At 37.0% G+C, this 139,856-nt stretch overlaps 8 protein-coding genes across 23 annotated transcripts; 5 read left to right on the top strand and 3 right to left on the bottom strand.

The window, feature by feature from the left end:
- Positions 1 to 778: 778 nt before the first annotated feature.
- bspry (B-box and SPRY domain containing) lies at positions 779 to 9,443 on the bottom strand. Of its 2 annotated transcripts, none has more exons than XM_028462962.1 (6): positions 8,881 to 9,443; positions 7,443 to 7,547; positions 4,882 to 5,112; positions 4,787 to 4,812; positions 4,564 to 4,688; positions 779 to 2,896 (listed from the first exon to the last, which is right to left on the bottom strand). In XM_028462962.1, exons 1-6 carry the CDS (start codon positions 9,259 to 9,261, stop codon positions 2,361 to 2,363), a joined length of 1,404 nt encoding a protein of 467 aa, XP_028318763.1. In that variant the 5' UTR covers positions 9,262 to 9,443; the 3' UTR covers positions 779 to 2,360. The 2 variants fall into 2 exon arrangements, with proteins under 2 accessions (XP_028318763.1, XP_028318764.1); XM_028462963.1 differs by having other exon boundaries at positions 7,449 to 7,547; positions 8,881 to 9,439.
- A 4,414-nt stretch (positions 9,444 to 13,857) lies between these two features.
- On the top strand, positions 13,858 to 21,523 carry zmynd19 (zinc finger, MYND-type containing 19). The gene is made up of 6 exons (XM_028462966.1): positions 13,858 to 14,150; positions 17,531 to 17,590; positions 17,683 to 17,789; positions 17,955 to 18,095; positions 18,364 to 18,544; positions 19,200 to 21,523. The coding sequence occupies exons 1-6, from the start codon at positions 14,100 to 14,102 to the stop codon at positions 19,341 to 19,343; spliced, it is 684 nt and encodes a 227-aa protein (XP_028318767.1). The 5' UTR covers positions 13,858 to 14,099; the 3' UTR covers positions 19,344 to 21,523.
- Positions 21,524 to 25,278: 3,755 nt separating this feature from the next.
- tmem141 (transmembrane protein 141) lies at positions 25,279 to 28,101 on the top strand. Its single transcript, XM_028463135.1, has 5 exons — positions 25,279 to 25,426; positions 25,561 to 25,627; positions 27,435 to 27,518; positions 27,635 to 27,745; positions 27,918 to 28,101. Exons 1-5 carry the CDS (start codon positions 25,373 to 25,375, stop codon positions 27,977 to 27,979), a joined length of 378 nt encoding a protein of 125 aa, XP_028318936.1. The 5' UTR covers positions 25,279 to 25,372; the 3' UTR covers positions 27,980 to 28,101.
- A 7,292-nt stretch (positions 28,102 to 35,393) lies between these two features.
- Positions 35,394 to 49,225, top strand: sapcd2 (suppressor APC domain containing 2). Of its 5 annotated transcripts, XR_003675223.1 has the most exons (7): positions 35,394 to 36,358; positions 39,850 to 39,983; positions 44,035 to 44,181; positions 44,879 to 44,980; positions 45,315 to 45,434; positions 46,345 to 46,643; positions 48,625 to 49,225. XR_003675223.1 is itself a non-coding variant. In XM_028462603.1 (6 exons), exons 1-6 carry the CDS (start codon positions 35,575 to 35,577, stop codon positions 46,471 to 46,473), a joined length of 1,413 nt encoding a protein of 470 aa, XP_028318404.1. In that variant the 5' UTR covers positions 35,394 to 35,574; the 3' UTR covers positions 46,474 to 48,076. The 5 variants fall into 5 exon arrangements, 2 of the variants coding, with proteins under 2 accessions (XP_028318404.1, XP_028318403.1); XR_003675225.1 differs by lacking the exons at positions 46,345 to 46,643; positions 48,625 to 49,225 and adding an exon at positions 44,723 to 44,795 and having other exon boundaries at positions 45,318 to 45,353; XR_003675224.1 differs by lacking the exons at positions 46,345 to 46,643; positions 48,625 to 49,225 and adding an exon at positions 44,723 to 44,795 and having other exon boundaries at positions 45,315 to 45,352.
- Positions 49,226 to 57,468: 8,243 nt separating this feature from the next.
- hcar2 (hydroxycarboxylic acid receptor 2-) lies at positions 57,469 to 58,353 on the top strand. Its single transcript, XM_028462261.1, has one exon. The coding sequence runs from the start codon at positions 57,469 to 57,471 to the stop codon at positions 58,351 to 58,353; it is 885 nt and encodes a 294-aa protein (XP_028318062.1).
- Positions 58,354 to 60,114: 1,761 nt separating this feature from the next.
- Positions 60,115 to 64,667, bottom strand: LOC114473170 (zinc finger protein 79). Its single transcript, XM_028462601.1, has 2 exons — positions 64,405 to 64,667; positions 60,115 to 62,912 (listed from the first exon to the last, which is right to left on the bottom strand). The coding sequence occupies exons 1-2, from the start codon at positions 64,595 to 64,597 to the stop codon at positions 61,384 to 61,386; spliced, it is 1,722 nt and encodes a 573-aa protein (XP_028318402.1). The 5' UTR covers positions 64,598 to 64,667; the 3' UTR covers positions 60,115 to 61,383.
- Positions 64,668 to 66,292: 1,625 nt separating this feature from the next.
- Positions 66,293 to 85,769, top strand: LOC114473555 (PH and SEC7 domain-containing protein 2). Of its 9 annotated transcripts, none has more exons than XM_028463254.1 (17): positions 66,293 to 66,400; positions 68,119 to 68,492; positions 71,039 to 71,637; positions 72,856 to 72,946; positions 73,082 to 73,394; positions 76,158 to 76,769; positions 78,535 to 78,615; positions 78,691 to 78,803; positions 80,078 to 80,136; positions 80,222 to 80,311; positions 81,079 to 81,122; positions 81,206 to 81,378; positions 83,041 to 83,111; positions 83,194 to 83,345; positions 83,424 to 83,568; positions 84,831 to 84,977; positions 85,078 to 85,769. In XM_028463254.1, exons 3-17 carry the CDS (start codon positions 71,191 to 71,193, stop codon positions 85,369 to 85,371), a joined length of 2,832 nt encoding a protein of 943 aa, XP_028319055.1. In that variant the 5' UTR covers positions 66,293 to 66,400; positions 68,119 to 68,492; positions 71,039 to 71,190; the 3' UTR covers positions 85,372 to 85,769. The 9 variants fall into 9 exon arrangements, with proteins under 9 accessions (XP_028319055.1, XP_028319056.1, XP_028319054.1 ...); XM_028463255.1 differs by having other exon boundaries at positions 66,357 to 66,400; positions 68,116 to 68,492; XM_028463253.1 differs by lacking the exon at positions 66,293 to 66,400 and adding an exon at positions 69,900 to 69,977 and having other exon boundaries at positions 67,840 to 68,492.
- A 14,691-nt stretch (positions 85,770 to 100,460) lies between these two features.
- pax8 (paired box 8) lies at positions 100,461 to 117,133 on the bottom strand. 3 transcript variants are annotated; one of them, XM_028462537.1, is made up of 12 exons: positions 117,040 to 117,133; positions 114,906 to 115,049; positions 110,509 to 110,674; positions 110,184 to 110,381; positions 109,113 to 109,189; positions 108,213 to 108,338; positions 106,801 to 106,973; positions 106,596 to 106,716; positions 105,473 to 105,736; positions 103,688 to 103,789; positions 102,638 to 102,724; positions 100,461 to 100,924 (listed from the first exon to the last, which is right to left on the bottom strand). In XM_028462537.1, exons 2-12 carry the CDS (start codon positions 114,916 to 114,918, stop codon positions 100,854 to 100,856), a joined length of 1,398 nt encoding a protein of 465 aa, XP_028318338.1. In that variant the 5' UTR covers positions 114,919 to 115,049; positions 117,040 to 117,133; the 3' UTR covers positions 100,461 to 100,853. The 3 variants fall into 3 exon arrangements, with proteins under 3 accessions (XP_028318338.1, XP_028318337.1, XP_028318339.1); XM_028462536.1 differs by having other exon boundaries at positions 102,638 to 102,727; XM_028462538.1 differs by lacking the exon at positions 105,473 to 105,736 and having other exon boundaries at positions 102,638 to 102,727.
- Positions 117,134 to 139,856: the final 22,723 nt, after the last annotated feature.

A 139,856-nucleotide genomic window follows, 5' to 3' on the forward strand; every position in this document is an offset into this window, starting at 1 on the left:
TCGTCAATGGCACTGAGGGAGTTAAAATGTGCTTTTAACACTTTTTCCCTTTTTTTTTAATCATCACTGATGCCTCGTTAGCTTTTGGACTAAACTTTATTTTTGAATGATCAACCTTACCGTAAAAAGGTGAAAAATCATATACTGTGATTTGTGTTTTAGATATTTTGTGCATAGTGCGGACAATTACTGTGTTATAATGTCTCTATACTCACAAAATATACACAAAAGTGAGGCTGTTATGTTTGTGTCAAATTAGACAATGATTTTAGAATGCTGGAGATGCTCAAATCGACTCTATAAAAGGCCAGATATAGATATCCTACATATGAATAATATTTGAAGTATTGTAAATATTTACTAATCTAAAGGCGGTTAAAAAAAAAGTGTGACAGCAAATTTACTTTTAGTTAGTGCCACTTGTGCTGATGTCGAACTAGCATTGTGTTAAAAACAAAAAACACTTCACACAGACACATATTCAATTATGAGTAAAATAAAACTAAATGGATGTGATTGACACTGTTAAGCCAGGAAGAAAATAACCTGCACATACTTTAAGCTAACTGTCCCTTTGTGTAATTTATGATAGTATTTTTATTTAATATGATAGAATTTCCATGGCAGTACTGTGAAGTGTGACTAAAATAGTTTTTGAAAGGTTTCTGGACTTTATTTGTAAAAGAAAAACTGCACTTTCAACACCAAACCCCTAAAATGATAGTACGGTAGTGTGCGTACAGTGTGGAAAAAACAATAAATGAAAGTGTACACGATCCTTGGAGTGATCATTTTACTACATACTTTATACCTGGATATTTCAGGAGTTTTCACTGTGCAAATCAGATCAATAAACATTCATATCACACAACAGATAATAGATTTAAAATACAATCAGTGTTGGTAAAAAAAAATTAAAAAAAAATCCATAGGGTAATATTGTATACTCAAATTAAAACTGCATTAATCAACTTTTTTTTTTAATTATCAGCTTCTATAGATCTATTAAATGAAATGGATAAAAAGTTATGCTAAATCTACAGATTGCACAGCCGTATCCATCGTAACTGTGGTCCAAGTTTAACATTTAAAAAATGTCTCTTCATTCGTGTACATTGAATCCACCTTCCTTTGTACTTTCAGTCAAACGTAACATGCAGTGTTGGGTCTTCACTTTAAACAATGCAAGTATAAATGCAGTTTACTGCATGGTTAGGTAACTTCTTTACTTCTAACTTCTTTTGTATTAAAATGCTCGTTTTAGGAGTCGCTGCTTTTGCTACTTCTAAGAACATGATTAAAAGCACAGTTGGATGGATTTCTGAGTGTGTTCTAACCCAGACCTTCCCCTAAAAAAACGCACACTACAAAACTCACTCACACGTGCTGTCCCTTATCGGACAAAAAGTCTGAAGTAACACACATTGTGCAGCTGTTTGTTAATAAATGTGCCTGTGTGGCATTTTGAATCACAAAATTGTACTATTCATTTCATTGTTTTTCTAGTCTGACTTTATTTGAATTAAAAATATCGAGATTTAGATCGTCTATCGCCATTTTGGGAAAAGATAGGTCTCGGCAATATATTGAGATTCAAGATCTATTTTGTTTTCTAATTTGGCGATACAGAAAATGACAATATTGCCTATATCGATATATACTTTTTATAACTTATTTTGTATTAAAATACTAGTTTTGGAAGTCGCTGCTTTTGCTACTTCTAAGAACAACATGAAAAGCACAGTTTCTGAGTGCGTTCTAACCCAGACATTCCTCCTAAAAAGCCACACTAAAAAAACTCACTCACACGAGCTGTCCCTTTTTGGAGAAAAAGCCAAAAGTGGCACATATTGTGTTTGAATCAGAAATTTTTACTTTTTAATTGATTGTTTTTCTGGTCAGACTTTATTTGAAATAAAAATATTGAGATTTATATTGTTTATCGCCATTTTGAGCCCATATTGCCCAGCTCTAGGCTGGAGCTAAATAACAAAAATTGATGCTATATGTCAGCAGAAGATCCCTAAGAACAGGCTGTTTGAGACATTATGATAGCGAGAGATGGTCTAAACCAGCGATTCTCCGATTCACCCTGTACTGGGTGGGTTGCAGACAGCTGGTCAAAAATAAATAAATACTTAATGTCTCTCATCTTGGATTTGTCTTTTATTTTGAAAGGAACTTATATAGATTTAATGGCGATTTAATGACTGTGGAGACCAGTTGAGAACTCTGATCTAAACCAGATAGACAGAGATAGAATTAGATTGACAGGGATCAACAAAATGCTGCAAATTTGGATTTCCTGAATCTTCAAAATTCCCTGAAAATGCGTAAACTCCTCCATCCTTGTTCAGCGGTCAATGCAGTATGGTGATACTGCGGTCAGTCACGGCACATGCCGGCAGAAGAGGAGCAGTGAATTGTTGTGTGACTGAGTAAAGCACAGCCCTGGACTCCGCCTCGTAGAAAACCAGTGTTTGACTCGACCAGTCGAGCAGCACGCCGATCCTTTCAGGCCTGCGAACCACCTGCAGGGGAACCTTCCTCCCGTCGTGGCAGAAGGAGTAGTCCCCGTCGTATCGAGACACCACCCACGACTCGCTGTTGTAGCCTAGTCGGGCCTCGTTACCTGACCCTTTGCGCTCCAACGAGGGGTAGCAGACCCCTACTTTGAAAGCAGCGCTCTGGCCCACGTCCACCATCCAGCTGTGGGTGCCGGAGGACATGGAGACTGAGCCGAGCGCGTTGGGCCAGCAGTCGAAGCGCGCGGGGTCGTAGGGCGGGGAATGGCGAGGTCTTTTATGGAGGAAGGTCAAAGTGCAAAGGTCACTGGAGAGGGAGAGCAGAGGGCTCACCGTGCGTGGGTCAAACGTCAGATCAGGCGATCCATAAGCTGTGAAATAGGATAACACTCGTGTTAAAAAGATGATTTAAAACTTTTTGTATTATTATTACTGTTTTAGTTACATTTAGTTACATCATTACCCAGTAATTGTTTAATTTTCATCTATTGTCGTCTCACACAATCTAACTACTGGTCGGAGGTCCTGCTGTGTTGTGCATTTAATATTGTATATTAGGGGTGTGCATTGCCATGAATCTGACTATATGATACGATTCAAGATTTGTATGTCACAATACTCACAATATTCCGGTACTAATCAATGATATACATCACGATATATCGCGATATCAATAATTACAAATTTACAAGTACAAAATGGAATGAAATTTTTTTTTTTTTTTATTCAGTTTGCGAAAACAAGTAATTCAGGGGTGTCAAACTTATTTTAGTTCAGGGGCCAAATATAGAACAATTTGATCTCAAGTGAGCGGCAGATTTTAGGCGGGAAAAAAGAACAATATTAACATCATTGTGTTTTCAACATCAGTTCAATTCACTTCAAAAATTCTTGATTTTGTTTAGAATTTTTGTGTAATTTAGATTAAAATTGTAGAATTGTTTATGAGAAATTGCAAGATTTGTGGGAAAATTGAGAGTTCTTTCCACAATTTGCATTTGTGTGACATAAACAAATATTGTGGAGTTTCATTAAATTGGTGAATTTGACATATCTAATAATTTGGTAATCTCTGTCATTTTTACTTTCTCCTGCGGGCCGATTTGGATGATCTAAAGAGCCGGATTTGGCCCCCGGACCTTGAGTTTGACACATATGAATTAAATGTAACTAACTGTAATTCAAGCACTAATATCAAAAACAAGTGATATGTTTATCAAACTGTCAAATTACATAATTTAAAAAAGTTTATCTTTTGCTTCTTCAACAGATTCTGATTCTTAAATTATTCAAAAAAAAAAAAAAAAGTAATCTTATACATCTACAAAAGTTCCCAGTATGTTTCATCTCTCTACATCTGTGTGTGTCTCTATGGCTCAAATATCTCGTGCGTGCGTGCGTAATTCAGAATTAAATTTACAATAGGAATTAAATGTTTACAAGGTCAGTTTAAAGAGGATTTAACTTTTATTCTGAATTGAAGAGGAATTAAAGCTCCCATGTAAACGTGAGTGTCTCAAAGTGTTTCTCCAGGCATAACTTCATGCTGGTGCATTGCTTTTTCCCAGTTTATTCATTTAAATATATGAAAACAAAATAGTTATCACTCTACACATTTCACAACAAATCTAAATGTCCCTGACTTCCCATCTTCAAACATCCTCATTTGGCCATCCATGAAAAAGCTACTGAAACTCCCACTTTTCTATAGTAATACATACTTCCTACGTAAAATTAAGTGCAATCAACTTCCAGCTAAAATGCATTGAGGAGCGATGTAGTTTAACAAGGTCTGATGTGGTTAACTGACACCTAGTGACCGGGTGTTTACGTGCTATGCATATATTAGCGCTATTACATGCTTTTTTATCCATTAAAAACATGATTAAAAAAAAACGATTTGGACATTATTTGCATCAATGCGATAATCGCGCTGTGAAATATCGAGATACATCGCGGAATCGTTTTTTTTCTTACACCTTCACTGTACATTTTGTTTAGTTATCATGAAGTGAAAAAGAAATCAAAGCTGACCAACCGTTTGGCCCCAGCAGCACCGCAGTGGCCCACAGTCCCTTCAGTAACTTGCTGTCACTGCAGCTGGGCTTAAGATTGAGCTGCTCTGTGTCGCAGGGTTCCCCCACCCCCTCCGCCTGCTCCACCCTGCAGGATCAGATGCAAAGACGGACTTTATTTAATATTCATTCATTTTTCACCCTGAGCTCAAAACATTTGACTTCAAAATGTGTCAACAAATGTACCTTTCAGCTATGTCCTCCACGCTATTCTGAAACACAAAAAAGGAAAAGTATGATTAACTAACACTTAGATTTGGACACAAAATCTCACCACTCACCACCAGCTGTGCGTCAGGCGTGTGCGTCAGCGTGTGCACCAGACGGGATCGTGTCTGGGACAGACTCTCCAGCGCCTGGCTCCAGTGGGCTCTCTGAGTGAGGAGACACTGCTCTACTCGCTCCTCCTCACTCTGCACCTCCTCCAGCAGGCGCTGCTCCTCCTCCTCCAGAGCCTCCCGAGCAGCGCTGACCTGGGCCAGCACCTGCTCCCTGGCCCTGCTCGCCGCCACCTGCACACGGGAAACGTTTCAAATTAATGCAACTGTTGTCAAACTGTGGGATTTTTTAACATCAGATTTTTGCCGTGCACTATTCCAGGGTTCTTCAACCTTGGGGTCGCCTGAAATGTCGAGTAGTAAAAAACACTTCCTTTCCTGCTGCAGCAGCCACAGCTGATGTACTGTATAACAGTGAGTGCAGGGCAATTGGGCAAGGAGGATGGAGCAGAGGAGGACAATTATAAAGGAATACATTGTTGAAACATTCCTTTTTCTGCACAATAACATGGATTATCCTTATCTTTGATACATGGATTATGTAAATAGATCCGATGGGTCTCTTTTACGTGCACTGCGCCCCTGTTTGTGCTTCACTTTTCGCTTGTTACCCGTGCGCTGATCTGATGTTGACATTAACAGTTGTTTGTTAAGGTATTGTGGATGATGTTATTTTGGCTTCAACTTCCAGGTGGATCATTTTAACTATTGGCCCTCCTAATTGTCAATCATTCTGATGATATGTTTACGTAAGGCCGTCGTACGTGCTCGTGCTCGTGCCCGGTGCGCATCGGGTCCTTTGAAAATGGATTTTCACTTACCGATGGCGAGTGTGACATAGTGGGAAAAGTGCAAATCTTCTTTTGGAAGGCAAGCATATGTATTGAGTGATGCTGACTCCAACTTATAAACAGAGTTGTGCACGAGGAAAACTGCGCTCGTGCACGCTCTCTCGCACACGTAGGCGTTGCCTCTTGAGCAGGTAGAGTGTTGCACATGTGCAGAGGGCGTTTCTTTTCTAAACTTCGGGAAAATTGTCCTCTATACCTTTAATAAATTGTTTAGTTTGCCACTAAAACAAACGTAAATATGTCATTTCTTTGAAAAAAAAAATTAGGTTTTGACTTTTGGTTCGGACTCGGACGAGAAAATGTGGCACGATCCGCACTCCAACTGTGACACGGTTATTTATTTATTTACTCGCCGTTCATGTGACTGTTTACTGCAAGACCTGTGCACATGCATCTGCATTCATCTGTGGAACCAAACAGTAGTTTAGTCCACTGTGCTTGTCTTCTTTCAGTCGTCAAGCCGTCGTCTTCTCATTCTTTTTTATTTCCGGTAGCGGGCTGCCTTCCCATGCCGTCGAGAATGCGCACCAGCGTTAGAGATGTCCCGATACAACTTTTCACTTACGATATGATACCGATACTGCAGCCATGAGTACTGGCTGATACCAATACGATACGATATCAGCACGAATCATACATACTTTTATTACTTATTTTGTAGTGTGGAATGTTAGAAAAGGCTTGATCAAATGATGTTACTCAAACAGAGAACAATAGTCAGCAACAGTAGGTATGAGAAAAACTGACCCATTAATTATTAATTAATTGGTTACATACATTTTAACTTTCAACATAATATCTACAGTAGTCTAAATTGAATAATTATAATATATATTGAAGATTTTAGATGCAGTCTGATAAAATCCGATATTAGTTTTCTGGCTGATATCAGACTGATATCCGATATCAATATCGGATAGGGACACCCCTAACCAGCGTCATTTGACGTCACCATCAGAGTCATTTGACTTCACTTCCGCAGAACTGCGCGGGGAAATCGGTACCGGAACAGCAGTACAAAATGTATCAATATGTTCTCTATGGCAGGGGTTCTCAACTGCTGTCACCCTGTGACCCACATTTTTCCACGGTCATTAAATCGCGACCCACTTTTTTTTTTTATTCAACCAACCAAATTTAGTTTTTCAAAAATAGCTGTTAAAAACACACATAGATATTTAAAAAAAATAAATAAATCTATATATTTTCCTGTGCAACATGCATTTCACAGCATGTCTGTCAAAATAAAAGTTTCTTTCAAAATAAAAGACAATTTGAGAGACACAAAGTTTTTTTTTTTTTTACCAGCTGTCCACGACCCATTCAGTACAGTTCCGCGACCCACTTTTGGTCCCGACCCACCAGTTGAGAATCGCTGCTCTATGGATTAGAGCGCTTCATTAACCATTAGCATTAAAAAAAAAAAATCACTTAAAATGAAAGCCAAACTGCATTGAAAAGTCTCTGCTTTCATGGTAAATATACACCAACCAATGCTGGGAAGCAACTTGTCAGGTTTTGGGCTTTAATGCAAAAAGCCTTTTAACAGGAGATAATTCCTTCTCTAATTCCATAAAGCTTATGTGTCTTCTTGATAAACCTGATCCACCCAACATTAAGCCACAAAACCTGTTGGACAAGCTCCACATGAGCTTGCTTTGGTTCTGTCAGTGCAGAGTGAGACCACGTGTGTGTGTGTGTTGAGACACTGACTGGTACCTGAAGCTTCTGCTCCTTCACTGTGAGCGTCTGGTCGATAAACTTCTGGATCCGCAGCGCCTGCAGCTGGATTTTCTCACACACGTCCACCAGTTGATTCTGGAGCGACGAAAACAAACACAACAGACACAAACATGGTGAATCCGATCAGCAGCGTGACACCACCAGCTGGAAACACAACAGGAAAATCTTGTCCTCCCAAATACCAGGAGAAGGGAAGGACAAGGAAAGCCACTTTCAGTGCACGGCACACCCACCAAAGAATTACAAAGAGCAGAAATATTCACCTGCTAAACGTCTCCTTATGTCAACACTGTGGGCTGTGGATCGATTTGAATCCATATTAATAGATTATTAAATATGTTTTCATGTTCACATAAAATGTTAACAGGGGAGATAACATTGTGTGATTATATATTTGAAGCTCAAATAAGTTAAGTGGCAAAATATGAGAATGGTGGATGGTTTTTATTCTATATTATCTCAGCGCTGAGCTTCATTTTTTATTATGTTTTGAAAAGCATCTACTATAAACAAAAGACATAACAAAATGTATATACGTATGTTCCCATCAGAAATATATTAAATATGCAAACTGTTTATATAACATCCTATACAACTGTTAACTTGCTTTTATTTTCTTTTTGTTGTGTTCTTGATCTTATTCCACTGGCTTGCACTATTAATTACTTATTCCATAATATTTGTGGTTAGGTTAAAATGCACACAATACTATCTCATGGTGGTTAGCCACATGGTACCAGCACAATGATTTTATACATTTACCAATTAACCTGTGATGTCATATACTGTAACTTATCACTAATAACACTGAATTAAATTTATAAAAGTATATATAACATAATTTAATTATGTACTTATTGTTGTTCTTATTTTATTGGCCAGATCGAAAAATAATCTTAAATTCCTGTGAAGCACTTTGATCTGCAATTCAATTGGAAGAAAGGTGCTCTATAAATAAAGTTTGATTGATTGAAAAAGTATGTTATGAATAAAATAACAAGTAGTGCAATTATCTAGAATTATTTGATACATGTTAAAAGTTACACGGTGTAGTCTACTCTTATACCGCTAGGGGCCACAAAAACATGGTTGGAAGTTCTAAGATGAAAACATGTTCATGTGATTTTTTTTAAATACTTTTTTCAACACGAACTATGTTGATACTTTTTTTTGTAGACCAAATCAATAGAAGGATAAACAAAATTTAATTAAAAAAAAAAAAAAAAAAAAACCTGTCAGAAAAAATAAGGGAAAAAAAGTTTTTTGGTCACATATTTTAAAAAAATATACATGTATAATTTTTTTAAATTATTTTCCTATAGTTCCAACGGTAAACTAAAAAAGGGTTTTGTAACGTACCGCCATAATAAAAGGCTAATGGTCAGTGTGGAGAAGAAGACGGACTCACTCTGACGGCGCTGACCCTAGTGGACAGAGGGACCACGGCGTGTCCCTGGCACGAGCCCACCGTGGCGCAGTGAGGACAGATGAGCTTCCGCTCGGTCCCGCAGAACCAGTCCAGCTCGGCCTCGTGCTCCACGCACAGCTCGCACTCCGCTGAGAAGATCCCGGACTCGGTGTCGGAGGTCGGCGACACAGCTCCCCCGCTGGTGGCGAACGTGTCCCTGAACACCCGCTGCTTCACACCACCCTCCCCACCCCCCATGACGGAGAAAATGGGTTTCTCCTCGCAGTCCATTTTGTCGCTTTTTCCCACCGGCACCACCATTAAACCACGCTCCGGTGTGTTGGAGCTGGTGAGCTCACAGCTGTTGAACTGGTCGCTCATGGCAGGATAATAACACCGCAGCAGGTGCACGAGCGCAGCGTCACTACGGGGCAGTTACACAGGTGTAACAGGTGAGCGGAACAAGGAAGTGGGAGGCGGACATCAGAGGTCAGAGCTGGGAATGAAAGGTCTGCTACACACTGGTTTCCTGCTTCCAGATCAGTAATGCCTACTGTAAACCAGGGGTTCTCAACCTTGGGGTCAGGACCCCATCTTTGGTCGCCAGATGCCTTCAAGAAACCAAGAATATTTATTTGAACAATTTGAGACAATTTTTGCATATTTTTACCCTTTTTCTGCAACTACACCAAACTTGCCATATTTAAACACATTTTTCGTCACTTTTTCTTGCCATAATTTTTGCTCCTTTTAAATCATTTTTGCTACATTACTTCTATTTCTGCCACTTCTGCATCAAATTCCAATGAATTTTCTGTACTTTTGTTTCCACTTTCAAGACATTTTCGGCCTTTATAAACCATTTCCCACCACTTTTCCCGCCTTATGTCACCATGTTGACCCATTATTGTCACTTTTAACCAATATTGATATCGGATATTGGTCCGATATCAGCCAGAAAACGAATATTGGATTTTATCCGACTGCATCTAAAATCTCAGATATATATTATATTACATTATATCATATTATATTATATTTATTCAATTGTAGGACACTGTAGATATTATGTTTAAGGTTAAAATGTATGTAACCAATTTGGGTTAACCCTAACCCTAAGTCAATAATAAATGGGTCAATTTTTCTCACCCCTACTGTTGCTGACTATTGTTCTCTGTTTGAGTAACATCACTTGATCAAGCCTTTTCTAACATTCCACACTACAAAATAAAAGTCATAAAAGTATGTATGATTTGTGCTTATATTGTATCGGGTCGATATTAGTATCGGACAACATGCAAGGCTGCAATATCGGTATTGTATCAGAAGTGAAAATGTTTTATCAGGACATTTCTACTTTTAACCTTTTTTCACCATATTTCTTGCTTATTTTTGCCAGTTTAACTATAATCAGAATTTGCCATGTTCATTATTTGCCACTTTTAACTAATTATTCCTACTAATTGTTCCAATATTGACACTTTATTGGTCACTGATGTGCAACTTTTAACCAATTTCTGTGATTTAAAAAACTAATTTCACCACCTTTTCCACCATTTTTGGTCACTTTTAGCCAATTTTATTTCTGATTAAAACAATGGTTTACATCTTTAAGATTTATATATCTTATGACCCAAATAATAATAAACTTCCTGGATAATCGTGGATATTATTCAGATAAATAAATGTGATTATCACAGATTCTTATAATAATGAACCATCATTTTGCTGACGGACAGTGTGGGCCCCAATCATTTATGTTTAATGATTATTACTTTTAAAAATGATTATTTCCCTTATTTCTAAAGAACAACAGAGCTGACAAGCTGTGTGGGTTTTTTTTTTAAAATTTTTATCTGTTCATTCTATTTTGGTAAATTTGGTCATTGAAGTCATTAGACAAAAAAGATATATTGGTGATGCAACAAATGATTGCTTTAACAAACAGGATGTAGCATGTAGGAGAACTATACACGCAACTACTGGTATATACAATATAGCTATATGCTGATCACCAGCCTGTGACACCATTTTTCAATCAGCATTTATTGAAAGTCACATCTCATATGATGGATTGTTCTGCTATAGATTATGTATGTGTGCCTTATGGAAGTAGTCTGGTGAGTTATAAAGGATTGTATTGTTTGATCTTCAACCAAAGAAAGGGATTCAGCTTGCCAATATCCAGGCTTATTTTTACTTAAATAGGTGAGCTATTATATATACAATATTAATCATGTTTCTCCAACTGTGATATCCAATTCTCTCCAATGTGATATGCATGACAAAGTGTCAGTAATAGCTAAATAAACTGTTTTATCCTATGATTGCACACACACTTAATCGGAGCAACCACACCTCTGGAACAACTACGTTTGGCAATACTGAACAACACCCAGTGTCAAGAAAAGAGCTCGTTTCTCACCAGGGAGACTAAATCTACATTGTGAAATAAGATAGTATCTACCAAGGGAATATCTGACTTAAACCAAGGGAACTCTGTATATTACTTCAACAATAACTAGTGCAGTGCACGTAGGAAGTATGCCTTGCTATAGCATAGCGGGAGGTTTAATATTTAGCACTGTAATATAGGCCAACATACATCTGCAGCCTGCTAAAAGAGAGGTGTGTGCGTGCGTGCGTGCGTGTGCGCGCGTAGCTAGTTGACTAAATGAACTGCAGAATATAATATTTAGCACTGTAATATAGGCTACATATATATAGTGAAAGCCTTTTTTTATTTTTATTTTTTATTATTATTGTTACAAATATTGCTCACTGAGGACACCTGCTGGTCAATATTTACGGATATCAGTCGTTTTTTGACTACCTGTCAACATTGAGCTGTTCTGCAAAGCTGCATATAAGACAATTTTATGAAAAAATTCATTAACGGTGTCATTGCAGTCTAAACAAATTCAACGTTGCACACCTTTGAACCAAGCAGCAGCCATGTTGAAAGTCTCAGGTCAATCTGAGCCTGATTTGCAGAGATATTTGAGGAACAGACACACACATACACACACACACACTTGGAAGAGTTATCTACAGACAACCAGACACCTCACTGTGACCTCCACAAGAAATATTTGATTTAGATACAAGGACTCTGCGAAGAAGACACATTCTTGCAGATTAACAGATATTTCACATTGTATTTAAAACAAATAGATGGACAAAACAAAAAATCGTCTGAAATCTTTTCTGAACTTTTCCCACTAAAAATCTCAAAAATCCTGTTGCTGATTTAAAAACAAATTACTGGCTTAGGAAACTTGATATTTAAGTTTGATGTGTCCATGTCTTGTATTGCTATGTGCATGTATGATTTGGACCAAAACTTATATCTCAATATTTTGTTTCAAAATGGCCATATACAATATAAATATTGATATTTTAACGTAATAAAGTTTTACTAGAAAGACAATTCTGGGTTAAATTTGCTGATGCAAAATGCCACACAGATCCATTTATTAACAAACAGCTGCACAATAAGTTCAACTTTTGGCTTTTTCGCCACTAAGGGACAGCACGTGTGAGTGAGTTCTGTAGTGTGGCTTGTTCAGGGGTAGGGCTGGGTTAGGACGCACTCAACAATCCATTTTACTGTGCTTTTCATGCTGTTCTAAGAAGTAACAAAAGCAGCAACTAAGTATTTTATTTCACAATGAGAAATTCAAAAAATATATTGTTATAGATGACGTAATTTTCTATATCGCCAAAATAGAAATCTAGATATATCTTGAATCTTGATATATTGCCCAGGTCTTGTACAATCATCTAATACTGGATGAATGAAGATGCATTGATGGCACATAATGCATCAGAAATTTACTAATGAGGAAATAAATAAACAATAGTTGGATTTTGTGCTTTTGGAGGGTTTTTGTGTCATAGTGTCCCCCTGCAACGTTATTTCATTTTATTTAGTTAGTTATTTGAATTAGGTCATTACATGGTAATCAATGTGTCAGCAAACAGCGTCAACATAAATATGCCGGAGTTAGCACAATAGCTAAATTGCATCCGTTGTGCTCAGGCAATTTGAGGATTACAATATTAAAACTCAAATTTTAGCAAGTGTAACTGGTCAATGGTGAGATCCACAGGCATTTGGCAGGTTGTCCAGCCAAAGCTAAATCCTTTCAAATCCTCTGTACACAAAGGGTGTAAGAAAAAATTGATTTGGCGATATATTGCGAATTTGCGATATTTCACCACACGATTATCGTATCGATCCCAAAAATATTTTTTATCGGTGTTTTTTAACAGAAAAAAAAACATTTCATTGTGCTAACATATGCATAGTGCATAAATGCCCTTGTCACTGGGTGTCAGTGAACCACATCAGACCTTGTTAAACTACCTCACTCCTCAATGCATTTTAGCTGGAAGTTAATTGCACTTTTATAGATGTATGTGGTTACTTTTTCTTTTCTTTTTTTAATAATTTGAGAATCAGAATCTGTTGTAGAAGGAAAAGTTTAACTGTTTTGAAAAATGTAATTGACAGTTTGATAAACATACCACTTTTTGATTTTGGTAATTACAGTTAGTTACAATTTACTTTACTTTACTTTAGTTTAAAAAAATGTAGTTCTTGTCATTTTGTTACCCCCCACCCCATCTGAGCCTTTTGGTCAGTTTTAAAAATCAAATGTTTCTCTTATGCCAAAGTTCCACCCATGTTCTGTGTATTTAAAGCAAACCCAAGCCAGTTTATTTTAAAAGTAAGATAGCATTTTTGTCTAAATAAAAAAAGACAGTATTTCATTAAGTATTTAATTAAAGTACTTAAAACAACCACATTGTAAACAGTCCATTAAGGCAAAATGTCACCGGTCACCAAATATTTCCCGCGAAAATGGCTAGAAGTGGTCACGGGAGTGAGTGACGTATGGGTAAAAATGGGTGGGCTTTAAAATCGCTGCGCTCTATTGGACAATCTGATAGCATACGTCGTATTAAACATATAACGTGGCCTGTGATTGGACCGTGTGGTTCCGTGGCCCCGCCTACGCCCAGCAGCAGCTCAGCTCGGCTGCGCCAGCGGTGGAGGAGTGTCAGCGGAGAAAGACGGAGTCAGGGCGGACACTAACCCGAACACGGCGGGGGCTCGAAGAGCTACCCCCTGGCAACGGTTAAACAACGGAGAGACTGTGTTAACAGTCGGATCTTGCCGTCTCTACCCGTGTCTTCACCGCCTGTCTCTCCTGATGTCGGATTTCAAGCTGGGCATCGTGCGGCTCGGCCGTGTGGCCGGGAAGGTGAGCCAGATATCCCAGGACTGCCATGTGCGGCTAGGGGGAGGGCCGGTCCAGGTCTTAAATGGTGCTGGGCTTGAAAAACAAGCCTTAGTTTCGGCTGTGAAACGGTTTGCGGGGCGGCCCGGGGCTAAAATGTGTCGTTTTCAACGGATTAGAGAAGCCGGCCGGGCTGGTTCTCAACGACTACTTTGAGCTAGCGCTGCTAGTTAGCATATAGCATCCTAACGTTTGTCTGGCTTTCGGTTAATAAAACGGGGTGACGTGTTTAATCACATGGCAGTCACAGACACTGTCCGTTACAGTCAATCTCTGTCGGTTTAACGGTTTATTAAAAGAAAACGGCTGCAGCGGCATGCTAGCTGCTACACTCGGCTAATGAGGAAGCCATTGCCACGCTCCCATCTACCGATCCTTTTGTGCAACGTGACAAAGCACGAACGGGTCTACAGTTCGTCCGTGCTCAGTACCGTCCGTAACCCTGCTTGTTATTAAAGTTACACGGTTTGTTGTCGGCGGTTAAGTCGCCCACACGACCGTTAAACCGGTTAGCCCGTGTAACGTCCCGCTGGCTAGTGGTTACCACCTCAGTCACAGTAAACGGAGCAGACAGCTCGGCTTGACCAGCCGGCCGCCCCCCCGCTGTGTCACAGAGCTCCTGGTCCCGGTCAGCACATACATAGACCGGGTAACACCAGTAAAATCCTCACACTATTGTCTGGCAGACACGTCAAAGCTGTCACGTTGCAGGATTGGGTTATTTTTGCATGTGATGGACAGACCTGGTGCTTTCGCTGCTTTGGGGCTGATGTCATGACACGTGTTTCTAAATCCCACCTACCAACAAAAAGTTCAGATGGCTTTCCTTAGAATAAAATCACAATAACATGCCTGCCCATTACATTTATACAAAGCATATTTAAGATTTTCTTTTGCGAGCCGCTCAAGACTAGGGTTGCCAAATCTGACAGTTTCCATATGCTACATGCATAATTAAGCATAAAACAAATAAATGAGGCTGCATGCTTTGTTGGAGCTCGATTTAAATAATGCAAAAGAAATATAACAGACAGCTGAATAACCAACATATTTGGTCTTCCCATTATACCATCTCTACATGTGAAGTTCAAGCCTGAAAGCAATTTTTTTTTATTCTAGTGCACTTTGTGTTACTAGCTGCGCTTCCATTAAGTGCAATAAAAACGTATAATGGGAACAACTGGATTTTGAAATAACACTTCAATATTGCAAAAAAGTTTTTATGCTTTGGAATTTCAGACCTTTTGATGTTGGAATGTGTCGCAAAAGCGCTACGGAAACACTTTTTCTGCAAACATACGTCCCAGAGCATGATGTACATGGTTACATGACCACTTCTCTCTGAGAAAACATGAGGTACATGTAGACAGAAGAGGAGACCGGGACATTTCTTAGCGTTACACCTAAAAATAATTACTGCCACATGAGACGTGCCACAACAAAAGAATAAGGAGTGTTAAGGAGATTCTGAGTGTCCGTCTTCCTGCAGCAAAGTCTTGCGGGATTTGATTTAACGGGGCTCCTGCTCAAAACAACGGTCGATGGAAACACGTTCAATGCTCAATTATACTTTGTCAACATTTAGAAACATCACTTTTATTTTGCGAAAATCTGTAATGGAAACCCAGCTACTGGGTTGAACTCCTAACCTAGCTTGGTGCTTGTAATTACTAGTAACTAACACTGTCTCACAGTGATACTGATTAATAATGCCATGTTGGAGAGATTCCTTTCATTTTTAAAGAATAAATAAAATTAACTAAGTCGAAGGAATTAACAATTTATTGAACTGTAAAACCGGCCTATTGTTGTATTTAACAGCCCATATTTGATCAAATGCCCTTTTTTTTTTGCTATTTGTATTCAAAAGAAGCTTCTTTGGGATTAAATCTGCCCAACATGGCAACGCTGCTCACAATTCCTAGAAAGAGGACTCATGTTTACATCTGTAGCTTCTGTCACGTGGAGAGCAAATTCCCAACTTAAGTGCATCCCCTCACACTGTTTGTCTGTCTGTCTGTCTGTGTGTCTGCTTTAGGCTCTGCAAATATTCTGCATAAAGCAGGGGACTGTGCATGTACATGTATATAGTGCCTAAAAAATATTACATTACCACCCCTATATATGCTTTCTTCAACTGCTGCCTAATTTACAAGCATTTAATAATTCTGAAAATAGATTGTAATTTATATTATGGGGTCCAATACGTTTATTTGTGGGGAATTTACATTTTAAACATTGCCTTTGTTCTCCTGAGTGGGATGTGTGCACCATTCAGATAATATTTTAATTTTTTATTGTAGCTTTGCTATTGCAATCATTGTTTCTTATTCTGGGTAAAGACAAATAATGTTGTACATTTTATTTATTTATTTATTTTTTTAATCCATCTTGTAATAATGTGATTTTAGTTCATGCACAAATAGGCTACAGCGTTAAGACTATTTTCTTTGTTTTTGCTTCATTGTACTTTCATAAATTAGAAAAAGCTGGTAACAAAGACGCCAATTATTTCATCCCATAGCCATACTGGTCTGATCTGAATGTTGCTGCTAATTAGCATTAACAAAATGCCTCAGCTTAAACATACCAGCAGCATTGACTGGGATTGGATGGAGCAGGGTCTACTTTGTGATGCTGCTGTGTTAGTGTGTAATCTTATCATGAACCCCTGCCCTAATGCCCTACCTCCTAACTCAACTCAACCTCAATGATTGGACCCAACAAGACGTAGACTGTGTTCCATCTCATAATGTTTATTAGCAGTATTAACTAAAGTATCTTATCTGTCTAACTAGCACTACACAGGAAAGCCTATGTTTACAAAGTGCAGCAATTATTATTAGTTGGTAGGGCTGGGCGACATGGACCAAAACTCACATCTCTATATTTTTTTTCTCAAAATGGTGATATACTATATTAATTTAATTCCATTAAAGTCTGACCAGAAATACAATTTTGGGTTAAATTTGATGATCCAAATGCCTCACGGGCACATTTATTAACAAACAGCTGCACAATATGTGCCACATGTGAGCGAGTTCTGTAGGGTGGCTTGTTTAGGGGAAGGTTTGGGTTCGAACTCATGCAGCAATCCATCAAACTGCTTTTCATGATTTTCTGAGAAGTAGTGAAAGCAGCGACAAGTATTTTAAAACAAAATAAGCTCTACAAAATAGACATATATATATTTTATAGGCGATATTGTAATGTTTTTTATACCCAAAATGGAAAACTTGATTCTCGATACATTGCCCATCTCTACCCTGAATATTGATTTTATATGAAATTATAGTGCATAACATGTTTTTATATGAATTGTATGGTTATTATTTCCATTTCAGACTAAATATACACTGATTGATGAGCAGGACATACCACTTGTGGAAAACTATGCCTTTGAGGTAAAGAATGAGCATTTAATAAAAAAATAATTCTAATGTTTTATGAGCTGATACAAGAATAAATTATTTTGGGTTTTTTTTTTACCTCCTAGGCACGCATGGAAGTAGATGCAGACGGCAACGGTGCAAAGATATTTGCTTATGCTTTTGACATCGGGAAAGGCCGCTGGGCTGGACGGCCTCTGCATGAACTGCTCTGGTAAGTCATGAACTGTAGCATTAAGAGGGAGTCCTAACAGTAACCTCTCCTTCATGTTGCATTTTAGCCAAATTGTAACATTGGCAGTGAAGACATGCAGACATGAGTATATAATGGCATTTTCTGATTAAATAAAGATCATCTGGTTTTTTTCCTCATGCTCAGGGAGAAGCACAGAGGAGGCATCGCCCCCAGTTTTCAAGTCATCCACATCAACTCTGTAACAGTCGACAACCGGCTGGATAACCTGCGGCTGGTACCGGTGGGCTGGAGCCCAAAACCAGAGGAGATATCCAGCAAACAAAGGTGCGGCTCTGCTCTGCTGAAGGTCAAAATACATTTTTGTAGCTCTGCAGGCGCAAAGTCTGTCTCGTGGGCAAGATGTTTAGACTGTGGACCGAGACCATCTAATCCTTTAATGTGGCCTTGGCAAACCCAACACATTTGTTTCTTTTGCATGAATTTATTAAACAAAGATCAGAGCATCACAAACACTTGTTGATGCAAGTCCTTTATATTTGTCTGAAAGATATAATGCGACTGATGTTTTCTCCAAACTCCTCCCACTGTTCAGAGAGCAGTCTCTGTACTGGCTGGCCATCCAGCAGGTACCGGCCGACCCTGTAGAGGAGCAATACCTGGAGTTGAGCCGCACACGCTACTACAACGCAAATGGGGAGCTGGTTGAAGAGGAGGAGTGTTCCTGCACCTACTACGAGTGTCACTACCCTCCGTGTTCGCTCATCGAAAGGAGGGTAAGTGCCTTGAAGAACAGCCATGTGGAGACAGGGCCATCTATAAGGGGGAGTTTTTGAGGGTGCATCCATAAATTCAGCAAAATGATGGTCTATTATTATATGAATCTGTGATAAACATTTATTTATTTATCTGAATAATATCCACTGTTTTCGAGGAACTTTATTATTAGTTGTGCTATTGCATATAGTTCTGTTGAAGAATAGTGGTGGAAGGGGTTTATAAGTGACTGAAATGTCTAGAAAGTGGAAAAAATGTGCAGAAAAGACATTGAGATTTGATGAAGTGGCAGAAATGGGAGTAATGTAGTAAAAATGCATTAAGAGCAAAAATATGGCAAGAAAAAGTGATGAGAATAGGTTAAAATATGGCAGGTTCTGTGTAGTTGGAGAAAAAAATAAGCAAAAATGGGCTCAAATTGTTTCATAAAGGCATCTGACGACCCCCTCCCAGTGCCTTGTGCTCCAAATAAGGCCCTATCCCCAAGGTTGAGAATCCCTGCTGAAACTAACAAAGCCTGGGGCAAATTAAATTAGTAAAAAAAAAACCTCATTAACATGCACCTGTACACTGTCTTTGCCTTTTCTAAAAAATAATGATCTGAGCTTTTTATTTGCATTTGTGAAATACTAACGTTTTTTTGTTTCTCCACAGCTGCGAGAATTCAACATCTGTGGACGTTGTCAGGTGGCGCGTTACTGTGGCTCCCAGTGCCAGCAGAGAGACTGGCCCGCCCACAAGAAGCAGTGTCGCGAGCGTAAGCGGGTTCTCGCTCTGGAGTCGGAACCCGAGCGATGATCTGCCATCACCCTCATCAGGGAGACGGGGACAGAGGGACACACGGGGGGAGGACCAGGGCTAGGTTTGAGGGAGGGGTAGCAGGGGATGACGCACATTCAACGGGAGAAAAAAACTGCTGACAAGAGACTGAATGCAGAGGACAATGCTGATTGGTTGATTGATGGCAGTCGGGCGGAGGACAGATGGTGGAGGGAAAGGAGAACACGGCAAAAAAAGGACATCTGCCACTTCTCATAACTGATAGTTCCTGCAGTTTGAATGATGGGGAAGGAGTTTTTTTTCTTTCTTTAGTCTTTATTTTCCCCGAGAACCTGGAGCTCGACCTGCTGCTACGGTTTTTTATCTGCGAAAGTCGTCAAACTGACAAACTGTTAACGCTCTTTGGACCGCAGTGGATCGCAAACCCAGTTTGTTTTTTCCACTTTGTACCTTCACCCACACACCGAGCTCCACGGTGTGCGAACAAACGGGGGAACCCGTCGGTACGCTGGGACATGGACCTTTTCACTGTATCGCAGACTCTGACCTCTCAGACCCGTTCACTCTGTCATCTACACCTCCCACGTCTGTCCTAAGCACATCAGACTTCACGGAGTGACTCGCACTATCAGTATTGTTTTTTTTTGTGTGTGTGTATATAAGTGCTGCCAATATGTACTGAAGGACATTGAAATATTTTGTTTTCTTTGCTCTTCCTAAAGGGGCCCGATTACCCACTTTTAAATGTCCTATTTAATCAAAGTTGATGGTTAAAATATTTTCATTGTTCTATAATAAATAAATAAAATAGTTGCCAAATAAATTGCTTAATTTTTTTGGTTCCTTTTAACTTAATACTTTCCTCTGAGAACGTCTTTAGATCAAGCGGTTAAACTACATTACTACAGTCCTCCAACCCCTACATTAAAGGTTTATTTGAACGTAAGTTTCCTCATAAAATGAGCTGAGTCATGACAGATACATGTACACCATGTGAAAACCTCCCTGCTTATTTCTACTCTGACGTCTTGTAGCTTTACACGACTTTAGCTGCTTCAAGGACAATTGCATTTGTTTAATGCACATGTCAAATTTGTGGCCCGGGGGCCAAATCCGACCCTTTGGAGCATCCATTTTAGCCTGCAGGAGATGGTCAAAATGACAGAAAACAATGAAACATTTTCAGTAGCTCACAGTTTTCTCAGTGCACATATCGCACGATTACAGTCCTTTCTAATGTTAAACAGTTGAAAAAAACTCAAAATTCTTATTAAATCCTTTAATTTTCCTCAAGTTATTACATAATATTTATCTTAAATAATAGAAATTGGACACAAAACCAAGGAAATTTAAAGTGAAGATGTTGTTGGGACTGATATCTGCACAGTTTCTTACATATTTAGTGTTTCATGTGTACGTAGAAGTGCAAACTAGGGCACAATAAATGAAATGACTCGTTTTTCCACATAAAATCTGTGACTCACTTGAGATCAAACTGCACCGTATTTGGCCCCTGAACTTAAATGAGTTTGACACCCCTGGTTTAGTTTGTTTCATACGCAAGCCAACTCAATGTAACCTTTAGTTTGCTCTCGGATGCTGGATTTTTCACATTTAAATTGTAGGGTTGCGTGTGTTTGTAGAGGGCTTTGTATTTTTATTTTTGGGTAAAAATCTGTTGACGGCTGTATTTATAATTTTCAAACGTTTTTTTTTTTTTTTTTTTTTATCCTGGTGATGTTTGAAGGCTAACCTTGTGTCACAGTGGGACCTCGTCTGTAAATTTTTCTGTTCTGGGACGATTTAATAATTAATTCCTGCTCCTTTGTTTTTCTAATTTGTCTTTGATGAAATCCCCAGCGTTCACTACCAGCACATCACAGAATAGCTTCCGTGTTGGAGACGGAATGTTGGAGTGTAAAACTTGTATCCCCGATGTTCTTTTAAGTAAATTGGAACCATTTCGGTAACGGAATATGTTCTGTGTGTGATTAACTTTGTCCTCCATCACCTGCCTTCCTTGTATAACCTGCAATGTACACCTGCTGAATGTGTCTTCTTGTGTCCTCAGTGAGGAGTCCAGACACTTAATAAGCATGTATTGAACTCAGTGTACAGTACATGCGACGTGTTGATCATTTTTTGTTATGTCTGTGAGTGAGCTGCTTTCTGACACTGCACTAAAAATGTGGCTCTGAGTGTTGGTGTCACTTATTGCGGGTGAACAGAAGGGTTGGGGGTGTGTGATTCAGATTGAGTAAAAGATCATCTGTGTTCTTTTTCTTTTTTTGTAAGAATAAATACAACAATCGCCTAGAGAGGAAACAAGGAGCTACAATACGGAATGGAAGTGAAGTTGGGGGAAGTCTTCCAACTGGTTTTCAATTGTCAAATAAATGAAAATGATACCCAGGTGTCGGTCTGGGTGTGATTCAAGTTACAGCTACTGTTGCTAACGGATTCCTCCATAGACTGCAAATGGAACAGTCTTATAGATCTATTAAGGATGGGATGACGTGCTGTATCATGGGACAATATATAATATTAAAAGGTCACATGATATAAGGTTTCATTTATACAAACCACTTTTTTCACAAAATTTACTTTGATCTCCTGACATGTTTCGACTGTCAACTGCCAGTCTTCTTCAAAGGCGTTTGCTGATCGCTTTGATGTTTCCTTGATTTCTGCGTAATAATTCCAGCGAGTTCTTTTTGAATAATAGTCTTGTCTTCTTTTTGTCTTACTCAAAAAGAAGACAAAAAGAACTTGCTGAAATTATTAATGCGGAAGTCAAGGAAACATCAAAGCAGTCAGCAGACGCCTCTCAAGAAGACTGGCAGTTGACAGTCAAAACATGCCAGAGGATTTAAGTACATTTCTTGAAAAACAGTTGCCAAAATAAATAAAACCATAACATTTCATTCAAAAAGAAGACAAAAAAAAATGAGAATTATGATAAAGCATTCATTCATCATATGTCTTTTATGCTTTGATGTGTCCTTATGAGTTCTTTGGCCACGCCCCCTGTCGCCCAATGGTCTCTGAAGAAGAGAGTCCCACACCATGCCCAGGAAATTTACTTTGATCTCCTGACATGCTTGAACTTTCAGTCTTCTTCAGAGGCGTCTGCTGATTGCTTTAATATGTCTTTATGAGTTATTTTTGGGTGTGGCCAAGTTGACAGTTCTTTCAGGCTGGCCACGCCCCTTGTCACCAGATGGTCTCTTGTCAAGTTTGTCACGCCTAGAAAGGACTCATAAGGAAACATCAAAGCGATCAGCAGACACCTCTGGTGCCACAGTTGGCAGTCAAAACATGTTGGGAGATCAAAGTAAATTTCCTGAAAAAAGTTGCCTGAATAAATGAAACCTTAATATAGTATTTCAAAACAGAAGACAAAATAAACTTTGACTCAAGATGTAAGATAGTATGATATTTTGAAGGGGAGGGAACTTTGTTTTTCATTTTAGACTGGCGTTATTTGTCTGTTTTTGCATTTCATCTGCAGAGTGGACCTTTTTGCACTTTGAATAGAAAGAAAATGTCTTATTTATGTTATTGTTTATTTTAATATTTTATATTCACTTGAATTGAGACGGTTATACCCAGAGTATGCCAGAGTTAGTTAAATAAAAGCACGATTATTCTTCAAACTGTTTTTATTCTTTCTTTTTTCTCCTTTCCACAAATATTGTCCCATGTTGTTATCATGATTATGTTTTATCGTCCCATCCCTAAGATCTAATCTCTACCTTTTTAGATCAATAAAACTAGAGGCACTGACAATTGGTGTCAGAAGAGAGAATATTCCAAAAATAAGTTTAAAACTGAAATATTTTTTTATTTACAGATATAAATATGGCTTATTTGGGTGGATGATATCGAAGAAACATGCAATAAAAAGCTAAACATTTGAAAGTTGCTTTTTAAAATTCATTATACATTATACTTTTGTTTGAAAAGTTTGATCTTATTTGTACATTGCAAATATATGAGGATAATATTTTATACTTCTATCCTGCATGTAGTGACTGTTTTTTTTTTTGACTATTTTGAACCTTTGATTTTGATTTTATTTTAAAAATTACAATTTTTTTTTTTTTTTAATCCGTGGAATTTTTTAAATGAAGACAAAGAACAAATAATCAGGCCAGTCAAATTGGTTTTAATTTATCTAATCTCTGTGCTTTCATCATCGTATCAAAGGACTGACTTTGTTCTCTCTTAGCAACAGATGTGCTCCCACTGTGCTGAGGAAACTTTATCCTCTGAGATATTTCTGACATCTAAGCTTCCATTTAATGCATCTGCTTCTTCTTTCATCTCCCAATACTTCTGCTGTGTTTGGGTTCCTTCAGTCATTGTGGGGTCAGATGTCAATATTGGGGTCCTGGGGGCTCTGTGGGGTGGTCTGTAGTCCGTCACAGTGGTGGACCATCAGACCCCTGCAACCCTGAATCCTGAAGTGTGCAAAGAAAATGCATGGCTATATTTATAGTAAATAATATCTATCGATAAAGCAAGGAATCTCTAACTGTCTGTGTCTGTGGCTCAAATACCTCTGCGGTTCAGGGACAGACAGCGCTGAGACTTTCAACATGGCTGCTGCTTGGTTCAACGGTGTGCAACGTCAGTTTTGTTTGGACGCCAAACCCCCATGCCCCACGGGAGCGGACAATTTTTAGAACTGATGTTGATAGGTAGTCATGGTAACTTAGGATAAGTTAGAACAGCTCAATCGTGACATGTAGTCATGGTAACTCAGGATAAGTTAACACGTGTTATGAATTGGCGCTATACAAATAAATATTGATTGATTAGTGAAGATTAGTGAAGTTCATTCTAACTCTCTCTCAGCAGGCTCCAGATGTATGCTAGCCTATATTACTGTGCTAAATATATAAACACTTCCTGTGGGCATTGCACTAGTATCTATAAAGCAAGGAATCTCTGTGTGTCTGTTCCTCAAATATCTGCGACTCAGGCTCAGATTGACATGAGACTTTCAACATGGCTGCTGCTTGGTTCAAAGGTGTGCAGCATCACATTTGTTTGGACTGCAATGTAAAATTAGTGGATTATTTCATTTAATTGTCTTAAATGCAGCATTGCAGAACAGCTCAATGATGACAGGTAGTCATGGTAACTCAGGATAAGTTTGAACAGCTCAATGTTGACACTCTGTAAACATTGACCAGCAGGTGTCCTCAGTGAGCAACGTTTGTAACTAAGGTGAGTAATAATAATAATTGAAAAACATAAAATAAAAATAGGCTTTCACTATATACAGTGTATGCTAGCCTATATTACAGTGCTAATTATTATGCTTTGCACAGTTCATTTAGTCGACTAGCTACAAGTTAGTCTGTTTATACTGTAAGATTTCATCCCATTTGAGATGAAGTCAGCTTTGTTTGTTCCACATTTTTATGCGCTGACTAAGACAATGACATGAATAATGGACATAATCAAAACTTTCATCAAAATAATCAAAATCAAGCCTTCTGTTGCCTTGTCATTTCCAATTCACCAAACCCTTCTGAGCTGTGACTGTTAACACCTCATTCACTTTCAATGCGGCATTCGGGACATGTTTTGGCCTGGGGAGTGTGTGAGTGTCAGAAAGTAGTCATTTTTTACACTGAACAGCAGGTATGGGCATTGTTTGGCAAATATTACAATTTCCTGCCCTGCCTTTGTGAAACCAAGGGGGTTTATTACCTTTTATAAATAAACCATCTCCTTGGCAAACAGTAGAGGCCATCCACGAAAAAGCTACGTAACATGCCACTTTTCTATAGCAATATATACTGTACCTCCTACGGGCACTGCACTAATATTTTCAAAGTGAGTTTTTGTTCCCCTGCAGTTCCACCTTCCCCTCACTAGGTGTCCCCATAGTTTCATACATAGAGGCTTTCTGTTCTTTTTTCTGCCTTTGTTGGTCCCAATCCCTTACGTTTCATAACAGTGGTGTGTTTAGTGACATGTTCATCTGTTAATCAGTGTCTGTGGAGGATATTTAACTGTAAATTAATGACAACATGGTCAACCTCGGTCTCACTAAAGTGGACGACGCGTTAGCAGCGAAACATCCGGTCAGTTCTCTTTTCTTTTTCCTCTGCCTTGTTATGACTTTGAATAATACAAATAATAATAATAATAATACACTGAGGACACAAACGTTTAGCATTACAGTGAAATGTCTACGTTTTCTGTGTTTGTATGACAGGGTTTACAGGGCTATGCCGCCTGTCAGTCTCATGCTTTCATGAAGGGGACTGGAACCTTCATTCTGGGTGAGAAGCGTGTCAAAACTCTGGGTTCATAATGCGCATGCGCAGATGGTGAAAGCCCAAATGGAATATAAACAAAACAACCACTTCCGAGTACAAAATAAAAGTAGGATGAGTGTAGGTTTTACAATGTTGTTATTAGAGGTGTCCCGACTACCGATAAAATTTCTTAACTTTTGTCACTTTTGAAAACTTTTAAAATTTGGGAAAACTGGGGTACATTAAATTTTTCAGTTACGATTCTGTTTATAATTACCCATGTTCAATTACAATTAATTTACAATAACCGTTATACCAGCATTTTTTCCAATTACAATTAAATCACAATTATTTTTTTATCCTTAGAAAGTCAATTACAATTAAATCACATTTACCGAGTCTGAAATAAACAAGGCAGTGGCTATCCGTACGGTTGCCGTATCAATACACCAACATTCTATCTGTACGCAGCGCCCCTCATTGGACAGTTTAGGTCACATGACTAAGACTAAACCTAACCATAAACCTAACCCTAAATATTGTTGCGATATAGGTTGATGCTGTTGCCCGTACGGCAACGGTACAAATAGACACTTTCAATAAATAACCCCAGAAAAGTTAACCTTCCTCTTTTGTTAGCTTTCTGTTAGCATCTCTAATGATAACTGGTGCTAAATCAGCTGTAAACGACACTAAAAACAAATATCTATCATCTTATTTATTTCCTATTTATTGTTTACCTTATTTGACTTCCCAATCAATGAAAATATAGGGTTTAATATTTTTTGTGTGGGCATCTGAGCCTTTTCTGTGTCAGTATACTCCTTGATTTCATTTTTTTAAATGATAAAATGTGGGAAAGCTTGATATGAAACCTATTTTAATAATTGCTAATTAAATATGTGTAGAACTGTACATAGAACTGTAACATGGTTCAATTATAATTGATCATTTTTATAGAATTTTCATGGCAATTACAATTACAAAGTTGATTATATAAACTTAATTACAATTTGATAAAGATTATGACAGCAACAGATGTTTTAAATTACAAATACTATTATAGTTATGCCATAATTGTAATTAATTATCAATTACGTAAATATAATTGTCCCCAACCCTGATACCGATCTGATATCGGCATAGATCATACATACTATTATGACATATTTTGTTGTGTCAGAAAATTATTGATAAATGCAGATATATTATGATACTCGATTTTGTTAATTTTCTTTTCTCTTTTTATTGCTGATATTGGATCAATATATCAGATCGGGGCACCCTTAAGCAGAGATGAGCAACGTTCGTTACAGCGGGGGCCACAAAAATGTGTTTTTTTTCTGATCCAACGGCCAGATTATCAACATTTGTGTCATCATTTAGAATGAGGACCAATCTGAGCATTAATACAGGAAACAACATCGGGTTTGAGCGTGTTTGTTGTTGTATTTTTGCTGTTGTTTTGTATGCTTTTCTCTCATTTTTTGTTACTTTGTATGCTTTTCTCTCATTTTTGTATATTTTTGTTCTTGTTTAATGTATTGTTGTTTTGTATGATTTTGGGGTCATTTTTGTTGTCGTTTTGCATTGTTTTCTGTGATTCTGTATAGTTTTGTTGCTTGGTGAGTTATGAGTTATTTTGTGGGTTTCGAGTCATTTTTGTAATTGTTTTGAACATTTTTCATTAATTAATTCATCGTCATCTTGTGTGTTTTTCGCTGTTGTCCTTTTTGTGTTTTTTTTTCTGTCATTTTTCTGTTTTTTTTTTGGGCGTTTTAAAAACATCACAGGGTATTAGTTTTTTTTTCCCTCTCATTGACTTTTACAGGGACTGCAAGTTTATTTGGCATCCAGAAGGTTCTCCAGAAGAAGCTCCCCTACCCGCTGCAATGGAACCTGCTTATTTCAATAGGTCAGAACCAGATTGAACCTATAGGATTTAAATATGTAAAATATTTTATCCAACTAATATAAAAGGTGCATAAGCACTTTGTTTCATATATATCTTCATGTTCCTTTTCTTCTCAGTGGCATCGTCTGTGGGCAGTTATGCTATAACTCGCTGGGAAACACAGAAATGCTCAGATCTTTGGATTTTGCTGGAAACAGGAAAAGTCCCAGATAGATCCCCAACACCAGGTGAGAACAAGGAAAAAAACAGCAACTTGCTGTTTTATTATACTCCCTCATTAAATATTACAAGATCATGAACATGATCCCTGCAATTGTCAGGTTTAGCTAGATGATGAAGGAATGTTAATGTATATTTAATTCCTTTGGATGCTAAGCTTTCCCTGTGCTTTCCTTTCAGCACCTCAAACAGAACAATCCCAATCACCCGAAAAGACAAAATACGGTGACGTGATGCAGTGAAGGTTACAATCAACCTCATTTATCGACCTTAACTCATTACAAATGAAGTGCTGGAAATGAAATGTTGCTTTTAAGATTTTCTCTGTCCTAATAAACACCAACATGGTTGTTTTCCCATTTTATAAGTCTTTGTCATGAAATGCATTTCTACAGTCCCACGATTACTTTTACCTGTTTAACATTAAATTGTGGCAGAAAATGATTGAAATCAATGCGTAAACTTCGAGGAACAAAATATTTCTGCTGTTCTTGACTAATAATGGTTCTCAAATAGAAGAAGTACACACAATTGAAAACATGTGTCAAACTCAAGGCTCGGGGGCCAAATCCGGCCCTTTCAACCATCCAAATCGGCCAGCAGGGGATTAGTAAAAATTAGGATTAGGGTCAATTATAATTGTAATTGCATAATTGGTCATTAATTACAATTATGGCATAATATTAACTTAACCATAATTGTAATTTTAAGAATCTGTCGCCGTTGTTATTGAATTGGAATTTAGTTCAGATAATTGACTTTGTAACTGTAATTAAGTAGAAATTCATTAAAAACTTTCCATTACAATTAAATTGAATGCAAAACAGGTCTATGACTTACGCATAAGTAGTTAACAAATATTAAAATATGTTTCATATTAAGTTTTCCCGCTGGCTGTCAGTGAATGTTCACTCATACAGATGGTAATAGTTAAAATATCATAGAAGTTTATTTAATTTTTTTTACAAAGTAAAAATACTGTGAATGTAACTGATGTTTTATAGAAATAGTTTATAGTTATTGCTAAATTCCATCTCTTGTCCCTAGTTGTACTTTGACATAAGATATTATAATAAATGCACTAAAATGTTAATGTAAAGAATGACATCAAAAAAATGCATACAACCATCACAACGATATATGGATAAAAATTTGTAAAATTGTAATTGAACTTTAATAATAATCAATAATTGAGAACGGAATTTCAGGGGAAAAATAATAATTGTAATTTATTCATAATTGGAAAAAATGCTGGTTACTGTAATCATAATTGACTGTAATTGAAGATGGATAATTGAAAGCATAATTGAAATAAAAAATGTAATAAATAATTAATTTGTGGATATCTCAGTAGCGTTGCAACAGGGCATAAAATACAGTATCTGGCGAATTTTTGGCAATATTGAAAAAAAGAAACTTTTCATGGGAATTATTTATAGAAATTAAGCAGAAATTGGGAGTAATTTTAAATCACTGTATCATAATCAAACAAATATTGGCCTCTCTGCAAAATACGTAGCTTTTTTTTTTTTTTTTTTTAAAACCACAACATTTCAACAGATTTATTTGGAACTAGAATTCGACAATCATTTATGTGGAGTTTCATTGAATTTGTCACAAATTCAATGAAACTCTCCAATATTTGCTGGGGTTGGCAGGTTTCCCATGCTTGTATAACACGATGGAAGTCAATTTTAAATCTAATTTTTCCCAAAATCTGTTCAACCCTTAAATTATTTGACAAGATTTCCCCAAATTGAATAAACATTGTCTCTACTTGTCGCCTATTGCATGGATATTATCAGTGTCTTATGTATATACTACATACTTTTATTTCATTTACAGTATACATGGAAATGCAAAGTAGCACTAATGTTGAAATTGTTCAAATCCCAACGTCTGCGGCCCACTTCAGATCAAAACTATCTGTATTTGGCCCCCGAACTACTATGAGTTCGACACCCTTGATTTAAAAGAAAAAACCTAAAGTTAAACTTTTTTTTAATGCAACAATGTTTAATGTAGGTCATTTAAAAAACACTTGAATTAAATTGAAATTTACACAACAAAAAAAAAACTTTTTTTTTTTTTTTTTTAATATACTGAATAACTTCAGAGAATTCTCAGTTTCAACAAAGAAAGCCAGTGCATGTAATTATAACCCATCAAAGGCTTATATTTGTTGGTTAATGTTGTATAAGTCAAATGTATTTTCTATAAACTGCCATGCATTCAAGTTGCATAGGTGTTTTGCTACAGTAATGATGTGAGTTCTGCTCCTTGCAGCTCAAACCACTGAAACAATGAAGTCTTTCAAGCATATAATACCTTTAAAAAATGTATCGACTTAAGTCCAAACCTCAGATTAGTGGAGATAAATGCTAAAGAACTGGAAACGAGTTCCTTTCAGTCGAAGTGGAAAATGTGTTTGAGAGAGAGGAGAGAATATCCAGTGTCACAGCACTGTATTTGTTAGCCTAAAATAAAGAATAATAAAATTTAAAAAAAATCTACTGTTTGGTTTATTATAGGCGTCCAATTTTGAATCCACCCCCACTCTTAAGGATTCTTCCTCCCACTGTGTCTAATCCTATTTACACCTTCACGCTTTCCACATAGGCTCTGGAATCTTTTGTCTCATGCACACTAACGGCTTTAAGAGAGAAAACAGGAAGCAGATTAGCATAGAAGCTGCATGTGAGCACGTGTTGGCCGAGAGGATTCACTGCCCATCAAAGCATGAGAATCAGTGCCTAAAATAAGCGGAAGCAGCAGCTAACATCCAGGCTTATTGGTAGATTTGGCAACCATTGGCATGCTTTACAGAGCCCACAGAGGAAGCTTTATATACTGCAGAGCGCTGTAGTACCATTGCGTGGCAACATCAAATAAAGTGAGATGGAGAATGAGACCGAGCGCTCACTCCTCGTCTGACCCTGTGAATCAAATGATGAGCTACAAATGGACATTGACTTTCCTGCCTTTACTAGTTATGTAATAATCTAACTTGAAGTCAAAAAATACTCTTAAATTTACATAGGTTTACATTTTTATTTTTTTTTAAATTTTTGGTCCTAATTATCTGTCTACGTCTTTTTTTTTTCCGTCTGTCGTTTAATCCTCCTTCACTGTTTGTCCATTTTTGACAATTACGTTATCAAAACGTTCAGAAAGTTATTAATTTTTTTTGTGAAACTACATTGATTTTTCAGCTCCGACCCCTTTTTTTTTAGTCTGGAGCTTCTCTAGTTTTTACCTTAAAATATTTGCAAACAAATGACAAATTATTCAACCTTTAACATGTTTAGTTAATATGTTCAACCCATTTCAATCTTATTGCTAATGTTAACCTATTGCTAGGTTAATGCTAGGTTAGTGTGAATGCTTGGTTAATGCTCATGTTAGGTTAGTGCTAATGCTAGGTTAATGCTCATGCTAGGTCAATGCTCATGCTAGGTTAGTGCTAATGCAGCTAGGTTAATGTTGATGCTAGGTTAATGCTCATGCTAGGTTAGTGCTAATGCTAGGTTAATGCTAATGCTAGGTTTGTGTTATTGCTAGGCTAATGCTAACTCAAGGTCAATGCTAATGCTTGGGCATTGCTCATGGTAGGTTAGTGTTAATGATTGGTTACTGTTGATGCTCGGTAGGTTAGTGTTAATGTTAGGCTAATGCTAACACTAGTCTACTGCTAATGCTAGGCTAATGCTAACATTAGGTTCATGCTAAAGCTAGCTAATACTATGTTAATGCTAATGCTAGCTATTTCAATTCTTGTCAACTTTATTTATATAGCGCAAAGTGCCACAGCAATGGCCATGATGACCAAACCGATAGCGATCCAGGATCAAGGAGCTAATGCTAAGCTAATGCAGTGTAACGTGGGCCAGCACCTGCATCCTCACTTGCATTTTTTTCAGGAAATGCAAATATTCTAGTCAGAAATATGTTCCGTTTGCATGTGTTTGTCCAGCAGGAATAACCAGTGACCCTGAAATTGACGTTACCAGGACTAACTGGTGTGTGATTAGCTATTGCAGGCTATTGATTATACACACCACCCTCCAGGGCTTTTCCCCTCATGGATGAACTGTTCATGGAGCCAGGCGTGAAAGTAGTGGATTACAAGTACTCATGTTACTGTAATTGAGTTGCTTTTATGGGTATATTTTTTAATCAGCAATTTTACTTGTAGTATATTTTAAAGGAAGTAATTTGTTACATTTTCTACACCCAACTGTTACTGAGTAAATTATTATTTTTTGTTTTAAAATGATCAAAGGACATTGTGAAACTACAAAAAAAAAAATGAAATAACCAGACAACGATCAAATGCATCACATCATAGTCGACCAATCAGATTAAACGTAATGTAGGTACAAGACATGTGTTAGAAAAAAAAAATCCACGTGACAAAGACCAGAGTATCTTTCAGTTTTCTCACAGCCTCTGTGTAATGGTAATAGGAGGAGAGTTCAAGTCCGGACAGGTTTAAATAAATGTTGGTTTGAGGAGAGAGTTTTTCTGACTTAGTCAGCCAGAGAAAGAAAAAGAGAAACACTAGCTCTGAAGTGTCACAAAGGGTAGTGTGTGTTTGGAATGTTGGTTGTAGCGATGTCTGAAGACAACTTCTCAGCCTGAATGAGGATAAATGTTACTCCAAGTAATGACATGCAGTGATGCGTGATGAGGGGTCTTAGAAGCGTGTAGAAAAACACTGCTCGCCTTTGGTTACGTGTGTTTTTATTATTCTCACTTATAGGAAATAAAGTATTGTTGCAATAATTTAGACACTAACATACCACATGAAGCCTGAACTGCATAGGGAGTTTAACGGCTTTGCTCTCACAGCTAAGAAACAGTAAATGTGTGATTTCAATGCATCGCTATCAATACATGTATTGGCTTTGTTTATGTTTCATCTTAAGTGGGCTACAGAGTTTAGGCAGGAAAATGAGCAATTTCAACAATATTTTCCCCAGGTTTGAACTTCTACATATAAATGATACATAAAGTATGTAAGGCACCAACAATATCTAAGCAATAAGTGACAGATATCAGTCCCTGCAGGGTTTTTTTTTCTTTTAAATGTCATTGATGTTGTGACAAAAATGTATTAGTCATAAAATAACATTAATAATAAAAAATGTTACTATTTTTTGGTAAATTATGAGAAATCATTTTAAGAAAACTGAGTCCTTTGAGCAATTTGAGATTTAAAATGACTGCAGTCGTGATAAAAGGATGGGAAAATTGCGATCCTCCAAATATTGTGGAGTTTCATTGAATTGCTGTATTTAAAAGAGCTGAGATATCAACAACTAAATTATTTGGTAATTTACACAATGATTAATGTTATAGAATAGAGGGTTTTCAAGGCGCGTCATCAAAGCATAAGTCGCCATGTTCGAGGTACTCAGCATGTAAACAAAGCAGATCCCAAACGTCTAAGAAAAGGAAATGGTGAATTATTGCCGTGTATTTGGCTGTACCAATCGGTAAGACAGTGAAAAACATTTGGAGTTTTATAGACTGCCAAAAGTGATAACAAATCAGGGAGAACAATGTCAAAAGTCATCAGAGGAAAGTAGACGCTATACCAGGATCTACCAGGCAAAAATCTGGACAAAATCTGAATTTATTCAGCCCGTTTCTTGTCAGGTGAGTGAATTGTTGATTGGGTTAGGGTTAAAACCAGGGAGTTGACCATATCAGGACAGACTGAAGACTTGCTGGGTCATCATTGATCCAAGATAAGGGAGCCAACTCGTATGGATCTCCACCACCAATAAACAGTAACTTTTCCCAAATATTAGGCCCTTTCCTGCGGACCAAGTCCTTCCCTCTATGCCTTTCCATCTATAACACACTTTAGAGGAGTTTTCTGTGGTTTTGGACATTTATTCATCGCAGTGTTTATCATAGACTGTAGAAAGAATGACGGGACAAGCTCCCCGGTGGAGTGAAGCTTTTATTTTTAGAGCTCCCCCTGCTGACTGGCTGCAGTATAGGTCATAAACTCCGCCTCCTTAATGATAACCGATGGGATGTGGGTCAAACTGTAAAGTTCAAAATACTTTTCACATAATTTTTTCCCAAACCTAAACTCTTATTATCACCCTACATCATGTTCAAGTGCTCATTTTTCTGTGAAATTTGTTTTAAATAAGTTATTTGAGGTTGAAAAGCAGGATTTTCAGTCATATATGACGATGATTAACAGCCGCGGATCTTCCGTAGCTCTCTTTGTGAATATCAGTTGCGTCGTGAAGGAAAGCCGAGACGCTATAACTAGATATTTCAGTTGAAATATATCGTGGTTTTGTACTAACCTCTATGATCTGGACAAGCCGTTAGTAGATTTTCCACCAGGAAAGATACTTATGTTCTTGGCGTAGCTGGGCTTGCATAAGTCATCAGGGCAGTACGCTAAGTGGGCGAGGCATGTTACCCGCTGGACCCTACGGCGCAGACTCTGGCTCCAAATGACGTCAAAGTTGCAAGATGGAAGCGCCCCCAAGCGCCGTATGTTGGCTTCAAGAACGTTGAGTGGGAACAGCTACAGTTCATGCCCACTAGTGTTTACATCCGAGTGCCTCCAATATGGCCACGCATCTGGGTTACTACCCAGAACTGCCAATAGGTGAAAACCCTCTATTGATGGTCTATATCAGTGTTTCCCAACCTTTTTTGTCTCATGTACCCCCCAAGGCCTCTCTTCAGATGAGGATAACCCCTTCGTCACTCCAATTTAGTAACCTTTCTTGTTTTATTTAAATGTTGTTAATAGCTTGAAAATGTCAACCTGTATGTTTAACGGACATTAAATATCAATTTTGTGCATTACAATTATTGTATAGCAGAGAATATATTTACCTCAATTTTTAGTAATGTGCATAACAAGTTAGTAACAATTTAGTAGGATATTAAACCCGCAATATTGTTTATTTCATTATTGCAGTTTATTGCCAACGGGTGTAAAAGCTGTTGGATGAGCATGTACAGTGTCTGAAATAGGCTTAAAAATGACTCAGAATGTTGGGAATAGATTCATCAGTGTTTCCAAGTACCCTCTACACTGTGTTCAAGTACCCCTAGGGGTACACGTACCCCTGGTTGGGAACCACTGGTCTATATGATTGATTACTTTTTTTTTTGTATTTTATTGCTTTTCGTTCACTTGCTTGTTTTTGTCTTTGTAAAGCACTTTTAGATTAATTAATTATAATTAATTATTTAAATGTAAAAAAAGGAACCTATTTAAAAGTAAAAATGAACAGACTACATTTGGTATGACATCATAGTGGCATTTGACTGTACTTGTAGTCCAAATCATATCTGACTAGACTATTGAACATGTACTTTTCTTTTGTATCAACAACGCAGGTTAACTTGACGTTTGAAATGTGGGCGTTGAATGAATATCAGGTTCCAGGTGTTCTCTATATGGTGAAGTAATGAAATCCAGGCAGTGAATATAACGTCTCGGGTCGACGACATATATAACAAAAGGCTAAACTCAAATCGAAGCCTACTTCTGTCAACAGCCAATGAGCGCAGAGCTTAGGCAAGCCACAGCCAATGGGTGATGTCGGAGCGCTCGCGCACGGAGAGTTTGAAGGGCGGGGCGGTCCCGTCACAAAAAGGAAAGTTTGGATCAGAGCAGCTTAAACACATCGAGGACCAACAGGCTCAGAGCAGTAGAGCTGAGGTTGATATACAACAAATATAGAGGTTTGCGGCGAAGTGAGTAAGCTAATATTATTTTATTTAGAGTTTATAAACTTCTAAAGGAGTATTTTTGAATGACTGCAAGGTGTGGGGTGTCAGTGCATCCATGGCTTTAATAGCGACCGAGCAGAGCTGTAAGCAGGCGGGTGGCTACAGCAGAGCTGGCCCGAGAAGAAACGTCTATCACGGCTCTTCAGTCGGCTTTAAAACGGGCACCATGCACCCCAAAGAGGCAGAATACTCCACAGACGGCCTGCCCAAAGCATTCCTGCAAAGCCTCAGGACTCTTTTTGATATTCTGGATGACGGGAGACGAGGCTACGTCCACATATCGGAGATAGAGAGCCGCTGGCAGGGGGCAGACACCCGGGAGCTGCCTGGCGGGGTCCTAGGCTGCCTGAGGAGGGTCACCCCACCGCATGGCTGCCTTACTTTTGAGCGGTTCGTGGCCGGGCTGCGATACTCCATGCTTAACCCCGAGCACAGCCACCACCTTCGGGCTCAGGCGGCCGTGTACCCGCAACAGGCTCCGACACAGGCCCACAAACCAGCCCCTCTGACCACATGTAACACCGGGACCCAGGCTGAGATCAAGGTCCGTCCATTGGGACCCAGTAACATCACTAACACCCTGCAGCACCGGGCGTCCTCTCTGCAGTGCCGGGGCAGGCCGGAGGAAGGGTCCGGTTCTGGGTACCCCGTCGTGTGTGGACCAGGGCGGTACAACGCTGGGGTCGAGCGGTCCGGGAGGAGCTTGGAGCGGATTCCCGTCGGTACAGACAGCGGTGGAGGTTTCCCTCCTGACCCGGGTCATGTTACCAAGCCACAGCAGAGCCGGGTCAGGTCTATTGAGTCCCTGGCCCTGGAGTCCCCTCAGCTCCAAGGACCAAGTAAGTCATTTCAAGTCATTCATTCATTAATTTCAACTTTATTTCAGACCAATTCGTTCCACAAGGTACAAACAACAATATATTCAACAGTGTGTGCAAGGTGAAATGTTAGATTTGAGAGTTTTTGACTTCCTTATTTATCACATGTTTTTTCCTCATATCTCATAAATATGAGAGCCCATTTTTATAGTTTATTACCTAAATACCACAGTAATGTAAACACACTAATAACATCATAGTTACAAACACACATAGTTACAAAATTAAACTGATAACAAATTATTATTAAATACAATATATTCAACAGTATGTGTAATGTTTACATAGTTACATAAACGCACTGTAATATTAACACTGTAATAACATCATAGTTACAAAAATAACTTGTAATAAGTTATTATTACAGTTTACTTTTGAAACTTTTGTTATATTTGTGTAACTATGATGTTACAGTGCCATTATTAATAACACTGAAATAACATAATAGTTACATAACGATTAGTATCAATTTACCTCAAACATCTTGTTTCAGATTCAAGTCAAGTCTTCTCAGCTCAGCAGTGATAGTTTACATTTGTTTTTTTTACAATCTAATGTATTGCTTTAACTAACATGCATTCTCTTGTCCAGTACATTATTACAACGTGATCCATTCCATACATGAATCTTATTAAATATAGAAACATGCACAGACTCACGCTCTTGGAGCATTCACTGTCAATGAGCCTCAAGTTCAGGCCTATTGATAATATAGTGTATAATAACTTTTATATTTCTCTACGAAGCAGTAATTGTATGTCAAAAGCCTGAAAGAGAAGAAAACTCTTCACTATAATGGGGACGCAGAGACAGTATTTCTAATCAGTGTGGATTATAATGATGAGGTATATATTTGTGAGCCAGCAGTCTCCATTACACTGAACAGAGCAGATATTATATTTCTGCTAAATATATATAAAATAACTTTCCCAATGTGTAAGCGTGCCATTTGTGTGCATGCACAACTGGGCTGATGCGTCCGTGGCAGTTCTACTAACTTCAGTATCCTTTTATCATTTAATTGGAGTCGCTGAGTCGTGCTGTCCAGGGAAGTGTGGCCTATCTGCAGAATCTCTATGTGTCAGTATTCATCAGTCACTGGGACTTTTCCATTGGTTTGAAATAACTTGTTAGAAAGAAAGAAAGATTAGTTTGGATCTCAGACAGGGTCTAATTTTTTATACTTCACACTTTGCAACAAACACCTCTGGGAGTTTTTACATTGTTTTGATTATGGTTTATGTTTCAATTTATACTGGTATTTTTTAGAGATGTCCCGATACACCTTTTTCACTTCTGATACGATACCGATATTGCAGCCTTGATTATTGTCCGATATCGATCCGATATGATATTGGCACAAATCATACATACTTTTATTTAGGGATGTCCCGACCGATATTGGTATCGAATATCGATCCGATATCAGCCTGAAAACGAATATCGGTTTCAAATTTCCGATTTTCTTTTTGTTTTTTTGTTTTTTTTGGCCCAATTCATTTTTTATTTATTTCAAGGTAAAAATGTATGTAACCAATTGGTTAATAATAAATGGGTCAGTTTTTCTCATCCCTACTGTTGCTGACTATTGTTCTCTGTTAGTAACATCACTTGATCAAGCCTTTGCTAACATTCCACTCTACAATATAAGTAATTGTTGTTTTTTATTAAAGAAAAAAGTAATAAGAGTTTGTATGATTCATGTTGATATCGGATCAATATTGGTATTGGCCGATACTCAAGGCTGCAATATTGGTATTATAACAAAAATGAAAAAGTTGTATCGGGACATCCCTACTTTACTATTACCCATTACTTATTTTGTAGTGTGGAATGTTAGAAAAAATATCTCACATTCCAATATGTTGGAAAATATCTACAGTATTCTGCAATTGAATAAATATAACACAATAGATATGGGACCTTCTAGATACAGTCCGATAAAATCCGATATTCATTTTCTGACTGATATCGAACCGATATCATTATCGGATCGGGACACCGCTAGTATTTCTCATTCAGCAGATTTAATGTTGAGGGATCTGCAGCTGAAGACTTAAGCACGTCATCAACATCTCTCACTCATACACTCTCTTGTCTAAAAATTTAAGCAAACAGGGAGAAAAGGAGCTATTTCAACTGTTTTAATTTCCATTCTTTAATTCAAATAGAATTATATATATTCTAACTATAGATGTTTTACCTATTTGTGTCAGAAAGAATCTGATTCTACCAACACTCCTAAATTTAATGGCCCCCACAAACGAATATGATGTTATGATTTCATTGATTTTTTTTTTTCCTAAACTCAAACAATCCACGTTAGTGCTCAATATTACTGTCCACGTACCCAGTGACCCCTGTTGTATTTGCCATAATCCCTTGCATGCAGCACCATTCTGTTGGATTAGCCCTCAGATTACATAAAAAAAGTTACTGCAGTGGTGAAAAATCCTTTGCAGCACCCCTGCACTTCCTGCCAAATTCACAACACGGTACTCACTGACTCGTTTGAATGAAATCATGAATTCCTGAAATATATTTTGTATGGACACCAAAAAAATATCAAACTGTATGTTGAAGTGTAGCTCAAAACACACACATGTTCTCTCTGATTTCAATCAGTGGTTTTTGGTAATAGTTTGGTATTTACATTTATTTTAAATTAAAATATCTTTCTTTAGAGAAGAGAAACCTATTGTATTTTATTGAGACCAAGTTTTTTCTTAAGTACAAATTATTTACAGTTTGTCCTGAAGAGATTGCAGCTCAATATAGATTTTGCTTTTAGGTTATGTATTGTTAAAGAATTATGGAAGGGGATTGGAGACACTGAAAAAACTCAAAATTAAAGTCCAATATTTTAAATTTTTTTAATTTATATTAATGTTCTGAGAAAAAAAGTCAGAATTGACTAGTGACTTTAATCACAGAATTCTGACTTTTTTCTCAGAACATTAATTATAATCAAATATATATATATATATTTGATATATATGCAGTATAAAAAAATCTCAAATATATATATATATATTTGATTATATATGTATATATATATATATATACATATATATACATTAATTATAATCATATATACTGTATATATATATATATATATTGGACCTTGTTTTTTATTTTCAGTCGCCCTAATCATTTTCCATAAATAATAGACCCAGTTTTGTCTTACATGAAAATATTGATAGAAAACAGCGCCATCCTGTGGTAAAAAAGTGGCATTTTATTAGATTTAAATTAATTTAATTCTGTAAATTGGCTGTTTAAGTTATTCATCTAACTTTGTGTAGAATGTCCATACATTCTTCAACTAGATGGAGCTTTTCTGAGTTTTGCAGCCTTCATTGTTATAATGATGATATTTAACTGTTGAACAGCAGGAATCACTGTGCAGTGCAGTGGAAAAAGCTCAAATGTCGTTTTCCACCTTTGTTTAGATGTTGTGAAACCGAGCTTGCCGAGATCTCAGAGTGAATCAGCGACAGGATTTTCTGGCATTACCAGACGACACGGGCGGAGTCGGGAGGAGCAGCGGCGCCACACAATTTCTAATGGAGTGGATTATGGAATGGTGGGTTAATCGATTCCCAAACACACAATCCTACAGTACACGTGCGTGGCTGAACATAACTCCATGACAAGCAGCGGCCTGTCAGTGAGCGCTGTGTACTCACACCCTGTTCAAACCCACACGGCAAACACGAGCACAACATGTTTAGCTCTTACTTTAGATCCCAAGCTTTGAAAGGTAAAATGCTTAACATATTTGAAATAACATTAAAATGTAAAAATGTAGACTTTGATGTTGCTTTTCATAGATGGCACAAAACACACTTTTTACACTTAAAATGTGGTAATACTGTATATGCTCGTAAGTGTTGTAGATTTTTTGGGTTTATGATTTTCTTGTTTTTACAATTTTAAAACAACCTGAGGGGAAAATGAGCCAAAAAAAAAAAAATGTTTACATCACAAGTGTTTGAAAGTGCTAGAGCTGCTTGTGACCAAACTTCTTCTACAATTCCAGCAAATTCACTTTGTCTTCTTTTTTGAAATATTATGTTAAGGTTTCATTTATTCAAACAACGTTTTTTAGGAAAATTTACTTTTCCTGACATGTTTCGACTGCCAACTGCCAGTCTTCCTCAGAGGCATCTGCTTCTTCTTCTTCTATTATCCACTGCATTCATTTTGATCTTTTGTGGTCTCGTAGTTGTAGTCTTTGCCAGATTCTTCTATTGCAACTTTTGGTGCAGATTGGTTTTTGATAATCATTCAACGTGAGATCTTTTTATTTAAATGAGGATTTTTATTTGTTTTTAATAGAATTTATTTGGTTTTTGTGGAATTTGAGAGGATTTGGTTCTAGTTCCAGTAGTTTGTGTACATTGAAACTCAAGAGAAACAAATGTTTGACATGTTTATGAGCTGAAGTTTGAAGCCCAGGAGTGTATTTCACCTCCCATTGGCTCCCAGGGAATCCCCCTCCCACCCCCACCCCCTCCCTCTGCCCCTCCCACCCTGCAGTCCTGAGCTAATGCCTCCCCTCACTCTGTTTATTCGCCCGTCTCACCACTTCTCTCCACTTTTCCTGCTCAACTCCTCTTCCTCTGTCTTTGTGTTTCTTTCCTTTTCCTTCTCTGGCCTCTTTGGACGGAAGAAGGTGAACTGACCAACTCTCCTTCTTCTCCCTCCGTCCCTGCTCTCCCCCTTACCCTCCTCCTCCCTCTTCTCCCCCCCTTTTGTCCCTCCCACCCTGGCCACTTTGGTCCACCGCTGCCCTGATGGTAGTAAGCCGGGTCGGGCCCAGGGGCCTGTTGGATGTAGAGGACTTTTTGGGGCAGCGTGGCCCAGCCTGGACAGCTGTGTGGGCGTACACCACTGTCTTCATCCCCCTCAGCAGCAGCCTCTACAGCAGCAGGGCCCTGCACTTTTTCCTGTGGGTGAGTAGCACAGGACAGGAGGCGGGACGATGGATGGCATGGGATAGATGGATTGTTATTAAAAGAGGATCAAAGATAAATATTGAAGTTCTGGGTGGAAAAACATGATCGCTTGAGATGATTTTTCCTTTGTTTACTAAAGACAAACGAGTCTTTAGAGAATGGGTTCCCAATCTTTTACAGGCCGAGGCCCCATTTTGATATCACTAATGTCTGACAACCCCAGACATATTTTTTTCTTCTAGGATTAGTTTTTGATCATGTTTATTAAAGTGTGTTACGAATACAGAGTAGCTAGGATAAGTGCACAAAGTGACAAGTGTGCCACCTCAGATATTTTTATACTGCTTTTTATTTAAACTACATTTATATTTGAGAAAGTGAAAGTATATGATACAGTTATTTGAAATTTATAGTGTGATGTGTATTTGAAAAATAACAATAATTTAAAAAATGTAAATAAATAATTTTAATCTGTTTTTAACCAAGTTTTTTTTACCACACATTTCAGGTAACCCCATTTTAATTAATTAATTTAATGGCTAGTATTTCTCTCGTTTTAATTTTTTTTTATTATTTGAGTGTTTGTCCAGCTTTTTCCTGCAGTTGATGAAACACACTTTGGTCTTGTTCACCTAAATAATATTTATTATTATTGTTGTTGTTTATATATATATATATTTAAAGGTTAATAATTATTATTTTATTTTTTTTAAGGAAAAAAAAGGACTACAATTTTACAGTCAGGTCTTTAGTCCAATCATTTGTTTATGTTGTTTAGTGAGAAACAGGAGAATACTTTAACAACTTTCACTTTTCTGGCTTAACTTTCTTATTTGTTTTGTTTGTTGTTTTTTAACGCACTTGCTGTGCAGCTCCCCTCTTTGTTGTTGCGGTAAAGGATGGTTGTGTTGTTCTTCTTTGTGTTATTGTGTAGCAGCACCTATGTCATGCATTGTGTGTGTGTGGGTTCCTGCACGTATACATGCCTGGTCACTGAGCCAGCAGTGAGAACAGAAACATGTGAAAAGTTTTCCATCTGTTTTTTTTTTTTTGTCTCTTTCCTCTTTCTGTGTTTGTTTTTTCTCACAGAAGGTTCTTTTTCCCCTGCTTTCGGGTGGTTCACCGCACAATGATGTGGTTAATGCCACCCACTGCTCTTCTGTCCTAATTTAGAATCCTTCTCTGATTATAATTCTCTTTAGTTCTGTGTGTGTGTGTGTGTGTGTGCGTGTCCTGTTGTGTGAGCAATGATCAGAAAGGAATGATGACACACCAGGTGGCTGAATGCCATCAGTAAGGCCTGCACTGGACCGCCTGGTCAGCACAACTCTATACAGTTTTGGTCTCTGTGTCAAATATGCACACACACACACACATGCACACACATATATTAGGGCTGGGTGATATGGACCAAAACTCATATCTTGATATTTTTTCTCAAAATGGCAATATACGATATAAATCTCGATAACTTTTTTAATTTAAATGAAGTCTTACCAGAATGGCTATTCTGGGTTAAAATGGCACACAGACCCATTTATTAACAAAAGATTGATTTGGTTGATCAATTAAGGACGCGTTGATCTGGGATGTCAAGTTTCAAATGTTGTAAAATGAAGACATTTTTGGTCGTAAATGTTCAAGGTTAAATATTCACAGGTAGCCATATTGGATTCTCCAATAACGCGATGCCAATTAAGGTTACTGTCAAATAGCCTTTATATTCATATTTACTGAGGTCCACAACCTTAGAAATGTGTTGAATTATGTGACTTTTGGTTGGCTAGTAACAGAAAAACCTGTTTTTGGGTGTCCAATATGGCGACCCCATTGAGAATTGGCTCCGCCTCCTGCCAGATTAGAATTCAGCAGGTAAAAAACTGCAAGTATGTCAAATTTCATGCTTGAAGACAAATGTGCAACAATTCTGACAGACCAGGCCTCTATAAGAGACAGCACGTGTGAGTGAGTTCTTTAATGTGGATGTTTAAGGGAAGGTCTGGGTCAGGACTCACTCAGAAATCCATCCAACTGGGCTGTTAATGTTGTTCCAAGGAGTAGTGAAAGCAGCGACTTCTAAAATGAGTATTTTAAAAGAAAATATGCTATAATATATATCCAGTGTATATATACAGTATATATATATATATATATGTGTGTGTATATATACAGCCCTATCACACATTCATATTACCTCACACATGCTTTGGTTCCCGTTCTGTCTCTCTAACCCAGACCGGGGCAGTTCTGCTGTTGTTTACCTCCTTTCTTAAGTTGCTGTGCAGTTGCCATGGCGTTGAACTGATTGCTCCTCTGAACATTGTTGAGAGGGTACGGCACAATTGCTGTGGCGCCATTGTCCCGAGTCAGCACAAAAGGGTTGGCGCTGCAGATGCTCCGATGAAAAGATGGAAGTTAGTCTGTCCAGTTCTCAGACTGCTTTCAGTCAATGACTCGTAAAAAATATCTGCACAGTTTCTGGAAAGAAGAAGAAGCTGATGTTTGTGCCCTGTCTGTCTGTGTGTGTGTGTGTGTGTGGGGGGTGGGGGGGGTGGGGGGGGGGGTTGCTCCCCGTGGGAAACCTGAACATAATGAGACTTGAGACGAGTACTTTTGTAACCCAGCGTTCTCCTCTTTCCCTTTTCATTCCCTCCTTTTAACTTTCCACTCACGCAGTTGAAGCAGATGAAAGAGCTGGAGCAGGAGAAGGACTCCCTGCTGGCCGGTCTGGAGGTGGTGGAGCGAGCCAGAGACTGGTACCAGGGACAAATCCACAACGTCACAGAGAGACAGCGGCAAGTCAGCGTGAGCTCCAACAGCACGGTCAGTTTGAAAAGTGACGAAAACACTGACAAATGTTCCCCAGAATAAAAAACAAAGACTGGACAACGTTCAGCATTGGGACAGTATTTGGGAGCATCTGTATGTCAAGAGCCACTAGACCAGAAATGGCCAACTGGTGGCCCTCGGTCTAATTTTATGTGGCCCCCAAAGTAAATGTACAAAATGACAGAAAAATACACAAAACTCCCCGAGAATACATTGAAAGAATTACAACATTGCAGGAAAATACAGTAAAAGACAAGAAAAACACAAAGTTCTACAAAAATGAACGGAACGACAACGGTAATACACAAAATGATGCCAATTTTTTGTCCTTCAGTTTGACACGAGCAATAGACAATAAAAACAACAATATTTCACATTTACTGTTCGCGTTTGTAAAGTTTTTCCATGTTTTCTGTGTGAAATGAAGGTTTTAACATGAAGCATTCAAAGCTGATGGATGATTTGTAATGTTAAACTTCACAGCAGCTTCTCAATGCACTATGTTCACATCCTGTCACTGAAATATTATTCCCAGCAATGTGTGAACTGGAACCTGAAACACGGGCTACTTTTAAAAAAGATGGTAGCAGGGCTGAGCTAAGTTTCAGGTTGGACCCACACACCTGAATATAGCATGTTGTTGCTCCTGCTGTAATCTGATTTATTTATTTATTTAATTGTATTCTCACAGGATTTCTTCACAGAAGCAAGTCAGAGTCGCATGAATGTCCTCATTCCCAAACTACAGGAAGTCAACCGCTGTCTGAATGACCTCATTTCCTGTCCTGGAATGGTAAGTATCAAACAAGCAAAGAAATTAATTAAAAAAAAAAGATTTCTGGCATCTTTTGCTTTTAATTTTAAACTCTTTAAGTCTTTTTTGATAAGTGAAGCTAAAGCAGTCTGAAGGCGTTAGCTTCCACTTGTAAAGTGGCTACAAAATAAAGTTTGAACAACTATGCATCTCTTATTTATTATAACTGCTCTTTACTGCCATCTACTGGAGCGCAAAAATTTGCTGAGCTGGCGTATCTTGTCACTTTGTACACTAATCCTAGCTACTCTTTATTTGTTACATAGTATCATACATGAAAAAGATGTTCTGATTGTTGCCTTTTGTTTCCCAGCAGTCGTTTCCTTCCAGTGGTGCTCAACCAGCGGCGCCGGCCTCTAACCCTCAGCCTCCGGTCCCTCCTCCTCCTCAAGCATTTCAGAGACTGAAGGACCAGAACCGCCTCCTCACTCAGGTAGAACCGCCTCCACATGCACAAAGTAGTCCCATTCCAACCCCGATGACACTTTCAATCAGGAGTTCTCAACCTTGGGGTCAGGACCCCATTTGGGGTCGCGAGACAGTGGGAGGGCGTCGCCAGAAGCCTTCGAGAAAACAAAAATATTTTCTGAACTATTTGAGCATGTTTTTGCTTTTTTTTTTTTTTTTTCTGCAACGACACCAAACCTGTACAAACCTTTCTCTTTTTCTTGCCATATTTTCTTCTCCATCAAATTTCAATTCCTTTTCTGCACATTTTTCCCACTTTCAAGACAATTTCGGCACTTATAAACCCTTTCCACCACTTTTCCCACCTAATGTCACCTATGTTGACCCATTATTGTCACTTTTAACCTCTTTTCATCATATTTCATGCTTGTTTTTGCCAATTTAACTATATTCAGAAATTTCTATGCCCATTATTTGCCAGTTTAATTGTTCCAATATTGACAATTTCAGCCCTTTTTACCACTTTTTTGGTCGGTTTTTGGTCACTGATGTGCAACTTTTAACCAATTTCTGTTTAAAAAAAAAACAATTTCACAAATTGTCATGCCCAGTATTTGCCAGTTTAAAATAATTGTTCCTACTTTTTAAATTACATTACCTCAACCTCCTTCCTCCCATTTCTGCCACTTTAAAGCTAACGTTGACACTTTGAACCCTTTTTACCATTTTTTCTTTACCACTTTTAACCAATTTGTGTAGTTTTTAAAATCTTATTTAATTGACATTTTAGGCCACTTTTAACCCATTTTATTTCTGATTAAAACAATAATTTACATCTTTAAGATGACTATATACTATGTCGCAAATGATAATAATAAACTGCCTGGATAACAGTGTTTATCACAGATTCACAGATGGATAATTATTTTGTGTAGGAGGTGACGGAGAGGAGTGAACGCATCACGCAGCTGGAACAGGAGAAATCAGCTTTGATTAAGCAGCTCTTTGAGGCTCGAGCACGCACGGCACAGGACACGAGCACCATGGACTCCACTTTCATCTGAGACCATCAGCCTCGCTCCGTCTGTATCGAACGGCATCAAATAATCACCATGACTACCTTCCTGCACTGAGGACGAAGGCTGACTCTTGTTTACCTAAAGCTGTTAGACTGTTAATGGGACTTCAAACGGCCATGTTTACCACTTCTCCCAGAAACCAACCACACCAAGCTGTGAGCACTCCTGACCCTGACCTGACCGTCTTTACCCAAGAGTTAAAGAGCTCTTTAATTTATTGCCTTTAAGTTTCCTGCATGCCCACTAATCTGCAAACGCTCCCGTCAGGCTGGTCTCCTGATTCCTTCACTCCATTTCCTGCACCTACAAGTTCTTTACTCCTATAAGACTCCTGTTTGTGTTCCTGCTGCTCCGCTGCACAAAGAGCAGGAAAACACACACACTCCACCTTCACTTGTAGTTAATCAGAGCTGCACACAAGGCTTGGAATAAAATGGCATCCGCTTTCAAATTAAAAGCCTGCTTGGCGCTAGGGCTGGGCGATATAGACCAATATTTTAACTCAATAAGGTTGTACCAGAAAGACAATTCTGGGTTAAATTTACTGATGAAAAACGCCACACAGACACATTTATTAACAAACAGCTGCACAATATGTGCCACTGTTGGCTTTTTATCCTATGTGGGACACCACGAGTGAGTGAGTTATGTAGTGTGGCTTGTTTAGGGGAAGGTCTGGGATTAGGACACATTTAGAAATCCATCTAACTGCTTTTCATGCTGTTCTAAAAAGTTAAGAAAGCAGCAACTCCTAAAACGAGTATTTTAATACAAAATAAGCTATGAAATATAAATCTCAGAAATATAGAAAAATTGTAAATCACACTTTTTGACTGTACTCTAAGAATAATATTACATACTTGTATGATGGTATTTGTACTGATTTTATAAATAAAAACAATTTTTTAAAAAAGATCTCGATGTAGGCGATATTGTCATTTTCTATATCTCTAAAATAAAAATACTCGATGCATCTTGAAGTTTGTGATATTGCCCAGCCCTACTTGTTGCGACCTATCAGTTACATTTTAGAAACGTGTGCAGCCACGAGTTAATGAATATTTCAGTATCGTCTTCCTCTCTATATAAGATATTAATCAGTATCATGTTGACCTAAAATAGTTCACAATTAAAGTTGCAAACGACTTGGTTTGTGACCCATTGTAAAAGACATAGGATGAAATAATGCTTTATCATAATTCCGGCAAGTTCTTTTTGAATAATATGTTACGGTTTCAATTATTCAAACAACAGTTTTCCAGGAAATTTAATTATTTGATCCTCTGACATGTTTCGGCTGTCAACTGCCAGTCTTCTTCAGAGGCGTTTGCTGATTGCTTTAATGTTTTCTTGACTTCTGCGTAATAATTCCTGCAATATTATTTTTGACTTCTTTTTGAATATGTAAAGGTTTCATTTATTCAGACAAATGTTTTCAGGAAATTTACTTTGATCTCCTGACATGGTTCAACTATCAACTGCCAATCGTCTTCAGAGGCGTCTGCTGATCGCTTTCATGTTTCCTTTGAAGTTTCCCTGACTTCTGCGTAGTAATTCCAGCAAGATTATTTTTTACTTCTTTTTGAATATGTAAAGGTTTCATTTATTCAGACAACTGTTCCTCAGGAAATTTACTTTGATCTTCTGACATGGTTCGACTGACAACTGCCAGTCTTCATCAGAGGCGTCTGTTGATCGCTTTGATGTTTCCTTGAGTTCTTTTTTAATAAGACAAAAAGAAGACAAGACCATTATTCAAAAAGAAGACAAAAAGCACTTGCTGGAATTATTACGCGGAAGTCAAAGAAACATTAAAGCCATCACCAGATTGAAGACTAGCAGTTTACAGTCGAAAGAGGGAGAAGGAGATCAAAGGAAATTTCCTGAAAAATAGTTGTCTGAATAAATGAAACCTTCACATATTATTCAAAGACAAAAAGAACTTGATAGAATTATTAATTGGAAGTCAAGGAAACATCAAAGCAATCAGCAGACACCTCTGAAGAAGACTGACAGTTGACAGTCGAAACATGTCAGGAGATCAAAGTAAATTTCCTGAAAAACAGTTGTCTGAATAAATGAAACCTTAAATGCTTTATCGTGTTTACTTTTGCTTTTCCTTGTTTTTTATTTTAGGTTTACCTCTGAATGCTGGGATGTGCTGAAGGAAGGAACGGTACTAGCACATGTTAAAGGTTAAAGCTGTTCCATGGGTTCAGGAATGTTTTTGATTGAAGTGAAATGTAGGGCCCTATAAAATGTGGAGATGTGAAGGAGATTTGCACGTTGAAGAAAGCTGTGGAAGATGAAGGTGGATGAGGGTTTGTTGATGGAAAAAAAAAGAAAACTCTGAAGTGATCACTCCGGTTAAAGGTACTGTGGACAGCAGGTTTTTTTTTTTAAATCCTCAGATGAGTTTAAACACGAGCACATATACGGAAATCTGGTTTCCTTTTTTCTTTTTGTACCAGAAACTATTAAAAAGGATTTTGCCATCTACAAGTTTACAGGGTATTTAGAGGGTGGGTGATGGTTGAATAAAAAAACAAAAAAAAAATGTAGTTATACAATATGTTTGTATGGTACTGCTGGGATGTCTGTTGCCCACTTGTTTGATTGTATGTTTCTTGCTGCTCAAGCTACATTTTGTGTAAAACACTTATTCATCTGCTTTGTGTTTGAGAGGAAAACAAACTTGAAGGTGAAATTTCCAAAAAATAAAGAAATTGTCCTCAAAGTGTTGGCTGGGATTCTGTGTCTCTTAATGCACGATTTATGATTTAATCTTTATATTATGTGGACTGATTATTTCATCCAGCAGGTATCCAACTGTGTAAAACACTAACTCAGGGATGTTAAACTAATTTTAGATCAGGGACTAAATACGGAACAGTTTGATTTCAAGTGGGCCACAGATTTTATGCTGGGAAACGAGTAATTTCAACATTATTGTTCCCTAGTTTTCACTTCTACATAGACATGAAATACTAAATATGTAAGAAACCGATCATATCCAAGCAATAAGTGACAGATGTCAGTATCTTCACTTTAATCAATTTCTATTAAATTAAGGGAAATGTTATGTAATAAAGGAAAATCAAAGGGTTTTGTAAGACTTTGGACTGTTTAACATTAACGTTACTACTTCTTTCTGCTCCTTTTCATTCATACGTTAAATGCTGCTGTTGCATTTGCTTTTTAGTTGAATGAAATAAACAATTAAATGAGATTAAAAATGATTGCATTCATGTATATAATCACCGGGAAAACTGTGAGCTTCATTTCAACAATGATTCATGTTTTCTCTATCATTTTTACTTTCTCGTGCGGGCCAAATTTAATGCTTCAAAGGGCCAGATTTGGCCCCCGGGCCATGAGTGTGGACACGTGATCTAATATTAGAGTACAACAGACCTGTGAGTGTGTGGGGACTTCTATCACAGCAGGGGCCACAAAGAAGTGGCACTTGTTTTCTGTGTTTTTTAGTGTGCGTCTGTAGATATTTTGTGCATTTTAGTTGTCATTTTGGTTGTTTTATGTGTGTTTGGAGTCCTTTGGTATATTTGTCAGTGTTTGTGTTTAGCCTTTGTCATTCTCTTTGGCCCTATGCTACCAATCTAGATAATTATATCCTGGATTAATCTCTGTTAGTGGTCTTCAACTAACCAAACATTCCCTGTCAGAGAGGAGCTGTCCTACGACGGTCGATAACAACACGCTAATTTAAGGCAAGTGTTTTCAGCCTCGTATCTGTGCGTTCACATAAAAGGGGTGGAGATTGCAGCGTCTGACCAATCAACAATCAATGGAGAACCTGGCAGAGTGACTGTCTTTACAATAGAGGAACAGCTTATGATCTTAAACAAATATAATGAATTTAAATCCATGGTGACAGCAAAGAGCTACAGTGTTAGTGCAGCGCACCAGGAGGGATGGGATATCCCATCCAATGGATTAATATCATAAATAATGTGACGCTCTTACGCATTCACAGAGTCAGCTGATGAAGCCTGTGTCTCGATCGTATGCGTGGACGAGTGAAGTCATACATTCATTAGTTCATTGAATTAATATATGACTTCACCCATCCGCGCATACGATCGAGACACAGGCTTCATCAGCTGATTGTAGATCAGTCCATCAGATATAAATCTATATCTTTCCTAAAGGATGTCATCGCTAAATGAAAGGATTGCTGTGTGGATCTGATCTGACTTATGGCACAGCTCGCTTTCTCCGAGATCTGATTGGTCAGAAGGCGGGACTTTAGCACTCGCTCAGATCCTAGCCAGAGCAAAACCTGCCCCTGACCAGGCTAGCCGTTCAGCATAAGTTACCATGGTGATTTAACTCTGTAAGACGTTAGCGAGCGTCATAGTCCAGCACACACTGATTAAATCCTGGACGTTAGCGCGATGGGAGGTAATTTAGATTTGTAATATAGGCCCTTTGAGTTTTGTAAGACTTTGTTTATTCAGTTTATTCAGCTCATGTCTCCTCCTCCCAGTGATGTCATTGTGTTTGGGTTGTCAGTGATTGGTGCCTCGTGTTTTGCACCCAGGTGTGGCTCGTTCCCAATCAGGCCTCCCTCACTACTTCGCTGAGTGTTTGGATTGAGAATGATGTTAAATTATTAAAAATGAACTGCTTCTATGAATGCTACGCCTGCGTGCTCGCTACTGCCTCCATATCTTTCTGCGATTCCACATCCACCAGGCGTGACAGTATTTATTCTCTCATTTGATATGTTTTTGTAGTTGTTTTATGTGCTTTTGGAGTCGTTCAGTTTGGGATGTCTTTTGTTGATCTCCGATAAAATGTCAAAATCAACCGATACTGATATATACATAGACCCCTTCCCTTAAACGTAATTTTAGGTAATATTATATATCTCTATATGGAGATAACCGGTTAAGCCTCCTTTCAATTTTATGTTTTCCACACAAAACATAATCCGTGCCAAATAACAATATTTATTTAATGTTATTAATGACAAAGGTTTTCTCCAACAACACATCATTTTTATATCTCTACAAAAACCAATATCTGTCCAAACGTATTTTACATTTTATGGCAAATATGGGCCAATGATATGCGTGGGCTGATAATACCACCCATCTCTACCTTCTTTGTATTTGTTATTAGCGGTGTGTATGTTTTTTATGTGTATACTTGGAGTGGTCATGTGTTTTCATTGTCCTACAGTATATATCAGTGGTTTTCAGCCCGTGACCCCCAAAATAAAGGTGCCAGAGAGCATCCGTGAAGTCAGCAAAATGATGGTCCATTGTTCTATGAATCTGTGATAACCACAATTATTTATCGATCTGAATAATATCCACTGTTATCCAGGAGGTTTATTATGTGTCAGTACGTAGTCATCTTAAATGTGTTCAAAGTGATCAAAAATGGTGGAAAGGTGGTGAAATGGGATTTTAGAAACTAAAGAAAATGGTTGCAAATTAGATTGGCCAAAAACGGACAAAAATAGTGGTAAAAAGGGTTCAAACTGGTAAATAATGGGCATGACAATTCTTAAATGTGGTTAAATTGGCAAAAAATAAGCATAAAATATGGTGACAAGAAGTTAAGTGACAACAATTTGTCAGCATGTGCAATATTTGATGGGAAAAGTGGTAAAAAATGGTTTATAAGTGTCAAATATATTGTGAAAGTCAAAAAAATATGTAGAAAAGGCATTGAAATTTGATTGAGAAGTGGCAGAAATGGGAATAATGTAGCAAAAATGCATTAAAGGGAGCACAATATGGCTGGAAAAAGTGATGAAATAGGTTAAAATATGGCAAGTTTGGTGTAGTTGTAGAAAATAGGGTAAAAAAATAAGCAAAATTTGAATTTAGCTGTAGTTGATGGTTCAGGATCATGCATGATACAGTTTTTTATACTTTAAACATTCACAGATTTTATACTCTTCGTACATTATAATAAAAGGTGATTTTTAAATCTATAAACAATCATGAAATTGTGTCTTGTGCATTAAAAGGGGAAAAAATATGGCAAGAAAAAGTGATAAATAGGTTAAAATACGGCAAGTTTGGCTCAAAGAGTTAAAAGAAAATACTTTAGTTTCTTGAAGGAATCTGGCGACTCCTCCCAGTGACTTGTGACCCCTAAAAGACTGAGATATCCCTGCTGTATATTATACAATACATTTTACATACATGCAGGCTTCTTGTGTGGCCAGTACTACATACTGCTCCTGATGAAGTCATGCATGTTACAATGGTGGCACACAGACAAATACTGACTTTCCAGGTGAGAGAATAGTTGTGTATTTCATAAAGTGTTATCTTAAACACACATAGACCTCTTTACTGATGGCAAACTGTGTTTGACAGCACACATAAAGCTTTAGGTATAAATCCTGTTTGATTTGAGTCAATGTGTATCTCCATGACGACAACTACAACTTACCAGGGTTTGGTAAGAAGCTTTTATAACAGCAAGAGTGTTAAAAGTCTATCGCAGAAGTCATTTTAACTGACTTCAAGGTGAATTAAAGGCAGAATAAAATATGTTTAAAGTAAAATGAAGGTAATATTTGTATAGTGATTTTTCAGACGAAGCAAACACGCGGCTCCATTTCGTACAAACTCAGTGACGGGCACGCCAACGTGAACCCTGCCCGCCTTATGTAACACTTACACTTTGTTACACTGACTTTAATCAGAAGTGATTTTCAGGACTGTTGCATCAGTTGTTTACCAACAATTTTCCGTCAGGCAGCAGAATCGACTTGTTGCATCACTGCCAATCGGTGCGAATGGATGATGGCTTGCCTTAACACGTCCTCCAAACTCACCTGTTCTTCTCACCCCACCGCCTTACCTGATTATTCACCCCATTACTCGTCATATTCTAATCATAAATGTGCACGTTGGAGCCAATCAGCGTGTTAACATTACGGTAAGGATACACAGGGGCCAAAACACAACATGGAGGCGTCCAGTGGGAATCCTGAGGCCTCTTTCCTTCCCTGTGATTGGCTGATCAGGACAAACCAGGATCCCTGATGTGTCGTCTCATTCTTTACCATTTCTAAACTATCATTTGCTAACGGGAGTCGCTGCAGTATCACGGTGAACGGGTGAGCATCTTTATCTAATTGGAATTTCTCTTTAATTGATGTGTCTTATGCATGGTTGGTGTCAATTATTATTTCAATTGATCATTAATTACAATTATGGCATAATTGTTCAAAAATTGTTGCCATCCTATTTTAATTTGCATGATTGACTTTGTAATTGGCACGAAAATTCTATAAAAATTGTGATTTAATGCAAAACTGGGGAACACTGTTACAATTCTATCATTTTCTCTGTACAGTTCTACACATATGTAGTTAATAATTATTAAAACATGTTTCATATCAAGCTTTCCCACATTTTACCATTTTAAAAGAATTGAAATCGAGGGGTACACTGACACAAAAAAACGGCTCAGACGCCCACACCAAAAATATAAAAACTTATATTTTCATTGATTAGGAAGCCTAACAAGGTAACCAATAGATGGGAAATAAATTAGATGATAGATATTTGTTTTTAGTGTATTTTACAGCTGATTTATAAGACCCGTTATCACAAGAGGAAGGTTAACTTTTGTTAGATTAATTATTTCAGGCTCAGTAATTGACTAAATAATTGTATTTGACTTTCTGAGGATAAAAGAATAATTGTAAATCAATTATAATTGGAAAAAATGCTGGTCACTGTAATCGTAGTTGAACATGGGTAATTGAAAACATAATTATAACTGAAAAATGGAACGTGGTGTTATGTAAGCTTGGCCTCTCTAGTCTTTATAGCATTTTATTGGCTCTCCTGCCACAGATTAAAGCTCTGTTTATTGTCAGGCTTTGGATTTACAGTACGTGTCACCTATAGATACAGTAGGACATGCATGTAGGAGTCGTCATGTCTTTGTATTAAGCTGTATAAGTTCAAAGCTGAGGTGTAAAGGGTGACAGGACAATAATAATGTGAGACGAGGAAATGCGCTTTTTGGTCTGCCCACATGTTTTATCTGTGAGAACTGGATGGGCAACAATAACGGAACTCCATTCATTCATGGTTTATAAAGGTAAGAGGATAAATAGGAATACATGTAAGGACTATTGTTGCATGAGTTAAACTGTGTAAATGCATAAAATCTAATAGTTTTGTGTTATTTACTCAACTGATGTTATCTTACACTTGAAGCTGCATGATGCAACATTCTGTTCAGAACAATTACAATTAATGAAACTTCAGCATTGATTCTTGATCAGTTTTTTATTGACCCTTCCCCATTGGACTCTTGACAAATACATTATAATGTATGATGGTGCATTATGAATTATAGAAAATATTTCATTAATGCATAGGAAAAACCTTTTACTTGTGTTTGGTTACACCAAAACAGTTGATAAAATATCATCCAGCTACCACAACGAACATTATTGATGATTTGAGAAATTTTACAAAATGTGATTTTTTTTTTAAATTTTTTTTTTTTGTATTTATTTTTTTATTTTTTTATGAGAAGTTAAAGATTTATTATTGCACTTGTTTTATCTGATTTCAATTAAAAATTCAAACTAGTTGTATGAAGATATTTAATTGGGTATCCCGATCCGATATTAGCAACAAAACAGAGTATTAGATTATATCAACACGCATCTGAAATTTCAGTATATACAGTATTGCTTTTATTGAGGACTTGTTTTATGATCAAAGTTATTTTATTCAGATGTAGAATGTTGTAATATTTCAGGTTAAAATGTCTGTAACCCATTTGTTAATGATAAACATGTCACTTTTTCTGTTGCTCACTATTCAGTCATTTCACAAATGGCCCACACACTTTGGTCTAAAAAAATTGTGAAATTTTTACCAATTGTTCCGTGATTATTCAATAGGCACACTGTACATTTTTAGTTTGATCGGATGAATACTTTTTGAGATGTGGACAATTTAGTGAGGGCCCGGAGTGTATGTGATGATTTTCACCCGTCTTTATTTTTCTTCCAATATCTCAGGAACATCACATAGGAAACTGAAATTTAGTATCGTAATAGAGCTCCACCCCCTCTCTCAGAATCTGCTATACATTCTATCTGCTGGACATGGCAGCTCCTCAAAATTGGACAAAAAGTTTGTTGGGGTTTCGAGCTCGAACAACTTTTCATGTGCCTCAGCTCCCTGTAATTTGATCAGCTTTGAGCTATGAACATAGACTGTTCACATCACTAATGATTAGTCACATATATGCATTGGTTTTTTTTTTTTTTTTACTATTTTCATTGGCCCATAACTGGGAATGTAAAAAAAAAATAAATAAAAAAAAATAATAATAAAAAAATCACAAATTAATTTCTTTATGAGAGTTTATTTTGGGTCTATTTTAACACTCATGAATATTGATAATCCTTTACATGAGGCCATTGTAGATTACCTCTGTGTCTTATCATTTGTTTTTGAGACCAAAGTGCGTGGGATGTCCTTGATCAAGCTTTTCTAATATTCCACACTAAAAAATTAGTAACAAAGGTATCAGGTATGTATGATTATTGCTAATATTGTATTGGACCATTATTGGCAAAGGCTGAAATATCTGTATCATAATAATAATAATACATTTTATTTAAAAGCACCTTTCAGGCAACTCAAGGACACTTTACAATAAAAACAGAATAATGGAAAGATTCCATGGGCCCTTCACATTCACAGTGGATAAAAGATGTAATGTCCTGTATGGATTTGGAAAACATTAGATACACAGTTCGCGGATCTGAAAACAAATTTTATAAATTATGGCGCTCCTTTCTGGATTAATTTGAGAGACCTACAACTATAGAACCCCCCCCACACACACACACACCTTTTTTTATTTTTTTGTTTTGTTTAATGAGTATGGGGTAAAATTAAAGAAAATGTAAAGCTCGACATATTTTCATTGTACATCGTACACTGTTTAATAAAAAAGAAAAACAGTATTATCCAATGAAGGTGGAAGTATGCAGCCCGGGTTATGTTATTGATGATGGAGTGAAATGATGGGGAGCTGTAGAGGATGACACCCAGACTCTTGGCCTGAGGTGAGGGGGAGACGGAAATTAATGATTTACTATTAAAGGAAACAAATCAATAACGCTGAATAATGAGCAGTACAGATGACGGCAAACAGTTTGGAATGAATCTCGTCTGAGTCTCGGGGCCTGACACGCTGTTGCTTTGGTTTGAACACAGAGCAGAGGTAGAATGCCCTGTGAGGCTAAATCACTTATGTACCAGACTATACATTAAATGAGGAGAGAACTCAGCCAGCCATGAAGATAACTGTGCTTGTTTTTTTTTTTTTACTTTTGAACAGATGCATACAGTATATAAAGAGACACAGACATAGAGAGACATAGATTTCATCTGCAGGCCACCTGTGCACAGCCGTAGTCTGCTAAAACTTTGCTAGTGACTATATCTAGAATAAATTACACTGAGAAGTACTACTACATTTGTCATCTGTCCTCGGGGCTGTTCAATTAAAACATCTGGGAAGAAGGTAGAAAAAAAACCTTAAAGAATTGGTGCCATGATCCAGATGGGACGTTCTCCTGGGTACAGATTCAAGAGTGTTCCAGGCAGGTCTCAGACCCATTAGCCTCTCATCATGAACCCAAACTTCCTTGGTGACCCAAGGGTAGCTCTTTATGAGCTGGTTGGTCAAGAGCTCATGTCATACTCATCACTTCTTCCAAACAATTGTCTCCAATCCACAATGTCCATTTACCTCGTTTGCTTCTAGTCTTGGCATTTTTGCCTCCAGTTCAGTAAACCAACCAATGAAGATCACAAACGTATTCCGATTTTCTCCCGTGTTGTTGTTGTTTCTGGTTTTTCTCCACCAGCTGACGACTCTACTCCTTTTTTCTGATAGGTCTTCATAGATTTAGCTGGATTTCATCTCCTCAGATTGACGATCATGGAGGTTTTCAACACCAACTCGTCTGTGCTCTTCATCTCTCACAGACCTCTCAACCAAACCCTCAATGTGGGGACTGTGTACCAGCAGTGTGTGAACATGCCTGCCGTTCTCATCTGGTACCTTGGCCTGCAGTTCACCAACATGTTTCTGGGAATCCCAGCCAACATCATAGTTCTGTGGCTCATCCGCAGAACCAAGGGCGACTCCTCCACGTCTGACATCTTCATTCATCAGCTGGCTATCCTAGATGTCCTCTTCTGTCTCATCCCTCCGTTGGAATTGGCCAACATCGTCTTCATCAACAACAGCAGCACCTGGTACGTCCTCCGCTTCTTCTACGGCATCAAAGACTCATCGCCGCTCTTCCTCTCTTGCATCTGCCTGGATCGTTACATGGCCGTGTTGCATCCCATCATCTTCACTGAACTGAAAGACCGTCAGCACAGAGCCGTCCTGGCCCTGCTGGTCTGGCTCTTCATTCTGGGCTACGCGAGTGCCAAATGCGTGGGGAACATTCACAACTTTGAGAAGGTCTTCACGATTATGATCCTGGCAGCGTTCGCCTTCATGGTGTTCTGTAACATCGCTATCCTCTGGGCTCTGAGGCAGTCTGGGCCTGGAAGAGACCAGATGCACCCCGTGAAGAAGAGGGCCTTCAAGATGGTCCTCATCATCCTGGCTATCATAGTCTTCAACTACTTCCCTCCCGTGGCACTCTTCCCATTCAAAGAATACTTCTCTGCTGACGTTTTCCGCTGCTACGTTCACTACATCGCATTTGGTTTGATGGACTTCAGCAGCACCATTCAGCCTCTGCTCTATCTGTCCAAGGAGAAGCTGCCATGGAGCTGCTGCCAGAGCAGAGAAACACAGAATCAGTAGAAACACATGGTTTTGTACACCAAGACCACGATTTATATTCCAAAAGTAGCCAATTTTGAAAAAGCTATTAATTGTGGCATTAATCATAACAGAAAACTGTAAATTTGAAATAGTGGAGAAAAAAAAAAATGCCCATCCCCGAACTCTCTTTCCCCACATACCCCCCCCCCCCCTTTTAAAAAGTAGCCTGCCAAGCAATATAATATATTTATTTTATTTTTTTTAAATTGATAACTAACACATGCACAGCTGTCACAAAAAGATTGCACTACATTTACTGTTAAACCTTTGACAACATGTACAGACAAAAACAAACAGCTGAAACACATTAACTTCAATTTTACTCCCAAAAACAGGAGAAATATTTACCGTACCTTCAGTTTCTTGTAAAGTTGCTTTTTGGATCATCCACGGATATTGGAGTGTGCTGATAATATTTTAACACGTTTCAATAAGAAACAGTTTCCAATAATAAATACATGAATACATTCACAAATCAGGTGACATTACATTGACACATTAATCTCTTTAAAAGAAATATTACTCCCTTTCAAAGCCAATAGACACACAACATGGCTTTTTATATTGAAGACAAACTCTGAAAATTTCAGCGCTCAACGACTGACGACACTAGCTTGTATATTATTAATACTTTTGTTAAAGAATTAAAAAAAAAAAAACCTAAATCACTGAAAACTTTTTTTTTTTTTAAAGGCAGTGGGTGAAGATTACATGTATGCATTGTTACTTAATGTTCCTTCTTTTGTGCTTTATAACCTCTGTATACTGTGCAATAGCTACCTAAACTATATACTTTGTCCATTTATTTTTGTAAATTATGTTCAAGTTGTCTTTTTACTTAAAGTTACTGTTATATTGTTGAAGATTAAATCAAATATATACTGTATATATATATCTGTAGGTTTTAATAAAGATTTAAGACATACATTTCAAACCGTCACTAGAGCGTGTCAAGGCTAAGGATGTTAAATAATTAAAAATATATCACTTATCTAAAGCGGATTGTCCCTTGGCTTTTCTTAAGGTTGTGAATTTCCACACACTTAAGCGCACGTCACAGTTCAACCACAGTCCATCTACTCTAGTGCACTGCAGTGTGAAAACCTTAGATTAGAATAGCCATAAAACTGTTTTCCTGTTTAACTAATTCATATAAAAACACGTCATTTCCTCTACCGTTAATAATTTATGTGCTAGCAAAAGAACATGTAATGAAACAGAAACTTGTTCCTGGTTTGCATTTCTCTTTAATTTATATTCAGATCACACAGATGTCACAACACTTTTTCATAGCAACTTATGGACCAATTAAAAAAAAAACCATTTGCTGCAATAAACAGAAGCCGTCTGTTCATGAACATGAGATGTTTCCATGTGTAATAATTCATGAGTCAAATACAGCATTGATTGGCATGACAGTAAAATGATCACATTTGCTTAAAGTAATATTGTTAAATCAGAAAAATAAATAAAATCAATCAATATGTGCAGCTTGTTTTATTAATACATTAATTTTGATCAATTGATTGACAGCTGAGCAGCTAAAGCTTGAAAGAGCACACATTTACTTATAATAGTCTTTAAATTAGGAGAATATTTTGATAAAGCAGGAACAGAAGATGCATGAATACATATTTTACAAACGTAGCTAGAACCAGGGCAGACGATGCCATACTCTCAAGGCCTGTTAAAGTAAAACCTTTGTAATTCATTTAGGTAACAATCCTGCATTGACTACTGAGAGATGAGTTAAAAAATAACAAATGAAAAGCTTTCAAAGTAAATTAAATAATAAATTAGAATATAAGATTCAATCACATGTAATACATTAAGAACCATCACAAACAGCTTGACACGCAGGGCCTTATTTTGACAGGAGGCACAGGACATCTTTTTTATTTAGTATTTAACCATAAACACAGATGTTTTGCCCATTACACAGTCTGATCCCCTCATTAATACAAAGAGGCATTCATAACTGATATTAATGCGATACTAATTCTGCCTTGTCAAAATAGGGCCACCAAACTCTATCCTAGGCCTAAAAGACAGCAGTTAAATTAAATAAGGTTTCATTTATTTACTTTTCTTTTCTGGACGGTTTCATAAGCAGGATTTATGATGTAAAATGTTCCTCCTGGACGCTGGGTCATTCCCAAAAAATTTCAGGACATGCCGTGCACTTTGGTCTCAAAAAATTCTGAGTTTTTTTTTAACAATTGCTCCGTGATTGTTCAATAGGCAGACTGTACATTTTTAGTTTGATCGGATTAATACTTTTTGAGACATGGCCAAGTACGTGTCTGTTTTTGTGCGTCGTTATTTTTCTTCCCTTTTCAGCTTCCACTATCTCAGGAACAACAGCACATAGGAAACTGAAATTAGGTATAGTAATACAGCTCCACCTAAAATATCTGCTATACATCCTATCTGGTGGACACGCCAGCTCCTCAAAATTGGAAAAAAATTCAATCTCATCAATATCTACTACTTTTCTATTTATTTCTAAAGGTTAAGATTTATTAACGTTTAATTTAATTATGTTTTTATTAATCAGACAATACGTTGATATATCTTAACTTGTCAAAGAATGGCTTTTCAACTTACTACTTCAAAAATAAAGCGGCATGACTTTTTTTTAACGGACTGAGGCCGTTCAGTCTGACTTTTATTTTGTGTCATTTGACGAAGGTTATCCTGGTACCTCACTTTGAGACCTGATGATGTCCTAAAATGTACGGTAATATGATGTAGTTCCTGAGATATTAAAAGCTGAATATAGAAGAAAAATAAGGACGTGTGAAAATCGACACACACCCCCCTCACAAAATTGTCCATACCTCAAAAACTATTGATCTGAGCAAACTAAAAATTTACAGTGTGGCTAATGAATAATCATAGAACAATTAGGAAAAATTTCAGAATTTTTTTTACATTGAAGTGCGTGGACCATTTGTTGAAATGACAAGAATGACCCAAGCTCTCATTCTGAGTCTTTAAACAACGTTCCTAAAGCGTTTTGAATCCGAGTAAATCTGTTTCCAACAGCGTCTCCGATGTAGACGGTGGTGCTTGGTTTGTTTCAGTCTCGCTTGGACTCAGTCGGACCGCTGCGTGCGTCTTGGTGTGTTTCCTTAGCGACGACTGGTCCGTGTAGGTCTTCCCACACTGACCGCAGGTGAAGAACTTCTCCTTGGTGTGGACCAGCTCGTGTCTCTTCAGGTGACCCGACCTGCTGAAGCTCTTGCTGCAGTACGAGCACACGTACTCCTTCTCCCCCGTGTGAGTCCTCTGGTGGAGCTTCAAGCTGCTGGCTACGGCAAACTTCTTCCCGCACTCGTCGCAGCTGTACGGTTTCTCGCCCGTGTGCATCCGCATGTGTATGGTGAGGTGGCCCGTCTGGCTGAAGGTCTTCTTGCACAGCTCGCAGCTGTACGGTCGCTCCCCAGTGTGGATCCTATAGTGGGTTTTAAGGTCACCCAGGCCGTTGAACCGTTTCCCGCATTGAGCGCAACCGTGTGGCTTTTCCCCCGTGTGGATCCTCTCGTGAATCCGCAGATTCCCAGCGTTGCTGAAGGTTTTCCCGCACCCCTGGCAGCTGTACGGTCTCTCCCCCGTGTGAGTCCGCAGGTGCACCTTGAGCTGGTTGTGCTCGCCGAAGCGTTTCTCACAGAACGCGCAAGAGTACGGTTTCTCGCCGGTGTGGGTGCGCTTGTGCACCCTTAGCTGACTAGCGTGTGCGTATGTTTTGCTGCACAGGCTGCAGCTGAACGGCCGTTCCCCCGTGTGGATGCGCTTGTGGCAGTTGAGGAGGTCGAGGCGGCTGAAGCACTTGCCGCAGTAGCTGCACCGGTGAGTTTTCTCTCTGCTGTGAGTCCTGAGGTGCAGGGTCAACAAATGTGGTCGGCTGAACGTTTTCGGACAGGAGGGGCACTGTAAAGGGCTGGGAAATCTTATTAGGTTCTCATCTATAGCAGCTGAGTCTTCCTCCCTCGGCACGGCCACTTCAGGCTCTCCTACTTGTCCGGTTACTGCAGCAGGGTCTAGGTCAGATTCTGGGTAGCATCCCAACACGTATTCCATCAACTGCTTAGAGAAACTCTCCCCGTCTCTGTACGACAGCGACCCATTCTGCTCCTCCTCCTCCTCTTCCTTCGTCTTAACGGTGGCATTCATTTCCTCAAAGTTTTCCGTTTTTATCGAATCCACCGTCAGGTTCAGAAGTGCCGACGGCTGTGAGAGGTCGATGGCGACGCTTTCCTCCGAATCTGGTTCTGTTTTTACAGATATCGAAGCGTTTCTAGTTCCATCCACCTCTGAGGTGTTCAGAGCCGACTCGTCAACCATGTGATCGGCAGGTGTGTAAAAGGATGGAGTAATGATCTTCCGGAGCTTTACTTTATTCTTCCTCTTGAAGATCTTCTTGTCACTGCTGCAGATGGACACTTTAAACGTGGCCTTAGTCGAGCTGAGAGGATGATCCGTCGGTTCTGATGGTACCTCCTCTGTAAGTTCTTGTCTGCAAACATCTGTAGAAACTGTAAAGTAAATCAATCACATTATTTTAATTTGTGAAATTCTAACGATGCTCTATTTAAATCAACTAACACGGGCAGCATGGGTTTATTGATCATAGCTGATTCCATTTGTGGTCAGTGTTGTCATTTGCAACTGTTGCTCAAACACATTAAAGTTAAATCTTTTATAAATAAAATGTAGAAATATTGAGGTTGTTTGATTTATTATGGTTTGAACATCTTCAATCCTTTAATTTTAATCAAATTATGACATATTTCCCTTAATTAAATAGAAATTGGTAAAAAAATTCCAAGTGACGATCATGTTGGGACTGATATCTGTCACTTATTGCTTGGATATTTTCAGTTTATTACATATTTTGTATTTCATGCATATGTGCAAGTGCAGACTAGGGCACAATGTTGTTAAAATTGCACATTTTCCCACATAAAATCTGTGGCCCACTTGAGAGCTAACGGCTGCGTGTTTGGCCCCTGAACTAAAATGAATTTGACACCCATGATCTAAATGAAGACACAAAAATGTGCATTTATTTGGAAAAAATTAATACACAGGTCCATGTAATCACAACTGGACCGCTGAATCAGTGCTTGTACTTAATTTGGAGGGGATTTTGTTGAGTTTTTATCTTTTAAAAGCAGCGCCCTATCAGATATTATAGTTTTAATTAGGCCTTGGGACTGTGGGTACGTTTTCCGGACCTTTTCTACATAAGCATAATGTGCCTGTATTTTCACCGTGTCAGGACGGCCAAGTGGTCTGAGGTGCCTGACTCAAGGATTCTTCCTTCTGCTGCCGTGAGTTCGAATCCCACTTTTGTCATATATATTTTTTTCATTTTAACATATTTAACACGGTAAATTCCACCTTTAAAAATACATATAAAAAAAAAAAATGAGGGTATTTCCTGGGTTAGGGCTGAAATAAAAGGGTTAGCGTGGTAGCTAAAAATAAATGAGCTAATATGAAACTGATGGAACTTTCAGTCACGTGGTGCACCTATCACGTGACCTAAACTGGCCAATGAGAAGCGCTGCGTATGCATAGACTTGTAGTCAAGCCACGGTCTTTTAAATCATCTTTAAGTTTGAACATACAGGTATTATGTTGTGTTTAAAATCAACATTTATAAAAATGTAAAGGGGTGGAGATGGTAAGCTTTGCTTCTTCCAGGTTATTCTACAACTTACACTGGGCTTTTTCCTTCACATATGTTGCCAGTATACAGTATATATATATATTTGTGTGTTTATTTGAGATAAATAAATAAACGTACATGTGTGAGCTGTTTGTAGTGCTTATAGTCATATGTTGGACAGGCTTTAACTAACATAAAACATACCAGCACCAATAATCAAAGTGTAATATCTAATCAATACACGTTTTTCAGATAGGCACATTACAATGACATAAACCGTTATAGAAAATTGTGTTTTACTCCTACACTGTCAGTCAGTGGTAAAATGGAGAATAATCCAGTGTATTTATTACCTGTGGACAAACCGGTGCTGTGGGTCAACAGGAGCCTCTTCAGGTCCTGGTTCTCGGCCTGGATCCTGCTGATGGTTCCCTGGTACTCACACACAGTCTGTTCTACAGACACCAGGATGTCACTGACCGTAGCTTTAAATATTTCATTTAGAGAAGATTCTAAAAAGGTCCTCAGGTCAGTGGACGTGGCCATTCTGAGAGGTTATTTATGGTTATTTAACTACATCAATAATAAGAAAGTGCAGAAGTACAACAGAGACAAAGCAGACCGAGAAAGAGGAGAAGACTGAGAAAATACAGCTTTAAAGGTTTAAAGCGCCCCCAGTGGACAGGAGGTCTAACTGCCTTTCTTTCTTTCTTTCGACATAGTATCTATTTTATTTTTATTTTTTTAACTGTATATTTGTATATTTCTTTCTTTCTTTATAGTGTGTATTTATCACATACATACTTTCTTCTTTCGACCTAGTATCTATTTATTTTATTGTCTACTGTATATTTATATTTTTGTTTTTTCATTCTTTATAGTATCTATTTATTTTGTGAACTATTTGTTTATTTATTTATTTAATTCTTTTAACAATCTATTTATTTTATTGTCTACTGTCTATTTATATATGTGTTTCTTCATTTCTTTATAGTATCTATTTTGTCTACTATATGTTTATTTATTATTTATTTAATTCTTTATTGTATCTATTTATTCTATTGTCTATCTACTGTATATTTTTACTGTATTTTTTTTTCTTTTGGCATAGCATCTATTTTATTGTCTAATGTTTATTTATATATTTGTATCTGTCTTTCTTATAGTATATATTTATTTTATTGTCTACTATATATTTATGCTGTATATTTCTTTCTTCTTTCGGCATAGTATCCCTAGAAAGTTTTGTCTACTCTTTCCTTTTTTCTGCTGTATATTTGTATGTTTTTCCTTCTTTCTTGCATCATAGTTTTTATTTATTTCTAATGTTTACTGTATATTTATATTTTATATTCACTATCACATTGTGAACAGTAGTTATTGTCTGATATGAGAAATAAAACCAAGGGTTTGTTCTCTGCATCAACAGTTTGATATGTTGTGATGCATTTGTTCTATTTTAATGTATATAAAAATGTTTTCTTCTTAAGTTCAGGGTTTTATGTTCAACAGACCAACTTAGTTTTTTTCACTCTATTCATGTTTTTTTATTTTTTTTATTTAGCATTGTTCCATTGACAACAAAAAAGTAAGACAAAGAAATATGTTGATGTAATTTATTTAAATTTGATTAAATTACATTTTACTGAAGTCTATTCAAACATAGAGCAAATACATGAATCTTTTAAATTATACAGTATATTCATATTGAAGTTGGTTTGGACTATACAATTTGTATATTTTACTTATTATTATCTTGTTTTTTTTGGTTGTCATTTTGTGTATTTTTCTGTAACTTTGTGTGTTGTCATGTTGTGTATTTACTTTAGTGGCCACAGGAAATTAGTCTGAGGGCTGCATGTGGCCCCCCAGTTTACTATACATAAACAATAATTACATATTTCATAACGGAAATTGGTAAGTTTGTAATAAGTAGTAAAAGTTAATAACAGCCAACCACAACCCCAAATTATATGATTTATATTTATTGTACGTATGTTTATTGGGATGTTTTTTTTCTTCTTTTATTGTGAATTAAAATTTTATTTTTGATTTTCTAAATATTCAAAGCCTTTTGTATTGCTTCCAAATGTATAAAACGTTCTATAAGACATAGCATGACTTGCTAATTTGCTAAAAAAAACAAAAAAACAAAAACAAAAAAAAAAAAAAAAAAAACGTTCGAGCGTGTACAAACCCCGTTGCCAGTTTGGGCGGTTTGCCGTCCTCGGTTTGCCGCTTCACACGCATATAGCTGATCTTTACATTTCTAGCGGGAAATCATCCGATGTATATGGCAACCCTGGCTCCGAGCATCTCCGTTTTCTCGGATGTTTTCATAAATGAAAGGTAGGTTAATTCAGAATTTAAGCATCATTTAACGGACTTTTAAACTAGTTTATTACAAACACACAAGATACAATTGTGCTCACTGTAATTCGTGATAAAAACGGTGCCTGTTTTGGCAATAAAAATCCGTGAAATGCCATCATTGTGTGGTTAGCAATAACAGTTGAGTTGGTTGCAATTGTTAGCATCGTAGCTAAAAAAAAATCTATATATATAATGTAGCTCGTTTCTGCTGCAATATTTAGAAATACAAACTTTTAATAGCTATTAAAGCAATTTTTTTAATCTAACAGACATGATATTTACATCATAGTAAACCAGATACAGGCACTGGAATTAATTAAAATTCACATGGCTTTAGTTCACATTTCAGAATCAGAAATACTTTATTTATCCCAGAGGAAAAAATACTTTGTTACAAAGGCTCGAGAAATAAACACTAAAACAAAGAGAGAAAAACGTACGTAATTAAGTAAAAGACTGTTAGTTAAATAAGGATTAAATACAAATGCACACATCACAGTAGAAAAAAAAAAAAAAAAAAAGATAACAAGAAATATAATAATGATACAAATATAACACACAAATATAAAAGAATCAAAACTTAAAATTCAAATTAAAAATTTAAACCCGTTCGTGATTAATATAGTAAGCTAATAAACAGAATTGTTTGTCAAAAAGCCAATACTGATCAAAACACATCAGTCAACACTAGAGCTGGGCAATATATCATGATTTAAGATATGTTGTGTTTTATTTTTTGGCGATATAGAAAATTACAACATCGACTATATTGATATATATATATATATTTATTTATGTTTTATAGCTTATTTTGTCTTAAAATACGTGTTTTAGGAGTCACTGCTTTCACAAGTGCATGAAAAGATCAGTTAAACGGATTTATGAATGCGTTCTAATCCAGACCTTTATCTAAACAAGACACACTACAGAACTCACTCACACATACTGTCCCTTATCGAAAAAAAAAAGCTAAAACTGACAAACATTGTGCTACTTTTTATTAATAAATGTGCCTGTGTGGCATTTTGCATCAGTAAATTTAATTCAGAATTGTCTTTCTGGTCAGATTTTATTAATTATGACTTAAAATTATCAAGCTTTATATTGTATGTTGCATTTTTAAGAAAAAATCTTGACATATGAGTTTTGGTCCATAATCAACTCTGCTTTCTTGGTGGATTTTTATTTTTAAACTGCTGTATAAACTTGAGGTAAATTTCCTTTGACTAGATTTCCCCAGTTAGCCTTTTTTTTTAAGGGTCATACATCACCAAGCAGATGATTAACTTGACATACTGGTTTGATCCCAGCCTCTTATGACCTGTAATAGAGTAAGTATGCAGTATAATTTCATGTGTCAAGCCTTCAAAGCATATTTCCTTGTGCTGTTGTGAGCTGGCTGCTGTTTTTTCTGCCCACACGATGGCAGAAAACCAGTGCAAAGAAAAAGCAGCCAATGACTTGTGAAACAGAACATTAGGGACGCCGTCTGGTTTTACCACATCCTTCTGTGTTGTCATTTGCAGCAGGAATGAAGTGGAGCCACTCCCCTTTCACCTCGCCTCTATGTGTAGGCCTGCAAGCCTCCAGGGCAATGGTGGGGGGGCGTGGCCTCTGGGCTCTCAGGTGTCTTTACAGATACTTACCAATCACAAAGGATTTTTCTTTTTGCTCCTTTTTTCGACACTCAGCAGCTCACTCCTGAAATTTCTCGAACGGAGGCGACTCGAGGGAGGCTTAACTTCTAACCAATTTGTCTGCAATGAACAGGAACCATAAGGAAAGGACCTGGTCCACTAGAGGACGTGATCATTGGATACTTGTCTACATGAGGAGAAGCTGAAGGCAGCCCATGTGAGGTTTGTTTGCTGTGCAGCAGGCTCAAACACAGAAGGAAAGGGATTACTTTAATGCCTCACTGTGTGTCTGCTGCTCTTTGAAACTCGTGTAAGCCGCCAAAAAAAAAAAAAAAAAAACCCAACGTGGGTCTTTTCCCTCCCACAAGACTTGACTTAAAGCCTCACAAGCGTGCTGATCATATGATGCTGCTTTTAGACACCCAGAAGGGGTAAGTCACGTTTGTCAGTCCAAAAAAAAAATAATTCTGACTCACTCTTCTCTCTTTTTTTTTTTTTTTTTTTTTACTGAGTTAAATCAAGTAATTATTGCATAGGATTGCACAACTGTTCTTTCCAACGCATCGCTGGTGTTCCTCTTTTGTTTTCTGTATGTACATGTTTGCACTTCTCCTTTGTTACTGGGTTTAACATCCTCTTGACTCTGTAATGTGCTATGTAAACCTTCCACCCATGGCACAAAGCTTCACTCTGTGTTTTTCACTTTGTCACACATTTTATTTGTGTGTGTTTGTTTCTTGTTTTTTTTTTTCCAGCTTATTAACATTTTGACCTTAGATATCCTCACAGATTTGACCTTATTCAGAATCAGAAATACTTTTTTTTTTTAATCCCAGTGGGAAGTTATTTGTGTTACAGAGGCTGGAGAAATATTACAAATAAAAAGAATAAACAGTGAGTATTAAACAAAAGTGCACACATTACTGTAGATTTAAAAAAAAAAACAAACAAGATATAATAATAATACAAATGCACAAATACTGTATAATACATATATATATATATATATATATATATACATACAAGAATCAAAGCTGTCGGGTTACAGTGATGAATTGTCCATCGCATTCAACAAAAGCAGTAAAATAATAGTTTTCTTATGCTAAATATGTTTTTGATTTCACAGTGTAACTAAACGCCAACTGTAATTTTGTACCTCAAAGACTGTAACTTTTTTCCCCTTCGAAGTAGGGGTGTGCATCGCCATGAATCTGACGATATAATATGATTCACAATATATAGATACAGTATATCCTGATATTCAACAATAATTACAAATGTCCCCTTTGCAAGTGCAAATGGTATGAAATACAATTTTTTTTTTTTTAACTTGTGAGAACAAGTAAACGGTAACTAACTGTAATTCAAGTACCATTATTAAAAACAAGTGGTATGTTTATCAAACTGTCGAGTAAATTTTTTTTAAAAAGTTACATTTTTGCTTCTATAACAGATTTTGATTCTGTTAAGTTCTTCAGTTATTTAAAAAAGCAAAAGCATAGTGTTTTATGAAAATAAAGTGCAATCAACTTCCAGGAGGAGTGAGGTAGTTTAACAAGGTCTGATGTGGTTCATTGACACCTAGTAACTGGACGTGTACGTACTATGCATATGCTAGCGCAAATAAATAGATTTTACATTTGAAAACATAATTTAAAAAGTCGATTTGGAAATTTGTTATGGATTGATACGATGATTGCGCGGTGAAATACCGAATCGATTTTCTCTTACACCCTTACTTCGAAGTAGGTTAATTGTTTAAAAACCCTTTCAAAAAGTGTTATTTTTGTATTTACCAAAAACAGTTTGAGTTGATCTCTAATGTTAATTCTGTGCAGAAACACTTGTTGCAGGCTGACAGGAACTGAGAAGTGAAAACCGACACAGGAAATGTCTGCCCCGGATGATGGTTAGATGTGAGTCAAAAAAAAAAAAAAATTGAAATTTAACTTCAGGAGAGAAATCGCTTTTGCTAGAGAAGCAGAGAGAATGACGATGGTAAACTTAAAAGAAAAATAAATTTTTAAAGATGAGTAAGCTGTTGTTGCCTGGTTTGTTTGGGGGAAACGCTTATTCAACGTCAAATTAAGTGCTTTTTGTCTTATTATTTAATAATATGTTAGAGTTTCATTTATTCAGGAAAACGTTTTTCAGGTAATTTGATCTCCATGTTTCAACTGTCAACTGCCAGTCTTATTCAACGGCGTCTGCTGATCGCTTTGATGTTTCCTTGACATACCATTATTCAAAAAGAAGAAAACATCAATGTGATCAAGACCTCTGAAGAAGATCAAAGTGAATTTGACAAAAAAAAAGCTCGTCTAAAAATGAAACCTTAATATATTATTAAAGAACTTGCTGGAATTATTATTTTGTGGAAGTCAAGGAAAACATCAAAGCAATCAGCAGAAGCCTGTGAAGAAGACGGCTGTTAACAGTCGAAACATCTCAGGAGATCAAAGTAAATTTGATAAAAAATGTTTTTCTGAATAATTTAAGCCATAACATATTGTTCAAAAAGAAGACTAAAAGAACTTGCTGGAATTATTATGCGGAAGTCAAGGAAACATCAAAGCGATTAGCAGACGCCTCTGAAGAAGACTGTCAGTTGACAGTCGAAACTTGTCAGGAGATCAAAGTAAATTTCATGAAAAATGTTTTTCTGAATAAATAAAACCTTAACATACAACTTCAAACTGTACTTTACTAGTACTCTACAGATTTAAGTTTTAGAAGAACAAACGGTTAAAATCTGCTTCATCTGTGCCGAGTTTAAATAAGGTCCACATCCTTAAAATAAGTTCTTCCTCTTTGAGGCTCGCCAAATATTATTCCAATCTAATACGCAGTACATCACTGTTGTTTTATAATTGTATTCTAGGCCTTCAAAATGTTTGTTCTTTTTCTCTACACGTGTGTGTGTGTGTGTGTGTGTGATTGTTTATTGTTCCTCAATTTCCCTTTTTTCTTTTCCCAGATATTTAGATGGCTTCACTGGAATTTCTACTTTACTCAAGTTCCAACAAAACAAACTCCTTCCCCCGCAGTGGGGCGTTGGTTCCTGAGAGTATTTGGACCATCAGCGTCATTCCTTTAAAACCCATAATTTGAAGTGAATCAGGAAAACAGATGGAGGATAAAAACTTCCAGTGGTCACCAGTGGTGGACTCGGAGCAGGAGGACGTCAGTGGAGTTTGGAGTGAGAAGCAGCAGCAGAGAGCTCAGAAACCTGGACCAGACAATGGTGTTAGCTTTCCTCCAATCACTGAGCAGAAACCTGTGGATGAAGCAGAGCAGTGGCAGCAGATTTTTTGGCCAGTTACCCCAGTTATTGGCACTGGTTTCCAGATTTCCTCCGCCACAGTACAGTGGGACATGCCTGGTGTCTGTCCAGAGGCTGAAGTGCTGGAGGAGTGTGAAGGAGCCAGTAGAGTGACAGACCTCAGCGACACTTCTCAGTCATTACAAGAGTCTGAAACTACTGCAGAGTTTTTCAAACAAGAAAGAGAAGAACGCGTCAGGTTTGATTTGCAGTCTCTGAATTCTCATCACCAGTGGACTGGTATTCACCCACAGGTAAGAGGTTTAAACTGGGATCAATGATAGTGGTGTAAATCAGGGTTTTTCAACCTTAAGGGTCACCAGATGCCTTCAAGAGACATTAAGAATATTTACTAAACCATTTGAGCTAATTTTTGCTTATTTTTACTCTTTTTCTGCAACTACACCAAACCTGCCATATTTATTTTCATCACTTTTTCTTTAATGCATTTTTGCTAAATTACCCCCATTAAATTTCAATGCCTTCTCTGCACATTTTCCCACTTTCAAGACATTTTCTAGACTTTTAAATCCTTTCCACCACTTTTCACACCTAATGTCACATATGTTGACCCATTAATAGTTTTCCCACCATATTTCATACTTATTTTTGCCAATTTAACCACATTCATTGTTGTCAGGCCCAATATTTGCCAGTTTAAAGTAATTGTTCCAACTAATTGTTCTAATATTGACACTTTGAACCCTTTCCACCACTTTTCAGACCTAATATTGCATTTGTTAACTCATTGATATCACTTTTAACCTCTTTTCACCATATTTCATGCTCCCATTCCCCCAATTTCTGCCACTTTTAAGCCAATATTGACACTTGGAAACCATTTTTACTACTTTTTTTTGTCCATTTTTGGCCACTCTACTTTGCAGCTTTTAACCAATTTCTGTGGTTTTTAAAATCTTGTTTCACCACCTTTTCCACCATTTTTGGTCACTTTTAAGCCATTTTATTTCTGATTAAAAACAAGGGTTTTCATCTTTGAGATGACTATATGATATGGTGCAAATAATAAACTTCCTGGATAACAGTTGATATTATTCAGATAAATAAATAAATGTGGTTATCAGACTCATAGAACAATGGAGCATCATTTTGCTGACTTTATGGATGGGCCCCAAAAATATCTCCCCTTTATTCCCCCTTATAGATGACCCTGTCTCCACCCTGTCTGTGTTAAACCACCTTCAGGTACAGTGGGGGTCCCCGGTCTCTGCCTCCTTTATTTTGGGGGTCGTGGGCTGAAAAGGTTGAGAACCACTGGTGTAAAATCACTCTTTATGTCTCTCTGGTTTCTTTATAATAATGGCTTTTGTTTTTTGGTGGATTTAAGGGGCTGAGCAGCAGCAGCAGGTGGGATAGAGTGAGACTAATGCTAGTCATATAAGGCTCACGGTGCTGCTGCTGCTGCTTCTTTCTTAGAAAAACACCAGAAACCGTTTGCTTTGTTCCTACAGTTCATGTTTGCTTGTCTGTGTTGCAATTTCCAGCCATGTGCAGATGTGCAAGAGGAAGAGTCGAGGCAGGAGCTGTTAAACAGCAATGGAGGTTTGTTTCACTTGGGTTGGCTTTTTTTAATAAGACGTCTCAGAACAAATGCTTTTCCCTTTGCGGTGTGTGAGTTAAGATTTCTGTTTTGGTGAGTGTTTTTTTTTTTTTACCACTTTCTCTGAAATCTTCCAGATATCTCACAAAGGAAGGAATCTATGAAAGTGAAGGAAGGCTTTGAACCAACGCATCCTGCCCTGATTCAGAGTCTGAAACAAACTATTGTGGCCATCTCAGAGGGTGAGGATGAAGAGAACGGCTTTTCAGATGTGAAACCAGAAGAGGAACAGGAGGAGCCTTGCTTTCGGCGTAGCTGGCTGCAGGACGTGGAGCAAAAGCAAACTGTGGTTAACGGTGGAACGTCGTCTAAAGAGACACACAACGAGCAGAGTGAGATCATTGTGTCCAGCGATGAGGAGGCTAACAACGTCAGCTGTCTGCGAGATGTGTGAGTACTACAAACGGGGGCAGGCTGTGCTTCCATTCAACAGTTGCTACGGTTACATGGACACAAATATTCAGATACATTACAAACACTAAACAGAGTGTAAAACTATCTTCAACCATTCTTTTGTTTGGGTGTAAACACTCCTGAACTCTCTCTGTGTTTTGATTTCACATGGTAATGTAAACCAGTGTTTGGTGCTTGGCTGTAAAAAGCTGTTCTGTGTTTTGTTACCCAACACTTACGGGTTACACACCTCTAGCTCTCATTCCACTACTTTGTTTGCTAATGTTTAAAATCTGGGACGAGATTTATTACCACTTAAAACGTGATAAAGTCAGCCATATTTACACATTACATTACATTAAACACACATTAACCGAACTGCCACTCCTGGTGCTATTTAACCAGTCATTCAGACTTCATTAATTATTATTTTTAATGCAGTACAGGGTCATATGCAAGGAGAGACACAATAAAATAAAAAGTTAAAATTATCTACGAAATCAAATGCAAGTAAGTCCCTGTTAATAATCTGACTAAAAACAGACTACCATCCATTTTTTGACCCATTTGCTCCTTTTTTCAGGATTGCGAGGAAAACTGACTATAATACTAATTTAAAAAAACAGTTAAACCCGAGCACTCAGAGAGCGCAAACAGTTAAGTGTCAAAAATCCACTTTTCCAGATATTGGCAGTTACAGTATCTGGATGAAATATATTGGCGTCTCGGTTTTTTTTATTTTTTTAAATTGCATTAAAATATGCAATCCAGATCCGGTCCCGATATAACTCTGTGAAATAATCAAAAAACCAACATGACATAACTGAGTCAAATTTCATAAAGATCGGTCAACTAAGAATCGAGATATGATGAATTTTTGAAATTTTGCCAATGATGAGGGATAGGGATTTTTTATTTTTGAAACTGATCCAGCATCAGTATATTGTTCTGGATCTCCTCCAAACTGTAATGGGATCTTCTCTTGGCTCAGGTCTATTTTTGGTTAAAATGTTGTTAAAATCTGCTCAGTAACTTTGACGTAATCCTGCTTCCTTGGCGAAGTAACAATAACCTGACTGAAAACAGACGGCAACAAAAAAAAACCCCAAAATTAATAGTTCAAAAGAGGTGAAAAAGGTTTAACTATAAATCCTACATCAGTGGATGAACTGAAACAAGGAGAAAAGTTATGTTTTCATATAAAAAAAAGGTCAGAGAAGCGGACTTTGATTGGATGGATGTGTGTTCAAATCTCAGGACTGCCTTCTCCACTACATTAATGCTCTAAAGAGATCATAGGGGGTGAGGTAAGGAGAGATTTAACGAAACAAAAAAAGGTTTTTATAATGAACTTTGAGTCTAGGCAACGAGTACAACTGATTGTTTCAAGGGTTTTGTGATGATGTCACACAATGACACAGTTTACTGAAAGTTACCAAATATTTTTGGTTTCATTCATTTCTCAACATGACACATACACGCACACACAGGAAATATCAAAGGGATGTTCGTGCAGCTAAGTTACTGCAGCATTACTCACTCAGTGACGAGACATTTCACCCTCAACACTACAATGTTTTTCTTTGTTTTGTGAGGTTGTGCAGACACCATGTTTCATTAAAACGCCTTGGAAACGTAATGTGTTAAGGTTGCATTTATTCAGACAACCTTTTTTCAGGAAATTTACTTTGATCTCCTGACATGTTTTGACTGCCAACTGTCAGTCTTCTTCAGAGGCATCTACTGATTGGTTTGATGTATCTCACGCCCAGAAATGACTCATCAGGACACCTGAAAGCAATCAGTATATACTTTGATGCTTTCCTTATGAAATAACTCGTAGGGATACATCAAAGCAATCAGTCGATGCCTCTGAGGAAGACCGACAGTTAACAGTCGAATCATGTCAAGAGATTAAAGCAATTTGTAAACTAAATTTCAAAGTAAGTTTCCTGAAAAAAGTTTGTCTGGATAAATGAAACCTTAACTCGGGCTGCTCGACTATAAAAAAAAATAATAATCACAATTATTTTAGTCATAAAATCACGATGATTCAAACGATTGTTTGTCAACCAAAAAGTTATTTATTTCTTTTGTAAAAAAAAAAACAAACAATATAAAATAAATTCTTTAAACATAAATTAAATCCTTCAAACACTAAAATTAAGTATGTTCACTTTTGCACAAAACTAAGTAAAACAAAAAAATGATAAAAAAAAACATAATTTCAATGCAAATACGGAAAAAGGCGCAATATATTGATAAAAATATTATTCAAGTATGTTCCCTTTTGTAAGAAAATGCAGTGGGTTGCAACATAATTTCAAGGGAACTACAAATTATGAATTCAAGTATGTTCACTGTAGTATGAAACACTGTAAAATATATTATTTGAACACTTAAGCATAATGAAAGCGCAACTTGAAAAAGTAAAGTTTGTTTTATTTAGCAAATAAAACATGTGAAAAAATTTTTATATATAAAATACATTTTTTTAAATAATAGTTTTTTCACAATAATGTTATTTTTGTAATCATTAAGTGTAATATTTTTGATCAATTGCACAGCCTTAACTTTAACACATGATTTTAAATAAAAAGACAAAATGCTGGAATCATGCCTTGAAAACATGACCCAGATCTTTAAGAAGTGTGTAAAAATAGAGTGAAAGCAGATTACTCCATCTTGGTCATGTGTAAACCTGCTAATTGTATTGTTTTTTTACAACAGGCGTCTTTGTTGTGTTTATTCTCCTTGTAGGGGGGGTCCTCCAGAGCAAACTGACAAACCTGGGCTGACCACTAAACCAGGAACTCAAACCCGTTTTCCAGATACTGAGTCTTCTAAGAAAAACTGTTTCTCAGAGGATAGAAAAAGTCCCACAGGTCCAAGTGATAACCTACATATGTGTACGGATCAGTCAGGCACCAGCAGTGATGGAACAACAGTGCAGAATGCAGAAAACTCTCACGAGAGCCCAGAACTGACTGAGAACCAGGAGGAGGACTGCTTAACACACAAAGACCGTAACCAAAGGTCTTCACCACAGCTGCAGCAGCACAGGGAAGAAAGGGCTGCACACGTCTTAGCGGAGGAATCGGAGTCAGCTGAGATGAAGCTAACGGAGGCTTCAGGTACACCCGAGGAGCTACACACGGTTTGTGTCAGTGAAGAGGACACCTCCAGAGTCTCAGAGCTCCCAGACTCCAAGGAGGGAAATAATCCACCGATGGAATCAAACGGAGGAACGACCAAACCATTAGAGACCAAGTCATGTCCCAGTAACAGAGAGACGGCCCAGCATCTCGCTCAACGCCTCTTCCAACTGGACGGGATTCAACGTGCAGACGTGGTGAAGCATTTGGACAAAGAGTGAGTACAGATTACAGAAATATACATCACAATTATTTTCATTCAAATGTTTGGGTGTTTGGTAACACTTGACTTGAAGTTTTATGCATAAGGCTGACATTACGCTGTCATTAGCAAAAATAAAGGCTGTGTTGTTCGCTAAATTATGACACCTTTGGAGCTATGTTGGCACTTTTTGGGTTAGCTGCGATTTTTGGCCCATTTTGAGACGATTTTTCACCCGTCCGTCAATTTTTGGGATCGGGCCAAGTTTTGACTAAATTGTGAGCCGTGCATCGTGTAGTATACAGTACATGGGGGGTCACGAGAAGAGATTAACACACGAGTCATGACCAGCTGCCGATCAGCAATCATATGGTCGCAGGAAAATCAAACCTGTTTGAAATCCTGGTCACTCCTCCTGAGTGTATCACTGTTGAAGCAGTGCTACGAACCGGCTTATCTCAAACTCTCACACTGCCCATGCACGAACACTGTAGGACCGCTGTAAAATTGACGGACCGTACTACCCACGTCTGTCCAGCCAATTCCTGGTCCATCACACATCGCCACCTTTTCTTTTTTAAAGCTACTTTTGCTGAGATTTGCGATTGTCTATCCATTTCCGGGTTCTTCTTCTTCTTCTAATTTTTACCTTGCATTTCTGAAAACAAGACCCCAATGTGTAGTGTATGAACGTACAGCAGTCAGATCATGTCAGAGTGTTTGTCTGTATATATATATATATATATATATATATATATACACAGTATATATATAGCTTATTTTGTATCAAAATACATGTTTTAGGAGTCGCTGCTTTCACTACATCTCAGAACAACGTGAACAGTGATTCCTAACTCAGATCCACCACTAAACAAGCCACACTACAGAACTCACTCACACGTGCTGTCCCATAGAGGAGAAAAAGCCAAAAGTAAGAACATGTTGTGCAGCTGTTTGTTAATAAATGTGCCTTTGTTGCATTTTGTATCATCAATTTTTTTTACCATGAATTGTCTTTCTGGTAAGACTTAGTTTGAATTAAAATTGAGATTTTTATCGTATATCGCCATTTTGATAAAAAATATTGATATATAAGTTTTGGTTCATATCGCCCAGCCCTACAGAGTGCACAACTATTTTCATTCAAAACGTTTGGGTGTTTTCACATGTGTGGGTGTGATGATCTAATTTTACAAACTTCATCTGTTGTAGTGAAAGCGACTTTCATGGCTGTTTTCAGTATGGGCGTGCATTGCCATGAATCTGACGATATGATTCCCAGTTTGCATAAATCACGTACTATGCATATATTAGCACAATTAATTTTTTTTTTGTTTTGGTAAAAACATTATTTAAAAACTCGATTTGGACATTTTCTGGATAGATACGATAATCGCGTGGTGAAATGTCACAATATATCGCCAAAATTAATTTTTTTTCTTACACCCTATTCAGACAGTATTTCAGTGTTTGATAAGGGAAAAAAAGTTGAATGTCAGATGATCTCACGTTTTCAGTATCATTTGATGATTTTGTTGTATATGATGGTGTTTAAATAGAATTAAATTGAACTTAAAAAAACAACAACATGGCTTCAAATGTGGTATACTCATGTTTTTCTACATTTGTACAGAGTTTGTTCACTTAAGGCATTGACAAATGTCCTGCTGATGTACAATCAGGGTGTTTTTTTTTCTATCATGCAGTTCATTTGAAGCCTAAAGGGAACAAATGTCTCCCTGCTGTTTTCTAAGGAGTAAAATTTCCTGTTTGTGTTTAGCAACGATTTCAGCCGTGCTGTTGGAGAGGAATACCTCAAGTTCTTTGACTTCACCGGCCAAGACTTGGATCATGCCCTCAGGTAAGCGTCAAGGAGGAGGAGCTTGGATTGTTTACAGCAGTATCTCTTACAGTCTCCTCCCCCTTTGCCCTTTAGATCGTTTCTGAAGGTGGTGATTCTGATAGGAGAAACACAGGAGAGGGAACGCGTCCTGCAGCATTTCTCCTGCCGTTTCCATCAGTGCAACCCCGACTCTTTCCCTTCTTCTGGTGAGTGTTCATATTACAATGCATACATACATACATACATTTTAAATACAAGACCTCAATATTCCTCTTTTTTTGTCTTTTTCCTTTTATTTATTTATTTTTTTCAAAACCGGGTTGTATAAAATTAAAATGAGAAATACTAATAACAATAAATAATAGAAATAGAATAAAATAAAAATTATATAGACACATTACACACTTTTCCAGGGAGGCATTCCGCTAGTTTCAATGTGTTTTCTATATCTAATGTCGGGGACAATCTGTGCTTCTCGTCAGTCAGTCCTATTCCCACTATTTTTCATCTTGTCCATAAATATAGAAAAGAATAGAAGCTTTTTATTGTTATTGTAAAACATATACGACGAAATGAAGGTGCTCTCCAAGAATGAGAAATGAGGATTGACATATGACACACTTAAATAAAATATTGGAAGAATAAAATGTAAATACATAATACTATAATATGACCTATTGGTCAGATAAAAGGAGACTCATTTTGTCCACATCCTTGTAAATGTATTCATTTGTAAATTAAGTGAATAAGTATTTTGATTTCCATTTGATGTTTTTCAATCACTGTGTGTCGACCCATTGACTTATTGTGAGAAAATCAGGGTTTGTTTACTTCTTCTTTGCTCCCGTTACCATTATTCTAAATAACAGTTTATTCAAGCTCCCCATCATACAGTCATCTCTTCCCAAGAAAAAAAGTTTTAGTGATTGGGTAACTTTGTGTTAAATATTTCCCCCATTATTTTGTGTATATCACACCAACATTTCTTCAGCCCCCAACACTCCCAGAACATGTTGCAATGGTTTGCTTCTTGATCCCCTGAACAACGCCAGCGTTTAAAGCTGATGTCCAGAGTTTCTGAGAAATGTATGTTTATGTATCATAACTAGTCTTTTACTATGGTCTACTGCCGGCCCGATGCGACCTTGTTATGTTTATGTTTTGCGATGCACGTGCAGAAAAGTAGAGGCGTGGCTTCTGGTAGATTGGCAGAGGCAGGGGAGGAAGTGGAGCGGTTTAGGGCGCGGCATCGAGACGTTTCTCAGAAACTCCGGATATCACTTTTAACAGTTTTCCCTGTATAATGTGTTTTTAACTTGGCTGTGATGAAACATTTCCATGTAAACTTTAGCCTCATACTGTGTGAGTCCTTTTCCATGTTGATTCACAATAAGTCTGTTATTCTGGTGAGTGTTTATCTAGTGTCGTCATGATCAAAGAGCTGTTGTGTGATGTCATGGCTGCTTTGTGTCGCCCTCAGGCTCTGTGCTGTCTCTGACATGTGCTCTGATGCTGCTCAACACCGACCTGCACGGACAGGTGGGACATTTTCCCTAATGGTTGAACTTTATGATCGTGTCCGTCACTCACATGTTGTTTGCATGCATTTTTTTGCTTGTTGCAGCACGTGGTTAAATCCATGTCGTCCTCCAAGTTTGTGTCCAACCTGGATGGGATGAATGAAGACGGAAACTTCAGCAAAGATCTGCTCAAAGTAAAACCGCCCCAGATTTCTTTCTCTGTAGCAAATGATGAAGAAGTCTGTCTAATTCACATGTGTCAAAGTCAGGGTCCAGGGGCCAAATCCGGCCTTTTGGAGCATCTAATTCGGCCTGCAGGAGAAAGACAAAATGACAGAAAAAACATGAATTATTGTGTAAATTACAAAATAATTGTAGATATTGTTGTTGATACAAATTTGCACATTCCTTCTCCACCTCCTTCCATTTTCCTACCCTGACTCCCTCTTTCCTGTTCCCTTCCCCCTCACTTAGGTATAACATTGCCCTCTCTTTTTATAATCTCCCTTTATTAAAGTGTTTCTTATCCTTCCTTTGGGATGGCTGGTGATGGTCATAATTATGCAATACATTAAATTAATTTATTCAATTGCAAACAAAAAAATATTCCCATGCTTGTATCAGTCATGTTTTCATCTCAAATTGATAGAAAAATCCATTTTTTTCCAAAATCCTGCAAATTTACTCATGAATCTACAAAAATAGATATCAATTGTTCGTAATATCAAGGAAATGTAAGTGAATTTAAGTTAAAGGTCACTTAATGCTCGGATATTTTCAATCTCTAATACTTTATATGTAATTTATACCAGGGAGTGCAAACTAGGCCACATGAATGTTGAAATTGCTCTATTTCCCGCCCTTAAATCTGTGGCCCACTTGAGATTAAACTGGTCTATATTTGGCCCCTGAACTAAAATGAGTTCCACACCCCTGGTCTCATCTTTTACCCTTCTTCCAGACGTATTACAACTCCATAAAGAACCAACCACTGGAGTGGGCTATGTAAGTTACCCAGCATCATCTTTGTTCCTCTAAGAGCAGACTCGCATATTTCAACATCACCTTCAATCCCTGCTCTGTCACAGTGACGAGGAGGAGCTGAAGACCTCCATGGTGCAAGATGAAAACTCAGGGGAGAAACCTCCTCTGCGCTCCAAATTCAACCCTTTCCAAGACGTCCCTCAGGACAGAAACGCTGCTGTTCTCAAACAAGGGTTCCTGCAGAGGAAGCTCCACGCAGACGTGGACGGGAAACGCAGTGAGTTGGAATTTAAACAATGGGACAGTTTTGTTTATTAATCAGAAATAGAGTTAAGATGGTTTAAGACATTTTACATTTGGATTTACCTTTTAAAAATGTTTGGATTCTGTTGCTTTTTTAGGAACTAAATCCTGTTTTTAACATTACGTTTTTATAGTGCAGAGCAATGTGGATTCCAATTATAGAAATAAACTTCATTAACAGGTAATAATTAAAGAGTGCCTATCAATGAAGTAAATCACGACCCATCAGATATGGCTTGATTGTTTTTTAAGAGAGACTTGAATTAATTTTTTCCCCCAAATCCATTAAAGCATGTGTCAAACTCAAGTTTGGCATTTTAGAGCATCTAATTTGGCCTGCAGGAAAAGTAACAATGAATTATTGTGTGAATTACCAACTAATTCAAATTAATTTTGTCTTCTTTTTGAAATAAATATGTTAAGGTTCCATTTATTCCAACTTGTTTTTTTCAGGAACGATCTCAGCCCCTCCAACCACACAAATTCAAGCAAACTCCACAATATTTGCAGGGATTACAGTTTTCCCGTGCTTATATCACATTAAGACAGCCATTTTTATTGTTGAAAGAACACCCATGTTTTCCAAAATCTTGCAAATTATCCCTAAATTAAATTAAAAAATGGTAAAAAAATCAACAAAATTTAAAAATAATTTAACTTTATTATGGATATTGTCGGTGCATTACGTACTTTACATTTCATTTATACATAAGCGAAATTGATCATTTGTAATCTGTAGTCTGTGGCCCACTTTAGATCAAATGGGTCCGTATTTGGCCCCTGAACTGAAATGAGTTGGACACCCCTGCATTAAAGAATCCATCCTTGAGATGATTCATTAATTTTTTAAATGTTAATGCTGGTAGGTGAACAATCTTACAAAGGCCTAAAAAGACAATAGAGAGACTATGGCTGTGTCAGAAATGCCAACTTCTACTCTTTCCAAGTCTGACGAAAAACAATAGAGAGACAGTTTATTTTTTTGTTACAGCTAACATTAACCTGAAATGGAAATTGTGAATATTGAACTGGTAGCACCACCACAGGAGAGACATGTAGCTGGAAATCTGTCCTCCCATTAAGAGTGAAGAATCCCACATTGAGTGATCCTTAAACCTAGAACAATATCGCTTAAATTAGTAACACCATCACTAACGCCACCCAATAAAAAGTTATTATCGTCAAAATATATCAAAATATGATAATACACGACAAATTAGACTTGTGTTTTATTTTCAATTATGCCACACCTAACAAAATGAGAAAAAAAACTACCATGGGTGGAATCAAAATATGTTAACCAAAATTACAGAAAAATTAGGAATGTATGAACTAAAAATTCTTTGGAAAAAAATAATGAAACTGGAAACTTGGTCGTTGATTGTGTTCTAGTGGAAAAGCAGCAAGTGACTGTTTTTGGGCCTTGCAGATTTGTAGGGAAAAAAAGATCTAAAAGAGGAATTTTCTCAAAACAAAAGGAAAGTCAAACAGAAACAGGAAGCTTAAATTTTTCCCGCCCCGTATGTATTGTATGGTAGATTCGTTTTTACTGAAGCAGATTGAAACAGCTGATGCATTGGTAAATATTTAGTATTAGTCATTCATGTGTTTTGTGTCACTGACTGTCTCTTTGCAGCTCCCTGGGGAAGAAGAGGCTGGAAAACCTTCTATGGAGTATTAAAGGGAATGGTTCTGTACTTACAGAAGGTCAGTAACTAGTAACCACAGATCAACCACACAGCCTTATTGATCACACGTTGTTTACCTTTTTCTCTCCTTTGTTTTTTAGGATGATATCCGCAGCGAGCAGCAGCAGCAGACGAGTGAAGACGTGGTGAGCGTTCATCACTCTCTGGCTGAGCCGGCGTCTGACTACACCAAGAAGCCCCACGTGTTCCGTCTGCAGACGGCCGACTGGAGGGTTTTACTCTTTGAGGCCTCGTAAGTCACGCCAACGTTCCACACAACGTTCCTCTGTGTAAGACGTGTCATAAGCAGAAGGCTCTGTTCTTCACTCAGGTCCAGGATGGAGATGAAGTCGTGGATTAATCGCATCAACTTGGTTTCAGCTCTGCACTCGTCTCCTCCGTTCCCAGCCGCTGTTGGCTCACAGCGGCGTTTCTGCAGACCCATCCTTCCTGCGTCGCTGTCCCTCCACCCTGTGGTACACCACACTTCTAACCTGTCTGTGTCATTTTAATCACCAGGAAATGGTGAAACAAGATTAAACATTTCCTCTACAGCAGTAGTTCTCAACCTTGAGGTCGCGAGACAATGGGAGGGGATCGCCAGATGCCTTCAAGAAACTATTTATTGAACAATTGGAGCCAATTGTTGCTTATATTTACCCTTTATCCGCAACCACACCAAACTTGCCATATTTGAACCTATTTATAACACTTTTTTGTACCATATTTTTAATGCATTTTTGCTATATTGCTTCCATTTCTGCCTCATCTCCATCAAATTTCAATGTCTTTTTGCACATTTTTTCCACTTTCAAGAAATTTTTGATACTTTTAAACCCTTTCCATTACTTTTTACACCTAATGTTGCATATGTTGACCAATTATTATCACTTTTGCCACAAACATGATTTATAATGCTTATTATTTGCCAGTTTAAACTAATTATTCCTACAAATTAAAATACATTATCCAAACCCCACCCCCCCCCATTTCTGCCATTATTGACATTTGGAACCCTTTTTACCACTTTTTCGGTCCATTTTTGGCTACTCTAATTTGCAACTTTTAACCAATTTCTGTGTTTTTTTAAAATCACATTTCAGCACGTTTTCCACCATTTTTGGTCACTTTTAACACATTTTATTTCTGATGAAAACACGAATATATACTATGGCGCAAATAATAATACACTTCCTGGATAACAGTGGATATTATTCAAATACATTAATACATGTGTTTATCACAGATTCATAGAACAATGGACCATCATTTTGCTGACTTTATGGATGGACCCCAAAAACCTCTGCCCTTTATTCCCCCTTATAGATGGCCCTGTCTCCACATGACTGTTCTTCAATGTTCATGTTTCTGTGATATTAATATATTATGTTTAGTTTTTTAATCGTGCAAAATAGATCAATAATTTAAAAAAAATCTAATTTTGGGAAAAAAAATCTAATTTTAATCAGTACTTTTTTGATTTTATTACTGGACATTTCAGGCGACTCCACATAGGGTCACGACTCCAAGGTTGAAAAACCCTGCTTAACCCTATGAAGCAAGTTATGAATGTTTTTCTTTTCTTTTTTTTAAGCACTTACAAAATGTGTAATTTATTTTTTGGTTTTTGTTCCAGGTTTGAGTTGTGGTTCAGTCTTTGATTCATTGTCTCTCAATGTATGTATTTAGGAATTCTGTACATACATACTGTATATTTCTTTACCTATTTTCTGACCAGGAGCATCAGATGAAGTCTCACACAGGAATGCTGGAGTCCTTCCAAGCCGACCTGTCCCAACATCAGCAAAGCACAGTCGACGGCAGGAAAACCAAAGCAAAGGATGTGGAGGAGCATCGCCTTAGAGCCGAATACCTGCAACACGAGGTGATAAAAAAACACTTTTTTTTTTTTTACAGATAAAGAGTTCATCTAAGATAATAAGACACATCTGTGACTGTGGTTTGTTTTTTTTATAACCCTGCAGGTATCTCGGTACGAGACATACATGCAGGTCCTGGAGGCCTGGTCCAGCCTGAAGGAGACGGATACTGCTAATAAAGCTAAGTTTTGCACAGCAGAGCTGAACCTGTTTGATAAAGCTGTTTGCACAGACTCGGATGATGAAGGTGAAGGTGGGATGAAGAAATCCCACTCGAGTCCTTCACTGGAGCTTGAAACTGGAACTCCGACCATTGTCAAAGTTAGACGCAACATCTCAGAGAGACGGACTTATCGCATTCCTCGCTGGACTAAAGAGAACAAGGGACAAGATCATTAAATCCTGGAGGACTTTATGTTAACAGTTGATCTGGGCCTTAGAAGTGTTTTGATCGTTTGCACTTTTACCAAACAAGCCTCAGGGAATCCATGACTAGTATTTCAATCCACAGAAGAAAAACGTGAAAAAAGAATGATCTATACAAAGTGGAGCTGATTTATTTAGTCAGAATATCTGGGTTATTTTTTAGTTGTCAAAATGCTGCATTTATACTGTTGAACAGATAAATGCAGCATTAAGATTGAAGCCACATGAGTATGCTGTTACACAGGATATCTGTGGTCACAATGAGCTTCTCTGCACTGATACTGTTTGTTTCCGATGCTGTAGTTGTATGTTTTAAAGGGCAAAAAAAAAAATCCATTTCATTGTTGAAAATAAACGGGAACGTTTCTGAAGGAAAATCTTTGGGTCATTTCTATTACTGTAACACATTTCAGATTTGATAAAAGGCACTATATAAATCCAATGCATTATTATTATTTATAATTATAATAATTGTTTCGTAAGCCCACACGTTTAAAGTTCAACACTTATCATATTACACATCAAATAACATCACGTTTGGCTCTCAAATAAATGAATTATAGTTTTGATACCATTAGCATATTAATGAACGAGGCATTAAACGTAGTGCAATAAACTATAATTATAATAATAATAACATCGAACCCTAATCCTGTCAGAATAAAACAAACTGCAAAAGCAATTTTAGTGATGTTTTAGTTTTGTTTTTCCTAAAAACGAAAAACCCAAATCATGGTAAACAGTTTTTACCAGTTACCTTACTTCTGTACGGTGGTTGGGAAGTGCAAAATACATTTACAAATACCACAACAAATTTACATTTTTGAGAAAAATACTTGTACAAATTGAATTAATTTAAATTAATTCTGTATTTCTTAGTTTGTTTTGACCTTTTTGTGAAAGCGTTGCGGTAATGTATATTTGTATTCAAAATTGTAACTTTGTTGTGTCATTTGTAAAGGTTTTTTTTTGCACTTCTCAGCCACCGTACTTTTGGTCACAGGATATTTATTAAAGTCAGACTACAATGTAGCTTACTGCTATTCAATGTAGTATAAAACACGCATTTAAACTCATGTTGATTTCAAACTAAGTCGTAAAATGAAACTTTAAAGTCAGGTTCACAGCTTCCGTATTCGAGATTTAATTAATGCGGTGCGCGAGCAGTCCAGAAGATGGCGCGCTTTCACTTGTATTAAACACAGGTGTGGCAGCGCGAGACAACCAGGAAGTAGCGAACAATCGGTGAGTAATGGAAACACGACACTCAAGCAAGGTTGAATACAATACATTACATTTATTGTTAAGAAATTAAAACCAACATAAACTAAAGTAATTTGGGTGAAAATTGTTACTTTTAAACTTTAACTTATACTCAATTTTCGTTTAGTGTCAGTTGACTGAATTCAAAATAGTTTTATTCATCTAAATGTGATAACTTATTCATATTTTGGTCAAAACATATTTTTTTCAACATTTCTTTAAATGTTTTTACGTTTCCTCCAAAGGCCACTTCTGATTGGCTCATTTAACATTATGTCCCGCCCCTGCTTACTAACTTAACTAATAAAAGGAAGTAAGTTACTAATAGTTGTACTCATTAATATAATTTTAGACCTTCCTTTTATGCATTGAGTCTTTTTTGGGGGGTTTGGTTTGGTCAAAATAACTGGAACTTTCAAATATTTGTAGAAGTCAGAAACATCATTGATTTTGGATATTTGGCATTTTTATGAATAATCTGCTGTGTTAGCTCTCAGATAGCCTATTTGTGCTTCATTTAACAACAAAATTTAACAGAGACAATGACGTGCGTATAAGGATTTTACCGCATAATATTTCATAAAATGGGCATCATCGGGCAAGGTTTGCATTAATATCATATTGGAAATAAATATAGAAATACTTTGAAATCTTATACAGGACAGGACGATTTTTTTTTTCTTTTAATATATGACTTAAGAAACAACTAATCTGTAAATGTGTACACCTTCATGAGAACATTATGTATGAAATATATTTAAAAAGGCATATTTTACACTCAAAACATTGGCTTTAACATGCCATGTGCCAACAACCTAAAATGAAAAAATAACATACAATCTGCTTGTGGCTTTTAAACCACCTTTGACTTTAGTGCAACGTGACTTTAGTGCAACTTAACTGAGGTATATGTTTAGAACAACAAATATATGCATAAAGTTGGTACTTTCTTTTTAGATTTTATTGAAAAAACACAAGCTGGTCAACATGCACAGTTTTCACTTCTTCGTGCAGTTACAATGTGGAAAAGACTTTAAATAAAGGTTAAAAAAAAATCTATATGGATGCATTTTTAATCAATCCGAGAATCACGTGACGTAATATCACGATATGTCGCCAAATTGATTTTTTTTTCAACACCCCTTGTGTCAATCAAAGTCACACTTTATCATCTATCAATCAAGATTCATCAAACTAAGATTGAATAATCCTCTTTCCTTTTCTAAAGCCTGCTTTTTGATGCAGTGGAAGACTCAAAACAAGTGTCTTGCTCAAGGGCATTTCTATATGCGTGACCTCTTCCTGCCCCCCCCCCCCCCCCCCCCCCCCCCCCCCCCCCCACACACACACACACACACACACACACACACACACACACACACACACACACACCTACCTATCCTTTCCATGTACAGAATCCAGTTTGAGGTTTAGTGTTTTAATGAAAACCTATTAATATTAATGCGTGCTGTGTCTTTATTGTGTAACGTTTGTGATGCTGAATGAGGAGTTTGTCCCTGTGTGTGTTTGACTCCTGGCCCTGGCAGGTCAAACCTGGCCCTCAGGGCAGTACCTGATACCTGCTAGATTTTATCCACCTGTGTGTAATGTTTGTGTGTGTGTGTGCGTGTGTGCTTTAGAAGGTGGGTTTTTCTTGATGTGTCCCAGTCAATAGTGGCTTCCTGCCCTCAGGCTGTGTGTGTTGTTTAATAGTTGTCGTTCTGACACAGAGCACCTGTGTTTCCTCCTTCTTTCACCTGCTCCACACACACACACACACACACTCTCTGTTTGACCATTTTACCGTTTGACTGCCACATTTGTTCCAGATGCATGATGGTTAAAACGTGCGGTGAGTCAGATAGTGTGCTGAAATTTAAGGAAGGCGCTGTTTAAAGTTGTCCCCGGGTTTTAATGCTTGATCTCTAATTAGCATTTGTAATTTCCCACTTTTACCTTGAAAACAATTACAAAAAATAGCAAGAGAACCCAGAGAACTTCAAAGGCTTGTAAGGAATTTCTGAACCCCATTAATAACGATTAGGGGTGTGCGTCACCATTAATCTGACGATACGATTCTAATTTCACGATTTGCATGTCACAATACGAAATCCCAATACTAAATACGATATACAGTACATCGCAATATCAACAATTACATATTTCACCTTTACAAGTACAAAATGATTTAAAGTACAATTTATCTCTTTTTTTTAAACTTGTGAGAACAAGTCAATAACTAACTGTAATTCATGTACCAATATCAAAAACAAGTGGTATGTTTATCAAACTGTCTAATTACATTTTATAAAAAAGTTCAACTTTTGCTTCTACAACAGATTCTGATTCTGTTAAGTTCTTAAAGCCGTTATCCGGAGTTTCTGAGAAATCTATGTTTATGTATGATTCTTTTGAAATACGAAAACATACCTAACTTGTCTTTTACTATGGTCTACTGCCAGTGATCATTCATATACATCAATGTATATAAGTCCCGCCTTCGTCCTATAGACCCCTATACAAATGGAAATGAGCATCTTGATCACCCAGCCAACAGGCTTCGACTTCCTGTAGCGGAGTCTGTCAATCAAAGTGAATGTGGAACTGTGCACGGAAACAAGGCCGCACGTCACAACAGCAAACAGGTAAATATGATTTTGGCTGTTACCTGACCTATAGACCTATATCAATGTGACCTTGTTATGTTCCACGATGCGCGTGCAGAAACGTAGAGGCGTGGCTTCTAGTAGATTGGCAGATGCAGTGGCAGGAAGTGCAGCTGTTTAGGGCGGGACATCGTGATGTTACTCAGAAACTTCGGATAGCAGCTTTAAATTCTTTGAAAAAAAAAAATTTGCCACACATTTATAAAAGTGTCCAGTATGTTTTATGAAAACAAAGTTCAGTCAACTTCCAGCTAAAATGCATTGAGGAGTGATGTAGTTTAACACGGTCTGATGTGGTTCACTGACACCTAGTGACCGGGTGTTTACGTTCTATGCATATGTCAGCGCAATTAATTATTATTAAAAACATGATAAAAAAATAATTGATTTAATCATTTTTTGGACCGATCCGATAATCGTGCGGTGAAATAACCCTTTGTTTTTCATTGGATGTTTTAATGCTTGATCTCTAATTAGCATTTGTGATGTTCCACTTTTAACTTGAAAACAACTACAAAAATAACAAGAGCACACAGAACTTTAAAGGGGACATATCATGGTTTTAAATCCTTCCTTTTTAGATATAAATCATACAGTTGTGGTCTATATAAAGCGGAACTGCAATGCTTGGGTCTGAATTCCTCATTATTATAGCTCCACAGGCCCCTTTTCTGATGTGCTTCTGAGAGCAACTTGTGTTGGTGCGGTCTCTTTAAATGCAAATGAGACACTCCATACCCCGCCCCCTCTTCAGGTGACGCTCGGTTCAACTCCACCCTGCTCGGCCATTTTTGTAGTTTGATAGAAGAGATACGGCTATGTAGCGGCGCATAAACTTTTTATTCACACGTTATTTACAAAATGTCAACAATGGAATACTTGTCCATCCAGCTTTACATGTTTGAGCCAGAGTCGGACCCGGTGGAGAGAGATGAAAATGAAGATGATGAACCTGCAGAACCCTAACAAGTAAGCTAACACAAGCACCGAGCTAACGCTAGCGCCAAGCTAATGTCACGAAATGCATTTTAATATAGTCTTTTCAAAGACAAAAATGGCAAAATGAAATGACTAATGAAAACTTTAGACTTAAATTAAATCACGTAGGCCATATCATCAAGGATCTAAAACGAGCACACAGCGCTAACATATGAAGTCTGAAGACAGTGCAACTGCTAATGCTAACAAAATAATGACAGGGACGTCTTATCATCACACTTTTTAGCGTTATTTACAGCTTACCAAAGTTCTCTGTTCGTCGTCTCCAAAGATAGAAGGAATTGAACCCTCAATCAGACGAAGTCTTTCAGCAAATCCTTCTTTATACTGGTGGAGGTTGATGAAGCAGTCATCCTTGAAGTGCTGCGCGCGCACAAAAATGACCTTACCCACAGATGTGGGTACATTTCCGTGAAAAATAAAACTCAACCAGGCACTTTGAAAAGGTTCTGATGCTGGGAGACGGTGTAATGAAGCGTGTGGGTTACTACATCCAACAACTGAACATTTTGACTTATCCTCTCGTAACTTCGGCATCCTGGAGCTTGGACTACAAAATAAAAGCGAGAAATAAAAATGGCGGATTGCTCGAAGTGTTGGACCTGGAGTTGATGTCCTAATTTGGTAGTTCCGCTGCAAATACTGTGATGTAATAGTTCAAAAAACGTAATAGAGGATAGAAAAATCGAAACAGATTGAAAAATATGAGCAAAACAGAATATAATGATATCTACGGAGCCCCTGAAGAGACTAATTTGATTTTTTCTGTACTTCTAAGCACTCTAAATATACAACAAAATGCATTTAAGGGCTAAAAAAGTGGATTTAGCATGATATGTCCCCTTTAAAGTTTTGGAGGAAGCCTCCTTTTTTGTTGAGAAATCGCGATGTAATGTGCATTCTGGATCCAAACAGGATGAAAATTGGTGAATTATTTGAGGAAGCGACCCGATATAACTGAATCAGATTTCATAAAGATCGATCAAATAAGAAATGAGATGACATTTTGAAATTTTGTTGATGAGAGATTGGGATTTTTTGGGTTTTTAAAACTGATCCAGAATCTGTATATTGAACCAAATCCCCTCCAAAATGAAATGGAATCTTCCATTGTGTAAGGTCAATCTTTAGTTCAAATGTTGTCCAAATGCTTCAAGTACTGTTGATTAAAGTAGTTCTGTTAACAGACAGACAAACAAATAAATAAATAAACGCCGGTGTAAATATTTCCTTCTTGGTGGTGTTAAATATTTAGAACATATTTAGAAGCTTGACTTTTGTTAATGAAAATCAAAATATAATTATTTTTGAATCAAGTTTTGACTATGAAGACACAACCTTTGATAATGCTGACCATTAGTGCTGGGCAATATGGACCAAAACTCACATCTTGATATTTTTTCAGAAAATGTCAATATATGATATCAATCTTGATATTTTTTAATTCAAATAAAGTCTTACCAGAAAACAATTTGGGGTAAATTTGTTGGTGCAAAATGCCACACAGACACATTTAATAACAAACAGCTGCACAATATGTGTCACTTTTGGCTTTTGCTCCTGTAAGAGACAGCACGTGTGAGTGAGTTCTGTTGTGTGGCTCGTTTAGGTCTGGGTTAGGACACACAGAACTGCATCTAATTCTGCTTTCCATGTTGTTCTGAGAAGTAGTGAAAGCAACTCTAAAACCAGTATTTCAATAGAAAATAAGCTATAAAATAGGCGATAATGTAATTTTCTATATCGCCAAAATAGAAAACTTGATATATCCTGACTCTCTCTATAATGCCCAGGCCTACGGTGAAGTACTTTTGACGTATTCCTGTAAACAGACAAATAAATAAATAAACACTGGTGTAAACAAAGTAATAATTTGTGTTAAATAATTGGGAAAACATTCCAAGTTTTTACTTCATGCTAAATAAATTATTTTTGGATCAAGTTTTCACTATAAAGACTCAGGTTTTGACAACGTTGACCATTCACAGCCAGAACAATCAGCCCAGCTTCACCAGTCATCACAAAGACTGTCCGAGGTGATGGGTTCACGTACACAACCCGGGTGTCCTGGTGGACCACAAAGAACCCTGAACTGAGCAGCAGTTTGAAACAACAGCATGTTCCGCAGCTCATTTAGACCCACTAACTCTGTCTGCTCACGTAACGCCAATTCTCTCTCTTTGCTGAATGGTTTGGGCCAATGTGTCGGACCTGGAGATGAGTGGAGAACTTTCCAGATGACTGCTGTTGGACATTCCTGACTCGTCATCGTCTCTGATTGCCACGCTCTCCTCTGCTGCCTTTTTGGCTGAAATTTCTCCAGGGGCCCCTTCATTCTGTCTTTTAGTTCGTCCCCCATAATGGTAATGGGACACATGCCCTCTGCACACACACACACACACGCACACACACTGTGATAAACGTAGTAAGTCCCAGTCGCCTTGGCTTGCCAGCTTTGTCTCCTCTCAGCTGTTCCAGCCCGATGCCTGTATTGTGCTGCTGGGCTCATTACCAGAAGCACCGTGGCCCCAAACCTCCTCACTAATAGGCCGCAAGGGAGACGGGACAAGAGTTATTTCTGCAGTGGCCTATAATGTTTGCTTTTTCTCTCTTTTGGAAGAAAAAAAAAAAAAAAAAAAATGGTTAATGTTTAACACTTAGCGGCCGTTATTTCTCTGGCTCCTCGTCTGAGGAATCTGAAAAATGGGATCAGTGAAAAGGTTTTCCTCATGAGGCACATCCACTTGACAGTTTTTCTGTGTGTGTGTGTGTGTGTGTGTGTGTGTGTGTGTGTGTGTGTGTGTGTGTGTGTGGGGGTGTGTGTGTGTGTGTGTGTGTGTGTGTGTGTGTGTGTGTGTGTGTGTGTGTGTGTGTGTGTGTGTGTGTGTGGTGTGTGTGTGTGTGTGTGTGTGTGTGTGTGTGTGTGTGTTGTGTGTGTGTGTGTGTGGTGTGTGTGTGTGTGTGTGTGTGTGTGTGTTTCTGCATGCCTGAGCAAGGGACCTGGAAAGAATGAGTGGCTGGTTTGTTGATGGGCTGTCTGTCTGGAGTGGACCAGGCCACTTGGACAACAATGGGATGAAGTGCAGCCATTGTTTAATGTTTACATGGCAGAGTGTGGAGGGGACAGTGGCTGCGGAGAGGAGAGGAGAGGGGGGCGTCAAGAAGTGGAATATGTTGAAATGTGAGGAGATTAAAGGCAGCAGAGAGAAAAAAACACTCATAAAAAGCTGATTTTAGCCATTTTCTCATTTGCTTTCCTCTAGGATTATTCTGAATCAGTGGTTCTCAAACTTTTCTGGCTCAAGTACCCCCTTTCTCTTATTTCTGAATCCATGTACCCCCTGTAGGAGCCATGATGAGGAGCCTCTGTATATTATGTTTAGCGTCTATGACCCGTACATGGGCGGGGCATGCAGGTTATTTAGGTTGCCATGGTGATTGCACAGGTGTGGTGAATCATAGAGAAGCAAACAGTTTTGGATGGTACTCAAGGTACTCCCGGAGCTCTTGTGAATGGGTTCTCTGTATTCAGTTTTACTGGACATTTAAGTGGCACATTTTTTTTGTATTCATAATCCCTTGTTTATTTCCTGGATTAAAACACAAATAATACCAAAACACCAACTGACTATTTTCATATTCTTTACCAACCAAGTATCTGTCAAAACAACAATCCCTGTTAAAGGACTTGGACGCTTCACCCCCCCCCCAATGAATGAATGATAAAAACACATTTTAAAGAATCTCATGTTGTAAATAAGTGGAATGAAACAGTATTTAGTGCCTCCTGAATATATTTATTTCTATAGTTTTTATCATTCTCATTCATTTTATCATCTCCCTCCTGATGTACGACCAAGACTGAAATTTGTATTTTTAGTTCATGTTCTAAATAATTTCTATTTTTTGTTTTTTTTCTGTCATTTTGTGCGTTTTTGGTGCCATTTTATGTATTTTGTTGTCATTTGTCTGTTGTTTTTTATTATTCAGTATAATTTTTCTTATTTTGTGTTTTTGTTGTCGTTTTTGTGTGTTGTTGGTATTATTTAATTTATTTTCTCTCTGTTTTTTGTGTCATTTGGTTGTTTCTTATGTTGTTGTGCATGCTTCTGTTATTTTTGCGTAGTTTGTAGTTCTGCTTAGAAAACAACTATCGAGCATAATGATGTACAGGGGTTCCCGTGGATCCTGAAAAAGTCTTAAAAGGCATTAAATTCATGAATCTAAAAATAAGGCCTTAATTGTCATTAAAATGTCTCAAATCAATGTTTCAAAAGTCTTGAATTTTAACACATCCTCGGTATGATTTTATGGTTGTAATTAGTCTCCCATTTCTTTTTTTTTAATGAACAAACAACATGGGAAAATGTAAATTTAACAAAAATTACCTGTCCAACAAAGATTTTTCTTAATGGTTTAGTTTTTGTATTTTTGTTGTTTTATAGATTTCTGGCTAATTTTGTAGTCATCTTGTGTTTTTGGAGTGATTTTGATTATTTTAGTCTGTTTTGTTTTGTGTATTTTTGTGTGTTTACTTTGCCGCCAGTTGCACGTCTACACTCGACACTATAAAAAAAAATGACCCTAACCCTATGTAATTTATGTGGCTTTTTTTCACCCAATTATGTTTACTGTGAAGTTGGTCTTAAATTAAATTTCAAATGGAAATAAAAAGTATTTGGCTAAAGCTGTAGAAACCCTGGATGGAATGAATGAGTGATAACACACATTTTAAAGAATCTCATTTTGTAAATAAGTAAAAGGAATCAGTATTTAGTGGAGTGGTTGTCAACATTTTTCGGACTGTGACCCCATTTTGATATTAAGAATTTATGCGTTTTTGATAATTTTTATCTGAGTTTATTTATTTATTTTATTGAATTGTAGTAGAACTAAATACACAAAGCGAAAGTATAGAAATACACTTTCATGATTGTTTTGTTTTCATCTAAAAAAATAATAATAATTACAACATTTCAAAAATGTATTTGAATTTTTCTGAAATTTCAGGTGACTCCACATGGGGTCCAGACCCCAAGGTTGAAAAACACTGATTAAGTGGCTCCTGCATAGATTTATTTCTATAGTTTTTTTATTAATTTCCAGAATGAATGTTGATAAATGTGGCTCTCAAATCAGAAAATCACATTTTTGTGGCCCCTGATAAAAGTTGCCCACCTGTGCTGTAGAGCCTAGCTTCCCAAAGTGGGGTACGCAAATTATCATAGGGGGTGCGTGAATTAAAATAAACACACTGACAGCATTAAAAACTAGAATATAAATAGAGCAGTACATGTTAATGCCCTAATGCTAGGTTAATGCCCTAATGCTAGGTTAAGGCTAATGCTAGGTTAAAGGTAATGCTTGGCGAATATTAATGTTAGGTTAATGCTAGGTTATTGCTATTGCTAGGCTAATGCTAAGTTTATGCTAATGCCAGGTTAATGCTAGGTTAATACTATTGCTAGGCTAATGGTATTGCTAGGCCAATGCTAGGTTAATGGTAATGTTAGGCTAATGCTATTGCTAGGCTAATGCTATTGCAAGGTTAATGCTAAGTTAAAGCTAATGCTATTGCTATGTTAATGCTAAGTTAAAGCTAATGCTAGGCTAATGCTATGTTAATGCTATAGGTTAATGCGTGGTTAATGTTAATGCTCGGTCAAAGCTGATACTTGGCCAATATTAATGCTAGGTTAATGTTAATGCGAGATTAAAGCTAATGCAAGGTGAATATTAATGTTGGGCTAATGCTAAGTTATTGTTGTTGTTAGGCCAATGCTAAGTTAATGCTAGATTAATGCTATTGCTAGGCTACTACTATTGCTAGGCTAATGTTAATGCTATTGCTAGGTTAATGCTATGATTAATGCTAATTGCTAGGCTACTGCTAGTTGCAAGGCTAATGTTAATGCTACTGCTAGGTTAATGCTAGGTTAAAGCTAATGTTAGGCTAATGTTGGAGTAGGGGCTACATGGCTTCAGGGTAAATGTTTGAAGGGGTACGGGACTGTGAAAAATTTGTGAACCACCGCTGTAGAGGATATAGTCAACGGGAATTATTTCTGCTTCTATTGTTGAACTAGTACTGGTATGTATTAACTTTCTGTGTTATTTGCTAAAAAAGATCAAATCTGGTAAAGAGGTTAGTTTGTAGAAAATATTTCAAACATTTGCGGTTTCTCAGATGTCATCATTCAGAGTGGAGTAAGAAGATACACTAAAGTAATTTATAGAAACATTAAAAGCCCAAGCTTCACATCAAACCAAAATAAGGTAATAAATAACAGGTTGTACTGCAGAATTGAATGTAATAGGTTCCAAAAGAAACCCATTACATGCTTATAATCTTCAAATGTTCACATAAACATAATCTTTACCAAACCTTCAAAAACATAATTATGAAAGAAAAACCCAATACATCATACGCTTGACGGAGCTAAATTTAACTGTGTTTAAGGGAAACTAAATTAAAAAACATAAGACACTAAATAACCTAAAGACTTATCAAAACATTTTTGGCTCAGGGACTTGATGCGCTTGAAATTACTGACTGGTTCTAATGGGAAACTCAATGTGTAATAAAGACTGATTTAAGCCTTCATCTGTAATCTGCTAAATCCTAACAAATCCCTGAGAGAGGAAAACTACGGTAACTCGCCCCCTTTACCAAACAACTGAGAAAAACAGAATAGAAGAAAAACTTCTCACTTAGTAGTTTTTCACGTTTACTGATAAATGAGGAGAAATAGTGCGTTTGTGAGGAAACGCTGAAACGTGACTGTTTGGTTTATTTGTGTTTTATTGGTTTATTTCCGGTTTGGGCTCCAGGTGGGAACGCCTCCCCGCCAGCCGCCGACTCGTGACCGCGCCGCAGTAATTAGGCCACAGAGAGCGAGCGCGAATAAAAGTACATGATGCAGAAAATAAAAGGAGGAATTAAACAGATGCGAGTGTTTTCAGGATCATTGACCTCGTCCTTTGAAAACGCTGAGAGCCGCAAAAAAAAAAGAAAAAAAAAAAAGATAGATTGTTTTGTTCAGAAAAATAAACGAAATAAAACAAGATCATTTTTTAGTTTAAAAACGGATCAAATAAATAATTCTGAAAACACATTTAGCAATAAACTTGCCATGCTTTAATTAAAATAATTCACTTTAGAAAGTCCCTATTTACATCTGCAACAATGTTAATACCAGTTTAGAAAAAATAGTCACTTTTTTAAACCAATGATCAAAACATTAGCAGGACAACTGGAATAAAATAGCAAAAACCTTGTCAGTCTTTGTTATTCCTCATTTACCCTGTAGTTTACATATTGTTAGAAAACGCTCCACTGTTTATTCAAAGTTGGCCCCAAAATGTACCAGTTGTTCTTGTTAGCAGATCTGCACTGGAAATATGTCATACACAGACCAATAATTATTGTTTTGCCTTTTAAAGATGAGTTTTTTTCATAGTTTAAGAACTACAGGCCGCCATCTTGAATGGCCTGCAAAGCATCATGGGTCGAGGATGTCATTCAGGTGAACTGCCTTTATGAAGCCCATTGTTTCCCAACTTTTTGTGTCTAAATGCCATTTTTTTGGTGCAGCCTTTGGTTCCAGTCAACAAAGAGGAAAAGCAAAAAATTCCAAAAGCTTGTTTGGAATGTATATGTTTTAGGGAATTGTTACAGCTAATACAGTCAAAAACAAGTATTTTACAGACGTACAAAGCAATACTATAGGTTTATACACTAGTATAAGGCATTATTACAACATATCTTGTTTATACATTATTATTCATTGTTACAATATTTGTTTATAACAATATATCATGTTTGTGGTCGACATTGATGAACAATGTTTGCAAAGGCACCACCAATATCTGTCTGAGCAACGATCCGGAGTGTCCGAATCTTCTTCTTCTTCTTCTTCTGTTTCACTTTTCGGTTCCGCCCTAGCTCGAGGAATACTCCGGTTCTATCTGGTCCGGGAGAATCTGTGTCATTTCTGCTCTACCGTACTTCTCTTGGTAGTGAAAGTAGAGGCAGTTCATTTCGGATGACGTCAGTACCTGGTAACCTCGCCTGCAAGATGGATTCTCCTGGTGTTCACAAACACCAGAATCCATCCCGCCTTTGCCTTTCGAATCTGAACCGAAATGGTTTGAACTAGGGATGTAACGATTCACTCAACTCCCGATACGATTCGATTCACGATACTGGGTTCACGATACGATTCACTCACGATTTATTTTACAAAATTGGACTGTAGACAAATTTTTTTTTGGGAAAAAAACTAGAAAATACTGTACTATTTTCCTTTTATTTTTCATTGTCAAAAGAATTCCTTGATAAACTATTCAAAACAATGCAATTTAACTAAAAATAAATCTTGAATTAAATAAATAAAGGAATAATACAAATGAAAATGAAGCCTATTAATTTAAATTCTGGTTCTATAATAAACAATGCAAAACTGCATAATAGTTATTTTTCTTTAAAAAAAAAAAAAACGTGATTGCAATGATTTACGTCATATTTGTTTGGACCAGCAGAGGGCGCTGGTAACACAGTGGTCGGTTGCATGCAGATATCTTGCAGTGAAGAAGAGAAGCTATGCTAACAGACAGAGCTAATAGAAAAACGTGACTTTTACAGATATTCAAGTAATATTACAGATATTCTTTCGGTGCTAAAGGGGTAATGAATCATTTATTAACATATTTAAGAGTAGAAGGCGGCCAGAAAGAAAGTATTAGCAGACTCAACCCGCCGCCTACACTTGTGGATAAAAAAGTACTGCGATTCAATTTTCAGAAAATCGATATCAACCGTGATACCTATGAATCGATTTTTAACTGCCTTACGATTAATCGTTACATCCCTAGTTTGAACCAATCATGAGGCAGTGTTGTGGTTTAGGGCGGGATATCCGGGTGTGACGAAGGCAGAAGCAAAACCGAAGCAAAACTGGCGCATGTGCAGTTACGGGCAGAGGAACTCGCTGGGCTACCGCTATTAGCATAGCTCCGAACTTGCATACTCGTGTTGCAAAAACGGCAAAAGTTACTCATTGACATAATGACCGCAGCATTACTAGCAGCGTCTCTGTGGCGCATGCGGATGACGACTTCCTTATTTGTTACCGTGAGATTGGCTAAAACAAATCATGGTGGACAGGCGCTTTGCCCAATCAGCTTCAAGAATTCTGTTCATGTTCCTCCCTGGTTCCGAAAGGATTTGCCAGACCAGATGGATGTGGAGAACTCGAGTTAGAGGGAGGGCTACACATCAATCTGGCTCTTGCAAGGTTAAGTTGCTGGGTTTCCATTATAGATTTTCGCAAAATAAAAGCGATATTTCTAAACATCGATAAAGTATAATTGCGCTTTGAACATGTTTTCATTGAAGGTTGTTTTGCGGAGGAGCCTTGTAACTACCGTGAAATCTCATCCCGCGAGACTTCGCTGCTGGAAGATGGACGTTCCACATTCCTTTGTTGTTTCACGTCTAATGTGGCAGTAATAATTTTTAAGTGTAATGCTAAGAAATGGCTGTCTCCTCTTCTGTCTACACCCACGTTTTCTCTGAGAGCAGTGGTCATGTGACCAGGTACGTCACGTTCTGTGATGTGTATTTGTGGGAAAAAGTGTTCCAGCAGCGCTTTTGCGACACATTTCAATATCGATACTCCTTAAATACCGTCTTGTGAAAACTTTCAAGTGATATTTAAGTGCTTTTTCAAAATTCAGATGTTTCCATCACCAATTTTTTATTGCGCTATTTAGATTTTACCAATTTCCAAGGGTAATGGAAACGCAGCAAGGGACCCATGATGCTTTGCGTACCATTCAAGGTTTCTGTCTTTAAAAGACAATAAAATGATTATGGATCCATGTCAGACATATTTTTCATCACATATTTTTTTTATGAGAACAATTGGAATATTTTGGGCCACATTTGTAAAAAAAAAAAAAACAAAAACAGTAGAGGATCCCTTTTCAGGGTCTTTTGTCATTTGGTGGCCTTTCAGTGTCAATATTTACTCAGGTATACAGTATGTGATCTTTTAAATCCAGTCAAACTAGTTTTCAACCAGAAACAATCAAAATTAGTGATTAAAAGATGCAAAGAAATTTATTTTTTAATTAGAAAGAAAATACATCCATTGTTTGTAAAAGGAAGCAGGCATAGTTCAGTAGAAAGAAGTTGCATATCCCTTTAACACTTTGAGCAGTGGATTTCAAACAAAGTCTTTGGCCAAAACAGCATCAGGAGATTCGGACTGAAACTATGCACCGTGTGAGAACAAAGTCTTTGACCAACAGGCTCTTGGAGGAGTTCCCAGTGTAAACAAACATGCATGAGCCAGGGCGGTCCTGGAAGACGGTGTCCAGACTTGGTGATAAATACATTTCAGGTGAACTCAACCTGGAAAAGATGTCCAAAGCGCATGTTTCTAGTCCAGTCAGTGCAGGTCCATGCTGGACTTTTAGTGTCCCATCATTTCCAGGCATGGTCAGATGGAAAGTCCCTCAGCACTAGAGGTGGTCGTAGGCGGCTGCAGAAGGTGGCCCTGTGCGAGAGGCTGAGCTGTAGTAATACGGCGACCCTGTAGAGGAGACACGGGTGGAATCAGACTCTCCTGATCCCAGGTTGTGGCCAAAGAAGTTTGAAGTTGCGCTGATGTGCTTTGAGTGTGATAACTCTCATGTAATGTTTTGATTTAACACCTAAACCAGGGGTGTCAAACTCATTTTAGTTCTAGGGCCAAATACGGACCAGTTCAATCACAAGTGAGCCACAGGTTTTTGGCGTGAAAACAAACAATTTCAACATAAATGTGCCCAAGTTTGCACCTTAAGTTAAAAATTAGACAAAGTATGGAAGGCATCAATAACATCATAGCAATAAGTGACAGATACTTAAATGTCCCTTGATTTTTTTATTTATTTTTTTTTTGGACCAACTTTTGTTTAATATGGGGAGATAATGTAGAATATTTTGAGAAAAATTTCAGGATTTGGGAGTTCTTTCAACAACAATGTAAAACTGAATTATTTGGTAATTTACACAAGGATTCATGTTTTCATGTCATTTTTACTTTGTCCCGCGGGCCGAATCGGATGCTCTGAAGGGCCAGATTTGGCCCCCAGGCCTTGAGTTTGACACATGTGACCTAAACAAAACATCCACTACAGCGGCTTCACCACTGTGTCACTCCTGTTTTTGTTACTTTATGTGCTGACATAAAATTTGAAGTTAATCTCTGTTTAAAAGATAAAAGCTGAGGTACCGTAATTGCAAACTTCATAAAAATAAAACCTTCAAACATTCCGGAAATGGCCAGTAAAGTTAAATCAAATATATTAAAGTATACTTCACATGTAGTTACAATAAATAGAAGAAATCTTCAATGAAAAAAAACTTTAATCAAAAGGAAATAATTAGTTAGGTGTTCATGTCTCATTTCATTATTTTAGCCTTTTTAATGTCATTTCTGTATAATATAAAGTTTATTAATTAAAAAAACAATTATATATCCATGATGAAGTTTATTTAATTAAAAAACATTACATATTAATGTCAATGTCAACTTTATTTCTATAGCACGTTTAACAATAAAATAGGCAAAACAATAAACAGATATGAGATATAATCAAATAATAATAATTTATTTTTCCCTTAGTATTACGGTACTTTTTTCTGATAATCTAAAGTTAAATAAAATTCAAAACTCTTTGATCCATATCAATTACAAATGTTTTGTTTATAATAAAATATGACTTAATTAATATAATTAATTAATATCGAGTGCAAAGCAGAGCACATTGTTCATCAAATACAGTTTAAAAAAATAAATTACTCATCGCTGATTTTTGAATAACTGAATAAGAGCAACAATAGCGCAATAATATATAATATGTATATCATGGTACAAAATATATTAATACTTAAACATAATAAAATGTTTTTATTAATTTATATATTGCCACTCTATATTTAATCAATTTGTGTCGTAAATATTAAATAGTATAATATTATTATCTACATATCATACATTCATGTGTAAGTATGTACATACGTTTGATATGAGTGTATAAACTGTATATATACAACTTGTACAGAATATATATTGAATGTATCTTGGGAAAATAGTAATAAAAAATATATTTTTTACACCCTTTCGGGGGATGAATTGGACAATTGAGTGTTTGTTCTGTACTTTTTTTTTGTTGGTGAAGACCGGCAAAATACATTTCTAATTTAAAATAAATAAATGAATAAATCTTCTCAAGACAATGTTTGCGATGCTGCGACTCACCCAGAATGCTGGAGTTGGTGAACCTCCAGGCCTCGCTGTAGGTGGAGTACGGCGAATGGCTGTAGGTCTGACTGGAATAATCTGCACCTGCTGAAGCCAAGAAAAGCTTCATCAACTATGTGATACCAACACGTGACGGTGACGGTCAAAGCTGAAACCAGATTTTTAGCCTCGTTTGTGCCTCAGCTCATTATTCACCAACAGTTAGTGAAGCCTGTGAACCATTAATGTGCAGCGCGCAGGTGGACGACGCCCAGGAAAATCTATGCTTCCTACACTTTATGCCAGTCCACCTTCTTCCTTCCTGCAGTGCCGTCATCCTCGTCTTCCTCCTCATTCTTCATCATCTCATGCTTCCACCTCTTTGCATTCGCTTTCTACAAACACCCAATATCTAATTGGTAATTATGACGACTGGAATTAATCCTTGTGCTCAACTATCAGCCTACACACACACACACACACACACGCACACACACACACACACACACACACACACACACACACACACACACACACACACACACACACACACACACACACACACACACAGTGTATCAATGCTTACTCACACTGAGCCCACCAGAATAATAATAAATCAAGACCCTCTCATTTCGCGCTTCGGAGGGCAGACTTCAAATAAAACCACAAGTACACACACGAATGCCCACACACACACACACACACACACACACATAGACAGCCTCTCTCTCTGTTTCTCAGTCTCTTTCTCTCCACACCCCCCTCCAATCCCTTACATCTCCCTCCAGGGCCCCCTGGTTCCCATGGCGATGTGTGGTCAGAGGTGTGTGGTTGTGGGCAGCAGGGCGAAACCCCCAGCCCAGTCCTTCCCCCCCCCCCCCCCCGACACACACACCCTCCTACCCTCCTCAGCCACACAAACATGCACACACACGCCTTTTCCAGCCCAGTTCACCCTCCTGGCGAGGGCTACTCATCAACTATATCTCTCTGTTAATCTGTACCTGCCCGACTCCTTCCCTGCCTCTAGACTTTTATGTTGGACATTTCACTCCCTATGTTCCTTACCTGCTACCATGCTGGTGATGGTGGAGGAGGAGTAGCCTGTCTGGGTTGGGGAGGTGATGTGGGGTGGGTAGCCTGGCAGGGTGGAGCTCACCATGTCACGACCTTAAAAATACCACACAACAAAGGCCAGATTTATAATACGGAGACATAAGGGATACGTCAGTCACATGTTTTTTCAATGGAAGCCCTTTATTAGTGCTATGTGTCAAACTTGAGGCCCCGGGGCCCTTCAGAGCATTTGAGTCGGCCCACAGGAGAACGTGGAAATGGCAGGATAAACATGAATCCTTGTATGAATTACCAAATAATACCGTTGTAAATTTTGTTTAAATCTGTACATTTTTGTTCAATTATTCCACAAAATTTCCCCCAAAATGAAATAAAAAATAAATCAGACATTTAAGTATCTGTCACTTATTTCTTGGTTAGATATTATTGATTCCTTCCCTACCTTATGTCTAATTTATAACTGGAAGTGCAAATTTGGACACATTTATGTTGAATTTTTTGTTTTCCCGCCTAAAACCTGCAGCCAACGTATTTGGCCCATGAACTAAAATGAATTTGACACCCCAATTTACAAGTTGTCCTTGGAAATAACTATTCCTTCCTTATCCATACATTCCTCTCTACAATCAGAAGAAATGTTCTCAGTTTAATTAATGAACTTGGGGGCCAAATCCGTCCGTTTAGAGCATCGATTTAAAATTCGACCCACAGGAGAAAGCAATAATCACTATGTAACTCCCAAATAATTCAGTTGTAGATTTCTCAGACAGTTCCTCCAAATACACAAATTCAAGAGCTGCTTTTCCACTACTCTTGGAAATGCACACAAAATCTAAATAGCACAACAAAAACTGGCAATAGAAACCTTTGAATTTCAAAAAAACACTCCAATATCGCTAAAAAGTTTTCAGACGTTTTGATATTGAAATGTATCGCAAAAGTGCAATAGAAACATTTTATCCACAATAACACGTCACATGAAGTGATGTACCTGGTCACATGACCACTTGTCTCGGAGAAAACATGGCGCATAACAGAAGAGGATACGGAGACATTTTTTAGCATTAAACGCTACTTTTCTCCCCTCTGTAAATGATCATTATTGGGTTTTTTCTTTTTTCTTAAGAATTTCATGTTGTGATAGCGCTTTGAGATGGCTATTGTTGAAATTTCCGTTGCACAAATTAAGTTGAACTGAATTACTGCCGTGAATGCGGAGTGTTATAAGGAGGTTTGGAGCATGCATTGTGGTCTTGCGGAACGGGATTTTTCCTAGAGTTGCGAGGTTTCTGCCCAAAACAACCTTTAATGGACATTGGTTAAAATTTTTGAAAGTTTGCCCTCATTTTGCGATAAACTGTAATGGAAACACAGCCAAAGAAATTCCACAATATTTGTGAGCGCTCGCTGTCACATTTTTTGAAAGAACTCAAATTATTCCACAAAAATTTCACAAACTAAATTAAAAAAAATAGTCACAATATTAAATACATAGGTGAAGATCCTGCGTGAGACTGATGTTGCTTGGGTTTTGTCAATACTTTACATATTATTTATACATCAAATTGAATTATTCGATTAAATATGATCCAAGTAAATCCAAGTGAAAAACAAAAGCCTAAACATGTTGAAGTTTTCATATCAATTGTGCTCGATATCAGTATGAGAGAGAAATCAATTATAGAATGGTTCTTAAAAACACAAATCTGCAACAAAACCAACCCGAAAACACAAATAAATGGCTTTTATCCTAAGTGAGGTGGATGCATGCATTACCTGAAATAATTGGCTGACTGCTGAACTGCCCATACACTGGTGCATGATGGGTGAATGAGTTGAACGCATTGGGGAAATGGTTGGAGCTGCTGTAGCTGCTGCAGCTGCTGCCTCCACTGCTGCTGCTGACAGAAACAGGTTTCTGCAGCGACTGCAGCTCCAGAAAGGCCAGATTGGAGGCGGCCATGTTTGGGGACGGGCTTGTGCTCGTCACTTCTGGAGATACTTCCTGTTTCAGACACAGCGGCAGCGAATGTAGGGGATCTGTGGTGGTGAGGGTCAGTGTTGACCAAGAGCGGGCAGGTGGAGAAACACAAAGGGTGGAGATGAGAAAATGAAAAATATATTGAATGTAATAAAAAAATAAAGAATTAGGAGAAAAAATGAGCTGATGATAAGAGGAAATTTGGTTTTTGGAGGGGAAAAGTCAACTTTTTTGGCCCAAGTACCCCCTTTGTCTGACTACTACATTTAACTCACGGAGCATAATGATGGAATGAATGAATGATAACACACATTTTAAAGAATCTATTTATTTTATTTTATTTATTTATGTATGTATTTATGTGTTTTTTTGTGTGTTTATGGTGTCATTTTGTGTATTTAGTTGTGGTTTATCCTTTTTATTATGTCGTTTTTGTGTGTTGTTGGTATTATTTAAATTATTCTCTCTGTGCGTGTGTTTTTGGTGTCGTTTGGTTGTTTTTCATGTTGTTTTGTATGTTTCTCTGTTATTTTTCTGTATTTTGTAGTGATCTTGTGTGTTTTTCTCTCATTTAGTGTGTCTTTGTTGTCGTTTTATGTGTTGCTGGTAATGGTAAGTATATTTTTTATCTCAGTGTGGTTGTTTTTGGTGTCATTTTGTGTATTTTGTTGTTGTTTGTCTCTCCTTTTTATTATTCAGTATATTTTTCTCTTACTTTGTGTGTTTTTGTTGCCATCTTGTGAGTTGCTGGTAATATTTAGCATTATTACCATTTTAAACTAAAAATAAACATTATTAAACTCCATATTTTTAATGCTTTGTTAATTTTCCTCTTTCTCAAGCACTACTATTGCATACCCCTAGGGGTACACATACCCCCATTTGAGAAACGCTGCTCTATAATATTTGAGGTCCCACCTGTAACCACGGTATAACTCTGGTGTGCTGACAGATTTCGCCCAATGGCAGAGTTTGAAGTCGAGAGGCTGGTCTTGGCATCCTCTAGACTGCCATTGATGAGGGACAGTGGATACAGAGTCTAGAGAACAGAAACATAGATCAGCTCTTGGAGTAAACATAACTCAGTAATATTAGTCTGACTGATCGATCTATCCACTGCTACCTGCTCTGTTTTGTTACTCGAGGATGACGTGAATGAGTCCGGCGGATAGTGGTGGCGATCGAATCCACAATCCAGATGTGGGCCAGCAGAAAAGTGATCCACTCGCATCTGTTTTCTGGGGGCGCCGCCACTGCTTTGAGAGTCAACGCTGTGCCGACAGCTCTCCTGATCGCCTGGCAGGGACAAGAGGATAAAGAAGGTCATACAAGCGCAATTTAACACCCTATAAGTATCTCTACATTTTATTTTAGGGTTAGGGAAAAAACGTACTGATGATAATGGCCGTAAAACATCAGATGATAGAGATTGATTAATAGGCTGGATCTAAAACTAATATTAACTAATTATTTTGTAGTTTTTGAAACTTTATTTTTTCAGAAAATAAACTGTCCAAGAGGCAGAATTTTTGTAATCTTAAAATAGTCTCTATGTCAAAAGGCAATCACTTCTGCTTAACTGAACTATAACAAACTATTAAAATAATAAAGTACCAATCTATGTCCTTACTTATTCAATATAATTAGCATAATAAGGCCTCAGATTTTCCAGGATCAATGAAAATGAACGAAAATTACAGAAATCACTTCTCAAAATGTCAAAAACCCTGACCTACACTAGAATATCATGTCGTTTAACCATATTTTCTCATTAAATGGGTGCTTGAATGTATGGAAGAGATTAACAGACGGACATATCAAATCTCGAGCAACAAAATGGCGCGTAGCCGCTCGTAGCGCGGGACGCTGTGGTACGAGCTCAGAGTTCATAGTGTATGATTTGAAAGGGTTTAAATTACCTCTGAAAATTGGGGCAATAATGCTTTATAGGGGTTTAGCATGTCAGTAATGAAAATTACAGAATTAACTTCCTAAAACGTCAAAAACCCTGACCTACTTTGGAATATCATGCATTTTAACCATATTTTGTCATTAATTGGGTGCTTGAATGTATACAAAGTGTTTGGAAGAGATTAACAGAATGACGTCTCAAATCTTGGGCAACCAAATCGTGCGTACGAGCTGCGCGTAGTGCAAGATGTTATGGTACGAGATCAGAGTTCGTAGTGTGTGATTTTGAGAGAGTTTTTTTCCATTTAATGCTTCTGAAGCCTGGAAAAAAATAATTATCAACAATAATTAACTAATTTAAACCACTATTAAGCATTATTGGCACGATTTTTCTGAGATTTAGCATGTCAATAATTGACACTAATTTAGTAAAAGTCCATGATATTAAATTGAAGTGGAATTGGGTATACTATATACTGGAATTATGAAAAATCAGAGGCCCTAGTAGTGTATTATACAAAAAAAATGCAATACACATGTTCAATGATTCATAAAAGCAAGGGTTTATAAATCTGTGATGTGCAGTGCCAGAGGGAAAAGAATCCAGATTTTAGGATCACTTACTGTCTTCAAGGCTCCTCTTGCCTTCGGGGTTGGATTGGGGGATGCCCAGCAGGCCACTGATGGAGTAGGTGGAGCCTAAAGAGTCGGACTGAGGAGACTCTGGAGGGGTGACTGCTGAACTGAGGACTGTCAGAGGGAGAGAGAGAGAGAGAGAGAAACTGAGAATCGAAACTACTCTACTGTACACCTCCATTGTCTGGCTGAAGAACTATGTGCATAACCATGAATCTGATACGATTCACGATTGGCATGTCACAATACGATATATACTGATACTAATCAATACGATATACATCACAATATACTTCAATATCGATAAGTAACTTTACAAGTACAAAATGGTATGAAATACAATTTATTGTATTTTTTTTTTTTAATTTGTGAGAACAAGTAAATGGTAACTAACTGAAATTTAAGTACCAATATAAAAAACAAGTGGTATGTTTATCAAACTGTCAAAATAACATTTTTCAAAAAACTTTTACTTTTGCCTCTACAACAGATTCTGATTCTGTCAAATTCTTAAATTCTTTTTTAAAAAAGTGCCCAGTATGTTTTATGAAAATAATGCTGAAATGCATTGAGTAGATGCATAGTAGTAGTGAGGTAGTTTTACAAAGTCTGATGTGGTTCAGACGTCTAGTGACCGGCATTTACTTGCCATGCATATGTTAGCACAATTATTTATTTATTTTTGTTAAAAAACAAGATTAAAAAATGATAATCGCTCTGTGAATTATTGGGATATATCACCGAATAGAGTTTTTCTTACACTCTTTGTGTACACACTCAATCTTCAGCCTTAATCCATCAGAATCCCACCATAACATGGGGCTGTATAAGTAAATATACAGTCAACGACATTTAATCTGTGTGTGTTTGAAGCTGATAGACACTTACTTAGGGTTTGTCCAGGACTGAGACTTTTTCCATCCAACGTGAGATTAAACGGCTGCTGAACCTTTGTTCGGATTATTCTGAAACAAGGAAAATATTCACTTTACTGATCTGAGAGCAATCACTAAACACTAGGAATGTCACAATATTGACGATATGTTACCGCGGTATTACAAGTGCCTCGATATCATTGTGATTATGTCACGTATGAAATGAGTCGTTGCGCTAGAAAGTATGTTTTGGGATGGCTGTAGCAGACCATTTCAGAGTAAACTACAAGTACCATAATGCTTTGGGGCGTCGTCATAGGTTACAGGCGGTTGAGCCAATGGCCAGCAGACTGAGGTAGAAACGGAGGAGCTTGAAGAACCGGAAACATTTTGGTTTCACCGCATCAAGAAACTATAAAGGAGAAAAGGCGGACAATATGCAAACACGGCAAGTGTACCGTGCGCTACTCTTCCAGAAATACGAGCAACATGAGAAGCCAATAAACAACCCGGCATCCCAAAAACTTTGAGGATTGTGTCAAACAAACAATCCAGTTTGGTCATAATAGCTCAAAGGTTCAAGAAATAACAAGATATGTTGCGCAGTTACTGCCGTTTTCTGTTGTTGACAACGAGGGTTTTAAAGGGTTAGTGGATACTTTAAATGCTTAGAGATTACTCCTAACCTTAAATGTTGACTTGTTCATTTTTCTCTAGAAAAAACTAAAATCAGTCTAAACACAGAATAAGGCAGTTTCATTGTTACTAGACTATTTCTATACCTGTGTTGCCTTTAAGAGTGTTCCTGACTCAATTAGAATTTTTGCCCTTTAGCTGAAGAATCTGCATCTGTTAGTAAGGAAGTATTCAGATTCTAATGTTATGAATCTAAAAGTACGACAATAAATACTGTCAAAATATCCCATAACATCGCAACAATTATTGTACCTTGAGGTTACTACCGTGATTATACCGATACATCCCTACGAAACACAGGCTTCTGTCCCTATAGGATTAATCAATGAGATGATCTGAGTCCCACTCATCCTACAGACATGATTCCATTGATTAGTCGGCATGTCACCTGTTAATGGAGCTCACACTGGGCACGGTGTCGCCATCACACACCCCCTCTGCCAGCAGCCGGTCTCTGATTTCCCAGGCGAACATGGTGGGGTTCTGCCTCTTGTACTCGGCAATTTTCTCCACGACTTTCGGGGTGGCCACTTTGGGTTTGGAGCCACCGATCACTCCGGGCTTGATGCTTCCTGTCTCGTAGTAGCTAAAGAGGAAAAGACAAGTTGTTGTACAAGTCAGTTTCAGGCACTACTTTGTGACACAGACTTTGACAGGCCAAAGAGCATTTAACAGGATGTTGGGCAAGACACTGAGTCGGTTGGTGCACTCACCGTCCCAGGATTTTGCTGACGCAGCCGTGGCTCACGCGAAGTTGACGGGAGATGTCACATGGTCGGACGCCCTGGTGGGCCATGTCCACGATACGCTGCCGGATCACCTCCGGAAGTGGGCGGCCATTAACAAACATTCCACCTAGTTGGTTAAGACCCCCATGACCTGGGGGAGGAGGGGGGATGAACACTCATAAATGTCAACGAAACACTTAGACGACCCAAAAACCCAAATCCCTTGTTTCCAACTAAAACACACACTTCGGTTTGATAAAAAAATGAAAGCAGAACATAAAGGTAAAAGGTGAAAAAGTAGAATCATTGTGAAACATGGTGCAACATTTATAACTAACAGACCAAAGTTTATGTATCCTCATACTCACTAGAGGTGTGTGTGTGTAATGAGGTTTTCCATTAGAAACACTGAGGACACACATGAGAAGCAAACCAGTGAGAAGAGAGACATTTATCCTGCGGAGAGTCATAAATCATTTTTCTGCGGCTTTCGTTTCCATTTTAGGACTTCCTTCCTTCTTTTTTTTTTTTTTTTTTTTTTTTTTTCTTAAAGCAGATAGACATATTACATCGTTGATTATAGAAGCGTACATTAAGCCAGAGGTGTCTCGTCCTGGATGACCCCTTTGACTGTCCTGCATGCTTCACAAGAAATAAGAAGAATTTTACTTCCACAACAAACACTACAAACTCTATACAATCAGAATGACTTCTGCAGCATTGTTTTGTTCCTCCCTATTTATAAGTCGCATGTGCATGTGTTCCTCACAGGTGGCGCGCTCACAGCCTGTTCCTCCATACTCTCATTGTTATGCTGCTAATTTGTTTGAGGGGAGCCACATGGGGCTCAGATGTTTTCCGTGGCAGTGACTGATGGGGCTTTTTAAATTGCTGTGGAAACGTGACGATTATGAAGATGACTAAAAGATACACATGGTTTATTTATTCAGTGTAGAACTTTACATATGTAGGCCTATTCTTAAACCATCCAAAGGATGTAGGGGGAAAAAACACTTAAAAATTTAAACTCAGCTCACAAGTATTTTGGCACATTATCGTGAGCTGTTTTCTTGATAATACTGTATAGAGATATAACAGAGAAGCCATTAATCATAAGGAGAAGTAATATATTAATCATTTAGATGTGACTTTACTGTATAAACAGATCGGTAATAAACATTTAAACTGCAAACACTCATTCCTATTTGTCAGTTTAAAATGATGATAATTAACTTTTTTTAATTGTATTGTGATATCTTTTGTATTTAATTTTTTGATGCATTTTATTGGTCGTACTCTTGACATCATTGAAAATTAGGGAATAACCTCAATGATTTTTTTTAGTATATTAAATTGATTAATGAATGAATAAAATGATATAATGTGATGAGATAAATTAGAAATAAAAGAAATGTAGCATGTAGACCTTTTGTGCATTATTTTATTTTAGTATATTTTCCATAAGAAACTCTTTAATATAATGTAAAAGTAGAGGAGACAGAGACTTAATATTTTTGCTACATTTATAAACAATAAACTACCAATATTTCATTAAAAAAAACACTCATTATCTACGATCAGTGGTTCCCAAACTTTTTCATCCCATGTTTTGGTTCCCTGTATGGCTTAATTTAAACATTTAAAACAATGAGTGGAATTTATTTATTTTTTAAAAATACCATAAAACTTTTATCTGATTACTTCAATGGTAAGTAAATACATTATTGTCTCCTATTGTCAGAAGTGTGATAAAATGGCCTATACAGCATAAAATAATCATGTTTCGAAAAATTACATAAAAATATAATATTTTATTGAGCAATAGTACTGTTAGTTTGTGGTGAATTTCCTGATTTTGTAATTAATTGTTACATTTTTCCGAGTACCCCCTGCAATGTGCTCCTACTAGAGCACATGTGTCAAACTCATGACCAGGGGCCAAATCTGGCCCTTTGGAGCATCCAAACATGCATAAATGAAACTCAACAATATTTGCAGGAGTTACAGTTTTCCCTGTGCTTATATTGCACCATTGCAGTCATTTTTAATATTAAACAGTTGGAAAAAACTCCAAATTCTTACACAATTCTTCAATTTCCCTCAAGTTATTACAAAATATTTCCTTTAATTATATATAAATTGGTTACAAAATCTATGAAATATAAAGTGAAGGGTCTATCTGTCATTTATAGCTTGGATATGGTCAGTTTCTTACATATTTAGCATTTTATAGTGAAAACTATGGCACAATGATGTTGAAATTACTTGTTTTCTTGCATAAAATCTGTGACTCACTTGAGATCAAACTTCTCCGTATTCGGCCCCTGAACTAAAATGAGTTTGACACCCTTGCCCCAGGGGTACACGTACCCCTATTTGGGAACCACTGATATAATTATGACATTTTCAAAAGCCAACATCCCTGTTCTGTTTTAAAATCTGTTTACATATATAAAGTCTACCTTCTCTCTAATAGTAAAGGATGGAATCCAACAGTAAATGTATGTTTTTATTATATACGTTTGTTGATATTTTGATATTTATCTAATAACATGCACATTTAAGTCATGTTCAACAATTGAAACATATTAATAGTTGCTTTTATGGGTACTTGTACTTTTTTTTAGGTTTATTTCTAAATCAGTCATTTTACTTATCAGTCATTTACTTACTTTACATAATCCATATGTTCTTAGTTGTGCCATTTCTGGTCAACGCCCAGCCGTCGCACTGTTTTAGAGTTCATAAATTTAGCTATACTTATAGCCTGATCAGTTATTTATTTATTTTAATTAAGGATAAAGATTAAGATAACCTTTATTAGTCCCACAAAGGGGAAATTTGCAGAGTTTCAGCAGCAAATAAATAAAACAGCATAATAATAATAAGTTAAAAAATTACCATTTGTGTTATTTTATTAAAAAAAACAACAAAAAAACAAACAAATTGTACCTTTTATTTTATACTGATGACTTTGTGAAAAATAAATGTTTCAATTCAATTGTGGGGGGTGAAAGTAACTATAGTAACTTATTTTTTGAGTACAATTTAATTTATTTGTACTGGAGTATTTAATATATGACTTACTTCTACTTTTTGTACAGATTCAATCAATACATGAGTAGGATTTATCAGTAGTAGTACTCTTTACAACTCTACCCATTAAGCACTGGTTTCTGTGGCTTTTCCCAGCGTTCATTTCCACTTCAAACAGCGGTCGGACGGTGGCGGAGGCCGGGCTAAGGGGGAGGGGGATGGGGGGGAGGCAGGGAGGGCTCAGCGGCCTCCATTAACGCTGCCAGCGGAGTGTGGAAAAAAAGTCTCCCCGCCAAGCTTCATCAACCTGCAGGATATTAAAGCCCTGCAGCCCCGGGGGGCAGGCGCGTGCACGCGGGCAGGCACGGCCACGAGCAGAGCGGCGTGCGCGTAGACACCAAACGCAAGCGCGTTCCACACAAAAGTCTCAATTCATGATCGAAGGATAGACAGATATAGATAGATAGAGAACTAAAGGATAAATAGTTATGTTCTTCTTTTTTGTTCAATCATAAATGAATTAATATATTTAAATCGAAGTTGATAAAATGTAATAAACATATTTCCTTTTCCAACCTGTTTTGGGTCGTGACCCCCATTTTGATTTCACAAATGTCCGGCGACCACATGACATTTTTGTTGTTGTTGTTGTTTATAGAATTACCATAGTTTTTGATGATGTTTATTAAAGTGTGTAGAGTATCCAGGATTAGTGCACCACCTCAGATATTTTTATTTATTAATGTTTGATATTTTTATTATTGTTTTTGATATTTATTGCATGATGTGTGTAAAAAAAAAAAAAACCTAACCCAAACAATTCTAAATGGTTTAGAAATATAATTTAAATCAGTTTTTACAATATTTTTAAAATTTAATTTGACCAATTACGAGACATTTCAGGCAACCCCGTTTAAATTCCAGACAATATCTATTTCACAACACAAATATTCTTAAAGCTCTGGCACCTTGGCAGATTTGGTCACGAGTGCGGTGATTCTACTTCTGAATTCCAGACGACCTATCATGGGGTCCCGACCCCAAGAAAGTTTAAGTGTAGGACACAGTTTGTGTGTATTTGAAAAATGATAATTAAATTTTTTTTACCAATTACTAGACATTTCAGGCGACCCCATTTTAGGTCCAGGCGACCCTATATGGGGTCCCGAACCCAAGGTTGAAAAACCCTGGCCTACAATATTATGTAACAAAGACAAATTGCTATACAATGCAACAACAACAACAAGAATGAGTAGAGATATAATGTACACTTCATCATACACATGTACCCATGTGTGCAGTGCTGCTGTGCTGTGTGTGTAGTGTATTTAATAAATCATATTTACCTCTCGTGGACATATCCCTGAGTAGCAGCACTGTGGTCCACCTGCTGAACGTGATCTATGTCCAGGTTAAGGGTGTCTCTAGTCCACGTCCTGCCTCGTCTGACATGAGTCAGCTCCTTATAGCTTTTCCTCCAATATCTAACACTGGAGGATAAAGACAAATGTTGCATGTGTCTAATTCAGAAGTTAAATCAAGCTTCAGCCTCAAAGTTTCATTTGAAAACAAATGCAGGAAAAAGGCAAAAAGTTTAATTACTTTAAGGAATTGATTGGTAAAATAACAGATATAAGCAAATTAAATGCTGTATAGTAAACTGTCTCTTTTATGAACCATTAAAGATTAGATAGGAGCAGGTTTTTATAGTTGGTTATCAGCACAAACAAGTACATTTAGTTTTTGATCCTAAACTGTCAGCAAGCATGTAATTCACTATGAATAAAGGAAATTACATTGTAAGAACTGGTCAATTACTAGCATTAACAAGCAGAAATAAACCTGGAACAAACAGCGATCACTTGTCTAATTTCAAAACATGAAGATTATAATTTTCTGGGGGGAAAAAGCAATATCGTACTCTTTGCTGGTTGTTGTTGACGCGCCATAAGTTGCTACTGGACTTATTTTTTGTGTAACTTTAGGTGATGACAGTTAATTGTTTATAAACTATACTGATAAATGTAAAATAAAAAAAATTTAAAAATTTAAAAAAAAACCACATTCAGACATAAAATTACTAAAACTAAGGAAACAAAATATACAATTGTCCTTAATTAATAGCTTATATCCACATTCTGTCTTTCTTTTCCAGCATTTTGTTTAATTAATAAATATCAGACTGTCACAATGTGTGTAATAATGATAACAAAAGTATTTGTCATTTCTTATGTTGTCAGATAGAAGCAATCAGACATTTTGATATTTAATTTAATCTGATCACAGTAAATAAATCCGTTTGGATTAACACAAATTAAAATTTATGAGATGTAAAATTGTTCAACCTTTTTCAACTTTCCAAATAATAAAAAAGTAATTATTTATCAATATTTTAAAACATTTTAAATTCATAAAAATGCCAGATCATTTTTTACACCAGGGGTTTAAACTGTGGTGTAAAAACGCTTCTTCAAGGAGCCACAAACCAATGACCTTCTGAGGATTAAACCAGGAAAAATGAACGTGATTAACATTTTTTTTCCCGATTTATTGAAAATATTAAATATAATCTAAAAATGTACTGTATTATATCACTATATTTATTAGAAAATTGACTTTTTCTCACTGATCATTTAAAACAAATCCCATTTAATTCTGAAATTGTAATCTTTTAATTTAGAACATAAATTATTATTTGAATAAATTAAACCTGACCAGGGATTCCGTCATTTTTAAAGTCATTTAAAAAGTTCGAGACTTGACATGTTTCTTGTTTTACTCTTAACTGACACATTATCAACCATAGCATGTAATCATTCAGATTTAATCGATAAACCGTATGTTGAACAACACTATTTACCCGCACTCATATTTCTGAAGCTCATTGAGAATTAAACTATTTATTAACCAACAATAAATCTATAGCTTTTTATTGTTGGATCACAAATATGTGCTAGTCATTGGAAACTAACCACACAGAATGTGTCATAAAAACAAGATTATTAATTTTAACAAGGCTAAATTTGATGAATCGTGCGGAGTAAAACTGTGCGCAAAGAGCGCATAACGCGCATTTGATGTACGTTTTGCAACGAAACAGTTTGGATTTTGTCTGCAATTAAGGATTTAGGATAGTAAAAATAAATCAAACCGAGGCAGTTCAAAATGTGTCACTTTTGTGCAGATTTATTATTATTATTATTATTATTATTTGATTATTTGACATTTCTTTTTGCGGGTAATCACCATCTTCCATACTAACACTAATACTAATAGATTTCTCACACAGAGATTCTATAAAGTGATTTTCTTATACATATAAAAAAAAACTGCTTCCGTCATAGTAAATTGTGTTAATTTGTGAATTGGTTTTCGGACCTAATTGACGGATAGATAATGCATCCATTCCCCATGTGTGATAAAAGGACCATCCGTAATCTCTCAGATTATCCCAACAGATAAAATCACATATAATCTTACCTTTTCTGCGTTGTGACGCAAACGTAAAGCCGTGGGTTGTGGTACTATCCAAAGCAGCGGAGGCTGTGGTAGTGGTGGTGGTGGTGGTGGTGAGTGGTTTGTGTTCATCGGCCCGTGCGTCTCACACGTTGTGTCTGATTCTGACCAATCAGGGCTGCGCAGGGGACGCAGCTCTGCAGCCATTGGACGTAGACGGAGGTGTGGGCGTGGCTTGGAGAAAGAAACGGGTCAGACGGTGTTTTTTGACGCTTTGACTGGCAGGGAGTGAGTGAGTGAGTGAGTGGTTGGAGGTACGAGACCAGCTCGTTTCTGCGGACCGGCAGGCGTGCACGTGCGCGTGACAAGCAGCGTTAGCAGCCGATACAAGCAATGGTTCAAAAAGTATTTCATATGGACAAACGGGACTGCGTCACATAACGTTATTCATCACAAATTAATAACTTACTATTCTAGAGTTTTAATACATTTTGTAAAGCTGTGTTTACATTGTTGCTCAAAATCCTAAAAATCAAAATCAAATAAAAAAAATGCTCTACACATGCATTTTTTTTTAACTTTTAGCTATATATACTTTTTGGCATTTACATTTTGTAAAGCTGTGTTAACAAAAAATTTTCTCAAAATTCTATAATAATAATAATAATAATAATAATAATAATAAAATAAGATGCTCTACAGAAGCATTTTTTTAATCAGTTAGCTATATATATATATTTGGCATTTTGATGAGCAAACATATGTTATTAAGCTATAGATTATCAGATATTTTTCCATCCTTTCATGTTTAGTTGGACATATTTTAATCGTGAAACAGACTGCACCTCAAAACTTGCTGGTAAAATAATTTGTTTAATATTTAATATTATAAATCTTTTTTTTTTTTTTTAAAAAATAGATATTGGCATAAAACATGACGATAAATTGAACCTTTCTGGTCAAAACACTCATTTAATTCATTTCTCGCTCTTCTTAAGGCCACTTTTTTCGTCTTTAATTTATTGCGGCAGGAAGACTAAAAGGAAATAGAAACAGCATGACTGTTACTTTTTATTATAATAATATTCATATTGTAGATTCTGTGCAAGCTTTTTTTCCATGCAGTGTGCAGATCTCATTGCTTCATCAAAAAGCTTGTGAATGGCTGCAGAGCATTAAAGTAGCTCCTGTCTGCTGCCCTCATGGTGTCACAGCGGGGTCTGAGGACCCCTTTGGCTTTAAAACGCTGTTTGCTTGTTCTCACAAACCCGTAAAACAAACACAACACTTCTAATGACGACAATCCCGACACCGTGTCGTCTGTCAGTCTGATCTGAGATCTGTCACCTGAACTGATTTAGGACAAATAAAGCTGTTATTCTACTGTAGATCCAATACTGAAATAGATGGAAGTATAAAGTGAGCAAATCAACATATATGAGGTGCCTGTCGGGAGAGGCAGAGGTTACTGAGAGTTTAACAAAGGATTAAAGCTCACTGACAGACAGGTATCATTCACTGTGTTACTGTGAATTTAAAGAGTTCCTAATTACATGGCTGAAGGGCAAAAACAACACAAATAAACAAAAAAAAAAAAAACAAAAAAAAACTTTAAAACTGACGGAAACATCCGCATTTGTTCAAAGTCTGAGGGTTATTCATATTATATGATTTTTTTAATAAGTTATGGATTTTTTTAAAGGTTCGAAATATATATATAATAAGTTTGCAAAAAATAAAACAAAAAAATAAAAAATTCTTATTCATTGTTTCATTAATGCCCGGATCTTTTTGGGGGGTGTTAAAAGGTGAAATTGCGGACATATCGAGGGCAGCAGCAGCAGCAACCCATCATCTTTATTTACATTGTCCATTTTCCATCGGGTGTGTCCCGTTTAGCCCCGGATTTACATCCCCGAGCAAAGTTGTGGTCTCCGTAAAAGAAAGGAAGGGAGGGGGGAGGACTAGGTGGAGGTGACCCGCGGGGACAGGTGGAAACAAGGCTGGGGGTAAAGGTCAAATACTTCCGACACGTGGGATAATAAGGTAGCATCTCTATCTGTTTACATACACTTTAGAACATCCATAACACTGATATATACGCCACACTTCACCAATCGGATCATAAAAACACAGGAAACTCATAAATCACAATTCTAGGTTGTTGAAATTTATTTTAAAGATATTTTACAAATCTGTACTGAACACGGTTTTAGATAAAATAGCCTACTGCCACTTTTGTATTTTTTTAAAAAAATTATTATTTTTATTTTTAAACTACTTTTTTTTCTTCTCTGCTGTCATGTTGCCCAGCAGCGCGCTCCCGCTGCGTCCTGGCAATCCGCGCGCTCCCGCGATGTCAAACGATCTTGAAAAAAGACACTATAAGATAATTAAATTAATCAACTGTTTTTCTCTATTATTATTATTATTATTATTATTATTATTATTATTATTATTATTATTATTATTATTATTATTATTGTTTTAAAAATAGTGTTGACCTATACTGAGATAGAGATGCAACACATCCTAAATAATTTAAATTTGTGGTGTTTATGCTATCCTACACATATTATACCACATGATTTATTTCAAAGTCCACCTAGTACACTAACTTACTTTTAATATGCTTTATACTTGCGTATACAGTAGGGGTGTGTATTGCCTGGCATCTGGCGATACGATTCGTATCCCTATACATAGGTCACGATACGATACGATATATCCCGATATTAAAGTATAAGGCGTTTATTTAATATGTGACTTAAGACACAACTAATCTGTACATTTGTACACCTTCATGAGAACATTATGTATGAAATATATTTTATTGGCATATTTTACACTCAAAACATTGGCTTTAACATGCCATGTGCCAACAACTTAAAATAAAAAAATAACATACAATCTGCCTGTGGCTTTCAAATTAACTTTGACTTTAGTGCAACATGACTCTAGTGCAACTTAACTGGTATATGCCTAAGAACAACAAATAAATGCAGAAAGTTAGTACTTTTTTTTTTTAGATTTTAGTGAACAAACACAAGCTGGTCAACATGCACAGGTTTCAGAGCACTTCATTGTGCAGTTACAATGTCTCCTGCAGTGGAAAAGACTTTCCTGGTTAAGTAAAGGTAAAAAATAAATAAATAAAAAAATGATATGGATGCATTTTGAATTGATACGAGAATTGCGAGACGTATCGCTGAATTGATTTTTTTTAACACCCCCTAATATACAGTATGTGAGTATCCATGCTGCTTGCAGGTGTTCCTGATGATTAACAGAATTTACATATCAGCACACACAGATATAATAACGTGCCATTATTTACATTGTGTTGCAATGACTTCTTGCATGTCTTGGGGTTTTTTGGTTAAGTTTAAAAAATAAATAAATAAATAAATAAAAAAAGAACTAAATTGAACGACTGTCGTTAATTAAAATACTACTCCAGTGAGTGCATGGTTAAGGAACATAATATTAGTTTTTGCCAATCTTTCAGAAAGAAATTGTTGTCCATCACCAATCGAATGGCTTTTCAGGAACATTATCAATCAGGAAGTGAAATAAGAGACACCAACAATCTGAACATTCTAAATGTCGATGTTGACACTGAAAAAGGGAAAGTAGTATTTTTAATCTATTTATGAGAAATCACAAGGTTCATGGAGACGCACAGAGAATAGAATATAATATACTATAGAATAGAGCTTTATTGATCTCCATAGTGGAGATTCACACGTTGCAGCAACACAATAGTATAGCAGACATGAACAAAAATAAATACCAACATAGGATAATATTGCAAATATACAAACCAACATAGGATAATAGTGTAAATTATGTGTTTTCTTCAACAAAACATATGAAAAATAGATTTTGTGTAAAACTGAGAGAGAGAAAACCCTTTTAATTTGGTGAAGTTTTTAAGCAACTCCAGTGATCACAGGTATGAGTCAACTCTCGATCCAGTCCTGTTAGGGAGCACATCTTCCTCCCATCCTGCTCCTGTTCCAGCTCTGACTCCCCCCCACACACTGACCAGCCTCTACCATCTGTTGTGTCTCCCCTCCATTCAGTCCCCCCTCATCTTTTTCTCCTCCTCATCTTCCTGTGTTTTTATGCACCTTCCCTCCAGCTTTTGTCAGTCTCAGTCCCACCCCGTCCATTGTTCATCCCTTGCCCCCCATTTCCGCTTTGGTCTTACCCTCTGACCTCACATCCATGCCTCCCCCCACCATGCTGCCCCCTTTTAACTGGGGATCCCCAAATCTTCTTGTTCTTCTCTTGACTGCTTTCCTTTAACTTTTTCTTTTGGAGGGCTAATAACTGTTGCCAGCAAGCTTCACACAAAATCCCAGCATGCTTGCTATTGTGAGGCTTACAATGGCATACGGGCTGTGATAGCAATTAGCAACAGAGGGGCATGCTGTGTACCATACCAGGGGGTGGGAATGGTTTATTTTTGAGTCATCCTTCATAATTTTACACGTGTACACATGTTTTTTCTGAAGGTCATTTCGATGATCTTCTAAAACGTTTTTTCTGAAAACAAGCTAAAATAATTTCTCCAAAACCGCCGCCATTACCTTGATGACTTCGATGAATGAGTTCAGTGTTTGCGTTACAGACAACACTCACTCTCACAACCTCCCCCCCCCCCCCGTTCATACACACACTGGTAATTGCAGAGGACTTTGATCTGAGCAACTGGTGGACCTTGTCTTCATGCCCGTCAGTCATAGGCCATCACCGTGGAGACGGACATCTCAAAGCTGGCCCATTGGCTGCTATACGTGTGGAAGGGGAGCAGAGTCGAGTGTCCTCACAGGAACTCAGGTGCTCCTCTTACGTTTGAACCGGCGGAGCACAAAGTTAATTGAATGGATAGTAAAAGAGCTTTGTCATCCTCTGAGTAACTGTAACCCTGAAAGTACAAGCAGATGTCAGAAAGAAAACCTAGATGTGTTGTGTCAGCTCATTGTTTTTCAGTCTTCATAATAATAAACTCAATAAAAAGACTCAATCATGCAATGCGAAAACATGAGCTCTATGGGGCAAACCGTCCAAAAGTTTTCTTTCTTCTGCCGTTTCTTATTAGTGAAACCATTTAAAAAAAAATGTAAAGATAAAGACAACTTAAATTAATTGAATTAATTTCCCATTGGAATCAATGAAGTATTTCTGATTTCTGATTACTTGTTGTTGGATGGCTGGTGTCCCACAAGGCTCTGTCTTAGGCCCAGTTTTATTTGGCTTTTGACTTTGAAACTGAGGAACGTAATCGTTTAAAGATGATTACTTATAACCTAAAGCTGCTACAGATTAAATGTTTTATCAGATAAACAAGTGAATCGAAGATCATTTATGAAAAGAAAAAGGGTGAAATTGCAGCTCAAATGTTTTTTTTTGTATCTCTACTGTATATTGTTGATTGACATATTTGCACATTACATTGTGGGATGCATTGCATTGATGGATGCACATTGCATTGATGGATGCATTGATGTGTTTTTACTTCCTTCTCATCGGGAGGACAGTGATTTGCTTCACACCAATTTTGTTCTAGATTGTTCCTGATATTCCCCATGATGTCAGAATGAAGTAAAAACTCTTCTACGCTCCCTTCTCTGTGACTCCAAATCTCACAATGCAATGCGCAAAATTTTTCTGACAATGTCGATAATCAGTGGAGTTCAAAACAAATTTTCGGCATTAATTTCAACATTTTACATCTTATTATTTCTGAGCAATGAATCTTTTATTTATTGATCTGTTGCCTACAATATAGATTTATCTGATAAAAAATGTTCAGCAGCTGCTTTAAACAAAGCATTGTATACAGAACTTAATGTAAATGTTACACTTTTGTTTATGTTTAACCCTCCTATTATCCTTGGGGTCAATTTGACCCTATTCAATGTTTATCCTTCAAAAAATACAAGTTGACTTTTATTTTTTTTTTGCCTCATCTTTAATGACTTTTCCTAATTTGATGGCTCCAATCGATTAAGCATAAAATTATCATGACAATATTTTTTCAATTTGCTGAACGCATATTTCACGTATTGGTTTTCCTCTGGGGTCATTTTGATCCCAAGCTGTTTTAGCTGTGTAAAACATTTCTTTATCCAATCATTTCTCATTGCGTTCTGTGTGTTTTGCAATTTGCTCTCTCTCTCTCTCTCTCTCTCGAAAATGTTCTTTAGGAAAAGGTTTTGGAACAGCGCTTTCACAGTGAAAGTGGCATAGAGGAGAATGTCTGAGACTTTATAGTGAATAACCTCAAATATGTTACAAAAAAGGAGGTACAAATAAGTAAATAAATATGTTTATAAGAGGAAAGGAGGAGTTAACAACATCAATCAATATGGTTCATTCTGTGAGAGTCATGAATGTGTACCCCAAATGAGAAAACATTTGGATGAAAGATACACTAACTATGATGGTGGCGCTGCAGGAAAGGTTATATCATCACCACAACCAATAGGGTTCATACACTTGTGATCATTAATGTTGTCAGTAACTTTGAGGAGATTTGGGTGAAAACTATTCAAAATAAATTAATTCTAATTTAAAAGTTTGGCTCGATAATGGCGCTAGAGAACAGGTCAGGTCGATAATTTTCTGGAAGCAAATATCCCTGGGGTCACATTGACTTCAAGGGTAAAATGTGTGAGGATAATAGGAGGGTTAAGTGGCAGATACAAAAGTTAACCTAGTTATAAACCCTGATTTCTAAGTTATAAGTCTACAGACTTATTTCTGACCTGCATATATTAACTTGGATGAGATGAGTTGCATGTTTATAGTCCTGCATGCTGTATGTAAAGAGACACTAAAGCTCTATGGCTTCCACATCGTAACACACATATTTCCTTTCGGTCAATATTGTATTTGTCAAACATAACCGTGAGCTTGTTCAGTATATTTGGGTTTTGTCAACAGACATTAGTGAGAGAAAAGTTAATGCTGTGACGCTAACAGGCATTAAGAGCGTCCTGGCAGATTTACAGCGGGCGATGTCCCACTGATGCGTTGTGTTTGACGATTATGGATCGCCCAGGGTAATAGCCACATAATTAGGCTTTTACTGTCGTGTAATTCTCCGTCAAGCACACTGTCAATATCTTGGTTGATGAGATTGAGAGTGAGATTGCTATCCAGTGACCCGGGCCAGCCGCTAAAATCTAAATTGATAAATCTGAATCTAAATGTTAAAACTAAATCTAACTGTTAAATTTAAATGTTAATGTAAAATCTAAATCCAAAATTTTAATTTAAATGTAGATGTTAAATTTAAATGTAAATGTTAAATCTAAATGTAAATGTTAAAACTAAATCTAAATGTTAAATTGAAATGTTAATGTAAAATCTAAATCTAAAATTTAAATCTAAATGTAAATGTTGAATTTAAATGTTAATGTAAAATCTAAATCTAAAATTTAAATCTAAATGTAAATGTTGAATTTAAATGTTAATGTAAAATCTAAATCTAAAATTTAAATCTAAATGTCGATGTTAAATGTAAATGTTAAATGTAAATGCAAATGTTTAATCTAAATGTAAATGTAAAATCTAAATGCAAATGTTGAATGCAAATGTTAAATGCAAATGTTAAATCTTAATGTAAATGTTAAATTTAAATGTAAATGTTAAATCTAAATGTAAATGTTGATCATGCTGGTCATTTGTAAACATTTAGCTTTACACTTGGAAACCTATTTAACATTTAGATATGAATTTAAAATTTAGATTGACATTTAACATTTAGCTTTAACATTTACATTTAGATTTAATATTTACATTTAGATTTATTTTTCACGTGTACACATTTTTAACAATGATAAAGAACATGCTGTTTTACATGCATTTCTGTTTTAAATGAAAATGTGAGGAAAGTGGGCTAAATGTTCAAAATACATCGACTATGAAAAAGTGACCGACTTTTTACATTTGGCACCCCATACGATTGAGGGTTACATTTATCTTCTGTGTATGGCCAAACAGGGAGTGAGGAAGGAAGGAGGAGGGGGGGCAACCTGGCAGGTGAAGGAAAGGTGGGAACAGAGAGATGGAGGGAGGTGGAGGTGGTGGTGGAGGTGGTGGTGTATCCGTTCATCTCTTGTGTGTCAGTGGCAGATTTGCTGGTGTGGAAGCAGATCTTCTCCCTCAGTGACTCTATTAATTTACCTCATTTATCTTAACCAACCCCCCCCTCTCCCCCCCCAATAAATACTGGGATCTTGTGTGTGCACGTGAACGACTAAAAAACACGCTGGGATGTGTTTGTGCGTGTGTGACAATATATATATATATATATATATATATATATAAAAAACACACACAGCGGCTCTCCTTTCTATTCCCAGAGGACAAATCTGTGGCGGAAAAACTCATTTTCCTGCAAATAGTTTGTCAGCCAAGCCACGAAGAGTGATAAATTATCACAGACGTTAGGTGAAGGAGGACGACTCTCTCTACCTCTCTCTCTCTCTCTCTCTCCCTCTCTTTCACACGCGCGCACACACGCATTGATCCCCAATAACTTCTTCTTCTGCTACTTAATGTCTTCCTATCACATCTGTTTATGTCTCATATTACTCGTCATCCATTTTTTGATGCACTTCTTTCAACATTAAAACCTGCCCGCCATAGTCCCTGATACACACACACACACACACACACACACACACACACACACACACACACACACACACACACACACACACACACTGTGCCCTGGACAAGTGTTGGAATTGAGAAAACATGCTTGCCCCCACAACTCAAGTGTGACTCCCCCCATTCCAAATGATAAATTGATGGCCAGAAAAATGGATTTGTTTTCAACCAGTAACACATCAAAGAAATAATAATTCTGTTGCGGGGAAGAGTGGCGGGATGATGAATGGGGTGGACAGCTGGATCACAGTGGAGCAATGAAGTGAGTGAGCGAGCAGGGGAGAGTGAGAGAGAGAGATATGAAGCAGGGGGTGTTTTGGGGGGGGGGGTGACAACACACCATGAGGGTGGTCGGAAGGATTGTGTGTGAATTTTGGAACGACTTGATGGAGATACTGGATGTTGAGATTTTGTCACTAAACCAGGGGTGTCAAACTTCTTTTAGTTCAGGGGCCAAATACGGACCACTTTGATCTCAAGTTGTGCCATAATTTTCAATATCAGATCAATTCACTTCCAAAATTCTTTGATTTTCTTAACAATTTTTTGTGTAATTTAGAGCAGTGGTTCTCAAAGTTTGTTGGCTCAAGTACCCCCTCTCTCCTTTTTCTGAATCCAAGTTCGCCCCTTGTCTGACGAGAACATTAGAACGTTCTAATCAAGATCATTTCTATCATTTTGTGTATTTTATTGTTGTTTGTCCTTTTTATTATACAGTACATTTTTCTTTTATTTTGTTGTTGTTTTTGTAGTGATCTTGTGTATTTGTTTCTCATTCAGTGTGTCTTTGTTGTCATTTTGTGTGTTGCTGGTAATAGCAAGTATTTTTCTCTCTTAGTGCGTGTCATTTTGTGTATTTTGTTGTTGTTTTTTCATTATTCAGTATATTTTTCTCTTGTTTTGTGTGTTTTTGTTGTCGTTTTGTGAGTTGCTGGTAATATTTAGTATGATTATCATTTTTAACTCAAAATAAACATTATAAAACCCTATAGTCTTAATGATTTAATTGGTTAATTTTCCTCTCTCTCCCTTTCTCAAGTACCCCCTGTAGTGCCATCACGTACCCCCATTTGAGAAACACTGATTTAGAGGAAATTTGTGGAATAGTTCGTGAGAAATAGCAAGATTTGTGGAAAAATGGAGAGTTATTTTCAGTTTGCAATTAAAAATGACTGCATTTATGTGATATATACAAAGGAGACAAAAATGCAAGGCCCTAAAAATGTTGTGAAGTTTCATTAAATTGGTGAATTTGAGATATCTACAACTGGATTATTTGGTAATTTACACAATAATTCATGTTTTCTCTGTTATATTTCCTTTCTCTGGATGCTCTAAAGGGCCGGATTTGGCCCCCGGGCCTTTAGTTTCACACATATGCACTAAATCAACCTCTAGTCCTCTAGAAAAAAACAAATGCAACAAAACAAAACATTTTTATACTCTCTGTTTGGGGTCAATCCTCATCATTAATGATGATTTATTTGATATGAATCATATAAATTACAACAACCCAAGCCCAAGAAACAAGTATAAACCCCACAACAACATAGATGTAGAGTGGATCAAATATGATCTAAAATGATTATTACTATTAATACGAGTACAAGTAAATTACAGAAATAATATGTTAAGGTTTCATTTATTCAGGCAACTTTTTTCAGGAAATTGACTTTGATCTAGCACGTCAGGAGATCAAAGTCAATTTTCTTATTTCAAAAAAGAAGACAAAATGAACTTGCTGGAAAATTTCAGAAAATACTTGGGGAAAGATACTGTGTTACATAATTCAGTCACAATAAAAAAACATCGTTCAAGTTTTTTATGTAGCATATACTGTATGTAATGTAAATCAAATATTTGAAGGAGGTATGATATAGGTTTCCATCCATCCATCCATCCATCCATCCATCCATCCATCCATCCATCCTCACCCTACAATTATTGATGGGCAGAGATGATACAGCCTACAGGGCTGGAGGCTTGGGTAGACAGCAAATTGCAGTACTTTATTACACTGTCACATGTCGAATGTAAGATTAAAAGAATATGAATGGGGTAAAAAAAACCCACAGGCAAAGGGAGAACATGCAAACTCCAGCCAGAAATAAATACAGATTATTTCACTGAGGTGAAAAAAGACTAGGCTCCACTGAACTTTTATTATTAGCATCTGTTGTTTGTTTTGACTTTGTATGCTCTTTAAATTCTTTTTGAATTGAAGAGCTTATTTCATTTTACAGCTACTGTATATAGAGGAAGATCAGAAGTTGTTGCTGTGTGCCAGAGATGTGTGAAAGTGCCAAAGGTTTCATTGAAAACTCATAAACCCAAATATTATTTCAGGAACTAGGGACAGAATATAAACTAGAAATAGGGTAATTTCTCTTTATTTGGAGTCAGTGTATTATTAATATTAAATAGTAGTGAGGCACATGGAACACGTGCTCTACCACTGCTTCTGTTGGTTTTCTTAATAGTCCTCCAGTTGCTCGCTATCAGATGTTCTGCAGAGCTGAATAATGACATAATCATTAGTGTTGTAGTGGAGATTAGGAGTATGACAATATCGATACGGCGATGTATCGCAATATTTTTTCACACAATCGATTAGTATCGATTTAAAAAATAATTATATATATATATTTGGATTTGGATTTATTTGATTATTTTCAAAACCTTTTCTGCTTTTTTACTTTTTACTAAAATGTGCGGGTAGGTCTTCACAGAAATTTTTGTCACTGTTTGTTGAAGGAACCAATATTTTATTTACTGGAATATTGCACTATAATGATGTCACTGGTAAGAAAGACCCTATTTTTCATTTACAGAAAGCACTATTGGAGATACTTATTCATTTACATTGGTGTGTTGACACTTATTTACAGAAATGTTGCACTAAAATAGTGTCACTGTTCATAGGATGCTTTTTCAATTTGTCTTCCCGAGATATAAAATAAAAATTGTACTTTTTCACTTCATCTTTTTTTTTTCTTGTTATGTCATAGATTATTGTAGATTGATTTCTGACAAATATGTTGTTATCGTGAGCTTTGTATCGCGTATTGTATCGTGAGGTAGCCAGAGGTTCCCACCCGTAGTGGAGATCTAAAACGTGTTGAACAGGGACTCTCGAGGACCAGACTAGACCACTCCTAGTCTAAATTAGGCCTGGGCAATATATCGAGAGTCAAGATATATCGAGATTTCTATCGCCTATCTCGAGATATATATATATATATATTTTTTTTTTAATACCTTATTTTATAAAACAAATTAGGGATGTCCCGAATTTCACTTCCGATATGATACCGATTCGAAGCCTTGAGTATTGATCCGATACGATACCAATTTACAGCCTTTAGTATTGGCCGATACCGATATTGATCCGATACGATATCAGTATGAATCATACATACTTTTATTACTTATTTTGTAGTGTGGAATGTGAGAAAAGGCTTTATCACGTGATGTTACTCAAACAGAAAACAATAGTCATCAATTCAAGTTCACTTCAGTTATTTTCTTACTGTCAGTATACGGTAGGAACAATTGAGGGCGCGGACAAAAACAACAAAAACTTATCATAACGCTTATATTGGAGATTTTAGATGCAGTTTGATAAAATCGTTTTTTTTGTTTTCTGGCTGATATAGGACCGATATCCGATATCAATATCGGATTGGGACACCCCTAAAACAAATACTTGTTTTAGGAGTAGCGGCTTTCGCTTCCTCTCAGAACAGCATAGATGGATGGATTTCTGAGTGCGTTCTAACCCAGACCTTCCCCTAAACAGGCAACCCTACAGAACTCACTCACACATGCTGTCCCTTATCGGAAAAAACAAACAAAACAGAAGTGGCACTTACTGTCCTGCTGTTTGTATATAAATGTGCTTGTTTACCATTTTGCATCAGTAAATTTAACCCAGAATTGTCTTTCTAGTAAGACTTTATTGAGTTAAAACATCAATACTTATTAGGGCTGGGCGATATGTCGACATTTAAGATATACTGTATCAAGATTTCCATTTTGGCGATCTAGAAAATTACAATATCGCTTATGTCGATATACATATTTTTTTTATAGCTTTTATTGTATCAAAATACTAGTTTTAGGAGTAGCCACCTGCACTTTATAAGAGAAAAAGGAAAAAGTGACATATTGTGCAGCTTTTTGTTAATAAATATGCTTGTGTGGCATTTTGCATCTGTAAATTTTACCTAGAACCATCTTTCTGCTAAGACTTTATTGAATTAAAATGATCGAGATTTATATTGTATATCGCCATTTTGAGAAAAAACATCTATGAGTTTTGGTCCATATCGCCCAGCCCTAATACTATGATATAGTCTAAAGTTTGTGTTTTTCCACTTGAATGAGGCAGTGCTTATCTATTTCTAGATATTTTGAATGGAAAAAATCGCAATACATGTTATAAATCATAAAACAATCAAAAAATACATACAAACAAACAAACAAACAAACAAAAGGGATAGAGGCAGATTACAAACCTTACTACTGGCTTCAATTCAGTTTCTTTTTTGCATCTCATCCTCAGCCACAATCACCCACCCAGGTAGTCGTCCTCCCACTCAGGTAATAACCATTAACATAAGCTGGGAAATCACATAACCATTATCATCATCATTACCGTTATTGTCCGTGCACGGTCCCAGCACACAACCATCATGTTGGAAGCCAGGAGAAGAAGGAAGCTCAATTGCATCCATATATATTCACACTGTTCCCAGGCAGTTATTTGGACTGGCACTGTGCACAGCGGATCATTAAATGTGAGAGTGTGCTCTTCCCACTCGTTTACTCACTTCCCTCCAGCTTCTCTAAAACAGATCTTATACATACGTCGCCTCGGTCCAATATCTGTTTTTATCTTGCTCAAACTTCCCTCCCAAATACATATTTATTTTTATTCATTTTATTACTTCAATCTCCGTAGTCTCTCTTTTTTTTCCTCCCTTCATGGTGATTGATGAACTTAGGGAGCAAAACACAGAGCAACGTGTTGCCGACAGTCCAAGAAAACCTGCACAAGGGCTAAGATGGAGGAGGAGGAGGAGGGGATTATGGGAAAAAAGAGGGAAGGAAGAGGAAGCGAACATCAGAGTAAGATAGTGTGTGTTTGTGTGTGTGTGTGTGTGTGAAGGGAGGAAGGGGGGGAGGAGGGTAGAGGAGCTCAGCTGAAAGCCACAGACTTAATTCTATGCATCATTAAGCAGTCTCACTCAATGCAACATCCCCTATACATCATCCACGCTCAGTAAACACAACGATGACATTACATTAGCAACTGCAAATGAATTTTCTTTTTAGAAGGAAATTGAGAATACTCTTTCTCTCCCTCTTTTTTTTTTTTTTTATTTTTTTTTTAAAACCCTCCTGGATCTCACAAAGCTGCAGCGTGGGACATAAAAGACACACAGAGATCCAAACAAGATAAAACCACAAGCCAAAATTCCCTTTTCCCTTCCCTGCACACACTTACTGAACAACTAAAAAAGATTTGTGGGCAAATACATGGCCAAATGTGTTTATAATTTGAAACCAGCACTAGATAAAAAAAAATAATATTTTTCCTACACTATCACAGTTGATGTGTATTATTTAAAGATAAATACATAAAATAGAACCATCTCGGGTGCATTTGCTCTATTTTCATGAGGTCTGGAACATTTGTTTTTCAGTGTATTTGATGAACTAATTAAATACCAAAATCTTTTAATAATTGTGTAAAAATGTATAAAAAAACATTTGACAGCAGACGCCTCTGAGCAAGACTGGCAGTAGAGAGTCGAAACACGTCATGAGATCAAATTAAATTACCTGAAAAACAGTTGTCTGAATAATAGAAACCATAACATATTTGTCAAAAAGAAGACAAAAAGACTTGCTGGAATTATTACGCAAAAGTCAAGGAAAACATCAAAGCAATCAGCAGACGTCTCTGAAGAAGACTGGCAGTTGACAGTCGACACATGCCGGGAGATCAAAATAAATTACCTGAAAAACAGTTGTCTGAATAATAGAAACCATAACATATTAGTCAAAAAGAAGACAAAAAGAACTTGCTGGAATTATTATGCGGAAGTCAAGGAAACATTAAAGCGATCAAGACGCCCCTGAAGAAGACTGGCAGTTGACAGTCGAAACATGTCAGGTTATCAAAGTCTGAATAAATGAAACCTTGACATATTATTCAAAAAGAAGACAAGAAGAACTTGCTGGAATTATTACACGGAAGTCAAGGAAACATCAAAGCGATCAGCAGGCATCTCTGAAGAAGACTGGCAGTTGACAGTCAAAACATGTCGGGTTATTAAAGTAAATTACCTAAAAAACAGTTGTCTGAATAAATTAAACCTTAACATATTATTCAAAACGAAGACAAAAATAACTTGCTAGAATTATTACGCGGAAGCCAAGGAAAAATCAAAGCGATCAGCAGACGTCTCTGAAGAACACTGGCAGTTGACAGTCAAAACATGTCAGGTTATCAAAGTAAATATTTTCCTGAAAAACAATTGTCTGAATAAATTAAGCCTTATCATATTATTCAAAAGGAAGACATAAAAAAAACTTTATGCAATTATTACGCAGAAGTCAAGGAAAACATCAAAGCCATCAGCAGGCCCCTCTGAAGAAGACTGGCAGTTCAAAGTAAATTTCCTCAAAAACAGTTTTTTGAATAAATGAAACGTTAACATATGGCAACAGTATATTTGGAGATAACACAAAACCAAATAATTGTTTCTAACTAATATCGAATGCAACCATAGGATGAAAATGTCTTGCTAGATGATTATACTTCATCAAACTTCATCAAACAGCCACTCTCTGCAACCTAGGGCTGTATTTTAACAACAGAAGCATCAATATTGCCTTACTTAGTGTGTTGTTTGTTCTGTTGCAACAATTCAAGCATTTCCTACAACCTGCAAAGACACACTGAAAGATCAGTGCTACTAAGACACTGGTTTGATCATGTTTGTTATAATGTATTACAAATACGGAGTAGCCAGGGTTAGTGCAAAAGTGACAAGATGTGCCAGCTCAGATATATTTTATTTTAACTTTATTTATATTTGAGAAAATATAGTATATAATTATCCGAGATTGTGTATGGTGTTTGAATTTAATAATAATAATTACAGTTTTTAAGAATATAATTTTAATCAGTAATTTTTTTTCTCAATGACTGGACATTTCAGGTGACCCTATTTTAATTCCAAGCAACGCCACATGGGGTCATGACCCCAAGGTTGAACAACACTGTACCAAGTGTTTACATTTGCATCAGGCTTTTCCTTAACTACTAAAAATAATGATCACCTCACAAATAAACACCTCAGCTGCTCCTTGATAAGCTTAAAAACACAATTTATCTTTTTTTTTGTGCTACTTTTGCCGATGATAAACTAGTATTTGTGTAAGGAAACGACTTCCTGGCCTGTGTTTGGCTAATTTAACCCTGCACTACAAATTATTGGCTGTCGATAACAAGCCCCGTTATTATTAGACACCTTTTGTTAGTATAGATGTCTAAAATCTTTGTTATCGTTAACCTGAGCTGGAATCCGCACACATCCTTTCCTACTCTAATGCCCTGCAGCAAGAACCAAACATTGCTTTATTAATGTAATAATTGAATGAATAATTGTGTTTTTATTGCACAGATTACGCTTTCTCTCTCTCTCTCTCTCTCTCTCTCTCTCAAACCACCAAAGCTTTGAAGCCTGAGAAATCTATTAAGGCTGTGCCATAGATCACCACATCCACTATGGCGTGTATATAGATCGGTCGGCTCATTTGAGAAATATTGAATCGGTTACACTAAAGCAAGCCTCCGCATCGAGTCAAATGTAAAAATCCAAGCATGTGTGAGCAGCTGTCAGCCTGTGCTGTAATGACGGATGGTGTCGGCTCTACTGTTTCACTGAGAGGTGATAAAAAGTCAAATTATGAGTGTTTGTGGGGGAGGGGGGGGGGGTGGGACGCTGACGGTTGGACCAGATCTGTCAAATATAAGAACAATCAGTAAAATCTGAGCGGGTGGAAAGTGTTATTTCCTCTCAGCTCGAGAGGTTGACCAGGGGGTCAAGATTATGACCTTTAACCTCATGATAGTGAGGAGTGGCACAGCGGTCGGGTATTCATTGTCTTTAGCTTGTCTACGTCATTATTTTCTGTATATTATTAACTCATAAAGCAGTGATTAGTAAACATCAAGTAAAAAACATATATTTTTTAATCTGTCTAATACATAATATGTACATTTTGCATTAAACTTGAGTTCTAATGGTAATTAAAACCAAAATTCGAAATAAAGATACTTTACATCAGGGATGTCAAACTCATTTTAGTTCAGGGGCCAAATACGGGCCAGTTTAAGCTGAAAGGGGGCCACAGATTTTAGGTGGAAAAAAGAGCAAATTCAACAGTTACAGTATATCTTTCTCTGCACTTTTATGTATGAATGATATATAAATGATAAAGTAAGTGAGTGTATTCATCCCTCCAGGATCTTCACTTAACTTTCCCTGAACTTTGGGGAAATTTGGGGAAAATTTTGTGGAATAGTTTAGGAAATATTTAGTTTTTCAACAATTTGAGATTAAAAACAACTCCTGTCATGTGATATGAGTACTGAGCTGTGCCAATATTGTGGATTTTAATTGAATTTTTGTATTTGAAGGGGCTGAGATATCTACAACTTTATGTTTTTTTTTCTATCATTTTTACTTTCTCGATTTGGCCAGATTCGATGCTGTAAAGCATGGGTTCTCAACCTTGGACCCCAAATGGGATCCCGACCCCAAGGTTGTGTTTTCTGAACAATTTGAGCCCCTTTTTGCTTATTTTATCCTTGTTCTGCAACTACACATAACTTGCCATATTTTCATCACTTTTTCTTGCCATATTTTTGCTCCTTTTAATGCATTTCTGCCATTTCATTGCATTTTCTGCACATTTTTTTTTTTTACTTTCAAGACATTTTCGGCACTTGTAAACCCTAAATGTATAATAAACTTAGTTTTGAATACAGTATGTTGATCAATTGTCACGTTTTTGGCCACTTTAATTTGCAACTTTTAACCAATTTCTGTGGTTTTTAAAATCCCACATTTTCCACCATTTCTGCTCACTTTTAATGCATTTTTTCTCTGATGAAATCAAGGATTTACGTCTTTAAGATGACTATAAACTATGGAGCCAGTAACAATACACTTTCTAGATAACAGTAGATATTATTCAAATAAATAAATAAATGTGGTTATCACAGATTCATAGAACATTAGACCAGCATTTTGTTGACTTTATGGATGGGCCCCAAAAATCTCTCCCCTTTATTCCCCCTTATACATGACCCTGTCTCCACATGACTGTTCTTCAATGTTCATGTCTGTGTTCAACCACATTCAGCTACAGTGGGGGTCCCCTGTCTCTGGAACCTTTATTTTGGGGGATGTGGGCTGAAAAGGTTGAGAACCACGGCTTTAAAGGGCTGGTTTTGGCCCCCGTGCCTTGAGTTAGAGACACGTGCTTTACTTGTTTTAGGAATTAATTTTAAAAAAAAAAACAAACCCATGTGAACTGTGTAACTTATGACTCCCCGGAGTATTAACGTTGATTAAAAACCCATTCTGTGTCACATAATCTCTCCTGCTTTCTGTGTGAGGGCCATCAAACGGAGTCCTGGACCCCCTACCCAGGTTGACCCCCATCCTGACCCCTCCATTGCTCTGAAGCTGACCCACTTCAAGGTGTGAGCTTCTCTCCTTGAGCTGATAGAGTCTGGCCATCATTGTTCCAGTCACCCATCCGTCTAGGTTTATGACTTTGCTGGTTGATTATAGCAAAGGGAGAGTTTTAGAAGTGTCACTCACACATCAAAGGAAACGTGAGAGGAATGTCATCGTTTGTTGTTGTTGTTGTTGTTGTTTATCATCAGCTCTTATCTTTGGAACGTATACTGAGATTGAGACATGATGGATGCTGCAGTTCAACCAGGAGACATTCTGCTGCTATTGGATTTGTGGATTAATTTCAATAATACATTAATAACTTTTCACTGTAGTTTAATTCTATTTATTTTAATTTTGATTACTTGGAAGGGACAGTACATATTATCACCTATACAGTACATACTCACTTTACTCCTAAAAGTCATTTTGTAACAGACAATGTCCCACTCTATGAATTTGAGTTGACACCAACATATTTGATCATTTCTAGTTGATTGATTCCTAATAATTAGATACATCTAAAGGCTCAATGAAACTCAAAAATATTTTTACGGGGCTTGCGTTTTTCTTTAGTTTATATCACATGAATGCAGTCATTTGAAAAGATTTCCACAAAACTTGCAATTTCTCACAAATAATTCCACAAAATTCCTCTAAATTACACACAAAATCCAGAATTGTTTGAGTCAGTGTTTCTCAAATGGAGTACTTGAGAGAGAGGAAAATGAACAAATAAAATGAGAGTTTTATCATTCAGTCATTCCATCATTATCCTCCATATAGTTGTTTTTTTCATAGTATTCTGAGCAAAATGTAATGTAGCATGAATTATTGTGTAAATGTAAATAATCCAGTTGTAGATATCTCAAATTCACCAATTTAATGAACCTCAACAATATTTTTAGGGGCTTGTGTTTTTCTTTTGTTTATATCACATGAATGCAGTCATTTGGAAAGAATAACTGCAATATTTATACAAATCTTGCAATTTTTTTCCCCTAAAAATTCCACAAAATTCCTCTAAATTACACAAAAATTGTAAAAAAAAAAAAAAATAATCAAGAATTGTTTAGGTCAGTGCTTCTCAAATGGGCGTACCAAGTACCCTAGGGGTACGCATTGTCACTTCAGGGGGTACTAAAGAGAGGGCGAGATAGAGAGAGGAAAATTAACAAATGACTTCATTAAAATGATCTATTTTAGTTTAAATGATAATCATAATAAAGATGATGGAAAGTATTTTGATGGGAACATGAACTGAAGATACAAGAGACCGAAAATTATAGAAACTATAGAAATAAATGTATTCAGGAGGCACTAAATACTGTTATTTACAAAATAAGATTCTTTAAAATGAGTTTTATCATTCAGTCATTCCGTCATTATGCTCTATAGTTGTTTTTTTAATAATATTCTGAGCAAAATGTTGTAGTCGGATGAAGGGACAAAGGGGGAACTTGGATTCAGAAATAAGAAAAAGGGGGTTCTTGGGCCAGAAAAGTTAGAGAACCACTGATTTAAGTGAATTGAACTAATATTGAAAACTTGGGTACAATGTTAAAATTGTTTGTTTTTTCCTCACCTAAAATCTGTGGCCCGCTTCAGATCAACCTGGTCCGTATTTGGCCCCTGAACTAACATGAGTTGGACACCATCTGATCCAGTTTAATTAAAGGGCCTGTGTTCCTCTGCTCTTGTGGCCCTGTGTGCCCTTAGTTTCCCCCTGTGTGGGAGGCTCCTGGGAACCTCCTGTGATATATGGCTGTTTGCAGGCCTCACTGATCTCACTGCATTGATGGTAGAGCAGGAGGTAGAAGAAGACTGGACGATCCAATCCACCTTTATTCACACTAGATTAGCTTTCCCAGCACTGGACACCAACACTGAGGGAGGGGGGAGGATTTATCAGACATGTGTAAGGAGGAGTTGATGTTTTTACAGGTTAATTAATAACACAGGGATGAGATGTTAATGATTAAGTAATCCAAAGGAGATGCCATCAGAGGCATTGTTTATCTCAGAGTTTTATTCCATGATTCAGGTTCTTTAGACAGTCTCATAAAACAGGAGGAATGACCCAGATATTTACAGGTTAAATATTCACCACAATCTGCTTTGTTTTTGCCAAAAAACCACAAAGAAATCTCACATTGAAGTTTGCATTTGATTCTGCTTCTGATTTTCTTGCTATTTTTCTTGTTATCGTTCTTCTTCTTCTTCTTCTTCTTGTTTTTTTGTTGCTATTTTCTTTCTCTTCTTTTTCTTGTTTTCTTCTTCTATTTCTTCTTCTCGTCTCCTTCTTCTTTCTGTTTTCCTTCTTCTTCTTCTTCTTGTTTTCTTCTTCTACTTCTTCTCGTCTCCTTCTTCTTTCTGTTTTCTTCTTCTTCTTCTTCTTCTTTGTCTTCTTGTTTTCTTCGTGCTATTTTTCTTGTTTTTGTTCTTTTTCTTCTTTTCTTTCTTCTTGTTTTTTTTGTCGCTTTTTTCTTCCTCTTCTTTTCTTGTTTTCTTCTTCTACTTCTTCTCGTCTCCTTCTTCTTCCTGTTTTCTTCTCTTTTTTCTTCTTCGTCTTCATCTTCATCCTAGTCTTCTTCTCCTTCTTGTTTTCTTCTTGCTATTTTGTTCTTCTTTTTGTGTTTTCTTACTATTCTTTGTCTTCGTCGTTGTCTTCGTCTAATTCTTGTTGTTTTCTTCTTCGTCGTCTTCTTCTTTTTGTGTTCTTGTTCTTCTTGTTTTTGTGTTGTTCTTCTTTTTGTGTTCTTATTTTTCCTCTTCCTCTTCTCCTTGTTTTCTTCTTGCTCTTTTTTCCTTCTTTTTCTTCTTCTTGTCTTACTTGTTTTGGTCACCCACCAGAGGACCAATCAGCTCTGACATATTAAAATCATCCAACCTTACATACATCTATAGGGAAACACAGGAGCACAAATGCCGACAGCAGCCGGGCAGTAACTCAAGGCCAAAGGAGGCTTTTTCTTTTTTTTTTCTCATCATGGGCAGAGGTGCCAAATCATGTTGGTATGAAGGGGGCTATATAAATGCAAATGCTATTGGACGGCTATTAGTCCTGGAAAAGGTTTGTATGTAAATGCCCTATAGGACCACAGTGGAGCACTCATCCAGCTCAGATTAGTAGCGTTTGTGGCGAATGTTCTGAAAAAAAAAAAAAAAAAAAAGAGGGGGAAAAAAAGAAAATAGAAATAGGCAGAAAATGCGATTGCCTTGTGCTAAATCATGGTGAACAAGCTTAGAAGTTTAGTAATTGAATGGCCAAGTTGATTCTGTACGGTTTGGTAGGTTTGCAAGAGGTGCAGCTTCTTGTTTGTATCTGTAGATGTTGTGTCGTATGATTATTGTGTCAAAATGTAAAGTTGAATTTTTGTTTAGGGTACAAAGGATTGCTACTACATTGCTAAAGCTACAGCTCATGCATTCACACCCTAGCTGATCCTGCTCCTTTGTGGGGAGTTTACATGTTCTCCCTTGGATTTTTTTTTTTTTTTTTTTGAGACCTGAAAACAATATTCATAGGTTGTTGGAAGTCTGAGAATTAATAGCTGATGGAAAATAAGTCAATGATTTTCTTTTTACCGCATGATAATTCATTATTACACAAGGTTTACATGAATATTATGATGGGAATAAAAATAGAAATACTTTGTAATTGTACACAGGACTTCAAAACACACACAATTAAAATATAACTATATTTAGATGTTTTTGAAGCTGCAGCTGTGGCCGGAGAGTCGCACCACGTCATATTTTAACACTTTAAATAACAGAATAAATTACAGATAAGTAATTATTATTTTTTTAAATCAACGTGTATGCATATATATACTAAGGTACTACAAACATGGTATCTTTTTATGCATTTAAATATTTTTTAATTCCTGCAAGTCCATTTTGTCTTCTATTTTGAAGTAATATGTTAGGTTTCCTTTATTCAGACTTTTTTCCGGAAATTTACTTTGATCTCCTGACATGTTTCGACTGCTGTCAGTCTTCCTCAGAGGCATCTGTTGATTGCTTTGATGTGTCCTTGCAGTTCTTTCATAAGGAAAAGCATCAAATCTTTCTGGATGTGACTTTTTTTTTTTTTTACTTCAAGAAATGCAGTATTGGACAGAAAGTTTAGGCGTCACACATATTAACTCTATCCAAGGTGTTCTTTGTACAGATATAACTGGGATAAATACCAGTATTTCCAACTATTGTATGTATAACAATTGTAATTGTCAAATTGCATGGGAACAGCAACAGAAATACTAAAAATTAACAAATAATGCGAAACAAATTTATATAAAAACACTATGAAAAAAAAACAGAACTAAGAAAAGGTTTGTTTTGATTCTATTCAAAGGTAAAGACAGTATGATTAAACATAATGAT

Source organism: Gouania willdenowi, chromosome 12, assembly GCF_900634775.1.
Source record: "Gouania willdenowi chromosome 12, fGouWil2.1, whole genome shotgun sequence".
Classification (NCBI taxonomy): Eukaryota; Metazoa; Chordata; class Actinopteri; order Blenniiformes; family Gobiesocidae; genus Gouania; species Gouania willdenowi.

What these genes read in the sequence shown, in the direction of transcription:
- bspry (XM_028462962.1), bottom strand. Translation starts at nt 9,261, where the DNA reads ATGAGCGACCAGTTCAACAGCTGTGAGCTCACCAGCTCCAACACACCG. An exon ending in CGCCTGACGCACAGCTGGTG is followed by an intron (nt 4,813 to 4,881) that starts GTGAGTGGTGAG and finishes TTTGTGTTTCAG; the next exon opens with AATAGCGTGGAGGACATAGC. An exon ending in GGTGCTGCTGGGGCCAAACG is followed by an intron (nt 2,897 to 4,563) that starts GTTGGTCAGCTT and finishes CCTATTTCACAG; the next exon opens with CTTATGGATCGCCTGATCTG.
- zmynd19 (XM_028462966.1), top strand. Translation starts at nt 14,100, where the DNA reads ATGTCGGATTTCAAGCTGGGCATCGTGCGGCTCGGCCGTGTGGCCGGG. An exon ending in TGGAAAACTATGCCTTTGAG is followed by an intron (nt 17,591 to 17,682) that starts GTAAAGAATGAG and finishes TTTACCTCCTAG; the next exon opens with GCACGCATGGAAGTAGATGC. An exon ending in CCTCTGCATGAACTGCTCTG is followed by an intron (nt 17,790 to 17,954) that starts GTAAGTCATGAA and finishes CCTCATGCTCAG; the next exon opens with GGAGAAGCACAGAGGAGGCA.
- tmem141 (XM_028463135.1), top strand. Translation starts at nt 25,373, where the DNA reads ATGGTCAACCTCGGTCTCACTAAAGTGGACGACGCGTTAGCAGCGAAA. An exon ending in CGTTAGCAGCGAAACATCCG is followed by an intron (nt 25,427 to 25,560) that starts GTCAGTTCTCTT and finishes TTTGTATGACAG; the next exon opens with GGTTTACAGGGCTATGCCGC. An exon ending in GAACCTGCTTATTTCAATAG is followed by an intron (nt 27,519 to 27,634) that starts GTCAGAACCAGA and finishes TTTTCTTCTCAG; the next exon opens with TGGCATCGTCTGTGGGCAGT.
- sapcd2 (XM_028462602.1), top strand. Translation starts at nt 35,575, where the DNA reads ATGGCTTTAATAGCGACCGAGCAGAGCTGTAAGCAGGCGGGTGGCTAC. An exon ending in TCATTTCCTGTCCTGGAATG is followed by an intron (nt 44,981 to 45,314) that starts GTAAGTATCAAA and finishes TTTGTTTCCCAG; the next exon opens with CAGTCGTTTCCTTCCAGTGG. An exon ending in AGAACCGCCTCCTCACTCAG is followed by an intron (nt 45,435 to 46,344) that starts GTAGAACCGCCT and finishes TATTTTGTGTAG; the next exon opens with GAGGTGACGGAGAGGAGTGA.
- hcar2 (XM_028462261.1), top strand. Translation starts at nt 57,469, where the DNA reads ATGGAGGTTTTCAACACCAACTCGTCTGTGCTCTTCATCTCTCACAGA.
- LOC114473170 (XM_028462601.1), bottom strand. Translation starts at nt 64,597, where the DNA reads ATGGCCACGTCCACTGACCTGAGGACCTTTTTAGAATCTTCTCTAAAT. An exon ending in CAGCACCGGTTTGTCCACAG is followed by an intron (nt 62,913 to 64,404) that starts GTAATAAATACA and finishes TTTACTTTACAG; the next exon opens with TTTCTACAGATGTTTGCAGA.
- LOC114473555 (XM_028463254.1), top strand. Translation starts at nt 71,191, where the DNA reads ATGGAGGATAAAAACTTCCAGTGGTCACCAGTGGTGGACTCGGAGCAG. An exon ending in GGACTGGTATTCACCCACAG is followed by an intron (nt 71,638 to 72,855) that starts GTAAGAGGTTTA and finishes TTGTTCCTACAG; the next exon opens with TTCATGTTTGCTTGTCTGTG. An exon ending in CGCTGTCCCTCCACCCTGTG is followed by an intron (nt 83,569 to 84,830) that starts GTACACCACACT and finishes TTTTCTGACCAG; the next exon opens with GAGCATCAGATGAAGTCTCA.
- pax8 (XM_028462536.1), bottom strand. An exon ending in CAAGAGGAGCCTTGAAGACA is followed by an intron (nt 106,974 to 108,212) that starts GTAAGTGATCCT and finishes TGTCCCTGCCAG; the next exon opens with GCGATCAGGAGAGCTGTCGG. An exon ending in CAGTCAGCCAATTATTTCAG is followed by an intron (nt 103,790 to 105,472) that starts GTAATGCATGCA and finishes GGTATTTTTAAG; the next exon opens with GTCGTGACATGGTGAGCTCC.